The sequence below is a fragment of the Acanthopagrus latus genome, chromosome 4 (assembly GCF_904848185.1).
Source record: "Acanthopagrus latus isolate v.2019 chromosome 4, fAcaLat1.1, whole genome shotgun sequence".
Taxonomy (NCBI): domain Eukaryota; kingdom Metazoa; phylum Chordata; class Actinopteri; order Spariformes; family Sparidae; genus Acanthopagrus; species Acanthopagrus latus.
Genome location: NC_051042.1, coordinates 33,105,425 through 33,248,501, shown reverse-complemented (window position 1 = coordinate 33,248,501; position 143,077 = coordinate 33,105,425). Strand labels below are relative to the sequence as shown.

The 143,077-nt window shown below is 43.2% G+C and overlaps 5 protein-coding genes and 2 long non-coding RNA genes across 27 annotated transcripts in view; 2 read left to right on the top strand and 5 right to left on the bottom strand.

The window, feature by feature from the left end:
* Positions 1-5,658, bottom strand: part of LOC119018183 (alpha-2Db adrenergic receptor-like) — a 7,651-nt gene extending 1,993 nt beyond the window's left edge. The window contains exons 1-3 of one of the 3 annotated variants that reach the window (XM_037095667.1): positions 5,076-5,658; positions 4,707-4,782; positions 3,967-4,365 (exon numbers count right to left, since the gene is read on the bottom strand). In XM_037095667.1, the coding sequence (XP_036951562.1) occupies positions 3,967-4,293 (327 nt within the window). In that variant the 5' untranslated portion in view covers positions 4,294-4,365; positions 4,707-4,782; positions 5,076-5,658. Of the gene's footprint in view, positions 1-3,966; positions 4,366-4,706 lie in introns of all 3 variants that reach the window. The other 2 variants (XM_037095666.1, XM_037095668.1) reach the window with 2 other exon arrangements.
* Positions 5,659-9,843: 4,185 nt separating this feature from the next.
* LOC119018554 lies at positions 9,844-11,179 on the bottom strand. The gene is made up of 2 exons (XR_005074782.1): positions 11,003-11,179; positions 9,844-10,888 (listed from the first exon to the last, which is right to left on the bottom strand). It is a non-coding gene; the product is annotated as an uncharacterized LOC119018554 (long non-coding RNA).
* A 3,312-nt stretch (positions 11,180-14,491) lies between these two features.
* On the bottom strand, positions 14,492-31,353 carry LOC119018553 (zinc finger protein 408-like). 4 transcript variants are annotated; one of them, XM_037096314.1, is made up of 9 exons: positions 31,195-31,348; positions 29,008-29,293; positions 27,335-27,393; positions 26,084-26,295; positions 22,909-23,564; positions 22,166-22,375; positions 21,052-21,175; positions 19,058-19,291; positions 14,492-15,928 (listed from the first exon to the last, which is right to left on the bottom strand). In XM_037096314.1, exons 2-9 carry the CDS (start codon positions 29,287-29,289, stop codon positions 15,276-15,278), a joined length of 2,430 nt encoding a protein of 809 aa, XP_036952209.1. In that variant the 5' UTR covers positions 29,290-29,293; positions 31,195-31,348; the 3' UTR covers positions 14,492-15,275. The 4 variants fall into 4 exon arrangements, with proteins under 4 accessions (XP_036952209.1, XP_036952211.1, XP_036952212.1 ...); XM_037096316.1 differs by lacking the exon at positions 31,195-31,348 and adding an exon at positions 27,516-27,651 and having other exon boundaries at positions 29,008-29,147; XM_037096317.1 differs by lacking the exon at positions 31,195-31,348 and adding an exon at positions 27,583-27,651 and having other exon boundaries at positions 29,008-29,147.
* Positions 31,354-32,765: 1,412 nt separating this feature from the next.
* Positions 32,766-46,196, bottom strand: LOC119018819 (aggrecan core protein-like). Its single transcript, XM_037096811.1, has 19 exons — positions 46,108-46,196; positions 45,925-46,016; positions 45,149-45,440; positions 44,790-44,964; positions 44,132-44,259; positions 43,747-44,040; positions 43,167-43,469; positions 42,880-43,054; positions 42,662-42,789; positions 41,970-42,263; positions 41,783-41,881; positions 40,033-41,691; positions 39,431-39,508; positions 38,422-38,535; positions 36,971-37,129; positions 36,797-36,879; positions 35,502-35,646; positions 35,022-35,204; positions 32,766-34,924 (listed from the first exon to the last, which is right to left on the bottom strand). The coding sequence occupies exons 1-19, from the start codon at positions 46,193-46,195 to the stop codon at positions 34,878-34,880; spliced, it is 4,536 nt and encodes a 1,511-aa protein (XP_036952706.1). The 5' UTR covers position 46,196; the 3' UTR covers positions 32,766-34,877.
* An 11,033-nt stretch (positions 46,197-57,229) lies between these two features.
* ppip5k1a (diphosphoinositol pentakisphosphate kinase 1a) lies at positions 57,230-91,178 on the top strand. 15 transcript variants are annotated; one of them, XM_037094903.1, is made up of 31 exons: positions 57,230-57,363; positions 61,928-62,458; positions 62,950-63,145; positions 63,496-63,586; positions 63,725-63,810; positions 65,154-65,308; positions 66,035-66,136; positions 66,540-66,701; positions 66,793-66,914; positions 67,030-67,131; positions 67,612-67,698; positions 67,790-67,865; positions 67,998-68,107; positions 68,801-68,886; positions 68,992-69,117; positions 70,115-70,236; positions 70,903-71,085; positions 71,896-72,037; positions 72,302-72,525; positions 72,829-72,956; positions 73,043-73,157; positions 73,255-73,362; positions 73,515-73,631; positions 73,734-73,874; positions 74,185-74,278; positions 76,811-76,936; positions 82,876-82,935; positions 83,575-83,754; positions 86,303-86,440; positions 86,522-86,635; positions 87,792-91,178. In XM_037094903.1, the coding sequence occupies exons 2-31, from the start codon at positions 62,315-62,317 to the stop codon at positions 88,403-88,405; spliced, it is 4,251 nt and encodes a 1,416-aa protein (XP_036950798.1). In that variant the 5' UTR covers positions 57,230-57,363; positions 61,928-62,314; the 3' UTR covers positions 88,406-91,178. The 15 variants fall into 15 exon arrangements, with proteins under 15 accessions (XP_036950798.1, XP_036950783.1, XP_036950782.1 ...); XM_037094888.1 differs by lacking the exon at positions 83,575-83,754 and adding an exon at positions 78,942-79,004; XM_037094887.1 differs by lacking the exon at positions 83,575-83,754 and adding an exon at positions 78,942-79,004 and having other exon boundaries at positions 73,515-73,643.
* A 3,630-nt stretch (positions 91,179-94,808) lies between these two features.
* Positions 94,809-139,129, bottom strand: map1aa (microtubule-associated protein 1Aa). The gene is made up of 7 exons (XM_037096382.1): positions 138,944-139,129; positions 137,152-137,253; positions 106,428-106,510; positions 105,680-105,820; positions 98,680-105,571; positions 98,346-98,572; positions 94,809-98,102 (listed from the first exon to the last, which is right to left on the bottom strand). Exons 1-7 carry the CDS (start codon positions 139,116-139,118, stop codon positions 97,947-97,949), a joined length of 7,776 nt encoding a protein of 2,591 aa, XP_036952277.1. The 5' UTR covers positions 139,119-139,129; the 3' UTR covers positions 94,809-97,946.
* LOC119018596 lies at positions 107,847-141,562 on the top strand. Of its 2 annotated transcripts, XR_005074795.1 has the most exons (4): positions 107,847-108,350; positions 109,942-110,048; positions 137,198-137,367; positions 141,431-141,556. It is a non-coding gene; the product is annotated as an uncharacterized LOC119018596 (long non-coding RNA). The 2 variants fall into 2 exon arrangements; XR_005074796.1 differs by lacking the exon at positions 137,198-137,367 and having other exon boundaries at positions 141,431-141,562.
* Positions 141,563-143,077: the final 1,515 nt, after the last annotated feature.

The following is a 143,077-nucleotide window of genomic DNA, read 5'->3' as shown; positions in this document are numbered from 1 at the left end:
TGTGGGCAGCGAATCCACATACTTTGTGTATCGATGATTTATACCATTTCTCCTTCTACTGTCTGTTTGTGTACAGCGCTCAAGCTTTATGCCATGCGCCGTCTTTTCTTCTCCATTTTTGGTGAATTTCAAGCGCCACCTATAGGCTGGAATATGAACTACAGCATGTTGAGTCGCTTACAGTGGATCCATTTGGACGCAGATATTCTTGAGACGATGCCGAGGAAGACGGGGGGGAAAAGATACAAATGCAGATTCAGATGTCTGTCCTCTGCTGTCTTTTTGTCTGTTTCTGCATGTTTTCTGAAATCTTACAGATAAAGACCAACAGAGCAGTTCCTCCAGTGGCCACGGGGGGCAGTGTACAGCAGAAAGCTTTAAAGAGGAAGAAGCTTTAAAATGGCTGAACTTTCTGGGGAGAAGTTATTTTAAACATCTGTGTGAGGAGACTGGACGGTGGTGAAGGAAAACTGAGGTCTGAGCAGAGACTGAGCGGCGCCCTCTAGTGGTTCTATTTTTTAACATCTATGCCAACATGCGAGATGCATGGAAGGATGTGAGCCGTGACGGTTATATCATGTAAGACAGATGCATCTATTTTTGTATTTAAAGAGAATAGAAGTTAGCCTCAAGAAGTCCAAGAGCAGGGCTTTAGGATTCACTTTTTACTGTCACACTAAATTGCATTTGCATGTTTCCAAACTGGGTTTCAGTGGCACCAGTTCTTCAACTCACGTATCTTTAAAGAGGTGTACTGTTGCTACTGGACTCTCATAGCATCGTGAATGAACACGTTACTGAAGTCAAATACAGACTTCACAGGAAACTTCACAAACAAGTCCAGAGAAGTCTCACAGGAGACTCTGTTTGGATCTGCAGGAGGTGACGTGGGCTATCTGAGACCCAGAGTCCATTTTTCAGTGGTGCTGTTTAATCAGCATCTTGATCCGCCACACCTGCCAGGTGGATGGATCCTCATGGCGAAGGAGAAAGAAGAGCTCACCGAAACAGATTTCGACTCAGTTTCTAAAAGCAGCGTACATCTTTTCCTTTGACTCGAAGTGTTTTTGCTGAGTGAACTGCAGACGCTGTTTCCATCTTGGCAAACCGTTGGATGTTATTTCTTGTTCCTCACTGGCTGATGGATATAAATGCAGATACAGATGAATCCTTGATAATCTAATATCTGCTGATATATTGAGCCTGATGATTTATCTGTCGAGCTCTTATCATAAATTCAACATCTTTGACAGTCTCATCACTGCAGGCTCAGGTGCTTTAAAAAAAGAGCCTGTGAACTCTCGTTTAGCAGATTAGCATGCAAATATAATTAGGAATAAAGTGAAAGTTGAACTGACGGGAATATGAGTCCAAATCTATGTTAAGTTTTGACCTGAGGATGGTGCTTTAAATATAAAAGTCAGAGGATCATCAGGGTCGTTAGGATTCGTCCTGAAGGGAACATGAATTTTACTCAAAACCAGGAAACGTCCACTTCATTGTTGTGCTTTAGGAAAAGTCAATGGTTTCCAAAATCAGTTGTCCTGACTCACTTTCTCTTCAGTTCATTGGAGCAGTTCATAATGACTCCCCTCATTTCAATGAAACAACAGTCCATCCTCTGTAAACCAGAGGAAACACAGACTCGGATCACAGTCAGATCAACTAAGACGGATGTTGAGTAAACCAGACAGAAGGACCAGGATGACCCGAAGTACCAGACTGGCTGTGTTCTGAACAAGAAATCTATAAAGAGAAAAGTTGACCTGCAGAGAGGAAGAGCAGCCCCAGTGAACCCGAAGCATCAGCCCATCCGGGGAAAAACAATTAAAAAAACAGACACAACAGGTGATGAGAGACAGAAGAAGCTCTGGGGAGGTTTCAGGTATCAGTGGCTGATGAAAAGCAGAGACGAGCGGTGCAGAGAGGAAACAGCAGCTACGTATCAGACCGACACCTTCCAGCTCCGACAACCTCTGATTAAACTGTCCAGAACTCTTCAGTAAACAGGTCCGCCGGGCTCTCAAGGGGGAAACTCTGAGGTTTTAACAGGAAAATGTTCAACTCTCACGGGGAAACCGAAGCTGTGAGTTGTTGCAGATATTGATTAAGAAGATCGAAGCATTAACTGAGTGAATTTTTATTTAACCATCACCACCAAAAACTAATCTGAGCCATCAGGTTGTTATCTGTGTTCAAATGTTTTCTAATCTGTTCTAAACTGTCTTGAGAATGACAGGTTTTGTTTGTTTGTTTTTTTATTTTGAGTTTGTTGATTTCCTGTTTTATTTTGTAGGGATATCTTTTTGTGTCTTGTTGTCACTTTCTACTTCCTGCTCACTGTTCTGTTTCCCTCCGGTGTTCCTGCGCTCGTCTCTGGCCTGATTTCCTCCTTGCTTGTATTAAAGCTTGTGTTGTTCCTTCACTCTTTGTTGGATCATCTGTTTTCATCCTCCTGTCAGTCATGTGTTCCTGATCTGTTCCCTGCGGTTTTTTGGTCTGTCTTACTAGTTTCTGTATTGTCTGTGTCCAACAGGTCATTTTGTGTGAATTACAAATTCCATCACCTGCTGCAGAAAGTTTTGTCACCGGTGGATTTCATCAGTCCTAAACCACAGTTTCTACTTGCTGTCAAACAAACTCAAACACCAGAAGCATCAGTTCTGATCTCAGATGTCACCAGACATAGTAAACCAGTTTTAACAAGTGTTGTCTGTTGTTCAGATAAGATGCACAGATTCAGGTTGCATGTGAATACCAGCTTTGTTCAGACTGCAGGCAAACTCACATCAGATCTTTAAAACAGACTAGCTCACTTTTATTTGCAAGTGATTGGATCAGATTTGTCCAAACAACACTGATCAGTCACTACGTACGCTGATGACATCGCTCTCTAACATGGAAAATTGAGAAATGGAGATCAGTCTACATCATCTCGGCCTGTCCAGTCGCCTGACAGACCGTACGATGTACGATCAATAATACCATTATGTAGGATAATTATATATTATATATATATTAGGGGTAGATCTCAGGCATGACCTCTTCAGCCAATCACGTTTGGTGTCGGCTGTGATGGTGAACGTGATTCGTTAGCACAGCTGTCCAGCTAAAGTATGGTGCAAGTTGTTTTGTATGAACTTGTGAGGACAGATTTCATTTTTCTGTCCTCATGGTTATGACTTGTGTACGATAATGTTCCCCAAAATGCAAAAATTTGACTAGTTTAGTCCAGCGAGGTGTTACACTTCAAAAGTATTACAGTCCTTTTCTTTACAACAAGCATGAAACTATCACTGCCAATATTCTGATGTCTCAGTAGCTAACTAGCTAGCCAGCTAACATAACATTAGATTAACGTTAGATACTTATTTTGACCAATTGCAATGTTACTTTCTCCTCTTGATGACAAGTGATGCCCAAGAAAGTCCAGCAGTGAGGCTGCTGCAGGTGGTTCAACTCCTCTAACATCAGTACAGACTGGCAGGTGGGAGCGAGGGTTGCTAACGTTAGCAATAAAGCACCTCGGGTGAAGTAAAGTTGTTAATGGATTGAGGACATCCAAGATTTTCTATCTCCACCAGATAAATGACGTACGGCACTGTGATAAACCGGAGCTGCCGCAGTAACAGAAGCGGAATCACCACAGCTGAAAACAAGATATTAGAAATGTCTGATCGCGTCCACTGACGGCTACTGATGACGTTTTGATGTTTTAGGGTTGAAGGGTCGTCACATTTCACAGGAGGAGATTTCAACTACTACCGTTGTAATTCTCATCTGAGGGACGAGGAGTAAAACTTGCAGATGGGATTGAGCCTTGATGTGTCTGTAGAAATCGGATCTGAAACATTTCAAACCACCTACAAATATTGACAGATGTGTTGTTTTTGGTTCCGATGGAAGATTTGGTCTGACAGTCTGAACAAAGTCTTACTGAAGCGTCTGAAAACACGGCGCCCTCACCTCATTAGCCAAGGAGAACGGGATGACCAACGTCGCCACCAGAATGTCTGCAGAAGCCAGAGACACCAGGAAGAGGTTCTGAGGCGCCCTCAGGGCTCGGCTGGTGAACACCGCCACCACCACCAGCACGTTACCCACCACGGTCCCCAGGATGATGACCGTGACCACCAGCACGATGAACACCGACGCCACCTGTGAGTGAGGAGGTAGAGGAGGAGACCTCGGCGAGGAAGAGGACGTCTGGTTGACGTTCTCCAAAGAAGAGTTTGGTGGCAGCGTGGTCGGCATTGTGGCCATTACGGACGTGAATACATCCGATAAATCCATCCTGGTTAAATCACTGACGTTACGGTCCCCATTATTCTCTCCACCTCCAGTGCTTCACTGCAGACAGAGTGTCTTCAGGGCAGCCGGTGAGAAAATAACACAAAGTACAAGGATGAGAAAAAAGCCAGAGAAAGAATCTGCCAAAACATGCAAAGCTGCTTCTTTGGTTGCAGAAGAAACTGTCCGGTAATACCCTCGTCAGCTTCAGAATATATCTGATTTCTAAAATAACTATCTGTGTGTGTGTGTGTGTGTCTCAAATCAACACAGCACCACAGCTATGGTCAATATTTCATCATATTGTGCTCAGAGACACGCTGCTTCATCTCAGTGCCGCAACACATCAGCAACTGAGAGAAGGATTTGCATGTTTTAAGTTTTTAAGGATTAAAAAAAAAAGAAAAAAGTCATACCTGGTAAAATATCCAGTCACAAGCACATCTGAGCCCAGAGGTTGACATCCTGCTTTAAACCTACAAGACTGGCCTACTTATTTCCAGTGAGATGCAAAAGAAAAAATAATAAAGAAGCATATAGCTACATGCTCTAGTGGGAGCAAGGACACAAACCCTATTTGTAATGCATGGTACCCTCATACTGCTGCACGCCGGAGAAAAGATCAGTGAGGCAGAAAAAAGGACCGAAAAAGTAGAGAAGAAATGAAGGAAACATGAGTGAATGGGAAGAAGAAGAAGAAGAAGAAGAAGAGGAGGAGGAGGAGGAGATGGAAAAACCCCCCCACAAATAAACGAGGTAAGAAAAAGAAAAGCAGAGGTCCTCACTTTCATGCGAGTCGTCGGCGTGCTGAGTGACACTGCTGCTGCCGCTGTTCTGTGATTCTCTACCGCTGGAAGAGAGGAGGAGGAGGAGGAGGAGGAGGAGGAGGAGGAGAGAGACTAACAGAGAGGAGAGATGAAAGAAAAAGAGTAGGAGACGCGTGGAGTCGAGATGGAGCTGGAGATGAAGAGAGGAAGACAAATATGGAGTGGGAGAAGAGGAGGATAGAAAAGGTCAGGATTTTAGAGAGGTAGAGGTGGATGAAGGAGGAGAGGAGGGCACTGTGAGAAAGAGTGGGAGGAAGAGAGAGGAGAAGAGGGGGGAGAGAGGGATGAGGAGATGAGAGAGGAAAGGAAAGAAAAGGACTGAGGAAAGAGATGTGAAATGAGGGAGGAGAGGAAGAGAAAGGAAAGAGTGGAGGGACGGTGATGAGGAGAGGACGAGTTGAAGAACGAGGTGATAATGAATAAGAGAGGAGGGCAATACGAGAGAGAGAGGGAGGGAGAGAAGAGTGGAGGGAAGGAGGTGAAGATGGAGGATGGAGGAGATATTTGGAAATGAGGAGAGAGGATCAATGAAAATGAGAGATGAAAGGAGAGAAAGAGAGAGTGGGAGGAAAAGAAAAGGATGACAGAGGACAAAAAAGAGAGGAGATATGCTGGGTGAGGGAAGGAAAAAGAGGAGTGGGTGAGAGAGAGACAGAGGAAACAAGGGCAGAGGAGAGATATACAGGGATGAGGAGAGAAGGAATGAAAAAGGAAGAAAGCGAGACAGGAGAATGAAAAGAGAAGAAGAAGAGATAGGAGAGGTGAGAGGAGAGGAAACAAGGGCAGAGGAGAGGGAAGGAGGAGAGAAGAAAAAGGCGACTTGATGGGAAAAAGACAAGAGACAAAAGAGGAAAGTAGGAAAGAAGATGAAGGGAGAGAAAACAGAGAGATGGGAAATGAAAAAGGAGAGGGAGGCAGGAGAGGAGGGGGATTAAAAGCTGTTAAAGGAGAGAATATTTATCTGGACACACACATTAACTTCTGAGTGGTTGTCATCTGATGAGTGGAGAGAGAGAGAGAGGAACCTTTTATCCAATCAGCTGTTGATGCTCTTAATTTAGCCGCCTGGCGCTCAGCGGTGACATGTAGGCAGATCCACCACAATCTGCCTGCAGTGTGGTTTCAGCCGGCCCACAACACTGACACTCTCACAGCTCTCAGATCAGCCTCAGAGGTAGACGACCTCTTACAACACACTTCACAGAGAGAATCGAGGCGGGTGAAGGTAATCCCGTGACGCCGAAGCCTGTAGGCATATTTAACCACCGACGAGGGCGAGATGAAGCGGCGCGTCTTCCTACTGTAGTGACACTCGCTGAATAAACATCAACAAGCTTCCTCGGGGAGCGTTCCCACCAGCTGCTGTTCATTCAACCTAAAGAGCATTCAGAGCTTTGGGTCGGAGGGAGCGAAGCTGCTCGGCGCCAGAAAGCCCGCAAGTCACCGCCAATTGTTTCAGGACGTGTGAGGTGATAATGACGAGCTCGCTAACTGAATCAAAGAGCAAATCTAATCAGCGCTCCTCCAACTCGCTTCTAATAAACAAACCGGCCTGAGAGCTGCGAGGCCGGACAGCGTCTCAGTCACAGGAACGTCTCAGCTCACAGCTACAGAGTGTAGAAACATGTAAATGTGTCACTGATCACTCGCAGTCACGCCACATTTTAACTATATAATGTGTATTTCTGTTCATATATCTAAAAACAGCCAGACGTTTGTTATATATTTGGTTGAGTTGTGTACTTTATTGTCCTCGAGTATCATCACAAGCTCATGACAAGCGAAGCAAGTTCCACCGATGGATCTTTTTTTTTGCCGCAGACAGGCAGATGACTTTACTTTGCAAAAGCTAATGAGGTGTTTGTGTTTGTGTGTTTGAATCAGGTCAACCCTCTCTGCTTTTTCTGCTCTCCTCTCTGTATGTTACGTTCACGAAGTAAAGTGCATTTCGGGCTGCTAGCTTAGTTTAAAAAGCTGTTAAAAGTGAAACTCTCGCCAAAATGCAACCGAGGCAATGGGAGTGCTACGGGCACTTTTAAGCTAGCATCAAAATCTGTTTTTAAAACAGTAAGAAGGTTCGACACAACACGAAACTTTGACAGTAGCGTTCGACCTTAACTGTCCTCCAGGTTACATCACATTCTGAGATCGACTCTTCTCCACTGGCAGGACGGCGGCGAGTGGAACAAGCTACTGCTAACATGAGCTGTTCAAAAACTTTCTTTGTAGTAACTCTGTGTACACAAACAATGTTCTCATGTGTAGAGACCCTGGTGATGCTACCAGCAAAGTTTCATGTTGTGTCGAGACTTCTTACTGTTTTAAACATAGAGATTTTGATGCTGTCGTAAAAGTGCCCGTAGCACTCCCACTGAAAATGAGTAAATACGGTAAATCTTAAAAGTGCCTCTTTCATAATAATTATGCTTTTACACAAACGTTTGACTCATACACATTCACCAAAAAAAGCCTCGGTTGCATTTTGGCGAGAGTTTTGTGTCAGTCTGAGAACTTTTCTGAGAAGAAGGTTAACTAGATGGTTAATGAACTTCAACAGCTCGGTGGTCTAGCGAGTGTTTGTGGGATTGAGTCGAGATAAACTACAGTGATGTGTTGGAGGAACACGTCTCTCCCCACATGAAGAAGAATCACAGAGATCTTCATCTAATAAAACTTGAAGAAGAAAATACTTTGGGATCTGTGTTTGTAAAGGAGGAAAGTAATCATCATGTATCATCTGCATAGAAGTGTATTTTTTCCAGGTTGTCTAAAGATCAGGGAGTCATTTAACTGAGTTACATCATCTGGGTTCATCTGAGCTGATCTGAGGTCCAGAAACTGAGATGAAATCTAAGAAGAGGTCTGTAGAGCTGCTGAGCTCGCTCATTCTTCTTTGTGGGTCCACCGGTTTCATTGACCTTTCCCAGCAGATACCTGTAAACCTTCAGAGAACATATTCTCTTTCATTTATTTGGGGGATTTTAGGACTCAGCTTGACCGGATCTGCTTCAGCTAACATTAGCTTGTGTGTGGGTGGTGCCAGCGGCTGTGGTTGGACCGGGCAGCTCCCTGAAGGTACCGCACCTGTGCTGGGATGTGTGTGGTGGGTTTGCTGATATCAAACTGAGTCGCATGTTAAAATCAGTCGGTCTCATGCTCCTCCCCTGCTGTGGAGGAGTTTTTGTTGTATTTCTGGCTTTGGACACTAATTAGTCAAACTGCACATGAAGCGATGGAGGGGGAACAGTATCGAGCTCTGAGGGTCGTCAGTGGAGCAGATAAATGAGAGAATGCCTTGCTCAGGGGCTCAGGAGTCAGATTTTTCTGACGGCAGAGAAAAGACTGATCTCTCCAGACGCTCCGACCCGGAGGACTGATCCCAGAACAGGCTGCTCAGAAACTCTCTGCAGCCTTCCAGTCGTGTTTGTGGGGCTTTGCATATAAAAAAATAATACAGCAGCACAAGCACAATCTAATTTAATTTAAAAGTCTGTCTGGGAATATTTACTCCGTCATGCTGTATCTTATTAAATCTTACAGAAATAATTCATTGGCTGTGTCTGCTGCAATAATTGCCGTACATTATGATAACCAAATCACAGAAGACAGAAAGAGAGCGTTTTCCAGCGGACTTTTTAAATTCAAATAACCACAAATTGATTAATTTGTGGCTCGTTACTGCAGCTCGTTTGCTGTGTTCCTGCATTTATCTATGCAGCAAAAGCTTTAAAGAGAAGGAAACAAATACTGACATTTGGAGCCCAAATTAAAAATTAAGAAATCTAAATCTAATGGCAGAAAAAGTTTGAAATGATGTGCACCGCCCCTCGTTGCTCTTCAGACTGGAGCAACTATAAATTTACTGCTTAGAAACTCATTGACTACTTAAATACATGGAATTTTTGGCTTATTAATGATGAAATAAAGCAAAATCATCTTGTTGCCTCTCATCATAGTTTGTTCTTAGTGCACTTTGAGTTAATCGGAGCATCAAATATGTCTCAGACTCTTTTATGTGTTTTAAAGACTTGAAGAAGTGGAAACATCCAGATCTCACACATCTTTAAAACTTAAACCTGCTGCCTTAAAAAACTCCCTACACTCGTACTTTGAGTGTGATTTATCACATTATTATCGTGGGTACGTTTGGCATCATCACGTCATGAAGAGGCAGGAAACTGTCGTCTCGTCCGGATTAATATGAAAGTTGAGTTTGAAGGCGGCTGTGTGGAGCGCCGACATGTCGAAGGGCGTCATCATGGATCTAACAACCGAGATGTGAATACACACAGACAGTTCCCGTCATGTGTTTAAGTGGATTTGACTGAATAAATTCAACTTGGAGTCGTGCTTTTGAACTTAAATCAGCAGACGGGAATAATTTAGCGGCAGATCGATCGCTTCTATTCATTCAGACTTCAGGATTTCTCTGCTTGTTTATCGCAGATTTACTCTTTCTTGTTTCGACTGTATCAACCTTTTATTTAATCTCTAGTTAATCTGGTGCAGACGACACTTAAACCAGATGCTGTGTGTGTGTACTTGTGTGTTTTCTTCTTCGTGTCACTATAATGATTGCTTTGTGCCGTTGGGTTCTTTAATTTATCACCATTTCCATTATTCGTGTGTTTTTACGTATAAATGTCAGTTAATTTCCATGTTTTCATGCCTCTTGACAGTAGAATGATGCTTCTCAGCGGCTTTTATCCTCAAATTGAAAACGTGAGAGTGAAATGTAGATTTTATTATCAGCTTCAGGACAACAGTTACGTTTATGACACTGAATTCCTGCACAGTGTTTCACGGTGCAGCTTTGGAACAGATGCTGTAACACACAATATGTGGCAGCGTTAACATTTCTCCTGGCGGGCATGAAAAGGCACAAACCGTGCAGAGCAGACTCACACCATGAATACACAAACTGGACCTGGAAGCAGATACACAACAGATCCAGCTGACAACCGAAGGAGCTCTGATTTGAGGCGATCAGGTCGTTAAACACTCGTCACATTCAAGGATCAGGGTCCAGATCTCAGGCCTGCGCACCTCTGCAGGTAAAATCAGAAATCTCTGAAATCAGGGAACTGTGGCGATGCATCAGCTCTGCAGCAACTACTTAAAAATGGAGCTCAGAACCTGCCTGGGAAAAATAAATAAATAAATAAATAAATAAATAATAATAAAAACCCACTCTCTCCCACACTCACCAGTTTCTCTTTTTCAGTTAATAGCCTGGAGAGTGAGGAGAGGGGTGACGTCTGCGGACCCTCTCAGTGAGTCATATCACTGAGGAGAGAAGGAGAGAGCGAGGCAGAGCGACAGGTGAACAGAGAGAGAGAGAGACAGAAATGCAGATAGTATAGAGAGGAGATGAACACAAAGACTGAACAGGCAGCTGGAGTTAGACAGAGAGAGAGAAACCTTCAGGCCAACACAGTTTCTCTGAGGCTATTGACTTTTATAATGTTCGATATCTCAAAGAAAAGGTTTTAAATCCCCCCTCTTTTTTTTTTTTTTTTGAAGTCCCAAAGCCAGACCACGAAAACTACGTCTCACCAAGGGAGAGAAGCTAATTAAAACATTTGAGGAACGCGGCCTTTGAATATCAACTATTACAGAGTCGCAGTGACAGAATATCAACTGCGAGGAAGAGGAGGAGGAGGAAGTGCAGGTCGTCTTCATGACCGACTTGTTCTTTCTTATTCACAAACTTCTTCAGGTCAGAAGAAACGATCCAGAGCAGCGTTAACAGAGCCGCAGCAGCTGCAGTCCTGTGGGTGGAAACAACATCAGACTGTTAAAACCTCCTTCACACAATCTCTAGTAAATTACTGGAATAACCTCTCAGGCACCCGGAGTGCTTTTTTTTTTTTTTTACTACTCACACTGCAGCTAAGTGCTCAAACATTTTCTTCTTTTGCACAATTAAAGAAGTTCTGCACTAGATGTGAACAACTTGAGGACGGAGGGAGACGAGCTGTCGCTTGTTATATTCATCATGTTTTTCAGCTTCTTCCTCGTTCTCTCTCGCGTCCTCCACTCGTTCTCCACACCTGTGCTCCTCCACCTGCACCTCATCCCCTCGTTACTTTAGTTTGTATTTGCGTCCGGTCTTTGTCGAGTCATCTGTTGTGCAGGCCCGACCCTGTTCTAAATAAAACTCCATCCGGTGATCTTCCTGCATTTGGGTCCATCTTATCTGCTCCAGCAGGATGAGAGCTGACTTTGGGGAGACTCAGCTCTGTTAGAAACACCTGAATGTCCAAAACAACAAGTGCTCCCTTGAAATGTCTTTAAGATGTGTAACAACAGTAATCTGTGGCAGCTTGCTCCTATTTTAAAGACGAAGACTGGATAGACTTCTCACTTTCCTTCAGGGAACACCCACTGATTTGCCCTTTTACACATAAAGCATCTGTATTGGGATCAGAGTTAAGCTTCACAGTCTGAGTGTGAGCTGACTGTATTGATGTTGATTCCCTAAAAGCTGTGCTTAGCTCCACAACCCAGTTTTAATGACATGCTGCCCGAAGGTAAAAAGGTTTGCAGCTGCGCTGAGCGTCCACGCAGGAGACACATCCTGACGGTTTAAACGGGGAGAACTGCAAACGCTTTGTAGAACGAAAGAAGAAGAGAGTCTGAGAGGATTTCAAACACTCACACTATCTCACCTGAGCAGGAAGTGAAGCCGCTCGCTGGATTGTTCGTTTGCAGAAAGTTACAGAAATGTTGGGATGAGGGAGAGAAGCAGGGAGAGAAGCAGACGGACGACTTTTAACCTGCTGCAGACACAAGAGCATTAATAGCTCCATTACATTCATACCGTTGTTGGTGCGTTCATTTCTCTCGTGCAGAGAAATAATATCGAACCACATCACAAAACAGAAATAAAAATGCATTTTATCATCGTAGCCTTCAGAGCTGTCTATCAGCAGCTTGTGTCTGTCTGCAGACTCACACACTCAGACTTGACGTGATGACAGTGAACGCATCACGGTACGTATGACTGAAGCCTGCGTGGGCTCGATCCACAAGACCCGAGGACGGAGATCTGGATTCAGGCTGCGTGTCTCTCCTAACTTATCAGCCTCTTCCCCGTTCTGTCTTTCCTCCACCCTTCAGTCTCTGTCGAGTCATCTGCGGTGTTTCCCTGTACATGTTATAAATAAAACTTCATCCACTGATCTTCCTGCCTGCCGTCTCCTGCATTTGGGTTCATCTTATCTGATTCAGCAGGACAAGAGATGCTCCAAAACAAGTGTGAGCCTTTAAAATGGTGCTGACTTCACTGACACGGACGTTCCAGCTCTCCTACATCGATATAAATAAAACACACAGCGTCGGCCGAGCTTTAGTAGGAACAACTTTGGTTAGTTTCAATTGAATTTTGACTGAACTTCATTTCAGTGTGAAGTAAACTTTCATTTTTGTCCTCAGCCACGTCTAGCAATCATCCCCGAGGCCTTCAGGAGCATAAAACACAACGACAGGAGCGGAGGGTCGCTCAGTTCATTGACAAAATAAGAGCCCGACGACACAGACGCTATTCTGTGGTACCAGCCTGCAGGCTGCACGGTGGCGCCGTCACAGACTGTGAGAATCTCTCCAGGACGACAACAATGATGATGGAAAAATGTCATTTTTTATTAAAGCCACAGGACGACACTGGAGGAGCAGCGCTGTCAGCACAAAGGTTTAAGGACTGTGTACATACAGCAGGTCCAACAGAGTCCGACTGCGAAACATCTTTTCTCGATTTTCCACCAACTTTGAACGACACGTCAAAAGAAATTAAAATCGGTGGAGGCACAAAAAACACATTCGACACTGACAGTCCAACAAAAGGCCGTCGGAGACGCGGAGGATGTGTTTGTGCCGACTGAACCTCTGAAGTCTGTGAACTTATTAATGTTTTTTATTCACACAATCTCCCGAAGTAAACTTTTCAATACAACTGCAGCGTTTTGACAGACTCTTTCTAATTACTCTGCTCTTCAGGCGCTGAATGGAGGACAGAAAAGGAAACCACGCTCTGCTCGAGCTGACTGAGAGCCTCTCGTCAGGCTGATCGGAGGCTGGATTTTTCCTCCGCTGAGCAAAATGAAATGAATTGATTTATTTTTCTTGAGTCGGCGCATTATCTCTCCTCAGCGTGCGTCAGCTGCGTCGCATCTTTTGAAACCTGCTTGTATGGAGGGCCTTTTTACAGATGCTGATTTCTATCATCCCGGTGGCTCTACAGTGGTTTTTCCTCTTGAACGACGTGACTCAGCCTCACCATCGACTGTCTCTAAATAACACAGCCAGAGACAAACAGCAGAGAAACTGTCTGATGGTGAAGTTTTCTGTGTCTCGGTGTGCTGCCTGCAGAAATCTGCTCCTTCAACACACAGAACAAATAGCCCGCTTCTTCTTTTTTTATGAACGTCAGACAAAGAAACAGGTTCCTCTGCTGGTGCAAAACATTTGAACTACATTTTGGGTATTTTATGCTTTTTTATTAGAGCCAAGAGAGACAAACAGGACCTGAGGTGTTGACATTAAACAAAGGTCTCCGGCTCAGTGCCCCCTAAAACCTGCCTAACCTTTAAATAAGCCAGTTTTATTCGTGTGAATGACTCTCATGAGGATTTTATCAATACTGCTGGTTCAGATACATGTGAAGAGACACACAGTCACCAGGAGCAGCTGTGGATGAAGACTGGACCAGGAGTTCATGTTGTGTTTACTGAGGTGCTGGAGAAGCTGCAACAGGCACTACGGTGGCCCTGAGGGTCAAAATGCAATCACATAAAACAGAACACAAAATTTGAAAAACAAAAAATTTCAGAGGAAATGTTGTTGTGTCTCGATCATCTGTTTTCTCTCTCCCTGCTACCAACAGACCAACTGATTTTAACATATGAATCGTTCCAAACCAAAGTTTTTAAAATCAGAAGCTCACCGACAACAAGCAGCCATTTTTTAAACTGTATTTTCAAACTGAACACACCGTATTCAATTTCTGCCGCTTGGGGTCACTTAATGAACAGAATTCAAACAAAAGAAGTCGTTTGATGATGTTCTGAAGAAGCGTAACGAACACAATCTACTGGATGTGACTGAAGGACGAGACAATGTTACGCTGAAGTCGAGTTGTTGTATCGACCGAATGAAACGCAGCGTCATCAGAGTTAACTGTGGGCGTCGCTGCTTTGAACACTGTTGGAGCAAAACTACAATATATAACAAAAGAACAGTCTTTTTTTTAGACATTTTAACTGTTTTGTGTCATTGTTGTGATTATTTCTGTCGCAGCAGCAGGAAGCTGTGATACCTGCAGACGACCTGCAGGCAGCAGAGAAACTACAGAGTCACACGAACAGAACGCTGCGTTTTCTGGATGTTTTGTGCTGTTTTATTTTGTTGAATTCCAGTAAACTTCCTGTCATGGTCAGATATTTCAAGTACAACTTCAACAGACGCTGACAGCTTAAGTGTTTGTTTTATCCTCAGCATCAACAGTAAATGTCAGAATCAAACAGAGAACTGATGTTCAGCAGTCACAACAAAAAAAAAACCTCTGAAGACGCTCGAGGGGGAAAAAAAATGGATTCCAACGCGTAAACAAAACAAAACATGATAATCTGCCGATCGTGTCTGGAAACAGTCACAATATATTTAATGTTTTACCTCCTCAACTTTATCAGTTTTTGCAAAATATATGCTGATTCTGGACAAGTTTCAAATTGTGACAGGAGCAACAAAAAGACTGTGAAAGTTGTGGAATGATCCAAAAACACCCGTCTGGATCATTCCACAGGTAAACAGGTGATCGGATCATGATTGGAAACACATGGTCGTATAAAGGACAAAACTGTTCGTGTTTGCAAATGATTCCAAAAATACATTTCTGGAAGTCGGGTGGTGAAATGTGTGATTTTTTCTTCTCTGGCTGTCGGCTGGGAGACGTTACAGTCGCTCTCCGTATCGTTTCTCCCCTCCAGCAGCTAATTACGTCTGATGAGTTCCGTCTGTTCTGCGGAGGTTGTTCAAAAGGCAATCAGGGATCTGCAGATGATAATTAACTGAGGAGGATGTAGACGAGGCAGGTTGAAGGGAAGGTGGGTTTAACAGAAACACGTCGGTAAGTTAACGAAACAGCAGCAGGACGTCGGGCTACACTGTGTTTATCTCCACAGTCTGAGCCACCGAGCAGAGTCCGTTCCCCTCCTCCTGTAAGATCAGCAGCTCTCCTACCGTCTGCTCCCCGTGGACCACAATGCACTGCTCTGCGCCCTCTGAGATCACCACCTCCACCAGCCCCTCCCCCGCCCCCACGTTCAGCGAGCTCTCCGAGGCGAGGAGCAGGGGGGCGGAGCTCGGCGAGGACAGGTCGTCTGTGTGGACGTAGACGACGGTGTGCTGGATGTCACCCGGAGCCTCCCTGTCGCCTCCTCTCCCGTCTCTCCTCGCCCTCCTTCCCTCCCCCTCCCCTCGTCTCCTCCTCTGCTTCACTTGGCCCGCCTCCTTCTCTCCTTCTCCCTGAGGGGTGGAGATCTTCTTGGGTCGGCCTCTGACCGGCTTCACGTGAACGGCGTCGAACTCCTGCACGTATTCTTTCCTGTTGCAGTTCGTCTCCCCTCCTCCTCCTCCCTCTGACTCCCCCGTCTTCTCCTCCTCTTGAGCTCCTCCCTCAGTCCTGTGCTGAGCTTGGTGCCTCAGCAGACTTTGCCTGACGGTGTAGGCGGCGCCGCAGTGGCAGCTGAACGGCTTCTCCATCACGTGAGACGACTTCATGTGTCTCCTCAGCTTCGTCGCCAAAGTGTAGCCTGAGGAAAGAAATCAAAATCAAACCTGAACCTCAAAAAATCAACTGTTTTCTACCATCAATTATCAGATAAAGGAGTAGTTCACCCAAAAATTAATCCAGTCATCATCTCCTCCCTTCATGTTGATATAAAATCAGGTTAACAACTGAAGCTCAGGCAGCGTAATCCAAGTCAACAGAAGCCCTGAGACGTGATTCTCACCTTCAACATGGAGTCGAGTTTGTGTATTTACCTCAGACGCAAATGCTTTGAACTTAGCATCTACAGAGAAGATTTCATCTTTGAAAAAAAAAGGGTGTGAATGGAATCTTTCTAAATTAATTTGGGTTTTTGGAGACTTGAATTATAACAGACGTGCTGTTTGGAGCCATTTTATGTTTCTTTGATTGTTTCTCTGTTTTAAAATCAAGTCTCCAGCTGCTTCTGTCGTTTAGCAGAACGCTGCAACTCTGACTTCACCTGACTTCATATCATCAGGAGGAGGAGATGATGACTTCATATCATCAGGAGGAGGAGATGATGACTTCATATCATCAGGAGGAGGAGATGATGACTTCATATCATCAGGAGGAGGAGATGATGACTTTATATCATCAGGAGGAGGAGATGATGACTTCATATCATCAGGAGGAGGAGATGATGACTTTATATCATCAGGAGGAGGAGATGATGACTTCATATCATCAGGAGGAGATGATGACTTTATATCATCAGGAGGAGGAGATGATGACTTCATATCATCAGGAGGAGGAGATGATGACTTCATATCATCAGGAGGAGGAGATGATGACTTCATATCATCAGGAGACTATGAAACATCTCTTGGCTTCATGTTTGCTAATTACTTTATTACATTCATGAACCAAAACAATTGGTTATCATGTTCTTGTGTTGTTTTAAAACTCTTTTAATACTCACATTAACTTTTTCGTTTGTTTTGACCCTCTTTATATAAAAGGAGAGGCTGCTGTTCGTTCGTCTCTTGTTAGACTCTCACTAAATCTCACAAACACACAGTGTCGTTCTTTACAAAGACGTCAGCTGTTCATTGTAGTGTTTATCAAATGAACAAGAGGAAATAGAGCAGTTGTTGGGGACTATTTTCTGTGGTGGATTAATACTGGTGCTCTGGTGACTGTTTCTGGCAGCAGGATGCTGTTTGTGTTCATGGAAATAAAGGAATATTTCACCCAGTGCAACACGAGACAAATGTAGATCCATTAAAAAGCCTCTGTTCATGAATATTACAATACAACTGAACTGGAGTCTAAAAAATACCAATACGTCCTCCTGTGAACACATTTCACCAGAATAATAAAAGAAGAAGATGACATGTGGCTGTAAGTCCGTCCTGAGAGATGTCTCGGCTCTATAAAAAGTTAGACTCCATCAATAATGCAACAACTGAACTCAGTACAAAAGTTTTCCACCGCGTCATGAAAAGTGAATGTGGACAAGCTTGTAATCAGCAGTTTGTGCTTGTATGCAGGACAGAACATCTGCAGCGAGACGAATCCGTCTGCTGGGAGAGGAAACCGGCCGGGTGAGCTCTCCTGCGTCCAACCGGCTTTTTCATTCAGCTGCAGTTTGTTTGTTCACTCTCCAGAAAAACCTCCTCTTATTCTGCTGCAAAGCAACATAATTCAGTCAGGGGAGCAAAACACGAGTTATCTCTTTAAATTATGAGATAAAAAGAAGTGAGTTTTCTCTATTTTTCCTGAAGAGTTAAGGTGGAACTACTGTCTTCCAGCAACAACTATCAACACCAGATCTCACGTGACTTTTACAGCTTTTTATTTTAGTATTGTTTCTTATATGAGGCTCCTTTTTCAACTTCAAGGTCAATATTGTTTTTCACTAACAACAAAAGAACAAATTATCTGCATTTATATGGAACTAAACTTCAGGAGCGTTCCACCTTAACTGTCCTCCAGGTTACGTCTCATTCTGAGATCGACACTTCTCCACTGGCACTTCACTCTGTTTTCTTTATTTTATAAAATGCAAACAGAGTAATTCAATGAAACAACGAATGTGATCTGAGCTACGTTTGACTGACCACAGAGTAAATCATGAATCTAAAATGTGTGACCAACATCACTGATGTGTGGGACAATGTGAAGGGTGTGTCTAAATGTACTTATTTGACTCAGTCTGAAGACTACAAGTCTGAAAATAATAAAGTTTATGAGTTTATCAGACCTCTGTTCACCTCTACCTGAGGCTGGCTGCTCCAGGTTACATTAGCACAGGTGTGATATGGAACTAGACAGAATCCTGCCAACCATGTCTAACATCACCCAGCTACAGCGTCTCGCTCGGAGCCACAAACCGACAGCGACTGTCTTGACATTGCCGTCATTCCTCTCGCTCTCCCTCCAACCGTCCGTCAGAAGAACGGGTAACAAAACCACGGTATGACACGGGCCCCGCGGCGAAATCATGCCTGAATTATTAAAGACTTTGACGTTAGGATTAAAAAGCTCTGATGTCATCGGCTCTTTAATCTGTACTTTTCTTTGTTTTGTGGGCTGTTGTTCGTGACACACACTCCTCTGCTCTCCCGGCGCCGCTTCTTACTAACGGCCGTTACTTTAAGAGCAATAAAAACTTCGGGTAAAAAAGCCCGTTCTTATGAATACAGCTGCTCAACAAGCACAAACACATAAACATGCTGAGAGGCGACATTTCAATCTGTTCTCAGTCTCTCATCTCACAGTCACAGCTTCAGGGTCTACTTCCTAATTATACGAGCCATTGAATTAAAAAAAAATCAGGAGTTGATGGAGAGCAACACGGAGCTGAAACAGAGTGAATATTGAACTTATACTTTTCAGATGTGCAGGAACTCGCCTCTAAATGAACGTGTTTACAGATTGTTAATCTTGCTGAGTGGCCCTGAAAAGATAATTAATGTTTTCAGCGACTTTGTGGAGAAATGTTAAACTTTCTGACTTTGTTTCTGGTTCGCTGCCTCTGATAAGGGCATCCCACATGGACAGGAAATGTGGGCACAGATCCGTCACAGAATTATTAGTTATCTGGGAGAGATTAGAGGATTTATCCCCGGCCTGTATCCTTCTTTGATGTTTTTCCCCGCAATTTTATTTTTCAAATTCTTCCTCTGACCTTTTCCACAGACGGGGCAGCGATGAGGCCTCTCTCCAGTGTGCAGCCTCTCGTGGGACTTCAGACTGTGTGGGTCCCTCAGCGATTTTCCACAGTAGCTGCACAGGAAACCTCCTCCTGTGTGGGAAAACATGTGGCGACGGAGCTCCGGTTTCTGGGAGAAAGTCTGGTCACACTCGGCGCAGGGATACGGCTTCTCTCCGTTGTGGATCCTCAGATGGCACTCGAGGTTCCCTGAGAGACAGACGGGACGGCAGAGACGGAGACAGTCGTCGCTGCGTGAATATGCATTTGTCCAACAACGTGTGAAAATGAGGTTCTCTCACACAACTGATGCTGTCACTTTGACAAATGAAAGCATAAATTGTTGGAATTGATCACAGCGGGAGACGCTGGAAACATCCTCTCACAGTGTTACACAAATAGCCGTCTAATTGTCTCATTGAAAACACTCAACGTCAACTCACTGGTGTGATCACAACAACAATATGGTTTCTGTCCTTCACAGTTAAAGGAACACGTTGACATTTGGGGGGAAATATGTTTACTTTCCTGCTGAAGGTCAGATGAGAGGATCAATATTAATTCCTTGTTGGTGTGTTCGGTAGCGAGGCGGCTCGGAGACATCATTAGCTTTCTGACACAGCATGTAAACAGGACGTCGCCCGTTTCTCCTGCTTTAAGTCTTTGTGCTGTTAAGTGTTGCTGACAGAGTAGGATAAAGGAAACCTGACCATGAAAAAAGCAGATGCTTTCATACGATAGATGAGGCGTAAGGAGGCGACAGGTCTGTGACCAGCGCTGTATCTAACTTTTGGGGCGGGCCCGATGCAAAAAGCTGTTTGGGAGCTCTACACTGTGAAACTCTGGACTAAATCAGTTTGATTAACACGACTTATTTGACTGCTAATGTGTCATTAACTGATAGAGCTGATCACAGCTGACATCGGGTGATGGCGGGGAACACCCCGGATTAAATCACCAGTGCTATCATGCTACCTAAGATCACACACTGGAGCATTATGTTGGACTGCTGGGTGTAAATAAAGGGAGGTGTGCTCTCAGTAGCCCTTTTTACACAGGGACACCACAGTATCTCTGCAGCGGCGGCGGTTCGCCAATTCTCCACCGATGGTGATTCACACAGAGTGAAGCGTCTCTGCCTTAAAGACAAACTGCTCTATAACTCACACAGAAAGCCGGCGCTGCTGTTTTCAAGGTGTTTCCCAGGTGTCCCCCTGTCAATCTAAACCCGCGGACAGTTCATAATCATATGGATGCGGTTAAAATGTGTTGTGATTGAGATCCTGACCCATCAAACATCCTGGAAAAATGACAAAGTTACGTCTTTTAAACTGGAGGCTGTCTGACTCTCATTTGTGGGGACGGAGGCTGATTTCTGGGGGAAAGTTCACTGAAGTCTCGTCCGGGGGGCTGAACATCGCAGTGATTTATGTTCATCACAAACACTTGTTTTTTGCCAGTGATAGACGCTGTTTTTTGGGCAGAAATATGAGGAAGAGTTGGGAGGACAGACAGGAGGACAGACAGGAGGACAGACAGGAGGACAGACAGGAGGACAGACACTTCGCCACATACAACTGTGTATTTTTTTATCCTCATAAGTTGCCAAACACAGTTACAGTTACTAGGTTACTTTTGTTTGGTCCTGTAACGTTGCTTTATTTGAGTGAAGGACTTGCAGTGCAGTTATCAGATCGTACGATCGTCACGCCCACGCTCTGCCACGCCGGCTTATCCGTTCACACTGGCTCGGTTCACCAATAATACGGACCCGAGACTACCTCCAGAGGCGGATCAGCGCCGGAGCGAAATTTCACCCCTCACCGCATCTGAAATGTTCACACAGAGGAGGGAAGCATGCAGACGGCGGTGTGGATCCTACAGTGAGGAGGTCAGAGCAGCATTTCTCCCACCTGACTGTCAGACAGCTGGATGCAGCTCCAGGATCAGACCCGGGCCTCGGACCTCACCTTTCTGACTGAAGCACTTCCCGCAGTGCTGACATATGTGAGGTTTTTCCCCCGTGTGGAGCTTCATGTGGTTCCTCAGAGAGCCGGAGTTAGCCAGCAGCTTGGAGCAGACTGTACACTGCACCTGAGAGAGAACAACAAAATCAAATGCAGCGTGTCTTTTCCTCCCTCTTCTTAAATACTTTAACTTCAAAAACCGCTGTTCAGGGAGAAAAAAAACAAGACCTGCATGAAAATTTAAAGACGTTACGTGAGAGATTTTTTAAAACGGGCTGAGCGGCGCAGAAACATTTTTAAGAAACTGTGTTTGTGTGAAATAGCTGAGGGGAAGGTGGAACAGAGGAAGCAGGAATTTAAGATTATTCCTCCCTGGTGATCGAGGAGTGCAGGAGAAAAATGAATCAATTAAGCTGCTCTCTGTCCTGCTTATTAAAAACTGCAGTCATTTGAAAATGTCAACGCGAGCTAACAAGCACTTGTTCACTTTTGCATTCAGTGTCACACAAACACATGGCTCGAATCCTCGAGCTTCAACAAATGTGCTGAATGTAATTTATTCTTCATGAAACATTTACGAAGCAGATTTTTAAAACAACTTGAAATCCGGCTTTGTTTACCAGCATTCACTCTTCATGTCATTCAGATCAAATCATACATTGCTTCATGGAAAACTCCATTATAAATAAGAGAGGCTGAACAGTGTGAGACCACTGGAGGGACTTTGTACATGATTGTTGTTGGACTCCACAAACTGAGAAATTCACTCATCACCTCCTCCCTTCACGCTGATATAAAGTCAGATGGTTTTTCAGCAGGATTACTGAAAACCTAGTGAATGGATCTTCCTGATCTTCTGGTGGAGGTCTCGGCCCAGACTAGACCCCGTTAACTTTTGGTGCAGATTCAAGAATCTTTTCTCACTTGCTTTAACATTTTGGTTAATTTCTCAATCGCATCAGGCATGTTGGTGGAGGTATGCGCCCTACTGAGGGCCATTCTGCTTTCAGTTGTTTGTGACATTTTAAAACAAGTCTCCAGTAACTTCACCTGACTTTCCATCAGCATGAGGGGAGCAGATGATAATTGAATTTGCAGAGTAAAAACAGCTCCGTACCCTCGGCGGCTGCGTGTAGATCATCCTGCTGCAGTGAAGCAGGCGGTGGATGCGTAGGGAGGGGCGGCGTGCGAAGGCCTTGCCACAGTGCTCGCAGACGTACGGTTTCTCTCCGGTGTGCAGGACCATGTGCTCCTTCAGGTCCCGCTTCAGGCCGTAGGTCTTCTCACAGTGAGGACAGGAGAAGGGACGCTCCCCGCGGTGATTCATCTAGAAATCACACCATTATCATTTGAGATTTGAGATCTATAATCATACTGCCGTTGTTTCTATTCACTGGGATGAGTAAATTGCTACTCTGCATGATGACTAAGCTCGTGGCCAACAAGGGAGAAAAGGAAAAGCTCTCTGTATCCTCTGTTTAAAAAAAGCTGTCGGTGACGTATCTTGTTTTTCTGTGGCCATTTTATTGTCAAGGTTTTTTTTTAGTTTTTTTTTTTACTCCTGCATAAAATGCAGGAAAGAGGATAACAACTCTGAGGCAGGAAATGTTCTGTAATCATCAGCTTTTGGTGTCAGTCACCAGAATCAGAGGAGAAAAAGCTGCTTGGTTCAACATAACAATCAGACAAGGAGGCATCGTTAGAAAATATACAGAGACGATCAAAGAAGGTGAGAAGAAAAGGGAAGAAATAAACGTTATCTGATGGTATCCAGCCTAAATGTTGGCCGATACAAAAAAAAGCTCTGACTGGACAGCTGATACACGCCTGACAACAACAGAAGAAAGAGAGATGATCCACCTGATGGGCTCTGAAGCTCTCTGCAGAGGTGTAGCTCTTCCCGCACTCTGGGCAGCTGAAGGGTTTCTCCTCCGTGTGGCTGAACTGGTGTTTCTTTAAGTGTCCGATCTGGAAGAACTTTTTACCACAGCTGGAACATCTGTACCGCCTCTCTCTGGCCTCTGGACTCCAGGTGTGAGCCGCCGCTGCAGCCTCGGCGTCAGGTTGCGTCGTCTTCACCGTGACATTCTCTGCGGCCGACTCGGCGGCCTCGGTGGCGCTCTGACCGTCGGGCTGTGAGGGCGGGTCGGGCCCAGTGGGGGATCGCTTCACCCGGCTGCTCAGACGGTGAACTCGTCGTGGTTTAGCAGCCAGGCGGGAGCTGCAGCGGACGGGAGGAGGCGCAGAATCACCTGCGACGTCACCTGTGTTCTCCGTGTGTTCACCTGCTGCTGCGTCGTCAGGACTGGATGCGTCGGTCGTTCTGTCGGTGCGACAGTCCGACAGCTTCTCAGTTCTCCTCTTCCTTGGGTTTGTGGTCGCGTGACTCCTCCTGATGCACCTGCGTGGTTTCCTGTGCTGTTCTTCCTCCTGTGTTCTCTCCTGGTTGTCCATCGTCTCCTCGTCCTTTTCTTCACTGATTGACATGTTTGTAGCCGCAGTCTCTTCTGTGCCATCTGTCGAACACAAAAGATTAAAGTATGAGATGGTTCGCTGGTTGACAGAAGATGCATCTACTCTCTCAAATGTCAGGATTTACTACTTTTCTTTGTTTTTATCTGTGTTCACTGGATATTTTGCTGTTTTGGACTATTGGTTGGACGACACAAGCAATTGGACGACATTTTGTTTTTTGTCATTTTATAGACTAAATAATCAAATTTGTTGCTGTCAAATCAATAATCTATTACATCTAAATTCCATGCTATTCAATATAGCTGCAAACTGTCTGATGTGTAAAGACACAGCGGATTAAACAGATAGGATGTGTGTGTGTGTGTGTGTGTGTGTGTGTGTGTGTGTGTGTGTGTGTGTGTACATTTTAGGGACGTCCAGCTGAATCTTATCAGTCCACTGAAATATGTTTCTGAATTGTGAGCGAGTAAGAAGCTCTGCAGCACCAGAATCTTGATTCATATTTGAACAGCACTGCCTGATTTTATAGTTTAATATGAGTTTCGTCAGCAGTCGGCGTTCAGATGCTTTAATGTAACCCTCCTGTTGTCCTCAGGTCAAGGACGGAAAGGAGGAAAGAAGGAAAGAAGGAAAGAGGAAAGAGAGGAATGGTATGTTTGTACTGTATTTATTACAAATATCACATCCGATCACTGTTTTATGCTCTTGAAGGATTTCAGCATGTAAACATTCGATTTAATTGCCTGGTTTTGTTTTATTCTCTCATTATGTTTTGTTCATTTCATCTTCTCATTACTGTGTTTCCCACATGTATTACAGCCTTCTTTCCTCCCCCTTAATCAAGTTAATATTTACAACCACAACAATGTAATGTCTCTGCAGGGATCCATTGACAGTTATCTTATCATCTTTCATTTAGTATCTGTAATTGTTTTGGAGATGCATTTATGATTTATTGGCTCAATCTGTTTAACTCGGCGCACTAAAAGAGCAACTGGTTAATAAGATATCTAACGACAGCGCCGCAGTCCGCTGCTGCTGCCGCTGGGTGTTTTCTGCATGAGGGTCCTCGTTAATGTGCCATCAATCACATAAACGCTCCACCATCCAGACATAATAAAGGATTAGCCGAGCAAATGATTCCTTTAAAACAAATGAGCTTTAATGATTTAGGTTTTCGGCTCGTTGTGTGTTTAGTGTTCGTCAGGAACGACTGTCCTCTAATTATTCATCTGCAGCTTTCATCCTCTGCCGGAGTGTTTTCAGCTGCAGAGACGTTTCCACTCTCCAAGCTCTCAACAGAAACTAACTGATGTCATGAGATGCTCAAAATTCCTGCAGTGGAATTTTTCAGCGAAGTCGACTGAGAGCAACATTTCATTTAACCACAGCTGAGCCTGTAATTACACAACAGGTTGGTAAATCTGGAGTCTTTACTGCTGTTGTTGCGTCTGCTAGAGTTAAATGTCCCTCTGGCTCCTCCAGGTGGAGACTGGGAACGAATATAAAGTGGCAGCACCGACTGATGACATTAATCAGAGCCATTTTATATGTAGATGAAGGACTTATACATCCTAATTACTGAATTAAATAATGCAAGAAAATCATTTATCATTCCTTTAAAAACTCAGTAATCATCCAAAAGTGTCTTGATACAAATAACAAACACATTCTGGTGAAATATATCAAAATTAATACAAAATACTGGGATGAGAATTCTGTCTCAACATTTATTAATCTTCGTTAGTAATAAATATTAAAGGTAATGATGCAACACAGACTGTCACCTTAAGATGTAAACAGTGTCTCAGGGCTGGCTGGTGTATATATAACATTTCACTGTACATTGTACAGTATGTATACGTTTCTTACATATTGCACTTTGCAGCTGCATCAATAAATATTTTAATGTTGGTCAAATGACTGACGAATGACTTTTAGCTGATTGTTTTAGTTTTTCTCATGTACTGTGGCAGCAAACGGACTCGCAAACCCAACACAGTTACCATTGTAATGCCGACATTAGTGTGAATATGTGTTGAAATATGTGTATGAAAACCAGCTGCACAAACAGGCAGCTGATATAAAATAAATACTCGACTAAACAGAGATGAAAACATGTTATTCTTTTCCATAATACTGCATGACAGATTCTGATCGCAGTCCTTCATCCTTCCAGGGTATAAAACTATGAATGAATCCTTTATTAAATGTTATCCTTAAGCAGATCCATCTACAGCCACCTGCCTGTCTGTCTGCCTGCCTGTCTGTCTGTCTGTCTGTCTGTCTGTCTGCCTGCCTGCCTGTCTGCCTGCCTGCCTGCCTGCCTGCCTGTCTGCCTGCCTGCCTGCCTGTCTGCCTGCCTGCCTGCCTGCCTGCCTGCCTGCCTGCCTGCCTGCCTGCCTGCCTGCCTGCCTGCCTGTCTGTCTGTCCGTCCGTCCGTCCGTCCGTCCGTCCGTCCGTCCGTCCGTCCGCCCGCCCGCCCGCCCGTCTGTCTGTCTGTCTGTCTGCCTGCCTGTCTGTCTGTCTGTCTGTCTGTCTGTCTGTCTGTAGCTTTCACCTGTCCGTCCACTGGTCTCGCCCGGTGCGTCGAGGTTTTCAGGTGTGTGAAGTTTCCCCACAGTGTCTTCGTACAGCAGCAGCTCTGCTCCTGGCTGGACGTCCTGAAACACTCGCAGACACACATCCACACACTCGCCCACACACACCTCCCCGCAGGTACACTGCACGGCCACGTTCTGCTGGGCTCTGCTGTGCGCCTGGCAGGCAAATCTGGGGGGAAACAAACACAAATGCCTGCATAAGGAAGGTATAAAACTGAATCTAATATGTGCTCGTATCTCATCTGTATGCAGTTTAGAGTTTGGAGTCTGACATGATGGGAAGCCTCTTGAGAATGGTGGTTTCATCCTGGTGGGTGTAAATGCAACCGGAGATTTAGGACATGAAGTGCACATGAGGTCAAATACGATGTGAACATAAGGGCTACGTGATAATTAGGATGAGTAACAGATTGTTTTGGGGAGTTGCCATGAAGGCAGCGACCCCCCCTCATCACGAGAGAGTCGGTGGCAGAAAGTGACGGTGCAAATTTTTTTCCAGTTTCAGTGTCTTGGAGAGAAAAACAGGCCAGTTTTTAATCAGGACACAACACAGCACAGAGCCTGGAGCGGGACGCAGTGTTGGCTCGACTCACACAGTGCTCACACACACACACACACACACACACACACACACACACACACACACACAGCACAAAGCACAACTCACTCAATATGGTAAAAACCTCGAACATGGCGGGGGAGACGGGAGGGATGGTCTTCAGTAATGTATGAAGTATTTGGCAGAATGGTGAGACAGTATTAATATTTTATGTATCTTTATTTATTTATTCATCCCACAATCTTTATTGTCATGAAACTTTTGTCTTCTGTCAACGACTTGGGTTCAGACTGAAATATCTCACCAACTATTCAACCGATTGCAGTGAAACTCTGTGCAGGTATTCATGTTTAATCGTGACACAAATTCTGTTAACTTGGGTCGTCATCAGGCCAGTACGATCAATACCTGCTCTCATGCTAAATCAAAGGTGGGTGAAAATGATATTAAACATCATGGTAACATTATACCTGCTAAACAGCATGTTAGCATTGCTGCTGTGAGCATTTTAGCATACTAAAGAGCTGCTAGCATGTCTGTTGTCTGTTAGACTTGGTAGTTCTGAGTTTGTATCCCTGGCTGGATGCAGGAGACCTGGACAACAGTGGAAATAATCCCAGTATGTGTGTAAAGAAGTGTGTTAACTCACTTGATCCAGACGGTGCTCTGTAGTGAAGCATCTTCATTTGCTGCTATCTCCATCAGCAGCTACAAAACCCAAAGCAGAAGTTAACATTACAATTTAAATTCTTCAATGTTCAATAAATACAGTAAACATCTCTGCAACACTGACGACTTCGACATCCTCAAAGTTGTTTCTTCACACTGACTGTAATTCTGGCTGAATCTTGCAAATTGCTCCTTTAACGTGTCCACGTCTGACTCGGTCCCACTCACAACAAACGATGCGGAGATGGAGGTGAGTTATCATCGGGGCATCTTCTGATCTGTTTCGCCTGTAGAGCGCTGGAGGAAACCAGGAGGGCTGATTCATTATCTGCCAACAGGGTCGGCTCTTCATTAAGCAGAGAAGCTTAATTTATCTGACAAAATGGTTTTCAAACTAAATAAGAAGCTGCTGCTTAATGAAAAACCACAGTGAATAATCTCAACGATGAGATGTCCCTGAACCAGTCAGTGGGGATGGATGGGACGTGACTCTGGTGGTTTGATGCTCACTGCTGCCTTTTGAATGGTAATATGAACACTGCGCGACTTGTGTTACATCAAGGCCTCCGCTGAGACTCTGGGACTCTAAACAATCTGCACAAAATGTTAATAAAACGTATCTTCCAGTTGGACTTTGTGTTTCTGTTGATCGCCTTTTTGTTGCTCTTCACTGTGTTTTGTACTGATTTTAACAGACTTAATGCTCGTTCAGGTGCAGCTGTGATTCAGAAGCAGACTTATGATAATTGCAGATGTCAGAGACTAAAATTTGACTACCAGTGTCACTGAAGATGCACAATTACAGGTACTCATGAAAATGAAAAACATTAAGTTTAAGCAGCAGGCACAGAGGATGGCACTTAAGTGCTCTCTAAGTGCATTTAATGAGTGTCAGCTGCATCCTGGTGAATCAAAGTGGTGTTTGACTTTTGAATTTAAAGACAAAAATGGAATCATTCAGACATGAATAAGTGACTGACTGAGGTAATGTGAAGTAAAGGTGTATGAATTGTGACTCATCTGAATCTTTATCCCGGGTCTTTAAAATAACCTGTGAGTCGCGAAACTCTTGTATCATTAACTCGAATCAACTCGAATCACTTGAGTCCTACTATAATCAAATCTAAATAGCATCACACAGAGCCGTATACATAGCAAGCTAGTCTGCGAGCCTGCTCACGTCTGCAACGAGTGAATCCACAGAACTTCCTACTATGTTAGTGGTTAAGAGACAGTCAGTCTAGGACTGCGTTTCCATGGTGATTAGGCAATACTGACTCAAGTGACTCGCACAAAACGGTTCAGTTTACTGAGTGACTCATAATGACTCGACTCCTTAAAAAGAACCGTATTAACCAGCTCTAATGTGGGGGTGAATAAACATGTTGAGGGGAATAAAAAGTTTATTTTCTGGGCGGTTTCCAGGGGTTAAAGGTCCAGTGTGCAGGATTTAGTGGCAAATTCCCTGAAGGTTTCAGATTCAGAAACATCTCAAATCGATATTCAGTAACTAGAATAGAACCAAAAACTGGGTTCATCCCATGATATAAATATTCAAATGCACAGTTGAAATTAAGATTTAAACTGTTCTGAGTGTTTCCGTCTGTTTGTATTTCAATGTTCTTGATTTTTACAAACGTATATTCACGTTACCTTCTGTGCCTCTGCGCTGCTGGTCCGGCCTGTCTTGGACTCAGAGTTCGTGGTGAGTTCATCGTCTGGGCTGTGAGTCATCGGGTCAGCGTGATGCTTGGATGCCCACTCGGTGTTCCCCTCCCCCCCCAGCAGGGATCCCGCCTCCAGCGAGCGGCCGACCCACCACAGCCCCAGTCTGCCCTCACAGAGCCGCGAGGGCCCCACGGCGAAGCCGCAGGGAAGCAATGAGCAGAGAAGCGAGGCGAGTGCATCCGGGAGGGAAGGATGAAGGCCGGCCATCAACCTGTGCAGGAAAATAAAAAACGGATCACAGAGAGACAAAACAAGACGGAGCCACCAGGCTGCACGTCTAACCAACAAAACAGCTTCTATTTTACATCATGCTGCTACTTTTAAACAAACTTTGACCTATTTTTATATCTGCAGTGTTAAATTTATCTTCTGTCCTATTACATTTGCAGTGTTTTGTGTTTTTTATCTCAGTCTGACATGAAATTAAATGATTACTTAGGATTTATGATGACCTATTTTAGATTCTTTGAAATGACTGGTGTCCTGTCTGTGATGCAAAATTATGTTCGACCAGATAATCATGACGTCAAAGTTTCATATCGTCCCATGAACACCACAGGCTCTGCAGCCATGAAGGTGAAGGACCCTCACACAGTTTGAATTCTGGACGATGAAGTCAGCCTGGACCTGCACTTCATCCTCCAGCGTCTACACAGACAGAGGTCAGATGACACGACTGTCATCGGTCTGATTCAGGACGGGGATGAGTCTGCATTCAGACAGGAAGCAGCACTGCTGACAACCTGGTCGGCTGCACTGGACACATCAACAACATGTCACAGCTTTGGATTCATTTAAGTTTCTTGGCAACACCATCTCCAAGGATCTAAAATGGGACAAACATGCCACAGACAGTCCTGATCCAGTTCTGAACTGCTGTCTGTGAGTTCATCCTCACATCCTCCATCACAGAGCAGCAAACCAACAGGAAATTCAGAAGCTGCATCGCATCGTTCTCTCCGCCTGAAAGGTAACTGGCTGCAAATCACTGATCAGCAGGACTCCAGCAGGGCCAGGCAGCCTGCTGGCAGGATCATCATTTCCGACCCGGCCCATCTGGACACGGACTCTTTGAACCTCTGCCCTCAGGCAAAAGACTCACTCATAAAAAAAGCTCCATGAGGAGACAGAGGAGCAGCTTCTGTCTGAGAGCTGTTAGCGATCACCTCCCTCCTCTCTACATCACCACACCAACACAGAGCAGTAATCAGCTGACAGCAGCAGACACGCGTCAGCAGACAGGACCGCCTCTTTCTGGAGTTCAGCGTCCTGATTGGATGAAGAGAGCGGGGATACCAGAAAACACCTTCTCTGACCAAACACTCTGTAACAGTGATCACTGTTGGAATACAGAGCTGTTTGACTCTTATTTAAATAAGAAAATGGCGCTTAGTGCAGCTTAAATTCATTCAATCTGTTTTTTCGCAATCTTTTGATTTTTCATTCCGTTGTTGTTCTTATTTCCCATGTTGTGATTGTGGACCTCAAGCCTAGACACATAATTAATATGCTTTTTAATAAAACAAGGTTATGATTTTATCAACTGACATGCACTCATTGTAAATGCATCTATGAAACACGTGTTTCAGCAGGTTAGAGTCATATCGGTCAGGACATAAATACTGAATACATTAAATATGCTTTAACTTGTAATGAGTCCTTATTATAATTTAGCTATTATGACAGTTTCTCACAATATTCAACCCAAATGAGCTATCCTAGAACCATTTCGACCCCCGATTATTTTAAACATTATTAATAGATCCTCTTGAAGAAGCGGGCTCCTGGCTGGCAGGCTGACTTCAGGCTAACGCAGGGCAAATGCATTTCTGGCCAACAACAATCACAACAACTCTGGTTCTGTTAGCTGTGAGCTATTTAACTAGACTTAAACTAAAGGGTTGTTCTTCTTATGGACACTGAGTGTTATTGCTATTATTGATTAATCATAAAATATGTGAACTTTTAGCTAAATGCAGTAACAGAAACAGCGTGTGTCGATGTTTCCCAGCTACCAACTTTAACGGTGCGTTAGCTTCGGTTAGCTGAGCAGAAATCTGTCATTAAAGATTTTATTAATGGTTTGAATAATCATAATAACTGTGTACATACTTCGGATGTGCTCGGCGTTTTAAAATTGATTATTTTGAATTTAATTATGCCTAAATAAACTCTGGGAAAGCCATCGTAATCCAGCAAGTAAAAGAAACAACGGAAGTCCGTCACGTCTATGGTCCGGCTGGAAAAGGCGTTAGGATGTATTATTGGTTCCGCCCCACAGTCGCATACAGGGAAGGTCGTGAAATGCCACAAATATCATTTAGTTGTTAGTTTGTATGATTATACCAGTCACTGATATTAATACTTATCTATTTACATTTTGTATATAGAAGGCACCTACATTATTATTTATTTAATATAATTTCAAAGTTAAAGGAGAACTCTCTGAGAAGGAACTGTTTTGTAAACAGGAAACAAAACACAATTTAAAAATGATCTAAACAGTTTCTGACTTTTTGATCATGCTTTTTTCTTCTTTATTGTAGTCGATTGTCAGTGTCAGACTGTAGTTTTGTATATTCGTATATTACATGTGCTGGTCACTTGTCCTGCCCGGATCATGTTGGTGGGTCAGTTTTCAACCACACCTGAGTAGTTGCTAACTGTTTGTTTGGCAGACTTACCTGTCCTCCTGTAATTCAAATCCTGGTAAATTAGAAATGTTTGAACTCTGCTTTCTTGGCCAGTTATTGTTTACATTTTGGCAAATATAAAATATAAAAATTTATATAAAAGTATGCAGATATTCTACTAATGAACTCATGGATTTGTAGACAGTTATTTCTGGATTACTTTGATGTAGTGTCGTTTTCAGTTTATTCTTTATTCTGTTCAGATTCTTAAAACCCAACACCTTCCTATATACATTCTCTTAAATGACACAATGTTCTTATTTTGTTAACTTGTTTTCCTGAAATGTTTTTTTTTAGCTTTAAGCTTCATGTTGATCTCAAACAGCAAAATAAACTGTGGTGACACAAACTGAGTGTTTCTAATTGGATGTAATCTGAAGTGCTCATATTTGCTTACAGCAGGACGTACTTAGCAGGTTGTTTTAGGTTACAAACATTTTCTGTTTTCTACTAATTAAAAAGTGCAAAATATGCTGAGAGAGTCGATTCATACGGATGCCCGGGGCAGCCAGGTGAACCGGTGTGTGTGTGTGTGTGTGTGTGTGTGTGTGTGTGTGTGTGTGTGTGTGTGTAGGGTGGGGTACAGAGGATCCTTGAAGGACCCTATTCAGTCACAAGGTAATGCTGACGCCATGTTTCACCCACCCTGCTGGGCAAATACAAATTTACCGTAATTTTATTATTCCAGTGAGTCAGTGCAGTTTTCTGTTTACCTCGGCTGCTGCCGCAGAAACACTGAGCTCACTGAGAGGCAGACGGAAGGTGAAAGACGCGGTTGTTGTCCGTACCTGGAATATCTGGGCGGTGACCCTCCTGGAATGATGGAGGGCCGACTGATCTCTGCACTCTGGTGATTATATAAGTTTCACACTTGCAAACTCTTAATGTAGCAGCACTGCGTGAACACAGAAACCTGAATCTATTACAGACGGCAACAAACACATTTTTAGCATCGATTTCATGGCAATGAAGGAACATGTCACCCAGTGCAACAGTGAGGCTCACTGATGTGTTTTAATAGTTTCTGGAGAACAATGGCGCTCTATGACACAGAGGAAGAAGACACATCAGGCTGTGATACACAGACAGAAGATTGATTTGTTGATGGTTTTGGTCTTTTCGTGTGATTCGTTGACAAAAAGATACATAGAGAACATTGACAGATGAATCCTTAGAGAATAAAACAGCTACAGCGGACACATGAACAGCTTTAAAGGTAAATCTCAGTCTTTGGTTTATCATGCAGCAGGTGACAGTATGTGTGAAGGAGGCGCAGCCTCCAAATACAGCAACAAAGACACAAAACAAGTGCACAAATGAGAGCAGTCAAAGTGTGAATATAAAACAAAACCACAGCAGGCACTGCACACTGTCATGTTAACAGGGAGGTTATTTCCTCTGAGGTTACAAACATGAAATAAAACAGGTTCATTATCCCGACACTCGCTCCACAGAGACACTGTGCACTGCACGGCCTCGTGGAAGCTGATGACAACTAAAACACACAGAAAACAAAAGACTGAACGGGCCAACATGACAAACTGTGGAGTAACATCTGCTGCAGGTTCGATATAAAACATGGAGCTGGTAAAAGTTTCTTCAGCGTGGGTGTGAAGCTGCTGTGGTCTCAGTGCCGAATCTCTCTTATACAACGATCACCGGCTCAGTCCAGCAGAGACTCTGTCACCGTGTGAAATCAATAAATAAAAGGTCGCGTGTTCACATTGACCCAAAATCTCTGCTCAAAAACTACGAGACACTGAAGCTGATTTCACAGTGAGTTGGACTGTTGTTGCTTTTTCTCATAACTCAGTTGTGATCAGCACGTCACCAACCAAATCTGAGGTGAATCTGAACGGGAGCCCAGCAAAATAATCATGAGCTGAACAGATTCGTCTGATTCATAGACTAAAACATTTCCCATTTCCTCTTGAACCTTTCCTTTTGAGAGTTTGCTGCAGGTTTATTTTCCTAAATCTCTCTTGTTTTTTTTTGGATGTTTCACGTCACCGCAACAGATCAAATTCAACTGTCTGACCAGTGCAGTTATACAGGTAGTCCTCAGGTGCTTTTAGTTCTGTCTATGGTTGTGAATAATTTATATCCAGATATCTGGATGCTTATATAATTCTGCACATATACAATAAAAACAGCCTGTAGAGAGCCACAATGTTAGTTAACTATTTTTCCTGGAGTTTGTACTGCATCTCCTCGAATGGGTCGTTTGTGACCCTGAGGAAGTTTTGTTTCGTGATGTATTACAGGAAGGAACGGCTTCATCTGAAGGAGGAAAAATGAAACTATCAACTCAACTTACTGAGTACAGAAACCAGCAGGGAACCTTGATGACTGACTTGAAAAACACCAAGGAGTCTCCCTCCAGCTGTGTTTTTCTTCTGACAGATGTGACATGAAGTTGTGTCTCCAGGGTTCATAGAAATATGACTTTTTGGTACCTGGTACATAAATCAGAGTTACAGCAGCGTTCCAACATCCACTAACAGATCTACGGCCGCAACTAATCGATTAATCAGTTAATTAAAACTATGAAAAATGCTCACCACAATTCTCCGAGAGCCCAAAGTGACGTCTTCAAATCGCTTCTATTGTCCAACAAACAGTCCAAAACCCAAAGACATTTCAATAACTGTCATAAATGATGAAAAAAAATGATACATGGAAAATGGACGGAAAGAATTTATCTGTCTATCAAAATATTTGGCGGCTCATTTTCTTTCGTTTGACTAATCGATGAGTTGACTAATCGTTGCAGCTTTCAACAGACCGACAGCAGACTGCAGTGAACCAGACAGACGCTGCTTTCTATTCATGTAAAACTTGGGAGTCTCCTGGCGATTATTTCTCAAAACAAATTTATATCACAACACACACAATAAAAATAAACTCAGTACAATAAAATAATATATATATAATTCAAATATATTATGAGGGTCGGGGGATAGAACAGACAAACACCACATGACCGTGTTGTAGCACCCTGCCAACAATTTAAACCTTCAGATCATCTTCACTGAAATGGAAAATGGATTTCTGTTTGCTTCAAATGTTCTTTTGAAATAATAAATTCTACTTTTTTCCTTTCTAGTGATGCTCGCTGCTCCTCCGCTGTATTCTTCTTCTGGCTTTCACTGCGGCGACACAGAAACAAGAGTGAGTTATGAATAAAGAATGAGACAAACTTTACTAAACATGAAGACGAAGATGATTAAATGGCCGTTCACTCACCGTCTGTACATTCCACCTGAGGTTTCTCCCACTGACCGTCTGCTCTGCAGCGAACCACCGGCGGGTGGCGCTGTGTGAACCCGGGGTCGCACTGATAGCGGATGATGGAGTTGACAGGGTACTCCGCCCTCCTGGTACCAAACATGTGGGCATTCTCCACCTCGGGCGGAGCTCCACAGGACACTGGGAACAAGAACCAGAGGCCACAGGGCTTCATATCAAACCACGTGTGCACTGACATGTGTTGGGTATTTAAGTCAGCAGCCGTCGGCATCACCCAGCGTCGGATGTTAGTGAACTAACCAGCGCTGTGATGACACAGTCACGCGTGATAAGAAGCTTTCTGGCCTCTTTTACGTCACATGAATTCATACTTTCATCCTAAACGCTCTGATAAACCCATCGCACGCTCCCTCCTCAGCACCAGACAGCAGACAGACAGTGAGCAGAGGTAAAATGTTCTGGTCTGAAGTAACACACCTGGCCCTTTCTTGCAGGTGAACGGCAGGTGGTAGTTGCAGGGCACGTCGTTCCACTGGCCGTTCTCGTGCCAGATCATCACCACACAGTCTTCTCCAGAGTTGAAGTAGTTGTCTGGCTGGTTCGGCCTCCAGTTCTCATATTGCTGAGGAAGAAGACAAAGTAGAAACGTACCTTATTAAAAACGGTCGCTCGTTACTTCTGACTCAACACTGTGCAGCATGTTGCCTTCAATCTCATCATTATATCACTCATTCTGGACATACAGGGCATCATCACGGTACCTGAAGATAAATGTTACACACAGCACTGTTTTCCATCCGAACACCAGGTGATGAAGTCAGTGTTTGGATGCACGTTTGCCTTTGAATGAACCCGGCTGTGTTGCAGCGGTGCAGCTGAGCTCGTGTTCACACAGATCAGATGCTGCAGAGCTATTTTGGTGTTTATTTTTTTATTTTTCTGGCACAACATTCACCTGCTCAGTCAGCCTCTTATCGCAGGTGCAGCAGTTATTTTCTGTGCTTTCGTTTGCAGAGACAAACACACACACACACACACACACACACACACACACACACACACACACACACACACACACACACACACACACACACACACCTCTCCAAAACCACAGGAAAGCTTTTCATGCACGTTGAACAAAGATTGTTTATCTGGTACAAAGTTAAAAACTATCATGATGTGTTGTGTCTCAGCACCTGTGAGATATCTCTTATAAATAAAGATTAATAACTGACGTTTGAAGTCACAGTTGTGGTGATTTTGTGCCACTTTGTCGTCTTTTTGGTAGTTTTGTGTTTCATTTCAGTTGTTTTGTGTCTTTTTCTAGTTGTTTTTACTTTTTCTAGTTGTTTTTACTTTTTCTAGTTGTTTTTACTGTCTTTATAGTTGTGTTGCATCTCTTTGTGGTCATTAGGTGCCTCTTTATAGTTGTTTTTGTCTCTTCATAAAAGTTTTGAATGTCTGTTTTTGCATTTCTTTATCATAGTTTTATATGCCTTATTAATTGCTTCTTTTTTGGTCTTTTTCCAGCTCTCTGTGGTTGTTCTGAGTCTCTTTAGTTTTCTATAGCTTTTTGTTGTCATTTTGTGCACCTGTAGTCATGTGTTGCCTTCTTTGTACTCATCTCGTTGGAGCTGTTTTCAGTATCTCTGTGGTAGTTTTATATCACTTTGCATCATGTTGGGTTCATTTTGCATCTCTGTGTAATTACACCGTGTGCAACCTGTCCCACTGTGGTTTTGTTTTAAGGGGTCTGTGATGTCCTGACTCACCAGCGGGGTTCCATCTGTCCAGCGGAAGTCGTCCTCTACTGTTTTGTCGTTCAGCCCGATCCACTGGTAGTCCTGTGCGTTTGCTGTGTGAAACAAATGTGTTGAATATGTATTTTTTTTCATCCGCTCTCTTGTCTCCATCTCTGTGGACACAAACACACATTATGCACTCACAGTTGACAAAGTGTTGCTCCTCCGGCGTGATGATGCTGACCAGGTGGGCGTTCAGGTCCCGGCAGCGCTGCTCTGCGTCCAGCCACATCTCTCTGTCAGAGAAGTGTAGGTAGCAGTTCCCCTGAAACTTAGTCCAACCGTCCTCACACTGCTGCTCATCTGCAGCCGCAACACCAAACAGTCAGCGTTCATTCAATGCATCTAGTCCTCAATGCACTTTCACCTACATTTACAGAATTATTCAACACTTCACAACTCGTGAATTTAATCCTCTTCCTCATCAACAGCGACACATGGGTTGGAAACCTGAAGCACAGCATTTGATGATGAGAAGTTGTTCTTATCATTCTTAATGCGATCAGTGTGGTATCAGTGTTTGAGCAGCTGATACAGTGCTTGATATGTTCACAACCCATGTAGTGTTTCAGTTCATATTCGCATTCAGTCAGCGAGGAGCATATTTTCCTACTGAACTACCCTCAGTCGCTCTGGCGTCCAGTACAGATCTGACAATGGACAGTGTTTCTATGTGACGCACAAGACAAACCTCCCGATCCAGAATGGAAAATTATACATAATGCTTCACTTCAGCAGGGAGAACTCTGCCCAACAGTAATGTAATTGTGAATTATTATGTTTTTCCTTTTGCTGTTACATTCAAAGGCTTCATTCATTCCCTTGCTCCCCGTTAATAACTTTATTTAAAGGGTCAGTTCACCCAAATTACACAAAAACATACTTTCATATTCCCACAGAAAGCTTTGGCTTTATTTGTCCTGTAAGATATCAATCTGCCTAAGATTTCTTAGATGGTTGGGTTGTGAAAACGTCTGGCGAGACTTTTCATGAGGAGTCAGCACTCACCACCATTCAACACCCTAAGATTTCTGCTGTTACACCCCATAGAAATGATCCCCATCCGACCAAACCTGGGATGGTATTATCACATGCAACTACCATAGGAAACAAGCTGGAATTTGTCAAAGGTAAAGGGGAACATGTGATACAAAAGACTTTCCATGAACAGAGACAGGTGTTGTAATTTTATCGATTCCATTCATCTGCTAATTTGAAAACAGAAGAAGGAGACATTAAATAACACGATCTCTATGATTCGCCTTGAAAAGCAGATTCAGTCTCGATCTAAAATCATCAAATTGTCCACTCCAAGGTTTGACAGAGTCGGTTGCATGTGTGATTGAGGCGAACTGACCCTTTAGTTACTTGACTTTTCATAGAGAAACACGGTCCCATTACAAACCCGGGACATCACAGCTACGTGTTGTACATCTTCAACCTCTGGACCACCGGGACTCCTCATGACTTTGTATTTTCACAGAGCCACAGCGAGTAATGATGCTACTGGCTGGTGGAGTTTAGCATCTCTCTCTCTCTCCAGTTGTTTTTGAGAGGCTGTTGTTAGTAGTTATTAGCTGAAGCTGATCTCATACCGATCTCACAGCGTTCCCCTCCGTAGCTGGGTAGGCATAAGCATTTGTAAGAGTCTGCGCTCTCCACACAGGTGGCTCCATTGGCACAAGGGTTGGAATGGCACACATCTACCTCTGCAAAAAAGGGGGCGGGTGACACTACTGTTTCAGCGTGGGGTGGGGATGGGAGGGTTGCCTAGCAAGGTAAGCTGTGATAGGAGGACTATCACACAAGGTAGTGAACAATACTGTCATTGCTGCAACCTACGATTCATATTAGACTTACTGCAGGCTGAATCACTGATGCTCATATGATGTTGATGCTGATATATACTGATATGTTTGCCAAATCTGTGTTTGATTCTGACAACTAGTAATTGTAAAATCTGCAGTAAGCCTAAATTTGAATCTTGTGTCGGTTGCAGCAGAAGATTAGTATTCAGCAGGTATATGATCCCAGAAAGCTTGTATGTTTCCCAGAGTTCAGCATGCTTACAGCAGAGCGGAGGCAGCGTATTGGCACAGCAAACCAAAAACAACACACAGGCTGAAGACGGCTGTGATAACACGTGTGACACAGAGGCTGGAAACCTCAGAGCAGAGCTGAGACACACCGAACAAGCACGGTAACATTCAGTCTGCGACACAAACACAGAGACCCGTAGCCAGACACAGACACAATGAACATAAAGAAGTCAAAGAGACACAAAACATGGCAAAAATTATGATGCAAAACACACCAGGACAGAACAGCAGGGAGAGATAAAAGATCTGGTAAGTCTAGTGATACTGATTTGTAAACAGTACATCTAATCACAATGAGTTAAATATGTACATACTGAGAAGCTGATTAATAAACAGAATGCAGACCAACAATATACAACATGCAAATTCAACAACAACAAAGACATTCAGAGAAAGAATACTGGAAGTCTGTTAGACCAAAATAGCATCAACAATACTGAGTTCAGATGTAAAATAGAGGGTATAATAATATTCATAATGTCACTGATGCTGTTTGAGGACTTACCATGACAGAGAGCAACCCCGTCCTCTACTGTGCATGACGCCTCACCACAGGGGTTTGGTTCACATGGGTTAAAAACACCTAGAAAAGAGACTTTGTCTGTTTTTATTTCCTTTAAAAACTCTTTTTACCTGCTCCAGGATAGTTTTAACATCAACTATTTCCCCTCTTTATGCAGCTGTCGAGGGGAGTTGTTGTGTCACCAATTCCAAATCTTCCAAACAAGGAGTCGTTACAGAGGTATATGACCAGTAATGTGAAGTACCCAATATACTGAGCAATTTATAGTAGATGATTGATTAATGATTATTTTGCTGATTAATGTCTGACAATCGTGAAAACAGTCCAAGGGCAAAATATTTAAAATTGTTTGTTTTGTTCAACAGTCTGAGCTGGAAGATTTAGAGTTTACTGTCACAGAAAAGCAAATAACAAGTTACTTTAGGGATTCTTGCTTCATCTAATTGATGAATCAATGTAGGATTACACCTCTATAGCAGTTATCTCCTACGCAGGGATCATAATCCCAGATTTGAACAAACACTGCTTTACATTCGTCCACACACACTCTATCCTAAAGTCTCAGAAACAAAAGGTTGACTTACCCTCCACTGAATCCGTTTCTGCAGCTGTACCAGTCGCCTGCATGGAGGCAGGTGTAGCTGCTGTGGGAGGAGCAGCCAGTCCTGCGGGGGCAGGCGCAGATCCGTAGGTTTCATCGATGTCACCAGAGGTATGTGACAGTTCAGTTCCCCTCAGGGCCTCCTCTGGTCCTGCAGTGCTCTCAGTCAGTGCCCACTCGTTGGACGAAGATGGCAGCATCACCAGTGGTAGATCTCCAGAGGAAACTCCTGAAGAAGTACCACTGACTGTGAACAAGCGGTTGTCTCCGCTGCCAGAGAAGAAGCCACCGCTGCCGCTTCCTTCTCCACTGTATTCAACTGATCCCTGTCCAAGCTCCATAGACGGTGTAGTGTCTCCGGATATCTCTGTCATAAAATCCCCAGTCAAGAAAGTAACACTGCCTTCTTCTCCACTCGTTGAGGACTCAGATTCAGACATTCCTGATCCAGATCCGGAGTGGAAAATCAAGCCTCCATATCCAGACAAATGTCCGCCACTTCCCTGTCCAGAGCTGTAAAGTAAATACCCAGAGGCCTCCTGCTCTCCGGAGGAAGGCCCTGTAAGTTCGGTGAACCCTGACCCCAGAAAGGACACACCTGAGAAGAACTCAGTGCCACTTCCAGATCCTGAACCACTGAGGTCAACACTGAGAACCCCAGATCCTGAAATGTCTCCAGAGCCACTGAGGTCACCACTGAGAACCCCAGATCCTGAAATGTCTCCAGAGCCACTGAGGTCACCACTGAGAACCCCAGATCCTGAAATGTCTCCAGAGCCACTGAACGCCAGTTGGCCTCCACCAAGCTCATACTCCTTGTTGGTAGTACGGATGGAAACATCGATCAGTTCACCATCTATCAGTAAGATCTGAGCGTCTCCACTTCCTGAAAGTTCCCCTGACTGTCCACTTGCACTGCCAGAGTAGGATCCTGATGGGAAACCGCTGAACCCAGAGGAGTCCTGGCTGTTAATGAAACCGGAAGACATGCCAGAAAACTGTCCACTTCCCCCAGAGCCACTTCCCATGGAGGTGAAGCCAGATCCACTGCCAGATCCAGACAGGTCCCCACTTCCACTGAGTTCTCCAGAACCTTCTCCAGATGAGGGGAAGATAAGGATCTCTGTGCTTCCCTCTCCAGCTTCTTGGAGTTCTCCTGAAACTGATCCATCTCCAGAGTCAATGCTGTCGATGCCCGAAAAAACAACGGTGATGCCGGATCCTTCTCCACTGAGAGTCGATCCGGAAGCATCTGTGCTGCTGAAACCTGATGCTCCACTAGGCAGCTCAGCACTTGCACTGCCGGCGAGGTCTCCAGAACCAGACAAGTCTCCAGAACCAGAAAGGCCTCCAGAGGTTATCTGGTCCCCAGAAGCAGACAAGTCTCCAGAACCAGAAAGGCCTCCAGAGGTTATCTGGTCCCCAGAGCCAGACAGGTCTCCTGAGACTACCCTGTCCCCAGAGCCAGACAGGTCTCCAGAACCAGAGAAGTCTCCAGAAATAACCCCATCTCCAGAATCAGTCAGGTCGCCAGATGAGTCTCCAGAGTTATCCCCAGAGGCAGACCCTGACCCGAAGTCTGCTGAGCCTGAACCAGATCCCAAACTCTCCACAGAGATGGGAGGAACAACAGAAGGAACAGCTAGAAACGACAACAGAAAAAAGTGTGGGACAAGGGAAATAAAAAGGGACATTTGTACAAGTGATCTGTTCAGAATTTAAAAATATCTTACCAGGCCTCAACAGATCAGTGATGGATGATATGTTAAGCAGGGCCTCCTGGATCTCTGTGATGTTCAGTCCAGTTTCATTTGCAATAAGCAGAAGGTCCGCTGTAAGAATGAAACAATAATCAATGGTAAAGAAAACAGAAAATAAAGAATTAGCCCATTAGTTAACAGTCAAGCATCAAGCACTCACCTCTGAAACAGTATGCATCAAATTTGGCGTCAGGTTCATGGAAGCCTGTCTGGTTGGGGTTAGTGTACACAGTGTGCACTCCTAATTTTCCAGCTCCACACTCAGCGCGAGGCCTGTTGATGGGATACCTGACGCTACGATCTACCAGCCAGCCCGCACGGCACTTGTCGAAGCCCATTTTCCAGGCGGCGTAGAGCTCTCCGGTGGAGGCCAGGACGGCGTTCTGCTCTTGACAGCTGGAAGCAGCTTCATCATAGGTGAAACCCTCAGCAGAGCGCACATGGAAAACTTCCCCTGTGGAGCAGAGAGGAGGAGATATCACCTCGGAGATAAAATAACTTCAAACAGGCAGAACAGACAACTGTTCAGCAACAAATACTGATTGCACAGTGTATAGCTGTAGAAAAATGTCCTCATCTGTGTATAGATTGGTCCACTGTAAGCCTTGTTTTTACTAGGCTATTTGTTCTACCACTGGCCTGGATTCTCTTGGAAAAACAAAGTTTGGATTGTAGTGTGTCTGCCATTGTGCAACCAAAACAGCAAGAGGCTTTGTTTTCTCTGGTTGCTATTCCTACGTAACGGTTGAAGAACTGGAATAACTGGAAACTCTGCTGTGGAGAATATGGGTTGATGCTGTTCAGTTGGTTCCATCTGGACTTTCATGTTAAAGCTAAACAGTGTTTTCTCACCTTTGAGCCCATTGATGTAGCAGTACACATCATATCTCTCATCTGCTGGCCTCAAACCATAGGACCGAACACCAGGTTGATCCCCAAGATCTCCAGCACATTTATCTCGAGAGAAAACAATGGGATACCTAAAAAAAACCAAAGAGCAAAACCTGATGATGTATTGTTTGGGGACAGGAACGAACTCCACTTGATCTGAAAATGCATTCCAGATTTACCTGACGCTCTGGTCCAGTAACCATCCTGCATCACACTGGTGATATCCAGCCTCGTATGCTGCCTGCAGCTGCTCTGGTGTGGCGATGGAGGCTCCGGCACTCTGGCAGGCTCGCTGCGCCTCAACGAAGGTGAAAGCATAGCGACCTGAGTCTGAGCGATAATGGAAGACCACACCTGCACAGAAAAAAACAAGGGGAGTTCTTGTGTAGTGGAGTAATGTTTCCGTCATTAGGAACATTAGTTTGAGGACTTTATCGTATCATGCATCGGGAGTTCTTTCACTGACCAGTTGGAGGCATCACAAAGTCTTTGCTGGGCTCTCGGCCTACGTCGGGCCGGGCGGTGGCTGGCTCTATCAGGTCGGTGATAAACTCAGTGACGTTTGGCGGCTGAGGCAGCGGCAGCTCAGTCGGGCGCTCCGTATAGGTGAAGTCCACAACAGTAGGCTGCTGAGTCTCCACCTCCCCAACCGCCTCGCTCTCTGTGGTCGTCCTCCTGAAGAACACCTCTGGGCTCTGTGTCACTGTGGTAACACTCAGAACACCACTGCCCTCTTCTGTGAAGCCTGAACCCTCCTCATCAGGCGACTCTGGAGATGATTGAGGAGAGAGATCAGTTAGATAATGCTAAAACTTTTCTAACAAGTCTTCAGTCATATAAAACACACGATTTCACAACACTTTAACCTGAACAAACTGGATTTTTTGTGGCACTGGGGCCGTGCGAAAAACACAACATTAAAATATTTCCACCTCATAACACTGACACAGCAAACATGTTCGCAAACAGTCACGGAAATCCAGTTGAAGGATAGAAAATTTAGCATTCATTTAAAGTTGTGGAAATATGCTGAAACGACGGACTACCTGTGTAGCAGAAGGCATCGTAGCGGGATTCAGGGAGTGGGTATCCCGTCTGGTTGGTGTGGAGGTAAACAGTCCTCACCCCCAGCAGACCTCCTCCACATTGTGGCCGGCGAATGTTAATGGGGTAGCGGACGCTCCTGTCACCCAGCCAGCCGGCGTTACACACATCCATCCCGCCCTGCCAGGCCAGGTAGAGCTGACCAGTAGTGGCCAAGCGAGCTCCCTGATTAGCGCATGAAGCCGCGGCCTCAGAGAAAGTGAACTTTTCTGCTGAAGCAGTGTAGAGAACTCTGCCTGTATCAGAGAAGAGAGGTTCAGTTAAGTTCGAGTGAAAACAATAAAAGAATGAGAGATAAATCCCGCAGTAATCCTGCTTGACGATTACCCGTCATCTTCTCAGTGAAGCAGTAGACGTCATAAGTCTCATTGAGGTCTCTCACTCCGTATGTCCGGACCCCAGGAAGCTCCTCTTTGTCCCCATAGCAGTTCACACGAGGATCATGGATCGGGTACCTTCGGTTCAATGAAAATTAACTTTGGTGACTTCAACATGAAATGCTGTACATCTTCAATATCCAAGTAACATTTTTGTTCATGGAACATTTGCAGTACCGCAACCTTAAAACTACCAAATCTTTCTTTCTCACACATCCCTGTTTGTTTGTTTGTTTGTTTCTCCTCTGGCTTGAAGTTTTTCAATGATGTGATGCTGGCATTTAATTCAAAGTTTTAAAATGGTCTCTTCTTACAATGACGCAAATGTGCGAGGCAATTTTGCAATGTGGATGTTAATCTAAAGCAGGTCTTGAGGCTTTGAAATCTGATATCTGAAGTAACCAGAGTGTTGACACTGGAGCACAGGCAGGGGCTCGCTGGTTAGCATGCTACACAAAACAAGGGCGTCATGATCTTAAAACTGAGAAGTCTGAGGTCTTCTTCCAGTGAACAGCCCTGACTATGGGTGTGCCATGTTGCTCCCCCCTCTGTGGTAAACAGGGGTATGAGAAAGTTGTTGCCATGTTGCTGTCGTGTGACAAACTGACCTGACCGTCTGGTCAGAGAGCCAGCCGGCGTCACACTGGTGAAATCCGTCATCGAAGGCCGCTTGAAGCTGTTCGGGTGAAGCCATGACGGCGCTGTTCTGGGCGCATGCCGCAGTCGCCTTTTCAAAAGTCAAAGTGTAGCGACCCATGATGGCTCGGTAGTGAAACACGATACCTAGAGAGATAAACAAGTATTGAAATTAGTCGTTTTAACACAAAACTAGACCAGACTTGGAGGAGATGTGTGCACCTGGCAAGAATTGGGCAGAACGGTGTGGAATATTAGAAATAATAAATATGTTTTCCTGAATATCCAGATCACTGTTACCTCACTGACATTATGTGACACTGATGTGTACCTTGAACCTGCACGTGGACGATGTCGTGGTTGTCCTCGATGCCTTGCTGAACCTCACAGCGGTAAACTCCTGAGTCGGTGGACCTCAGCTCAGAGATCTTGATGCTAGCGTCTGTGGGAGTCACGGGGTAGCCAACCAGATGAACCCTGTCCAGGTAGCTCTCGCTGATACGCACCTGTCCTTCCAGGGCTACGAGGACGGTTGTGACTTTATCTTTGGTGACGAGGCTCCATTTGATACGATGAGACAGGGGGGTGATGGTGGGAGCTCCTGGGTCTGGGACGGTGTGGTCCTACATGAGAAACAAAAACACCATTCACTTCCAATTTGTTTCCTGAGTTAATTACATAAAACCTCTAACATAAACACATCGAGCGGACAGACAGAGAATGTTATTATCATCTGGAGTTGTATTTTTGACCACTTATCATATTCAAAGTCCAATTTTTTTTTTCATGTGGCTCTTTAGCTGCTGGACTTTCTTCACCAGCTACAAATCAAATACACAAAATGCAATTTATGCCTCATGGGATCTCTCAGTCAAATAGAGGAGACTTCAGTATGATAAAAAAAAACATCATTGTTGATTAAAATGTTCACGTAATGGGTTATCTTTTAAGGTTGATTGTGTTCGCTGGCTTCCTTCCTCCCTCGTTGACGTATCATCTGATGTGAAGTTGTAGCGCCAAGCAACACAGTGAGGTGCACAGCAGATAGCACTAATATCTTGTTTTCAAGACAAACTGACTTTTAATTAAAAGCTGATAATGACCCACCTCAAAGTAACACGGTAAAACCAGCGACCCTCCCAGTAGAGGACGCTGAGGCCCCTCCAGAGGAATGCTCACACTCAGCACGTCATCCGGGTCTGTAGAAGAGATCATCAGTTTGTCTTCTCACTGAGCTCCACTTCATCATGACATTATTAGGTCCACGTATATGTAAATATGCATTGTTACCCATGAAGGAGTGCTCCTCATAAATGTAGTCAAATGACGCAGAGATGACATGTAGACACAAAGACAGCAACACGATCCACCTTATCATATTTTACCTGAAATATAGCAAAAACAATATGATTGTTATTGATTATTATGAATCAAACTTCAGGTAAAATCATCACACAAAACATTAAAGGTGTAATTTGTGAGAAATTTCCAGAGCTCGTCAGTCGCAGCGTGTCTGCTAACTGCTGTTTGTTGTAGCGACTAGCTGACATTAGCAAGTAGCTCAGTTAGCCGTGGAGCTAAGTGGCCAGGAGCTGACGGGCAGCTGGAGAGAGAGAGACGATGGAGGGGAGAGAAAGATAAAAAGAGGTGATGGAGGTAAGAGAAAGAGACTGTCTCTGATTGTCTGCTCAGTCCGGGTCGACTGGGTCAGATTCAGATCCAAAGTCATTAATGTTCTGTCACACGTGTCCACCTTGTTTTCCACATCTCCACCTTTAATGTCTGAAACGCTCCATGATGCCATGTTCCCCTCCACAGCGAGCAGTGACACACGTCTTCTGTAACGTTCATGATCACTCACTCACTCTAACAGCCGCCTCTTATAAAACAAGCGGCCGCAGTTCTTTCACATGTAAATATTTGCTGTTACTCCATCAGAGGAACACTCCCCAGATTCACTTCGTATATTTGTTCATGTCATCAGAGGTGACAGGTCCAGGCCTGAGCGGTCAGGACCAGGAGTCTAATAGAACTGGGCTTTGAAAAGACGCATTTTAAAGTGTACGTCAATGATTCATAACTAAATTAACAGGAGAGTTTAACAGTAAAAAACACATTTCTTTACCAGAACCGATTGACTGACAGCTGCAAGAGTGACTGTTCAGATTAAAATGTGCATCAGAGAACGACATTGTGATTCTGAGTCCATGTTATCAGCAACAATAATCCAATAATGTGCTCTGAATTGAGTGATTTTGACTTTACCTCAAGCACATTTAGATTTTGGTAATACTCTCCTGTTGTTACCTGAACATCAGCACGTCTGACATCACTGCTCACCTTCTGTATGTTGGTTTGTGTTCATCTGTTTTGTTTTTTTGCACCATTGGTCTCAGAGGAACAACCTTCGATTCGATGTGTTTGTACATATAATAATTGATAGAATAAATGATTCATCAATTAATCATGAATCGATTAATCACCCTTAAGGGTTTAACTGATTAAAAATGTATTAACTGACAGTCAGAGATGAGCACAATGTCCTGTCCCATGAGACAGATGTTTTTCATTTAAATTCAAGTTATTTTGAATATATAAGATACAAAAAGGTAGACGGGAGCTCTGTTATCATCATTGTTCCAGTGACACTGTGTTGACTTTATCTGTTACTTTGACTCCTAATGTCGCTCACTCTGATTCTGACCTGAACATCAATCATTTCAAATATTTACCAACAATCAGTTGTTACATCAGACGACCATCGATTACAAATTCGTTATGAATGTCATCTCTGTCTCTAACTAAGCTTTTCCAGATTCTTCGGTTAATTACACACAATTTAAAAAATCTAAAATCGACCGATGTTTGGACTAAGCTACAGTTGATTATAGCAGGCGAGGTGTGTGTGTGTGTGTGTGTGTGTTTGTGTGTGTGTGTGTGTGTGTGTGTGAGCCAGCTCCACACTGAGCTCATTCAGCCGGCCCTGAGGTCCACTCCCAGAGAGACCCGGGCCCATAAGACCAGATCTGTTCCCCCTGCAGCAGCTCTGACGACACCAGGGCGTATGTAAACAGAGTCCTGCCTTTTCCATCACGTCTCAACACTGCCAACATTCAGCCAGGAGAGGCGGAAAAGTGAGACGTGATGGGAGGAGCAGAGACCAGAGGTGTGCTCACAACCGGGCTGTGATCCTCACCTGCTTCCTCATGTGGGTTTGTAGAACGAGCTGTCTGCATGACGCACATTTCTCAGAAGTTTATAGACCTCAGATTCATGATTGTGTGATGATTTTACAGAAATACTGCATTAGACACTGATGTTGGTGACTTGAATCCTGCAGTCATTTCTTTAACATCGTCTCTTTTTAAATCTGCTTCAAAGAAAAAAATCAAGAGTGAGTTGTGACTGACTACTGTTGTACTTCATCTCTCTAGAGTCCAGTGGTGGGATGTTATTTAATATAAATACTCCTCCTGTTCAGTGCATCAGAAAAGGCGAGTTAGTGTCTCGTATCTGCAGAGAGTTTCTGATTTTCTCTCTTTGTTGCTGCTCGGGACGCTTTACCAACCCAACATGTGTCTATTTGACGTCCTGGGAATGAGACTCAACAATCAACTGTCTTTGTGGTGCGTTCAGGAACAGCTGGGACAAATCCTACTGATTCTACCTTTAACTTTAATAGTCTTTGAATTCTATTAATATGATGTGAGCTTCAGTTAGCTTTGAGCACAAATGTCCTTCAGAGGGAGACTTTTTACTCTGATACTCTGAGTCCATGTCGGAGCCTGAACTCTGTTACTGGACTGGAGGAAACAAGATGGATCAGAACTTCTACTGTCACCAGAGTCTGTTTTTACACAAGTAACTCAATGTGTGAACTGTTGCCCTCTCTGTCAGTACTAAATCAGATAAATCACAATTTTGTTTCTAGTTTATTTAAGTTAATTGATTATTGTAAAAAGCATTTTTATTCTAAACATTTGTATTCTGTTTTGTTTGGGTGCTGGATTATCAAACTGTACTAATACTGAGATTCTGTTTGTCTGATAGGAAAAAACAGACCTGGTTACAAATAACCAAAGAAAAACACAGTCACTTAATTTTTAAGGTTTCAAAGTAATTTTTCCTCTTTCAAAAATTTAAATCCACGATGAACACAAAGAGAGAGGACGGAGTTTGAATCCACAGGTGAAGTCTGAGGAGTTTAAACTAGTCTGAACTGCAGATTTAAATCACAAAGGTGTGAATTAGCTTAAATCAGTAATGTAAATAAAACAAACAAACTCAGTTTTAACTTTCTAAACCCAACAGCTCCTCATGCTGTGCACACAAACTAGTGAATACCAAATACATCAATTATACAAGGATGACGTTTGTGGAAATTTGCAGAAAATGATGCACATGAAATCTAAAATGTGTCTCAAAGCAAATCATAAAGCTTCAGTGAAGATTTTTATAAATTGGAAGAACCCTAAAATAAAACTTGAGGTGATATTTAAGAGTTTAAGACATTTAACACATCTGTCATATGAAAGTCTTCATTACTTCCACATTTCATTTGGCCCAAACTAAACTTAACTATACAAAGTGTATAAAGGTGTTTTACCCACCTGTTGTCGAATTCTTCACCCCTGTTGAAGTCAGACTCTTCTTCGGTGGTGTATTTGTGTGTCAGCTGAGCTCCGGGTTGTGAGTTAAAGTCCCGGTGAGCAGCAGCAGCAGCAGCAGCAGCAGCAGCAGAGAGCTCAGGATGCTCGGCTGAGTGCAGAGCAGAGAGTCTGGGACCAGGTCAGCCTGCAGACCTCAGAGGGAAACACCGGAGTCAAGCTGCTCTGCTTTCAAAATAAAAGCACACCGCTGCTGCTTCGATGGTTTTTTTTTTTTTATCTTGAACCACTGACATCGGGTGAGTTTATGTACCGACAGTACTGACACACTTTTCTTATTCTCAGTCGTTGTTGTTCGATTTAGATAAAATCCAGTTTTTATTAGATTGAAACCTGAAGACCACAGAACTTCTGGATCAGTGCACATTATTCACATGTTTTTTTAATGTCACAACGTCATTAAAGGTTTCAAAAAATGGGTCTGCAGCCTTTTTTAAAATGACACTTCTACTTTCTGTAAAGTGACTCAGAAGTAGGACTATCTAAGACTGCAAGAATGTACTGAACCTTTCACCTTGTAGCCTTTGAAAAGTGACCATGTTATAAAATTGTGTTTTATTTTGACAGAAGAACGGCTCCACAAGTTCTGTTTGAGTTTAATTCTTTGTGACAAAACACCAGATTTATGATGAAAACCTGAACACAAGGCCGCCACAGATGTCACATGATCCTCTGCTCTGCTGTCCTGCTCTCACCTTTGGACTCTTTTCATTGGCTCCTTAAACGTTTTCAGAGTATCGCGCCTCGCTCCTTTAACTTCTCTCCACCACCCGCCTGCTTTCACTCGTGAACAGAAAAAAAGAAGTGAAAAACCTCCAAAATCTGGAGACAAAGCTGCTCTTTCAGTCGGGAACCACTGAGCGCTCGCTGGGCAGGAAACAGCAACATGTGCAATCACAGCGTTCACACGCCTAAAGATGTTGTTGCTACGGTTACAAATGAACTCCACTTAGCTTCTAATGGGACTCCAGGTTGAGTTTAAGTGCCACATAATGAGAGCAGCGCTCTGTTTCCAACTGCAGCACATGGTGCATTTAAGTTTTTCCACAATACATTTTTAGTGAAATATGAATAAAGAACTTTTCAGTCAGATTATTTGAACGCTCAGTGATTCCTCGTTGAACTCTCCTGTGCACGTTAAAGAGGTGAATGGATCTTTATTCCCGAGATGAAAGATTAACAGTTTGGGTCTTTGTCTCCTCTCGGTTGTAGAAGGTAAGATGTTCGTCAGCGTCGTGGCCAGTCAATGCCTCAGTACAGAGAGCCTTAATGGGAGGTCAGCAGAGAGAGAAGAGGAAGTGTCACGTCACAAATGGGATTCATAGATTTAGCAAATGCATTTGGTTCTTTCACACAGTTTAGTGTTAGAAGCAACACAGTCAAACAACCAGTGAGGGAATATTTATCAGGACTTCCAGGAAAAACCACCTGGTTAGCTGGTGAGGTTTTAGGAAAATATCTGGTTCTGTCGCCCCAAACACGGCTGGAAAATCTCCCCACATCCCGTCATAAACACCCAGTGGTTTCACTCTTATAAATGTTGACATGCACTCTCAAACAGCGGTCTCTTGGCAGCCTTCTCACCTAGTTGTTACTAGTGGAGCTGATAAGTCAGGATGACAGCTTCACTACTGAGCGGCACTAAAGTGACAAGCCAGCAGGCAGCAGATAACACCGAGTCGAGCCTCAGATAATCTGCTCCTCGCTTGGGTCAGTATCAGACACAGTTTAAGGGTCGGAGTCAGAGTTAGTTAAACATCCTTTAAACGCATGAAAGCTGCCCAGAGGCTGAAGGGAAGCAGGAATGGGGAGAATGTTAACTCTGAGAGGTACAGGGTGGACTTGTTCTCTGTGTGTCGGCCTCGCTGGATTTAAATCTGAAAGGCATACAGTAACTGGACCACCTGGACCGGGCTTCAAAGAGGGTGGAGGAGGAGGTGGAGGAGGTGGAGGAGGTGGGGGCGGGTGGAGGTGGTGGGGGTGGTGGAGGAGGTGGAGGAGGTGGGGGAGGTGGGGGCGGGTGGAGGAGGTGGAGGAGGGGGAGGTGGTGGGGGCGGGTGGGTCGGGCTGCCGTCACTGTTCCTTCATGGTGACATCGTGTCAGTAATTGTCCCATTTTTTTCCTCTGCCATGTTTGGATTTTTCCACTTTTGGAATATTTGTCCCGAGGATTTCGGGTCGGGGTGTGCCTGCAAACTGGGCTATTTATCCTGGACGCGGGCTCGGGTGTGATGACTGAACGTCTGACTAACTGAACTAATTCTCACTCAGGCCCGACCTCAGCAAACTGTCAACAAAGAAAAACTGTTTTGAGAAGACGCGAGAATAACGGTAAACTTCACAGTTCCTGGTGTGTCTGTGTGTGTGTGTGTGTGTGTGTGTGTGTGTGTGTGTGTGTGTGTGTGTGTGTGTGTGTGGTTCTGTAGTTTCCTGCCGTCATCAGGTGGCAGTGAAGTGACCCACAGTGATGGATCAATGACAGAGTTTCAGTTGAGTCCTCGGGGATCAGCGGACATTTAACTTTATTCATTCTGTTCACAACAAAGGCGCCTCTCTGAACGGGACCGCTGTCTGAGAGCTGCCGCGATGAACACTGAGGCCGGTTGTTTGCTTCTGCTCGAGGGGGGAGTTTCTTTTCAGACACCACTGTGGTTTTCTGGTGATTGTATGAAAATGTTGTTTGGGACTTTATACGTAAGTGACTAATAATCATTAAAATAACACAGCCAAACGTCGGAGTACAGGAACAGTCACACCGGAATAAATGTTGGCACTGTACGTTTTTTGTTCAAGCTTTACGTTTCTTAATGTTCACTTTCAGCTTTATATTGTGACGACACTGTGCTTGTGTCTGGTTAGGTTTGGGCACAACAACAACTCAGTTATGGTGAGGAAAAGATCACGTTGTTGGATCTGTCCCGACGTCAAAAATATCCAGAAGACATTTTAGCTCGGCAGCCGTCTTGTTTAGCTGTGACACCTCCTGACACGACAATCAGCTGATAGACGTCTAACTTCAATGTGATGCGACACGTTTTGTAGAAATGTTTAACACATCTGCGGTTTGCTGAAACGTGTAATGCCAACATTTTATTCTGACGACCTCGCTGACAAAAACAGAGTAGATCCTCATTTCTGTGACGATAATGAAATGAAACACTTTCAGCACAATGATTCTGATGTTTATGTCAAACATAGATGATTCTTTTATTCACTAGAAAGTTCTGAGCTCACCTGCCCGACTCTGTGATTCAGCACTGTTTGTTGTTCGTTGTCTGGTGTTTTTGGATTTTCTGAGCTGGTGGAGAAACTTCAACTAAAACCTTTCCGACAGCAGAAGCTTCCCTGCAGTCGGGAAGTCTGCTCTCCGCCGCTGAAAGGATCACGTTCGAAATCCTCTGAGGAGAACATTTGTTGAAAGCAGAGTGTGTTTATTTTTTCTTGCCTTGTAACGACATGAATAGCTGCTGTGTGCAGAGCAGGACCGAGTCCGCAGCGTCACCTGGAGATCCGATACAAGCTGCTGATTCCTGTGCACACTATCGACAACGTGTCTGAGTCTGATTCTAAACAGGACCAATAAAACAAACCATCTGCAGGGTGTTAGTTTTGGACAGAAGTGGAGGCATCTTTAACTGAGTCCACAGGAACACAAACGACAGGCAGTAATCAAAAATCTCTTTATACAGCTTCAGTTGAATAGTACAACATCTTTTTTCTGCTATTCTGGTACCAAAAAACACAAATTTTAGCGACATTAGCTTTGTAGGGACAGAAATGTTGAGCCGTTGCTTTGTGCACAACTTCAGACCTCGACTTTTATCCATGTTTGAGTTGCCTGCAGTCGTTACAGCCACACAGACCTGCTGTCACGGCATGACATGTTTCTGCAAACCACAGATATGTTACAGATCAACATTTCTGAACCGACTCGGGATGTTTTGAGTGAGACTCCAGAACTTATCCAGCCGTGTTCATCCTGACAAAAACAGGTATTTTAAGTCTAAACATGATCTTTTACTCACTTTAAGTGGTTATTGGGCCTTAATTCAACCAGAGTGTTGTCAGTTCAAGAAATACTATAGTACACAAAATGTACTTAAACATTGGGTTATTGGGTTAATCATATCCTAAAAACTACCAATGAAAATTTACATATATCACAACATACGGTTGTGAAATGTTCTGACAGCTGTTTGATCCAGGCTTGAACTATTAGCGTGTACAGTAGTTAAAAGTCTGAAGCAAATTCAACGGTGTCATTTGTAAGAAACATTCAAAATTTTAAGGGAGCTCCAAAACTACAGGGGGCAGAATAAGAGCTAGCTGCTGCTCACTATACTCTTTGCTGCAGATATCTCAGGCTGTAACAACCTGGCTGGAAAAAAAACCACCAAAACCAGCACCAAAACACAACCAACATATGTTGTGTTTCTTTCTAACTGGGTCTTTAAGGCTGTTTTCTCACCCTGGTGGTCTCTGACTGACAGCTCCTGAAGTCTTTCAGGTGAAGTCTTCCAGTTTTCCTGACCACAATATGCCGGAATACAAGTGTGTTCATGCATGTCGACTCTTCTGTCAGAATCAGAATAAATCCTAGTTTCTGACAGAACAGTGTTTCCTTTCGGCAGAGAACAGAACAGACTTTCTTCTCACCGAGCAGAGCTCGAAAACACAGCTGATAAAAGTCGACGTCCACCGTCAACCAGACCGCCGACAGGCAGCCTGCGTTTACTCGACACCCGGAGTCATTAACCGCTGCCTTACTCACGTAGCTGCTCGGGTGTTGTGACACGTGCCTTCAGCCTCTGAAAGGAGTCTTGTACATGTTTTATATGGCAGTCAGACACATGTACACATGCTCCAACAGGACGTGTTCACATTAAGTGTTAAAATAACTCAGAGCCATGTAGCTCCTTGATAAATGCACTTTCTTGAGTAGCTGTTATAATTTACACCCTCTGTGGGCGCTTTGTGTTTGTGGGAGCAAAGATTTAACTGAAAGAAGCAAGTTTGTGTTTTGTTGTAACACATTACTTCCCCAGCTGTGGAAATAAAGATGCAAGGTGAATGCGTTTCATTTTACTTCACATGACGACGACGTGTGAGTTTGAGATAGATGTGAGATATGAGATAAAAGAACCATCTGAGTCATATCTGAATGTGTCTGATTGTGTGCAGATGTAATTTTTTTTCCGATTCCAGCTCATTTCCAACCGCTCTCATTTGTTTTGTTTTTTTTATATCTCACTGCATCTGATCACACAATGTGAGTATTTTAGACGACAGGACGGCTTTGAAATGTGACCAGATGCAAATTTGCGATTTCTTTGTCTGCTGTGTTTGTGAAAAATCCATTTTCCTGCTGTCAAAACGAAATAAGTATTTTTTCTTTTTCTTTTTTTTTTTTTTGCTCTTTCCCATTTTTGCTTGTCAAACAACAAAACAATTATTCTCTGTCATCATCTGACGAGACGAGAACCAACTGAAACTCCTAAAGGCTCCAAAAACATCCAGCTACTGTTGTTTTTAACAAGCATTGTTTGGACAGGCATGAATGAAGCATTTGGTGGGGACTATTTCAGCTGTGGATTTTGTGTCTCAGCAGTATTAGTAGTAGTATTAGAGTATTTGTGGGATGTACTTAAAACAGTGACTGTCTGAAATATATTGATTGAGCTTTTGGGTCTGAAGAGAGAGGGCTTTTGCATTTTTAGTGTCCATGGTGGAGGAGGATGAGACGAGGGGTGTTCAGTTGGTTGCAGTGTGAAACCTCACTGCTTGATGCCATTAAATCCTACATACTGGACCTTTAACAGCCGAGTTGAGGGTGGTCTCATCTACGTGGCTGCTGTCCACGTTTATCAGTCGGGCTGTTTGAGGAACAGCTTGGTTGTTTGAACAGTGAGCCAGAAGCTGGATAAGTGGCTGATAGTACTTCACAAACACTGGAGACCCAGCAGCTCCCAGAGAGCGAAGCAGATCCTGGAACTGGGTCCATAAAGAGCCTCCTTGTCCCAGTCTGACCTGCTGCTGTAAGTTACAGAGAGTGAAACACCGCTGACTTGAGCAAATGGAAGCCATATGAGGGCAGAGGGCAGCAGAGGGCCTCCTCACAGAGGCTCTTTGTGACAGGAGCTGGGGACGGGGATAGTTCAGATCAATCTGACTCAAACAATCTATACGTAGTTTCAAGTGCATACAAACACCATGCTGATGCCGAAAGGGACGAGGTATTTTCATTACTGTGCTGAAAATAGTTGGCTGGTTTCTCCGTGTTCTGTCTGAATATAGAGGAGGCTTGTTTGCACGCTGGTCAGCCTGCTGTTTATAAAATGCTCTTTTCATCAGCGGTGGAGTGGCCCACAATGACCCCACTAAGTTAACAGCAGCAGCCCCATCTGGCCTGCACACAGGTATGTAACGGTCAGGGTGGCACAGGGAAGCTCAGAGACACGCTGATGTCAGTGTTGGCTCTTACATCACCAGCAGCAGCAGCAGCAGCAGCAGCAGGGAGGTGGTTTGCTCTGCTGAGTGTATTGATGGAGGGCAGGGTCACCTTTTAAAAACCACTGAGTTTGAGTAGGAGAGCCCACCGCTGAACTTCCTGTTGCTGGATGTTTGCAACACTCATAATCAATGAAGTGTTCCAGCAATAGAAGTGGTTAGAGGGCTTTATAGCAGGAGATGTCAGAAGGTTGCTGGCTCAATCCCACAGCTGCATGTGAAAGTCTGCTGACCATTATGTACGAACTTTTGTTTTTTGTGACCAGATTTTTATTTTTGATCTTTGTTTTCTGACAAATGCAGCTACGCTTCTGCAGACAGTGTTTCTGCAGCCTCACTAAATATAGTTGAGTAAAAGGTGCAGTACTTTCCTCCAAAATGTAGTGGAGTCGCAGTGTAAATTAGCAGAAAACAGATATACTATGGTTAAAAAAAAATGTACTTGGTCATAAGGCACCTGTATGTGTGTCATGTGCCTTATGACCAAGTACATTTTTTTTTAAACCATAGTATATCTGTTTTCTGCTAATTTACACTGCGACTCCACTACATTTTGGAGGAAAGTACTGCACCTTTTACTCAACTATATTTATTTAATAGCTCTAGTTACAAGTTACTTTACATGCTGCATCAGAGCAAAAGTGGCACATTTTTAAATCAGATAAATGCTTAATATATGATTGCAAAATGGGCCTGTAGAATGCAGTATACATGTAATGTATGTAAATAAATATCTAAGTATATTTAATACCAGATAGTTTAACACTTTTGCAGAAGTACTTTTTTGTTTGGGTGACTTTCACTTTTTCGAAGTGATATTTTAACATGATTTATTTACTTTTACTTGTAAATGATTTTTGGGTACATTTTTAAAAAGCTGTGTATAAAGTGGGTATACTAATACAAAAAAAGAACATTCTCATATGAAAGTCTAACATTCAAAATGTGGGAAATGTCCTTTAATTATCAAAAGCACATAAACACTCACGATGAAGCAGAGTGTGTGTGTGTGTGTGTGTGTGTGTGTGTGTGTGTGTGTGTGTGTGTGTGTGTGTGTGTGTCGCTACATGACGTTGTTTTGACGCATTTTCTGTGAAAACAGCGTTTCTCGGTTTAGCCAGTAGAGGCCGCTGACGCTCCTCTCCTCGTCGGGTTGATGTTTTGCACCCGGACTGGCTTTGGTCGTTGCTGATTGGTTGATGTGTTTTTTCTGTCACGCCTTCTCGAGGTCGTTCTCCTCTCCCATTGGTTGTTTCGGGACTTTTGGTCACCCGTGCGTCAAACTGAAAATAACAAGATTGGTTTCACATGCAAACTGTCAAGAGTGAAGGAAGCGAGCGGGTGGCAGCGATGTGAACCTCCCAGCCGCACTGTGAGTTCATTATTTAGTTGCTCGCTGCTATTGGAAATTCAAAATGAACACGCTTCTTGTCTTAAGCGCCAATAGTAATAACGGCACTCGCTTCAAATGCGGACAAAATGGCACTGGAGGACTTGTTTACATTGCCGAACAGCCGGGGTACTAACTGGATGCTAACATTAGCAAACGTTAGCTAAATGGGTGTTTGCGCTGCTAATATTAACGACAGCTAATGGCGATTTATTCGACAAATAACGTTGTTGTTGAAGTCAACTAATTGTGATATGTAGACACGATTCCATATAAGTGTGTGGCGCTGTTAATCTAGATTCATAACATCTACGTCTTCGTGTTCAAACATCCATTTTGCAGATTGTACTCAAGGTTAATGAACTTGTTGCCGATGTAACGGCAGCATCAACCGTCAATATGTGCTTTGGTTAGCTTAACGTTAACCGACGCTGGTTACTGTATAGATATGTATAGCTCGGTTAAACATCCCGCCTTGTGTCTCTAAATTCATACAGCTAAATCTGTCAGGCCTCCTTCCACCTGGAACATCAGGTGCATGTTGCAAATTGTTGCTGGATTTTATTTAGATTTTTGATCAGAAGATATGGAAGGAAAATGCTCATGCTCACTGTACTTCATTGCTGGGCTGTTAACTAGGTCAAAGCCAGGATTTAAGAAAAACTGAGGTCATTAGTTCAAGTTTCCTATTGCAAATCTTTACTCCACCTTCCTCTGTCCTCTCCACCAAACATGATCAAACAAGTCAGGTCGATGCATAACTTTATTTAATAACTAGTGGATTAGTTGAATGCAGAAAATTATGTACTACTTTTAATTTATACTGTAAATCAAGTCCTACTGAGAATGAGACCTCATTTTCAGAAGACACCTGATTACATAGTAAGTATATCGATCAAACAAAGACATACAGTGTAAGATACAAAAACAAATAGTAATAATAATGCAGTTAAAACAAGTTTAAAAAGAGTCACACAACTGAAACCATTTGTGGTTTTGATCAGATTTCTCACTTCAGTTTATTTCAGCTACAGAGTGCAAAGAATCTAAAAGCAATCTTCATGCACGTCACGAAAGGCAAGAGGCAATAAATCATCGCCTACACACCCACTTTACTCTGCAAGACTGGTTAGGTGTCAAGGTGTCACTTCTAACCACCATCTGAAATATATTTAAACTGTGTCACCTTAATAAACAAGAGGTAAACATGGCTGTGATACCAGTGAGGGAGATGAAAAATAGATTTATTGAAATGGGTTTTGGCGCAGACCCCACTGCCCTGGCTGGAGCAGATCCTGGCATGGTGCTCTGAAGGAGGTGTCTGAGCTTGTCCCAGCAAGGAGTCCTGAGTCATCTGGTTCAAGGTTGGGTAGAGGTGGGAGTTTGATAGACAAGAAAAGCAGAAACTGAGGAAAAGGGCATGTTTAATGAAAAGTGGTGCAATAGAGCGGCTCTGATTACAGATATGAAATTAAGTGAGAGGTCTTTGGAAGGAGGTGAGGCAGGAGCCTTGGTTCTGTCTCATCATTGAACTTCAGTAAACTTCCACTTAATTAGAGTTGATTGTCAGGTGTTTTTATTTATTGGCATATCAGCTTTTAGTATAAGCAGGAAGCTTTTATTGTCCAGTTGCGTCTCTCTTTCTTTGGCTTTAAAGCTACAACAATTAGTAGATTGATAGATTATTTTTTGATACTAAAGGAACCAGAAGGTATTTTGATAGTTGTTTAATTGTCATTTTGTAAGTGCAAAGAAATCCAGACATTGTCAGTTTCTAGCTTATCAAAGATTTTCTGCTTTTTCTGTTTTGATATATTGTAAATTAATTTTGGGGTTTTTGTACCACTGGTTTGACAAAACAAGACTTTTGAAAATCTCGCTCTGAGGCCTGGTAAACGCTGCTGGACATTCTTTGCTATTATCTGGTTATTTTATTGACAAACCAATTCATCAATTCAATTAGGAAATCACAGGCAGCTTAATTGATAATGGAGACCTAATTTACTTTCATGTTGTCAGATCAGTTGAACAATGACTTCCTGCTCTTAAGGTTGGCCAATTTCCCCAGTAACTTTTGGTTCATTAAAACCAATTGGATTGTGTGAAAATGTATTTTAATCAAGGTTAAAACATCAATGTTTTAATGTGTGCTCTTTAAAAGTTGATGCAGTGAGAATACAGCCACGTGTAGCATGAAATTGTAGAATGTAAACTGAAACCAGGATTGCCCAAACCCCCATAAAACATAAAGAGGACGTGACCTCGGTGTCCTCAGTGGGGGCTGTGGCTGTGCTTGTGGCCTGAGTAAGCAGGTGTGATAGAGGAGATTAACTGTTATGCTCAAGCTCTGAAACACTAATCCATTTAGGCATGGACAGAGTTTATTTAAAATCAACTCTGGGCCAAGAATAAGTTTCTGTATTTGCAGCAGTTAAACATTTCTAATGTCGTTATGCTCAACAGTTACAGAGTTGACTGGAATGAACTTATATTTTCTAACTACCATTGCCTTAAATCTGTGTGCACAGGTGTAAATGTGTTTAATTTTAAAAAATAACGTCTTTTAAAACATTTATCTAATCCAACTGTCTACTACATGTCTTATTCCCCCTTTGAATTAGACTGTCAGGAGAACATTTATTTAGCTGGAGGCAGCAGGAGGATTAACCATTCCTGCAGTCAAACTAAATGTTCTGTAAAGTGATGTTTATTCAATATTTATGATTTTCTGTGCATTGTTTTCTTTAGTGTCTAAGAAAAAAAGTCTAAAAGCAGTTAACACATACACCATATGTCACAGTTTCCCAAAGTTCCCTAGTTAACACATTTATTTAACATGATTTTGGTCCAGAAAGAGTCTACATTGAAAATCATAGAAGACAAAGAAAACCTGAAAATAGTGATTTTTTTTCTTCTTTTTCTAATCCTGGAAAAAAAAAATGAGTACTTTGTCTTTAAGGTCGGGGGACCTTCAGCTAAACAAGCATATTCTGTAGAGAGAACTTGGCCTTTTTTCAGTCTTATTTGTGTTCCCTCAGCTTGAGATCCCCAAAGCTTTGGACAGCGCTGTGTTTATCTCATTTGGACCCCTTCATGGCTGTTTATGCTAATAACACAATTTTCCACTGCAGATACTCAGTGTCGACCCTTGAGTGACTGTGCCTCATGGGGAAGCGGTTTGTTGTTCAGATGGGTGTCTTATAGCCTGCCAGAGGGTAATGAGCAGTTGTGGTTTGTCTCCAGCCTGTCCTGTCTCCATGACTGGCTAATGTTTAGTGGTGATGATGGAAATGCAGATGAGAGGCTGATGGCCGACTGTTTTGCAGTACCAGACTGCAGCGTCAGGTTAAATGTGTAACAGGAAAGTAAGTGTTGGAGGTAATTATTGCTCAAACACGCAGCCATTTCTGCTTGAACTGATGGTATATTGCCTGAGATTTGCAGTACCAGACATGGTGCACTTTTTTAACATGTACTTTAAAGACCAAAATTACCCTCCCAGTTTGGCATAATGAGACAGTTGGAAAGAAACCAGCGGATGTCCGGGAAGAAGGATGAGCACTGAGACATTTTTATCAATTTAGATTCACTTAGTGGTTCTCCTTATTGATTTTAATTCTGACTGGATTCATTTCTCAGTCCCTGTTTGGTGCAGAAGGATTCATATATTTAACTCAGCTCTTTCACATGTTAGACCTGTTTTTTGTGTATTTGCAGCATTCAAGCTGAACATTAAGATTGCAGCACTTGATGAATATAAAGAGTGTTGCCACTCACAAGTTCTTCATCAACTCATTAGTTGTAACCATGGTCACTTCCACCCACTGTGACTTCATGTGCCTAGTTGAGAATTTAAAACAAAAGCACTGACAATAATTCACCGTGCTTCTGCAGGTTGCAGCCTGGCTCGGGCTAACATGTAAAAATGGGAACAGAGAAAGATATTTAAATGTGTTTGCAAAACATCATATTTCACAGAGGAAATTCTGCCTGTTGCGTTGAGATAGAGAAGGCAAACTGGATATCATTTTAGTGGATGAGAGCAGGATGGTAAAATTAGGTGAGCCACCAGAGAATACCAACAACAGTAACAGCACAAGACAGGGCAGCAAGGTCAATGTTTTAGCTTTGTGCCGTCCTCTGCGCTGAAATATACAACCAGATGTTCTGTAACACTCTCACACACCAGGAGAAATGGGTTTCATTTTGCTGTCCTGCCATTCTGTCATGATTTATTTTTTCCTGTACTGTCCAGAAAGTGTTGTCTGTATGTCTGAATCCATGTGAATGCAACATAAAAATGCTTGGACAGCCTCTATGATTTTAACACTAGAGGCTTGTCCCTGTGGGCCACTTTGATAAAATGCACAGACAAACATGTGCACAGGGGTAAACAGACATGAATGATGTATGTAAAATATGTCTTATAATGTAACTATTGTGATGTACAGTGAGACTATGACTTGGTGGCATGCAAATCAAAATTATTCAACACCATGAAGCGAAGTTGCAGAAATAATGTGTAATGTTTTTGTTTCTCTTGTAGGACTGTTGGTATCGAATACAAATGGAGGAAAGGACTGTCACGAGATAATTGGGGCTGTAGCCTCCACGTTGCTAAAGACTCTTGAGAAGACATGAGAGAAGAATTTGCTGAAAGTAGAATGAGAAACTTGAGTAACGACCTGGATTGACTGAGGACTGACGAGCACCATCATTTCCCACTGAAACTTTTACCTTTGAGCTCCGCTCATTCAGACTCATTCTGCTCCTCTGACACACACCTTCATCCACCAGCTCTGCTGTCCAACCGAGGCAGAGTGGACCCGTCCCTCCCCCCAGGCCTTGCGCCCTCCCATCGGCGGCCCGCTTTGGCGGTGTGTTGGTGTAAGATGGCGCGGTGGGACGCTGAGGGCTGCCGCGGGGGACTGTGATGTCAGAGCCCAACAGCCCGGGCGAGAGCCGGCGTGGCGCTCCCAGATTCTTCGTGGGCTGCGAGGACGATGAGAGCGAGGTCCTGGAAGACAGCATGAGGACAGACATGGAGCTATATGAGGACGACGAAGACACAGACTCGGTGCGAGATTTGTTTCTTTTATATATTCCTCCACTAAGTTGCTGCTGCTAGCTGGAATAACTTTGGTAGAATATCAAAAGCATCGGGTTATCTGTAAATGGAAACATTGCAGATGAGTCACAGTCGAAGGCTTTTATTAAACATTATGCACCCTTGGCAGCCGGTTCATCACTTTTTGGATGAAAGTGTAGCAAAGCAACTCGAATATTTTCTTAGAGGCAGTATCCTTTAATATCTTTAGTGGTTTTGACAGGGACCAAGTTATTTCATTACAGCTGGTTGTCATCTCTTTGGTATTTAATCATTTGGTATATTTACACAGATGCTATCGGGGTTCCTCAGAGAAACCAGGTTAGGCTAAATGTGTCTACATGCCCTGCAGTAACCTTTCAGTATGAGGCTTATGGGTAAAATGTGGGACTAAGTTGCCAGGGTCTCCCTGCTTCCTCAGACAGGTCATTGACAGGTTGCTCTTCCTCTCCTTCGTTCAGCCCCCAGAGCGACAGATCGTGGTGGGGATCTGCTGCATGATGAAGAAGTCCAAATCCAAGCCAATGACCCAGATCCTGGAGAGGCTGTGCAGGTTTGAGTACATCACTGTGGTCATCTTCCCAGAGGATGCCATCCTCAACGAGGCCGTGGACAAATGGCCTCTATGTGACTGCCTCATCTCCTTCCACTCCAAGGGTACATCATGCACACACTAGCAAGCACACATGAACACAGACAGGTTTTTAATGTAGTACATATGAATTATTTTTAATATTCTTTCTGCAGAGGTCTTGATTTAACAGCTGCATAATACAAAATTAGATGGATCTACAATCACATGCTGTTTCCTGTGTGTATCTGTGTGATCACATCATCAACTGTCCAATCACTGTGCCTGTCGTTCAGTACTACGTGATAGCATCTCTGAGTGTTTCTGAGTGTTCCAGCAGTTTCTAATCAACCATAACTCTGAACTTGTTTTCCTTCCGTTGGTGACATCATACAAATTGTAACTGTGTCCATTTCCTCTGTATGTGAACCTGCAGGATTCCCGCTGGATAAGGCAGTGAGTTATGCCAAACTGAGAAACCCTCTGCTCATCAACGACCTGAACATGCAGTACTACATACAGGACAGGTTCGGCAACAAACCCAAACTCTATAATTCCAGTATTGGCTGAAATTATGCATGCAAGGCAAAGTGAGGCTTGATAATATAACAACCATGACTAGTTTCTGTATTGATTGGTTAATTTTTGTATTTCTTTTCAAACAGGAGAGAGGTGTATCGCATCCTGCAGGAGGAGGGCATAGATCTACCACGCTATGCTGTGCTGAACCGTGATCCAGATAATCCAGATGGTCAGTCGGCCCACTCATGAGTGATATTCAGTAGAGTTTTTGAGTCATGTATCATTTTTGCTTAAACATACCACAAAGAGTTTTTACCTGGTAGTTAAACATAATAAATATTCTTATATTGACAAAGCCTACTTACTATTTACTACCACTTACCTACTATTTATTTATATGCTTATTTATACGTGCACATGAATAAGTTGCTGGAAAAACCTGAAAATGCACCTTGAAAGAAATTAAGAACGCTGAACATAGGTGTATAAACAGAACTAAAACAATGATAGCCTTTCAATTCCATCATTATGATATTACAGTTGATAGATGAATTACCTCATGCTGCAAACAGCTGTGTTTAAAAAAAAAAACAAAAAAAAAAACAACAACATTGAAAAGAAGTTGCATTTTTGTTTTACTTACCTTCAGAACAAGTAAACACGCTAGCTGGATCGAGATCTTTGACACGAGGCAACGCTCCTGTCAGTTCTCTGCACAGGGCTCGCTAAAATCTGCAAACAATTAATAGTTCCTTATAGAATCAGAAATACTTAATTGATCCCCGAGCTGAAATTGATTTGTTACAGTAGCTCCTTCTAGAATAGAAATGTCACACTATATAGAGGCTGAATGAAATACAAATAGAGAAAACAATAACAAAAAACTGATTAAAGCTGCAAGCAGATGAACACAATGTGACAGCTGAATATGTATATACAGATATGAATATACTTGCTACTAGAAATGGAGTATGCTGTAGCACGTTGCAAATATTCTTGAAATCGGTGTTACATGACCAGAGAAAACTGAGAAAAATGGGCTACAGTATTTAGAAAGCTGGTTATATTTCCTGTTTAAGATCACATGGAATAACTCAATAGAAAGCTGACTGCATTCCACTTTTAATTTAATTCTTGAAGCTTTTTTTTCCTCCTTTAAAACTCTCAGAAAAACAGCCCTGGAGCTTGTGTCCCTGCAGGGTCATGAGACCATTAATTTTAAGACTGCATTGGTTTTATTTCAACTTGTGGGTAAATATAGTATCAAATGTGAAGCTGTTGCAAGTGTACCATACTTAAGCACTGTGATATGATGGATCTGTCATTCTTAGCCTGTTTTTACACAGTGACGTGGAGAGGGTCCCTGCACTGATGAGTGATCAGATAGTTTACGTCTCTGCCTTCCTTGACACTAACGACTGTCTGTCACATGGTCCAGAGTGCAGAGCTGCTTCACAGGGCTCGAGAGTAAACATTCGGGGGGGGAAGTGTCATCTGTGTATATTAAAAGAGGTAATGAGAGGGGGCTTCTTGGCACACTGGCTCATTTGCTGTGTGTGTTTTTTGTTTTAGAGTGTAACCTGGTGGAAGGAGAGGACCATGTGGAGGTGAACGGAGAGATATTCCAGAAACCTTTTGTTGAGAAACCTGTCTGCGCTGAGGACCACAACGTCTACATCTACTACCCCACCTCGGCTGGTGGTGGCAGCCAGAGACTCTTCAGAAAGGTCCTTTGACTTTGGCTGTGCAGGCTTGTTTTTGGTCTATAAATCCAACAGTGTTCAGTCTAAACTCGGTGAAGAGATAAGAGGAAACTGGCGATTTATTAAATTTAAATTCCAAACATCCTGAAATTGTCTTGACAACAGCTGTTTACTGTTGCCTTAATGACCACTCTCACAACCATTATGCTGATACTTGGTTGTTAATGCTGCAGATAAAACAGACTGGTCATTACTCGCTGCTCCTGCACAGACGGTGACTCATCAGTGCATCTTTTCACTCTAATCTATGGTTTTGACTCGTTAGAGCTTGATTGTGAAGGCAAATTCAGATCAAAGCTTTTTTTCCCCCTCTCAGAGTGCACTTATGTGCCCAAAGTCATGTCGCTCATGTTATACTTGGAAATGTGTTGCAGGTCCATGGCTGCTCTTGACATTTTCAGTGTACACCGTCCTTTTATCTTCCTCAGTAATAATGGCCACTGTTAATCAACTGGACAGACTAGGACACACCAGGCATTAACCTGCACAACTTAATAGGCTCTCTTGTCATTGTACATGAGGCTATTGCTCTGCAAGAGAAAGAGCATCACCATAAATTAGGCACACTGCTTTCAAACATGGAGCTGTAGCCTTTAAGTCAGATCGTGATGGATGTTGGAGAGACTATACAGAGTTTAACGGCAGTGTTTTCAGAATCACAACATTTCTCTCGCTGTGTGGTTTGTGTAGATCGGGAGCCGGAGCAGTGTGTACTCACCAGAGAGCAGTGTGAGGAAGACCGGCTCTTACATCTATGAAGAGTTCATGCCAACAGATGGAACTGATGTTAAGGTAGAGTATTGATTATTGAAATATGTGAAAGGAAATAATGATAGGAAAAAAGTATGGGATGGAATATGAGGCACTCCTTATTGACATTTATTCCTTCTTAACAGATAAATAGATTTATGAGAAGGAAGGAATCACTTAGGGCGTCCTTGATTGATGAAGTAAAATTTCTATTTATTTAATCAGCATTGAACTCATCAAATGAACCACTGTGTTCTGGTTCACAAGTTCTGGTTCTTTGCAAAAAAATCTAAAGGGAAAAGCCTGTAGTCATAAAAACACGAGTCAGCTTGATCCCCAAAAAGCATTTCATCAATTAATGTACAGTTAGTGACCTTACTGACTTGACTACTGAAGTGCTATATAAATACAGTCCCTTTATGGAGGGTGTTGGATGTGACCTCAGGTGTACACAGTGGGGCCAGACTATGCTCACGCTGAGGCTCGGAAGTCTCCTGCTCTGGACGGGAAGGTGGAGCGAGACAGTGAGGGGAAGGAGGTCCGCTACCCCGTCATGCTCTCAGCCATGGAGAAGCTGGTGGCCCGAAAGGTCTGCCTAGCATTCAAGGTAAGCAATGGTATTGTCTCAATAAATTGCTGATTCTGTTGCATCTCATCATGAGTAAAAATAAATGTGTCCTGCTCTCCTTTTATTGCAGCAAACTGTGTGTGGCTTCGATCTCCTGCGTGCCAATGGACACTCTTATGTGTGTGATGTCAACGGTTTCAGTTTCGTGAAGAACTCGATGAAGTACTATGACGACTGTGCCAAGATCCTCGGGTACCGCGTTTATTTTTCATCATTTTCCTGTCAAGTCGACCATTTCCCTCTGCTTTTAGTTGATTTCTGGTTCAGATCTGTTGATTTTGATTTGTGTCTCTTCGTGGCTCTTCAGGAACATCGTGATGCGTGAGCTGGCTCCTCAGTTTCAGATTCCCTGGTCCATCCCGACCGAGGCAGAGGACATCCCCATTGTGCCCACTACATCAGGGACCATGTGAGTCATAACAGTGTGTTGTGTGCGGAACAGATGGTATGCTTCTAATTAAGTTAGTTGGTTATATTGTTATAATTGTCCTAAATCATTTCATCAGCTGTGTTTGAACGTTCACAGTCTAGAACCTGAGACAAGGTCATATAATGTAAACTGTTTAAATGAGGATAAGCAGTGTAATTAAATATACTTAAAGCTACTTAATGTAGATATAGATATTGTTATAATGTGTTCAGTCGCTCTGTAGTGTTAACATTTAAGTATTCAGTATTAAACAAGCAAATTGTGCTCATTGTCTTTGTCTAATTGCATTAAGAGTAAGATTGTGCTCTTTCTTTATTTCTCTGTACAGTTTATCTAATATAACCGACAGCTGTGAGGTTTTCATTATCAACCGCAGTGGATAAACAGTGTTGATTAATGGAAGAGGAGTCCATTTATAAGATGTAACTGATGATGTTAACTTATTCTGACACTCTTCAGGATGGAGCTCCGCTGTGTCATTGCTGTCATCCGACATGGAGACCGAACGCCCAAACAGAAGATGAAGATGGAAGTTCGCAACCCCATGTAGGTTGTCTCTGTTACTGCCTTTATTTGTGCTGCAACTAGTGATGAAAGAGTTTTGATGAATCAGAAATTTGTCTTTTGATTCATGCAGGTTCTTTGATCTATTTGAAAAATATGGAGGATACAAAACAGGGAAATTGAAACTGAAGAAGCCAAAACAACTGCAGGTAACAATAAGTCAGATAAAGACACAGTTCTGTAGGTTTTACTTTGTAACAGTCTCCCACCGTGTGTGTGTTTCAACTTTTGTGTGAACTGCTGTAAGAATTCTGACAGCTTGTTACTCTGAACCTCAACAGGAGGTGCTGGACATCACACGGCAGTTGTTAGCAGAACTGGGACAGCACAATGACTGTGAGATAGAAGAGAAGAAATCTAAACTGGAGCAGCTGAAGACTGTTCTGGAAATGTGAGTCAGGAGTGAACTGGGTCACCCTCTTAACAACTAATCCCTGGTCCCATATTCATTTAATTATTTTCTAGGTCACCTCAGCAAATTGTGTTAAAACATGATAGACTGCAACAAGGAATTACAGAACGTTAATCCATACAGGTCACATTGCAAACATGGAAACTGCCAGAACTCCAACGTATGTTTAAGTATACTGTAAAATAAAAGGATGGAGGTGTTTGGTTGTTGATGAGTTTTATGCAAAGCTTAAGTTCCTGAATCTCAACTTCATGTTGAATATCCTAAAAGTGGTTTGGGCAGTTCCTTGGCTTCCTCCTGCGCTTATGACAAATGAGTTTTCAAAAGGTCACCGGCCAAACACAACAACCAACAGCATCAGATGTGCTGCAGCTGCAGTGTTTGTTCTGTAAACAGCCTGGATACAGAGAAATTAAGGCAATTGTGCACAACTTCTTTTCTTAAAAACAACAGACAGAATATCTTGACAGCTCAGTATGACAGATTTTATTACTTACAGGAGCGGCATATCCTGATCCTGTTTCTATACAAGTCACCACCACATTGTTCATCGACATTACAAGTAGTGGCAACCCCCCAGTTTGTTATCAGAGGAGGAAGAAGGCATGTTTATCCAAGAATAGCGTTGGCTTTTAATGACTCCAGATCTGTTTCAATTTCTTGCCAATAAAGGTATGGCCACTTCTCTGGGATCAACAGAAAAGTGCAACTAACCTACCTGCCCCATGGGCAGCCAAAAACCTCAAGTGAGGAAGAAGGTAAGAAGGTTTTAAATCTCTTTCTCTAAATAATATGTTGCAAAGCTCAAGCTGGATAAATACTGATGTGACTGTTAACTGCGTTGCTCTGGATTCTAATTACAGACACACGTAAGGAAGGTCCGTCTCTGCTGCTGGTGCTGAAGTGGGGAGGAGAGTTGACTCCTGCTGGCAGAGTGCAGGCTGAGGAGCTGGGAAGGGCCTTCCGCTGTATGTACCCCGGAGGACAAGGTGAGACTCACAGCAGGGTTTCCCACTGAAACACATCATGTTGTGTTTCATTACTTTGATAGTAATTTTGTTATGGACCCAAATAATTACTCACCTGCTGATCGAAAATGAAGTTCATATATGTGTGAATTAATGTTGTTTAAGGAGGTGTTACGAAGTTAAGTTAGATTTTTTATAACTGATACGAAAGGTCAGAACAAGAGGTGGGAAGAGCGGCGTTAAAGCAGGTCAAACATACCATTTTAATTGTGTAATACAGTCTCACTGTCTCACTCTTCCTTCTCTCTGCTGTTCTCATTATTCACTGTCATCTGTCTAGTTTAACATGTCCTGTACAGTAGGTGTGCACATATTGTAGATATAAGGAGTGATTCTAACCAGAGTAAATACAAACCTACAGTCATGGAAATCAAACCTTTGCTGCAGAGAGAAAGAGAAGAAAAAAATGCAAAGGGTATGTGTGGATTTACGGATGTTTTAACATCTCTGGAAAACACCCCAAACATCCTTTGTGTCTTAAAGCAGTCACGTAATCAAAGAAAACCTGAACAAGGAAAGTGACACCCTTCATAGAATGAATTTAAACAACCACAGGATATATTTGTTTAGTTACAGACAGGGGACAGAAGGTCCTTTTCTGTTTGTGCACCTAATTTAAACCATGAATAAATAGGTTTATAACCCAACAAATGTTTTCCAACCTGAATGAAAATGAACCAGTTTGTTGCAGACTTGTTCCCTTGATAGCCCGAAGATCCTAAGAATCTCCAATCAGTTTAAAAACCAAAGCTAATTTGGTGGAAAAGAAATAAGAGTGGCAGCTGGGGTGCAAAAAGGTCACTGAATACCAAGATGGTGATATCTTACCACAGACTATGCTGTGTTAAGCAAAATAAGGCCAAATATATATTGGAGCAATTTAACTCTGACATTTTAAACTAGCAGGCTCTGTGTCGGTGTAATCGCTCATGTTGCTGTTGGCGCTGTGTTTTTGCAGGGGACTATGCTGGCTTTCCAGGCTGCGGGTTACTGCGGCTACACAGCACCTACAGACATGACCTGAAGATATATGCTTCTGATGAAGGAAGGGTGCAGATGACGGCTGCCGCCTTCGCCAAGGTTTGTTTTAATCTTCTATTCTAAAAGCTCCATACAAAATGTTGATCCATCACCACTAGTATAAACATGAGGAACCAGAGTTATGGCCAGATGAAAGCTTTGAAGCGCCACAAGACAGTTGTTTCATTAACTGGATGTAAATCTTTATCTTTACAGAAATGTCAACAGCTGTGTGAGTGTTAAATCAAACTGGAATCAAGATTCCATCATCTAAGTTGAATAGAAAGAAAAGAGCACCACCTGCAGAATCCTAAATGACGCACAAAGATTGTTTCTGAGAAAGGCCGTTGTTTTGAAAATAAATTCAACCTCCCCAAACTTGTACTTTTTCAGAGATTATCAGCTTCTTTAGATGAAGAAGGACTATAGAGGGATGTCCAGTACTGTCAGCTGTTAATATCTAATAACTTTGAAACCAAAGTGCCTCCACATTGTTTGGTAAAATGTGTTTGTCACAGTGTATTTATACAGTGTAGAAATGACCGTCGGTGTTGACAAGATCAGTCTCATGTCTGTCATGATGTTGTGTGTCCCAACAGCTCATGCTTGTTGTGAGATCGCGGAGTATTGGTCACACTGTTGACAAATTATCAAATCCTCACTTTGCATTAAAGATGTTGCCAAAATAAATCACAGATGACCATTTCATTCTGTCTGTGTGAGCAGGGTTTGCTGGCTCTGGAGGGGGAGCTGACACCCATCCTGGTGCAGATGGTGAAGAGTGCCAACATGAACGGGCTGCTGGACAACGACAGCGACTCCCTGAGCAGCTGCCAGCACCGAGTGAAGGCCCGACTGCATGAGATTCTGCAGAAGGACAGAGACTTCACCGACGAAGACTTCGACAGGGTGATTAGTGAACTGCATTTAACACTCTGAGCTGAATATATGTCTTTTCTGTGAGTGCCTGAAGAGGGCAGGAGGATACAACGTTGAGAAACGTGGGTGGTTTGTACACTGAAAACACCTTTATTATTCAGGACCCTGGCTGCAGCATTTAGGAGCTATAGTACAACAACTTGCATCTTAACTTGGTCGACATTTTCCTTCCTCTTTGTCTCGTGTCAGGACCTGTATTGGAATTTGCAAACATGTTGTCTGCCTCAGAGAATGTCGTCTTCTTCTCAGTCTTCATCTGTTTCTTCTTCTTCTTTTTTTGTCTTTGTCTTCTTTTTTGGATAAATGATTCAAACAACATGGCTTTTCACCATTTAATTCTCATAGCGTATTAAACGGTTGATGCTTTTATGCATGTTTAACATTTTGTCAGTATAGCTACTCCCTCAAAACTGTAGCTATGAATTGTAATATATTAATACTTCTTAATCTATGAATTAAAGTCTGTTTTTTGACAGATGCTTCCCACAGAATTTGTTGGACTTGGGGGTTGATATGTAGACACGGGGTCTAATTGTCTGTGACCAAGTCTCCTTTGATCATTCAGAGGATTACTAACCTCTCCTAATGGGAGCAGAAATTATAGGATTCCTTGAGCTAATGTTTGCAGATTAATTGTATTTCTACATTTGAGTCAAAGTCTTTTGTGAGGGTTAGCAGCTTCTGGCTTCTGAGGTCTTCTGTAATGTGAAAGTAGTCAGTGTCCATTTCTTCTGTGTAATTGGTGTTTTTAATGAAAGTGCTTCCTCTCGTGTGTGACAGCTGGCTCCGACCTGCAGTGACTCTTTGGTGAATTCAATGAAGATAGTCCAGAACCCAGTGGCCACATGTGACCGGGTCTACGCCCTCATTCAGAGCCTCACTTCACAAATCCGCAAAAGGATGGAGGACCCCAAGTCAGCTGGTGAGGAAAATCCTCTATTAATCATCTATCAACATTAGTTGTGCACAGCCACACAGATATGTTTGTTTCATGTGGACAGATTTTAAGATTTAAGTTTTTTGTTTTTCCTCATTAGATGAATTTAATATCATGACACTCAAAGCCTTAAAAGATGACATTAGCAAAACTCAAAGGCAGTAGGATCAATATCATGACGCTTCTGTCAGATATGAATATATATAAGTGCAGTGAAATTGTTAAAGTAATTTTCTGACCTCTCACCAGACCTGCAGCTGTACCACAGTGAGACACTGGAGCTGATGCTGCAGCGCTGGTCCAAACTTGAGCGTGACTTCCGCATGAAGAACGGCCGCTACGACATCAGTAAAATACCAGACATTTACGACTGTGTGAAGTATGATGTCATCCACAATGCTACTTTAGGGCTGGAGGACACTCTGGAGCTGTTCAGACTCTCTCGAGCTTTGGCTGACATCGTCATCCCACAGGTAAGAGTGCAGGAAGGAGGAAGAGAGGGTCAGAGGGTCAAAACACATGAAAATGTTAAAACGACGCTGAAATTGAAAGCAATATTAATTTACAGCCTGGAAGTTTGATATGTGTTGAAACACCTGAACTCTTTTCTTGTACCTTTTTAAAATAACCCTAACCCTAACAACAGTTTTGTTGCTACTTTTAGACCAGTTAAGCATTTTAATATACAATCAAAAGGAATTGATACACAAAGGTAGTCAGCAGTATTACCACTCCAGAGGTTGTGTATCTTTTAAACACATTTTCTGTTTTTGCAGGAATATGGCATAAATAAAGTGGAGAAATTAGACATAGCATATGCCTACTGCCTCCCGCTGGTCAGAAAGATCCAGCTGGACCTGCAGAGGACCCACGAGGACGAGTCTGTCAACAAACTACACCCTCTGTGAGTACATTTGAATTTGATGGAAAGACATGATGCGAGGTGTTTGGACTGGCTGTAGTGACACAACACTGGTGTCTTGTTGGCAGGTACTCTCGAGGAGTAATGTCTCCAGGGCGCCACGTCAGGACACGTCTATATTTCACCAGTGAGAGTCATGTCCACTCCCTGCTCAGCATTTTCCGCTATGGAGGTTTGCTCGATGTAAGCAACCCAACATCAGTTCTACAGGCAATTTTTTAAAATGTTTTTCAGATGAGGATGAAAGTTGAACCTGAGTTTTTGTCTGCGTCTGTGACAGGAGGAGAAGGACCAGCAGTGGAAGCGTGCCATGGATTACCTCAGTGCTGTCTCTGAACTCAACTATATGACTCAGATTGTCATCATGCTGTATGAGGACAACAATAAGGTAGAGTTCAGTTGATTTATTTTTGTCATACGCTGCCATTTATTTGTAAGAGTTTGAAAACTTGGTAAGAATTTAAAGCAACATTATGCAGAAACTGTCATTTGCTTGCTGGAGATGGTATCATTGTAACGTCGCTGTTGCTCCCCCTGCAGGACCTCACCTCAGAGGAGCGCTTCCATGTAGAGCTCCACTTCAGCCCTGGTGTCAAAGGTGTCGAGGAGGAGGAGAACGCACCGACCGGCTTCGGCTTCAGGCCCGCCTCTGCAGAGGTAGCACGACAGGTAGAATCACATCCAAACATCGCCACCGTGTTTCTGTTCTGTGCAGACAGCTGAATGTGTGTTTTCTCTTCTTCTTCTCTGCTCGTGCAGAACGGGCAGAAACAGACGGACCCCGGCAGCCTGGAGGACCTCTCACGGGATGAGACCGACCGTGCCGTGCCATTGTCTGAGCCAATCACCATTCAGAGGAGGTCCCCACTCATACGCAATCACAAGACTGGATCCATGGAGGTGAGGCAGATTAATCCACCTTGTCGTACAAAGACTTCACATTTTGTCGATGAAAACACTCTCAAACATCAGTTCTTTAGTCTGTTTAGCCTCCACAGAGCTGCTGTATTGTTTGCGGTACTTATGTAATCAGTCTGTTTTATAAACCCAGAGCTTCTCTCATCTCGTACAAGGTCATTATTTCACTCTGCAAACTGGCAGCCTGCAGTAGTCGTGCTTAAGCCTGGTACATAATATCAAGTGGACTCAAACTGCCCTGTTACCGCTGTCTAAGTATTATGTGCGTGTGTGTGTGTGTTATATCCACCAGGTTCTATCCGAGACATCATCCTCCAAAGTGGGCAGTTATCGACTCTTTTCGCTCTGCTCACGACAATCCCCTGAGATGAAACAAAGTGGATTAGGTAGGTGTCATAATGCCCTGTTTCCATGGCAGCTGTGTGTATAGATGACATGTGCCACAGGTTGCAGTAGAGGACTGTTGTTATGGGAAGACACTATCATCCAACAGCTGCGTTTCCACCACAGGAACTTCCCCAGTGACCAGGGTCTGAATGATGTTATTTTACCCCCAGAAATGTCCCTCCTCATGAGGGAGTCATTCCCAACAGTTCAGAGACTTTGGCAGTGGGGCTTGCAGTGCTGAACATGTATGATTGGTCGAGCACTTGCAGCATTTTATTTTCCAGCCACCATTTTAAAACGTCTGCAGCCGTATGTTTTGTGTTCATGTGCTTCAAGTTGATTGACAGAAGAATGCAAACGTCAGATGGACCGGCAGTGTCATCTGTAGTCATGCACAAAATCTATTTTATTACATCAGCATAATAAGTCACATCACATCACACTCAGAGTGGAAAAAGCAGGAAACATCAAGCTGAGGGAACCTTTCTAGTTCCTTGAAAAGTTCCTGGGACTAAACGTTTCAGGTATTTTCAGTGGAAACGTTGCTATTGATGTAGAAATGCACTTGGAGGGCAGTTTTCGCTTTGGGTTGTAATGCATGCAGGCAGCTTTTTTCTCCTGATGGAGATGTACTGTAAATGTCATATACATGTGTTTGCTAACGCATTCATTTATTTGTAAAGAAAACTGCTCTCCAAATGGCCTGAAGGATGAAAACTGTTGATAAAATGTCCACTATATTGTCCAAAAATCATTTTGACATCCAACAAAACTCCTGTTCAGTAACTGTAAAGTGGAATTCAAAGGCAGTACCTGCTTTAAACACTCGATGGCCCACTTTCCAGAGCAAACACAACCCTCCTGGAATAAACTGTGTTGCGTGGAGAGCCTCTGTCACTGTTTGGAGGATGAGCTTGCTGTTTTTAGATGGTCTCAACATACATTTGTTTTGCATCAAGTAACTAGTTAAGTGTGAGATATCTTCCACTCCATTCATGTGAATTAAATCTTAATAAAACCATCAAACATTTGTACTGGGTGACATGTTCACATACTCTACTGAGGCATTTAAGCTTTAACCTCTATGTAGCTCCATAGATTAACATTTCACTGCTCCCTCTTTCCATCGCAGTAAGCCTCAGATCCTTCTCCCATCAGTGTAATCCTGACTGAAGGACTGACTCTGCAGCTCTGATGTGCTGGCTTACTAAAGACAATTCCACCCCAAGTTTCATTGCTGGATCAGTTTTGTTGTTTGGTGGGTAGATATTCTCATGACTGTCATGGGGTGTGTGTTGAGTTATTTTAAGCACATAAAGTGGTGCAGTCCCTGCCATCCTAAACATCAGAGATATACAAACAGTTTTGGCTTCAGTCCCTTAAATTAAAAACAGCCACTTCTTTTAGCAGCTGCCATTTTGTTTTTGTTGTTCAACAGTCAAACAGGAAGAAATCTTTCAAAGAAAAGTCACAAAGAACATTCTCATTCTGTTGCTTTAGCCTCATTTCACTTTCTGTGTTACTCTTTAATGCTCTCTATTTGGACATCCTCATTCTGAAACAAAATCATATTTAAAGGGAAATCCCAGTATTTTTTAAAACCTGGGCCCCACAGCTGCATATTTTGGTGTGATAATTATTCATACATGCCAAAATCCTGGAAATCGGTCCAGTAGATCCCTTCAGCTGGCTTCAGAGGTTGCAATATAATTCTAAGTGCTTGTTTTTGCCACTGACTGGCACAGTTTGGTATTCTGACAACATCATGGAAGTTATGTACATTTTTGTTAAATAAGAAAACTGTTTGTATTACCAAAAACAAAAGTAGCGCTCTGTAATCTCATCAGAGGTGAATTGTTGCAGGAAGACAGCAGTGGAAACACGAGTCAGAGTTGGAGAGAAAGGTTACATAGAGGGAATGCCATCTGATTCTGACAATCTAGATGAGACATCAGGCATAACAACTCGCATCTAATATGTCAGACTGAGACTTTGAGATTGTTTGAGACTTGGTTAAAAAACATTTCTTTTATTTGAATAAGAAGGTTTCTTTCCATAGAAATAATTTCCATAATGTTGTCAGACACTCAGACAGCCTGTCAGTGACAAAAACAAGCACTTAAATGTTGACAGTCCCCCCAAAGGATTACGTTACGTTTGCAGCCTCTAATTCCAAAACTTTTGGTCATTTGAATCATTTCTACACCAAAACATGTCAACGTGGGGCCGATGTTTAAAAATACCAGCATTCCTCTTTTGAATACTGAATAATGTCACATATTGTTCATATTGTTTCCTTTTAGCCACGCAGCCTGACAAAGTGGCTAAACATTAAGAACCCTCCCACGCCTCCTGTGAGGAGATGGAGAGAGATGTTGTAAGGAGATGCATGGTCTCCTCTGGGTCATTGTCTCTGCCTGTCTGCTGTTTTTCTGTTTCTCCTTTTTCTCTCTTGCTGTCCCTCTCTTGCTAGTTGTTTAAGTAACAGCATGATATGTAGTGGTAACTAACCCACCCCCGCCCCCCCGCAGGCTCTCAGTGCGCCGGGCTCTTCAGCACCACTGTCCTAGGTGGGTCCTCTAGCGCCCCTAACCTCCAGGACTACGCACGCGCACATCGCAAAAAATTCTCCACTGGCAGTCTGTCCTACAAAGACGGTACGTGTTTGAGACGGCGCTCCTTCACTAACCTGCACAGGGCAACAGCAGATCAGTGTCTCACACATCCTCTAATGTGTCCCCTAATTAATCTTAGTCTGTCAAGCTGAGTGACACTCTGTTGGGGAAACTGGGCACCTAAACATGAGGTAGAAATGTGTCGTGTAGATATGTTTAGTATGAACAAGTGTTGAGCAGAGTAGATGCAGAATAGCAGCAGGAGAACTTGAAGATTTCTGTATGTGCTCTATGAGAAAAGTGAGGCATAAAAATCATGTATGCCCATACATGTATTTTATAGTTATGTTTTTAATAATTTATGTATTTTTAGACTCCATATTCATTGTAGCCACCAAACCACTGGATTTTTTTTCATCTTTTTTTTTCTCCACACCACTTTTAGTAAATTGGTGTATTTCTTTGTTGCAGTTTGTGTATATGCTGCCTCAGGCCCATTAAAACTTGCAAAACAGAATTCAGATTTAGATTTACATTAGACTTTATGTTACATGTGGTGAGGACACAACTGGAAATGTTGCAAGAGACAAAAGCTTTATCAAGAGACGCAAATGTAACAAATTAGGGGTGAATGAACAAATCAGTTCATGTAAGAATCTTGAATCTTGATCTCCAACGATTCAGAATCGATTCACAAATCGATTGAGTTCATTTCCAGCTTCTTCTTAACTTCTGTGTGTGATTCTGTTCTTTCTGTCGGCTGCAGCGGAGCTCACACTTGTCATTTCAGACAAATCGGAGATCAAACTCCTCTTTCATTCTGAGCAGCATACGATATGATTTTATTTTTATTTTCTTTTAGAAGTACTGCATGTATGAAGCAACTGTTCATCAGTGCGTGTCCGTTGAGTGCCCCTCATTCTCAACAGTCATGATCTCCCCATGTTTGTTTTGCATGGTCCATGCCGACACTGACTTCCTGTAACAGTCTGTTCAGTGTTCACATGATTACAGTGAAATCTACACACTGAAGATAAACTTGATAATACAAACAGCCAGAAGAAACATGATACTTCCAATAGAAACTATACAAATATTCTGAAGTCTCTTAAACTCAGTCATGTAATATGACTCAAAGCAGAAATCAAACAGCAGTTTTACATCCTCATCATCCACTATTCTATTCTGAACATATTACAAAGGTAGAAAGTGAAGGGTTGTAAGTGTTAACAGATCAGATGTCAAACAAAATTCTAGACGGTTGATATTACATTAATGATGCAGCATGGCCACTGTAACTGGCCCTGATCGTGTAGCTGACATTGATGTCTGTTGTCATGTTGTCCAGTAGGTGTCACTGTTGTATTACACAGACTCAGTCTCCTCTCAGCTGCCATCCTCCTGGTTGTCTCACATGTAGCCTTGCTGTTGGTCCTTGTCATCCATCTTGTTACACCTCATTCTCAAGATTCAAAAGAGGCGTTCTCGTCTCGATGCTGTCAGATACGCACACATTGTGCTGGTTCGGTGCATGCTCCTCCGTGAGTTTCATGTCGGTGAAAAAACATTTCCATGCTGAAGCATCTTAATCCTGGTCAGGAGCACCAGTTGATGTATTTCATTGTTGTCTCAGAACATGACAGAGAGGCTGAATTACTCACTGGGATTGTTGTTCTTTTTCGTAGCAGGAAGAGCGAATCAGACCTGAATATTGGGCTTGTTTTTCATAGTTTTATATTTCTCGGTGTGTACTCTTCACCTCCTCAGTTCAAACATTTCATCTCCAGTTGTCATCAGAAGATGTTCCATCCATCCAACCATCCATGCATCCAACATCATCACACATTTAACAGTAACTTCAGTCAGGGCTTCTTTATCACCTGGAACAGACGGTTCTGAATCTTCAACCAGTCTTTTGTGTACAGTAGGTTTTTTTCCCACGGTTGCGCCCACATTAGAGAAGAACAGGGAAATGACAAAACATGATATTCAAGTTACTGTGGCTCCAAGTAACACTAGTGAATTTTTTTTTTTTTTATTTCCTCAGAGTTGTTGTCTATGCCGGCAGTAAAACGATTTTCTGTGTCGTTTGCAAAGTTTCCGACTAATGGTACGTCTGCTTCTTTCAAGTATTTTTCCACTCCACCTCCCTTTGTCTTGCATGTCTTCAAACTTTTGTTTTTGACCTTGGGTTATTTTTTTCTCCACATGGCCCTCCAGCATTCCAGGTTTCCCTTTTTATAACATTTTTTTCTAATGATTTAATTTATTTTTTGTTTGTTTGTTTACCCATATGCTTTGGACTCTTACTTTTCTAACACTACCTGACATTCTCTTTCCAACCAGGGTTCCCACTGGTTATTAACTTTATGAAATTTCTGTAAATTAAGAGACAGGGAATGTCAGCAAACTTTTACAAAGGCCTCATAGTGTAGCAGAAAAAATATCGTCATATTGATCAGACCAATTAATAACACCAGATGTCAGCACGAACAAACAGGAATCATTTACCTGTTTAGTCTATCTAACTAATAGATAGTTAACATAAATATTCTAATAAACTGACTCATCAGGAGCTGCCTTTATATCCTGAAGCAACGTGCCAGTCATCAGTTCACAAACATTTAAGCAAAACTTGCGTTTCCCTTTGCTATTGGAGTCTAATTGTTCCACGGTGAAACATGTCAGTAACATTATTTAGTGTTTGGCAGTTCCCTACTTTCACTTGAGTCCAGTTTAAATGTGTGTCTGGTTTGTCTGAAGCATTAGAGAAATCAGTCTCTCCTGGGGAATGGTGGAATAGTAAACTAAAAATTAATAGTTTTGGACATTAACTAATCATCATCCTCATCTTGCGTCTTCACTGCCCGGCGTAGACTCGCTTAACAGTAATTTTCTCACCTTTTTAAATGTAGAGTTTACATACAGAAACATTTTGTGCCATACCACTTGTCTTGGAAGATTTCAGTATCCCACACAAAGCTGAGAAATTCCTCTTCAGTATTATGTGTTTATTGAATCACGTCAGGATACTGTAATTTCTGACTGTGACACCTTTAAAAGTCAAGACTCAATACCATCTTTGAAACCAAATAATTAGTATAATTATATAAATAACAGAAAATTGAAGGTATAGATTGTAGCTTTATATTAAAGGTATACTGAGGTTTATTGATTCATTTTAGAGCACCAGGGTTGCCAAACAAAACAGAGTGTGAGTCCCTTTTTTGCCACATCACAGAAACAACAAAACAAATGTATGTTATCAATATAAACACTTGTGTTATATTTAATTTAATTCTGACCATCGTCTGAAGTGTGAGCGGCCATGTGGTTCGTATTCAAACACTAATGATGCTGTTAATCATCACGAGATCACCGTCCAGTCGTTCTGTAGTAACTGTTAGTCTCTGTGCCCAGGCGATAACAGATAATAGAAACCCTGGTGCACCGATAATACTGTTTCCTTCAATAGTGAATTATTTAGTAAACAGGGAGTCATTACTGGCTTTGTGTCACAGTATCTTGTTTTGAAGCTAGTAAATCTAGTTAGGAAGTCTTTATTTCTGGCACAACCTCACTTTCTTCTGAGAAATCAAAACTCAAGCAACATTCTCATCAGAGTGACGCATTTTGGTTTGTGTCCTTCCCGCTACTTTGAGTCTATTCAATTAATACAGTCGAAAAGGTTGAATGTTGAAGATTTTTCTAATATCAGTTTTTATTTATTAAAGGGCCAATTTATATTAACGTTGCACTCTCATGAAGTTTGAGGACTTGCAAGAGACAAAGAAGGTTCAGAATGGAAACAGCAGGAAATGAGGTATCTGAATCGGACTCTTCCAATGCAACTCAGTCGTGTTTTGCATTAAATGTCTTTAGTTTGTGAGGCAGACTCTCTGTTGAAGTTAGTAAACCCTGAGTGTTTCTCGTAGGACCTGCGGTACCAGCCCCTAACAGCCCCGGTCACTGTTTTCATGAATAACAAGCAGCACAACAACGTAAAGAGCCTCAAGAAGGATTTTCAGACTGAACAAAGGGTGGGAACCCTGTTTAACATCCTGCATACAGTTTTGTAAATTGATCACCATTACCCAATAATTCAGTATGTTTTTTGTTTTCCTGATGGACAGGTGTGTGTGTGTGTGTGTGTGTGTGTGTGTGTGTGTGTGTGTGTGTGTGTGTGTGTGTGTGTGTGTGTGTGCAAGTGAAGAGAGTAATTACATACAGTCCACACCTGCTGCCATCATTGTAGAGGATGTGAATCGAGCTCATTGTTCAAACGCCACCAACAGCACATGAATGTTTAACCCTTCCTCTGACCTTCACGACTCCCTCAGTGATCATTTCTTTCACAAAGCTTCCTGTATTATGTTGGTTTAAGGACGAATGCGGTTCAATCGCGGCTGACAGATTCAGGATCAGCTCTTATTGACAAAGAGAGGAAGGGTTAAAGCATCATTCATCCCATCTTCTCCTGTGTCTGTTCTGACAGAAGCATCGGTCAGTTTTGTTTTGACTCATAAACACACACATGCCTGTCAATGTTTCAGTGCACAGATGTTTGTCCAGTGTGCTCAAGACTTGAAAAAGGGCAAATATTCGATTAGTAATGAAGAGGTGTAATGACGATATTTGTGGTTTCAACTGAATGTCTCCACTTTAGTTGATTTAGGATTATTTCTGGAGAATGGACGGTCAGATGGAAGTGTAGACGATGAGATCTGAATGTTGTTGTGAATCACTTGTGTGATCTGTGGTCGGCTGGTTTCCCTGTTCTTCCATTCAGGGCTGGTTTAAACGGATTAAAAAGGGAACATTTGTTCAGTTGTGTGTTTGTAAATCTTGTCACGTAGAATCTCTTTTTTTGGGTTGTATAATCTTTATTTCTTTATACGAATATGAAGAGTTTTGTGTTGTTTAGGTTGTTTGAACTGGTCTGACTGGTGAAAATGTTCATCCATGCCTGGGGGTTGTTTGGATACCAACACAGGTGTGAGAAATGCCTCCAGTACAGCCTGAAACACTGCTATAATTACCAGTGAGTACGTGAGTCTTTGCAACCCAGTAAAAACGTGAAATGGTGGATATTTTTTGATCCCCTGCAAAAAATGACCCATTTAATCAGCAGTTAATTCATTTGGTCAGATATAATTTAGAAGGTTGAGAACAGCCACAGGATTAAAGCTGCTGTGAGTGATATTTTTTATTAAAATAAGTGTTAAATAGCTCTGTATTCTGGCACTAATCAGTGTTTGGTCAGTAACCCACGTTTCTCCTCCTCCAGCTCAAGCAGTAAAAGAGAAACAATATTTTCTGGTATCCCTGCCCACTTTATCCAATCAGGACAGAGAACTTCACAAAGAGGCGCTCCTCTGGAAAGTCTGAGGATTTTTATATTCAGGAAGACAGGCCTTGTTTTCTTCATGCGCCACTGAGCAGCTTCTAGAGGAATGAACAGGGCTCCGACTCTGGTGCTGTATCCAGATTTCCATTATTATGTCCTTTATGCAGCCATGTTTTATACTGCTCAAAGTTCCCAATATCCACAAATGACAAGTGAGCTGTGTTACTACAAACACATCCATAACATAACATCTACTGTATAATGTGTTTGTAGTATAAATCTGGTTAAATCTGAAAAAGTAACATATTAAAACAAACTTTTCACTTTATGCTCATACATACTAGTACCAGATCTGTACATGGTATCTTCTGATACACAAAATTCAGGTATTGTGAAGGAAAAAATGGTTTTGGTACATTTTTACCACTTTCATGAAGAGTTTCAGTGAGTTGAGTCATTGAAAACTAACATGTGAACACGACACTCAGATTTCACCACAATGAAAGAAGAAAAAATCCACGTTACTCCAAAAATAAAATCCTCCTGTTGAAATGATGCCATGACAATACATTGCGTGTAACCTCCCCACACTATATGAGTATTTTTCTTTTCTCATATGTATTATTCACCACAGGAACACAAGATGACACATCCACCATAGCAGTGGCTCCACCTGTCTGGTGCACTGCTGCAGGTACGACGGCCCTCAGTGACGCAGTTTTGTGTTGGCACCAAATGTCCAGCTGCAGCTTTCTGTCAACAGTGTCACAAAGTCACATCAGTTGTTCAAATTGTTTTTGAATGTGGACATTTGGATTTAAAGTGAATGCCACATTGAACAGCTTTCTGCAGTGTTTTCTTTGAGGTGGTTGCGAGCCTGATACCGCTTCCTGTAAACGTCTTGTGTAACACTTGCTCCTTCGTTGATTTCTCTTAATTGGATCTCAAATGTCAGTCAGATTTAGAAGTAAAATTGAGAAGCTGCAGAGGAGCAACATGATGTTTTTCCCGCCTCGGTGTTTGCTCTGAGCTTTGCTGAACTTCTGGATGATTTTTATCACAGAAAGTTGCTTGAGATGATTCGCTGCTGCTTCTGATCTGTGGCTGTTTGGCAGCCAGGACAAGCTGTTGGCTGCTTCCTGCCTTTACATCACCTTCATACACAAACTACGCCGCTCCTCCAAACTCTCTCCACACTCCTGTAACATGCTTCAGTCCTTCTCTCTTCTTTCCTCCTCGCTCATGTCCTATCGTTTCATGTCTTTTGTGCTGCTCCTCCTCCTCCTCCTCCTCCACTGCTCTGTCCTTCCTCGCTCTCCCTCTTCTTCCTCAGAGCCCTTGGAGGAGCACCATGTGGCCCAGTTGTTGAGGCGTTTCTCCACCGACCTCAGCCTGGGCCGCCACCTCTCTCTGGACAGGGCGCTGGCCCACCACCTCCACCAGTGCTCCTACCACCTCCGCCTCTTCCGAAACTGGCTCATCTCCGGCCAGGACCCCCTAGAGTACTTCTACGGTCAGCCCCTGGCCCCGCCCTTCATCTCCCCCCCATCCCAGCCTCACGCCCTGTTCAACCACTGCTCACGGTTTAGTTTGGACTGTGCTTGTTCTGTGGCTGACACTCATGCTTTGCCTCTTGATGTTTCTGCATGCTTGCCTGTTTCTGTGGTGATGCAGATTGCAAGCTGGACCGGTTTGAGCTGTTTGGGTTTTTTTGGGCCATTCTTGCCACCTCTGCAGTGGTGTCAGAAGCTTTTCCCCTCATTTTCTCCGAACTGTGAACCTTTTCTTAAACCTTTATGAAATCAAATAAAAGCCATGGTGATTAGTATTTTCTGTAAGAGTATATAAAAGGTTGCAGCGAGCCGCTAGATTCATTTTTTTGACCCATTGTTAAATGCCTGCAAAGGAGGAAATCCCCATCACAGTTCCCCAGATCCCAAGTTGACGTCCTCAGGTGTCCTCTTTAGCCAAACCAACAGTCCAAAATCCAAAAATAGTGCTTTAACAATTATAGAGGCCATTAAAACCATTAAACATCACCATTTGAGCTGCAGGAACAGTAAGTTTTTACCACTTTTGCTGATAACTTCAATGATTAAATGAGTAATTGTTTACATTTGTAATGTATAGACATCTGTCACCTGACTTAAAGGTCCAGTGTGCAGGATTTAGGTGGATTAAAGGTGCAACATGGAAGGATTTCACCACCTGTTAATTCATAACCCTATTGACTAGAGGCAGCATGTCAGCAATGCTAACTGCTACTAATTGAATTCTGCATTTTAGCAGCCACTGTAGGGGAGGGTTCAGACGAGGGGTATTGAGTTGGTTGCAGTGTGCAGCCTCGTCTCTAGATGTCTCTAAATCCTGCACACTGGACCTTTTAATGTCTGAGGTTTTTGCTAAGTACAGCAACTTTTTATTAATACCTCAAACTGTCTTATTCAGTTTGATTAAACAACATGACACATGGACTGAAAGACTGAAAACAAAAAACAAAGATAGACACCCAGAGTGAAACTGTGAGGCGAGTTATTAATAGTCTCACAATTTTTACCAACATTTGAAACCTCACAGGTTCTGATTTCAGACTTTGTGTTCTGGTCTGACCCACTTTCTTTATTCCTCTCACTCGCTGTTAAAAAAAGGAACATGTCAATGCTACCAGGCTCATTAACAAACGCTTGTGCACTGTGAATTTGCAAAAAGAAGTTCTGTCTAATATTCCAACATGATCTCTGTGAGGAACACAACAACACGCATCATTTACATTTTTACTGTTACTCTGTTTTGTTTTAGGAAAGTTCGCCTTGATGGCGAAAATAAATGTCACTTTATTTTCTTGGCAGGAAAATAAAACATCACAGCAGCAACAGACAGGAACACAGTGATGAGTTAACACTGTGACGAATGCACAATATTAAAGGCTACAAAGACGATGGGAGCAGAGAAATTCATCTTGACCCACATCTGGCAAGTGAAGCGCCAGACATCAGAACTAAAAAGTGTCTGTAGCAGAAAATATCAAACTTTCAGGAGTCAAAAGTCGTCAGACGTTCTGTCACAATCTCAGTCTTTCATATAAATCAGGAAACTTTGTACTGTATTTTATTTTGGCAAAATCCTGCTTCTCCTGTTCAGACCAGAATACTAAACGCCGAGTTGTTGTGAGGGAACATGTTCATCGTTCCTTAGACATGGTGTCGGTAGCAAAACTGTGTAAGATAGAAACCTGTACATTATTGGCACCTTCCCCCACAGTGTCACACTGACGACACACATGTGATATATGAATATTTACATGTTTAGGTGACACAGAAACAGATTGCTGCTGCTGACAAAGCAGCGCCACCTTGACATCAGTCTGTCTCAGTTGAAGATTAAAGCTCTGCACAGATAATCTATCATCAGCCTGAGAGACCATGTTTCATACAGAGACGCGTCACATTCAGCGGTGCATTTGGAATCAGCTGCTCTGTTTGAATTAGACTCCTACTTGACTTTAACCAGCATGTGGTTCCTGCTTGTTTGCTGAACGTTGGGCATACTCACACTGTGTGCAGGTGGGCGCAGTAAACACTGAGGTTTTAGATGATGGAGGCGAGCTGACGCTTTGTGACTGTGAACGGCTCTGGTGACATGTGGCTTGGTTTGAACTAACAGTGGGTGAACTGCCTTCGATAACACGCGTTGGACCTGAGCTGCAGTCGGGACGGGTTTGACCACTGTGAGCTGCAGCTTCTGTGTCTGTCGGGACCAGAACAGTGTTGGTTTTTTTTGTTTGTTTTTTTGAGGCGTTTGAGATTTGGTGTCATGTTGTCTTGGCGTTCAGCATGGTTTTTGCAACTTTGCCTGCGTGGAAGTGAAGCGTTAGAGGCTGGCAGGAGTTCACAGCGGGTTAGGTTCCGTTCAGAGACAGGGGCACCGTGTTGAGGTGTAGTGGATGGGTGACATTGGGCCGGTGGTGTTGGGTGAAGTGGTTCTGCCTGCTCCTCTTCGGACTGCCTGGTCTAACTGAGGGCTGATGCGCCTGCGGGCGTCGTGTCTCTCCTCTGCCGCAGGCTTCGAAGGCTGCTCCATGGTGCCGTCCATCTATCCTCTGGAAACGCTGCACAACTCGCTGTCGCTAAAACAGGTCAACGAGTTCCTCGCCGGCGTGTGCGAGAGCGCAGGGGATCCACAAGCGAGAACGACCAGAGGTTAGAAACACACACAAATTCACGTCATTATCAACGTAAGCCTCATCATTTTAACTTGACCTGCTTGTTTTATCCCCGCAGCTCTGACGGCCATGTTTGACACACACAACCAGCCGTCAGTGGACTCGTACATCCCTCAGAGAGTCCTTTCATCCTCCATCTCCCTCAGATCTCGTTCTGACAGACCTCCTTGGTGTGAGTATCACAGCGTCTCCTCCTTCGCACAGAGGTTTGACATTTCTAGGTTGGCCTCCTCGACTATCAGACGTCTGGATTATTTATGGAATACAAGTCGTCCATTACAGCCTCACAGTTTAGTCTCTGTTACTGTTCTTCTTTCACCTATTCAGACTCTCTGCGAACCCAACGAACCAACACGCAGCACTTTTCTTGCAGATGAAACCTTGCAAAGTTTTGCTTATTTGGGTGTGAATTATATTTGACCAACGTGATTTATTAGATTCAGTCTTTAATATAAAAACATATAAATAGGTGGAAGATAATATATACTTAATGAACAATATTTTAATATTATGGGAAAAAAATATAGTTAAATATACGTATGTGCTCTGACGTTGTTTTGGATCCAAACAGTTCACAGTGTCGAGTTCTGGGTCTTCTGGTTTTGGATGAATGACTCTGGATTGGTTTAGAAGTCATGTCTGCCTGACAGGAAAAGGAGCACATCAAGATGTTTCATTTGATATATTACCTTACATCATAACTGTCTGTGCAGAGTGATTAATTACTAATTAAACCACTTCTGTGTTAAATAACAGCAGATGTACGACAATGCTTTTTAAAATGAGAGTAGAGGCGTTAATTCGGTTTCACTGCCATAACTTGGGATTGATCTGGTCTCTGACTATTAAAGGTTTTACTATCATACATTTTTTTTATTGATTATCATCATTTTTATTCTGTTTTGCATGACGTTGCCTTTAGAAAACATCTGGAAACGACGACTCTCACTGTAAAAAACTGTTCAGTCCGTCAGATGGGACTTCGCACTGTCAAGCATTGAAATGACTTGGCTCCCATGAAACCAAACTGCCCACCCATATATTGTTGGAAAGGGAAAATAATTGGCTAAAATCTTTGGTGACTAATTTGTTGATGGCTGTTAACATCTTGTTCTACCGAAGATACACAAAAGAGCCAGTTTCCGTCTAAACTGGGAGCGCTTGCTGTACTCACAGGGCTGCCCTGTGGTGGGCAGGAAGAACATCTGACTCCTGTCTGAAGAAGTTATATAATAAAAGTCATATATGTAATGAATTAACTATATATATAGTCAAGTTCTGTCTATATTGTGATTCGCTCTCATAGCGTTTGTTTTCTGTTCCTACAGACAGCAGCGGTCCCTCCAGCACAGTGTCCAGCGCCGGACCGTCCTCTCCCACCACAGCAGACACTTCTCCACGCTTCAGCTTCAGCGAGAAAATCTCCCTCACCCCTCAGAGCAGCGAGGAAACTCACTCCTCTCAAAACATTTCCTCTCAGCCACTGCCCGCCGTCCTCGACCCAACCTGCCCCACTGTTCCAAACCCCGGGGAAGTTCCTCTGACTCCAAACAACTCACCCGAGGACGATGCTGAGCACGCCGCTGTCACTGGTAATCCTGAGTGTTCACAGGAAGGGCCAGAGGTGGCTCCCGCAACAGTGGACACCATCACTGGTGTCGTTTCAGATCCTGGCATGAGGCCGCCCTGCTCTGGGTTAGCTGAGCTCACTCTGGGTCGGATGGAGGGTTACTGCCTCCCAGGATCTCTGCCTGTGCTGTTGGAGCTCAGGGAGAGCAGCAGTGAGGCGGGCTCCAGCTCCCAGACGCCTCAGTCTCCTGAGGGACCTGACGAGTTCTTTGACACTCAGGAGTCGATGGAGTTGTGGATGGACAGTCCGGAGAGTCTCCCCCGTCCTGAGACGCCTCTGGAGGTCGGAACAACTCACACAGCGGAGCCGTAGGGCCGCAGAGACTCATATCTGTCAGAAACTACTGCGGTTACATCTAAAACTGAATTCCTCTGGGATTATCTTGACGTTACATCATCATACTCTCAGTCATGATGCATCGTACTGAGCTACAGCTGACCTGACCTCCCACCTGCTCCAGCTCAGTGACTGTGTGTTGAGTAATACTGATTGGGCAGCTGGTTTTCACACTCGGCTCTGTGTTGGGGAAACATGTGACAGGTGCCCCTCGAGCTGTTCATTGCCTTTAAAATGACGCTGGTGACCCACCAGTGACGCCGCTGATCCTCCGCCGGGAGTCCGCTGGGTCAGCTCATCATTCTGTTAATGTGTAGGAAGCCACTTGTTGTAAGGTGAAGCTTTATTGTCCAGTTTATCTGTTACTGTCTCTAACATGCTGTTGCACTAACTGTTTCCTTAAAGCTGTGTCAATCCATGTTTGGCCACTAGGGGGCAAAAACTCCCAGCGACCCACAGCCGTGCCCTGATATTAGAAGACACCTTAAAAACTGTAGAGCTGCAATGATTAGTCAGTTTAAAGAAAATTAATTGCCATTTACTTTGAAGGTTGAGTAAAGCTGCTGTAAGTGATACGTTTTTTTCAAAGATAAGTGTTAAATTGCTCTTTGATCCAGCTGTTATCACTGTTACAAACTGATATTATCAAGCAAAACTATCCAACATTTTCTGGTTCCAGCTTCTCGCATGTGAGCATTTGCAGCTTTTCTTTATCATTTATGACAGTAAATGAAGAGTATATGCCAACAGAGTGGCAAAGGAGTTGTGCTTCACGAATGCAGGTATCAAAAACCAGGTGCTCTTTGGATCCAAGGTCATGTTACGACAGGTGTGACTTTGCTTTGTGATCAGTAAGTTATAACCAAAAAATACCAGAGAACACAGCTTCAGGTAGAGATTCTCTGTGTTGTGCAGGAATCTGATTGTTGGTTTCAGTGAGCAGTCTCCATTTCTAAACTAACATTAAGTATTGTTAAGAGTTGAGAGATGCAGTGAGACGAGGCTGTCGCAGAAAATCTGACCCGAGTCCTTCGCAACGAAACCGACAGTTCAGCAGCATCAAACCCCTGAAACCGGTTCTGTCCACAGACTCGTACAGACGACAGAGACGAGGAAGGTCTAATATTCCACATCATGTTACAATCTGCTCATATATTATATAAAACGTGAGTTTGTTATACATGTTAGTTACTACAAACTGTTACATAGAGCCTCTTAAGCCTCTCCTACATTTTTACAAACCTTGATATTTTTCAGTTGAGACTTATTGATCACAAAGCAAAGTCCAGCCTCCCTTTTTTTATTTTAGTTAAAGAAGAGTCTGTGTTTTAGACAGTAGAAGTAATTTGAAAATGTCACTTTGGGATCTTAACATTTTATAGACTAAACGATTAATCATGGAAATAATCAGCAGATTAATCGATATGAAAGTACTCAGTCAGCTGCAGCCCAACAGCTACGACTGATCAGATCATAATCCCATGATGATTTGATTCACTCTGCTCTGGTTTTGCTCCCCAACAAATCCAGACGAGAATATCTGACATTTTTAGCTGCCAGAAGTTCCACTGTGTTCTGTCAGTCAGCCATTTTGTGCCGGGCAGGTGGTGTACAGAGGATTTATACAGGCTAGCAGAGAGCGACGAGTCTTAATGTGCTAAAGTAAGACGAGAAAAGAGACGAAAAAGAAAACATGTTACATTCGTGTGTTCTGTTGGTTCATTGTGACCATGATGATGTTCATTAATGGAGCTTTAAATTGTGTAAGTGTGTGTGGCGTCTCTCTCACCTTGGACAGCTGCAGTAGTGAAGTTTCAGCTTTCATATCGTCCATCACAGTCAGGTGACGTGATAACCTGCCACCATCAGTCGGCCGTCGTGCTTCATCATCGCTGTGGAAACTTTTCTGTTTCCTTTTTTAAAATGACTCGCAGTGCAAAACAAACACAATCCAGTCTGAAACTCTCCTGCTCCTCATCATCCGCCAGCGTCTGTCCTGTGCTGAGCTCCTGTAGCGCTATAAGTCGAGTCCTGCATCTGTGATTTAAACAAAACAAAACGAGCTGAATGACAGCAGCTGAATCTTAGTTACTGCCAGCTAATTGTTTAATCTCCAGGTCCGACCGTGTGTGCACTGCTTACTGCCAAAGTCCTTAAGCCTCATCGAAGATTTAATATAATCAGTAGGGACTGATAGAAAGAGGAAATAATATTTATTTTGAAATTGAATCTTGAAAAATGAAAAAAAAAAAAGGTCTGATATTTTTGATACCCACATCAGATATTTAATTGTACCATAGCTGTTGTATATTTTTTGTAAAATCACCTCATGATGTGGGAAAATCTGAAAGCTAATCTCTCTCGTGTTATCACTGAACAAACAGGAGGGGAAATTTACATTAAACGTGCTTTTATTGTGGCGAGCAGTAATGTAGCAGGTGTGTGTGTGTGCGCGTGTGTGGGATGGGGGGGAGGGGGAGTGCACACACACCTGGGAAGTCATTCAGGTAGAAGAGTGCTGAGGTGCAATTCTGTGCTGAGTCAGCAGGATTTCATGTTACATTTCGTTGTACTGTAGAGGTGAAAACACAACTGTGACCTGTCAGCCTGTGTGTGTGTGTCTGTGTCTGTGTGTGTGTGTGTGTGTGTGTGTGTCTGTGTGTGTCTGTGAGTGTGTGTGCACATCATAGCGCTGTTTGCTTAAAGGGTCAATTCACTCAAACGAAATAAAAAAAACATCCCAACAGTTTGTCGCTGCCCTCTGCTGCTTTTTATTTTCCTTGTTCAGGATGTTTCAGTGTCTCCACAGACCTGACCGGCTGCAGCCGTTACGGTTCTGGTGTTCACACGGACGTGTAGCAGAACCTGGACACAGCGTTGGAGGTGGAGTTCTGTTCTGTGGCGCTTGAAGTTAGAAAAGCCGCTCGAGGGGCACCGCATAGCTCAGTTGGTAGCGCGCGCGACCCATGAGCCGAGGCTCTGCAGCGGACCCGGGATCGACTCCCGGCCCGGGTTCCTTTGCTGCGTGTCACTCCCTGTCTCTTACCCTGTTTCCTGTCAGGCTCTTCATCTGCACTATCAATAAAGCCAGAAAAAGGCCAAAAAAATACTTAAAAAAAAAGAAAAGCAGCTCGAGGCTCAGATGTTCCGTGTACATGCGAGACCTCTGCAGACTTGAATGGGAATAAAACGATTTAATCCTCTACACTTTCCAAATTTTACTGGATTGAGTGGATCAGATTATGACCATGATTTTGCAGTTGGCTGTGACTCTAATCTTTTACACTCCCACAGATGATTCTTTCACAACGTCAGCTTACAGGAAAAATGCTCTTTGGGCCCCGGTGTGTCAGGAGGTGTTGTAATCTTACGGTTTGACCACCAGGAAAACTGTCTTCAAAGCTTTTTGTTTTTCTTTAGACCAGTCACAGTCTTCTCGGGCGATGCAAAGCGCAGGACGGTTCCGGAAATCTGCAAGTCAAACCTCGTAGTGTCTTGGTGACGTAGTGATGTCATCTTGTTCCCTGCGTCTGGATTGGATGTTAACATTCTGCAGGTGAAGTCCAAACCATGACAAACCCTCTGCAGAGTAGGAGTAAGGAGGAGTAAATCTGGAGTGAAGGTGAGATCAGTAATATTTCATGAGCTTTTCATTAGCATTATTTAATATTAATATATAATATTTGTGTTACTTGACACTTATTACTGATGCTTTACACTTTAAAGGAGCACTCTGTAGTCTTAGAGAAGAAATTCAAACTCAGAAGTGAATAAACAAGCTGGTGGCAGGGTCCGCCACATATAAACAAAGTAAAACAGTATGATATTGTTTTCAAGGCAGTGAAGATATTTTTCTTCCAATTAAAATGTCTTGTGCTCCTTTAAGTCACATGTTAATGTAGCTGGTTGAGGTGGAGAGCATTTCACTGTGTTTCATCTGCTTTTTACTGTAATAATACGACATATTTTACAAGACGAACGTTTATTTAATGTAAAATGTTGATCTGCAAAAGTACCAACAGCTGCTGGAGAAGTGTAGTGGAGTAAAAAGTGTAATGTAGAGTGGAGTAAGTTCCTCAATTTGTCCTGAAGTCCAGTTGAGTAAATGTCCTTAGTTACATTCCTCCATGGAGTAACTCAATGTAGCACTTTAAATACTTCTGTACTTTGTTCAAAGGGGAACTGTCACATCTGCTGTTGGTTCTGATCTCCATCCCGACCACGTGACCCGGGAGGTGATGTCATCGCAGCTCCTCTCAGCAGGAACTGGCCTCCAGTTCTTCCTCCGGCCCGGTATCAGCTTCACACAGACCGATCAGTGTCTGCTCTTCTCACCCTGACAACAGGAACATGGAGTTTGTTCTCCACCGATCACTGCCGTCTCTGTTCGGCTGGTTTTGCATGACAATCAGGCTCACACACGGGCAACGCCGGGCCTGGACGCGCTCAGCCTGCAGATCTCTGGACCCTCAGACCGTTGAAAAAGGGTTTACAGAGCCAGAACAAAGCTCACACTGTTCCCGTCTGGATGTTTCTCGACTGGATGACATCATCCTCACTCTCCGAGGCAGCGAGGAGGGAAGACTGGTGTCTGCAAGGCAACCAGACGAGGTTCCCAACCTGCGGGTCGGGACACTGTAATGGGTCGGAAGATAAATCAGACGGGTCAAAAAGAGCTAACGTTAGATGTGGTAACATTTATTAGATATCAGCATGAAACTTCTAATTTGGTGCCATCAGCAGGTCGAATTCTAATTTACTCAATACTTAGTTAAAGACTTTCACACCTGATAAATCTTTTGTTTGACGACAGCTAACGTTAAGATTCAACCACTGCCTAGCTAACATCACTGTCTGATAGTGTTACATGTTTTGATAGTTTTAATTAATTCTGAATTATCAACACACATCTTAAACAGCTTGAAAGTGAACTGCTCTGGGTTTGACTGAATGCTAACGTTAGCTAACAGGTATGAACTATGTTGTTTTATCTTAAAATACGGCCTGGTGTCACTCCAGATTTTCACTATCCATCTTTTTAGTAGCTGATCAGTCAGGAGGCGATAAAATTAAAATAATTTGTCAGTATTGTAGCAAATGTTAGCATGCTAACATGGGACACCAGGCCATATTTCAAGATAAAACAACATATTTGATAGCTCCTTAACATTAGCATTCAACCACTTCCCTAGCTAACACCAACTAGCTAATTGTCAAACATTTGTGAGACTGTTAGCATGATGATGTTAGCCTTCAGCTCAAAGCGCTCACAGATCTGTCTTTGTGTCTGTGAACTTGTTTTTAAAATGTTAATGTTTTAGCTCCACAGACCTTTAGAAACGATAAACATGGAACATCAGCCTTCGGTCAACGTGCCCATAGATGCAACCAGTGCAGAGGGTAGCATGTGATCAGGCTTTGTTCAGCTATAAACAGTCAGAAGGTAAAAGTTAAACACTAAAAATAAAAACATCCATGTGACATAATGACCCCCAAGAAATGAAAGAAGAGACATTTGTCTTCAGTAAATGATGTTTTTATTGGTCTTCACCACACTTTTTCCCTTTTAACAATAAATCTGTTTTCTTTTCTTTTTTTTTATACCTTTTTTTTTAAGCATTTGAAGAGAGATAAAGAGAATATTGCACTTAAAACAAGAGATGAAAGTAGAACCATGAAGCAGAAAGGAGGAAAGAAAACGATCACGAGGCTCTCTTTACAGCACAGCACAGCCAGGTTACATGTGCCTCCTCAGTACCGCACAGCTTAGCTTCTTAAATATACATCTTTTAAAATAGCGTTTCTATGTTAAGTCAGTTTTTCTTCAGCTATTACAATACAGGAGAACTCAAAAGGTACACATGCACGTAACAAGCAGGGCTCACTGAAAACCAACAGTCGGTATGAGGATTTGTTTCACGGCAGATGAGTCTGATGCCACAGATATTTTTCCTATTTATTTTCTTTTTTGCACGATACGAAAATGCAGCGGTTATGTGTGTGTGTAAGTGTGTGTGTGTGTGTGAGTGTGTATATTAAGCTGGAAAAGTGTGAATACTAGGAAATCCTTTATAGATAAAAATGTATTGACGAGAGTGACCCGAGTCGCTCGTGTCTGGCAGTCTGGGTTTGAAGTGGTCTGCTCATATGTGAGTGATGTTTTCTGGTTATTAGCCTTTACAGTGACGCAGTAGTTGAGTATGAATGCAGATTACACTGTCATTGACTGACTCGGTGGGTTAACATGAAAAGGGTGACATCACAGTTAACCCAGTTACATCAAAGAAGCTGTTAATGGATCTTGTTTTTTATATATATATATATATATATATATATATATATATATATATATATATATATATATATATATATATATATATATATATATATATATATATATATATATATATATTATAGTAGTTCGGCAGGAAACAGGAACTTCAAGCTCAACATCACTGTCTCCTCCATGTCGGCAGACGCTGTGACGTCTTTATCGTACTGACAACATTTTAATCTGCAGACACAAATCATTACACACCGTAAACACACGGAGGCCATTTTTTTCTTTGACGTCACGCTCGAGGTGGATAACACTAATATGTTGCTGCAAACCAAGCTGCAGCTCTGGAATCTGACATTTACGTTAGCATTCAACCACTTTCTAGCTAACGTTTGATTTTATCCAGTGCGTGGTTAGGAAGCAGTTGAATGCTAATGTTAGCTAATGTCTAATGTAACAGACACCCACTGGTTATCATATATGTTGATTTAGCTTGATATATAGCCTAGCATCCCATGTTAGCATGGTAATATTTGCTATTTTTTAAATTATAATTTACCGAATTTCAAGGTAACACAACATGTTTGGTATCAGTTAGCTAACAGTAGCTTTCAACCACTTCCTAGCTAACATTATCGTTTGATTTTATCTGATGCGTGGTTAGGAAGTGGCTGAATGCTAATGTTAGCTAATGTCTAACAGACACCCACTGGTTATCATATGTTGATTTAGCTTGATATATAGCCTAGCATCCCATGTTAGCATGGTAATATTTGCTACGATGCTGACAATTCTTTTTAATTTACTGCTTCATAATTGATTAGGAACTAAAAATATAGTATTTCAAGGTAACACAACATATTTGGTACCAGTTAACTGACAGTACCACTTCCTGGCTAACGTTAGCATTTGATTACATCCTGTGCATTTCACTTCCAGGCTGTCAAAGTTATTTGCATTCATTCAAAATCAAGGAAAGAAATGGTCGCCGTGTGAATACAGGTTATTTTCTTTCCCCATGATCCAAAGAAAGAAACTGGTGGATTTAATCTGCACACAAAGTTTTCTTCCCTGCACAGAGTCGGGATGTATTGCAGGCTACAGTAAGAGGTGGTTACTGCCGGCGTGTGACCTGATGAGTCACCGTTATGATGCACAGTAACCAAGGCAACCAGGAGATCGAAAGTCCTCCACGGAGAACGTAAAGGTAATCTGCATCTTCACATTCAGCTGGAGCCGCTGAAGGGTCGGGCTCCGCTCCCTGCAGCCCTCTGGTTTGTTTTTTTTTTAAAAAGCCTTTATGAACATGCATCTGTTGTACATGCATCACTAGATGGGAGTAAAATATCATACAGAGGAATATCTGGAGTTTTACTGCAGATCATAAAATAGCAACCCTTGTGAAGTGTGTTGGTCCTGTTGTTTGTTGTGTTAGTTGGTTTTCTTCCTGGTTTTAAAATCTATTAAATTACTCAAAACTTATCAAAATATTTAAAAAAAAATCATCAATATCAAATTAAAACACATCTACACATACTATTAAGTTATTCAAGTGTTACTTAAAAACATCCACTGATTCACCACTGAAGGAAAGAAAAGGGCCTGAAAAAAAAAAAATGAATTAAAAAAACAAGACGTGTACGTTGAGGTGATCGTGGCTGAAAAACAAATTTCAAACTATATTTCCAAGAAAAATTAACGGTGTAGTTCTCGGTGTAAATTCTGTAATTGTACATTTTATGTTGTTTGATCTGAAAATAAGCGGAGAAAAAGTTTTGCACACTGGTTTTACTGTTTGTGCTTCTTCGAGTGGCGCAGCTCCAGGAAATCTTAAAATGTGACGTCTGAAATACTGAGTTGGTGCTTTAAAAGTGCCATTTTATGCTCAATATGTACAACTCGGACTTTCTTTTTTTTGTTTTTTTTGTGCACTGATGTTCTCACCGACAGGACTCACAACAACAGAGGAGACCAGCTCGCCTCGGCCTCGGCCTCAGAGCCGTGATGTACCGCACACTGAAACTTCTACGACGTTAAAACACACATTTCACTTCCCTTCCAGCACGGCAGGACAGAAAGGCACATGTGGGTGACTGTCTAACCTCTACCATCACATCGTCCATCAGCCAGGCAAACACAATCTCTCCTCGCAACCACATGTTCCTATTGTTGGAGTGGAATACATTCTTCATTCTTTAACACAGCTTTTGTATAAAGAGCTTTAAGACGCAGCAACTGATATGAGGTTTTGTCTCCTTTCCTCTCTGAACAGAGCGCTGTTCTGCATGTAAAGATAGAAACAGGTGATGTTTTGATAACTGTTATCACCGCCTCTGCCTTCGGTTGTCCTCACGATCCTCGGCAACGATATGTTAACTGGAAACACGCTGAAAAAAGACATCAAAGACTACAGAAACAATTATAGAGTGAAACGTATTTGTCAAATTCACCGTAAGAAATAACAGCCACCGAGAAATTCTTAGCGTAACGATTGATTTTCACTTTGAGATAGAAATATCATATTTCACTACAATACAGATCTTCGAATATGGTCTTCCCTACGCTACTAAATATACTCAAAAGACACTTTCTATCTCACTATGTCAGCAGGAGGAACAGAGTTCAACACCAGGACTGTTGTTGTTTTAGTAGACGGACAGAAAGGGAATGTAGAGGGATGTAAATCTGATCAAAATTAGCCGTAATGATGACCTTCTGTCAGCAAGTGTTATTGATTTGATCGCCTGTGTTGTGAAAAGGCTTCGCGTCGGGAAATCAGTGGAAGAAATTAGTTTTGTAGTTCGTTGCTGGCGTTAAGGTGCGCAAAACTTGTGCTTTGATTTTTGGCCAATTAGAAGGCAAGCAACAAAATTGTATATTGCTTCCTGTAGTTTTTTTTTTTTCTTTTGCAATAGAAATGTGAATGTTGTCTGAGCCAATAAACAAAGAATTGTCTCGAGGGGTTTGGAAAAAGACGAGAAAAAAACTGAGTAATAATAATGCAGTGGAGGACGTTACTGTCAGGAAACTACCTCCATAATACAAATGGTGGAAGCAACGACAAGCTTATAAATGAATAAAAATCTAGAAAAAAATAGACAGTTATCCAGACCGGCCTCTGCTCTGGGTCATGTGCCCAAAGCAGAGACAGATTCACATATCAGGCTATAGAGAAGAGCAATTAAAAACAGATCTACAGCAGGGAGGCCAGCAGGAGGGAGACAGGAAACGAGGATCTTAAAACTCGATCTTGCAGGCGGGGAACGACTCGTCCTGCATGACGACGGTGCTGCTGGAGGCCAGAACCATGATGTTGAGCTCCTGCTGCTTCTCGTGAGTCTGCTGGTACCAGTCACGGGTCACCTCCGTGTCGTGGGTCGGGATCAGCGTCACCTAAGGGGGGAGACGAGAGATTGGTCAGGACTGACGCAGCTGAGAGGACGGAGGCAATAAAATGAGCTGGTTTCCACACAGTAAAGTGAAACCAAACACTTGAAAGACAAGTTTAAACCTGTCATACAAAACATAAAAACTATATAGCAGGAGGTCATTAAAAAAAAAAAAACCTGAGACAGAATAAAAATAAGTAGATCATCTTTGAATGCATGTTGGCCTCAGCCAGAGTTGGATCATCACCTGGAGGTTTGATCCCCACTGAGATTTGCCGTCCAACAGCGCATCGAGGACTCCTCGGCTCGGTTCGCCGCTCGCTGTGTCATTACCGCTCACCACGTAGTACGCAGAGCGAATGCGTTTGAAAAACTCTTGGTCCACGTTCTTGGCACTGCAGTGGTTGGGAATGTAGGCCAAGTCCACATAGATGGGAAGACCAGGAGCAGCTGAGGAGCCGGACTTCTGAGAACCTGAAAGAGGGAAACAAGCCATACTGTCACTATGTGCTAAATCATTTTGCACAACTTAAACTGCTCTGAAGCATTATCACCGTCATACAGTTGTCAATTCTGCTCACCTGAGCTGCTCTTGACACCATTAGTCAGCCCCTTGCCAGGGTTGTAGCTCGACCTGGAGAGGTCATCCTCTTTGGATCCCTGTCCATCAGACAGACGAGACATACGTGAGCTCTTGTCTGCCTCCTTCTTCTTCAGTGAGGCACTGCGAGGAGACGCCGTCTGTTTCACAGGCATCGGAGACCTCTTGCGCCTGGCTGGGGATGATGATTTGGTTTTCCCAGAAGTCTTCTTTAAGGTCTTGGTTTTTGGCTCTTTCTTCACCGAGCCGTTATCCAAAGACTCAGGATCCACCATGCAAACGTCGGGGTGTGGAGGGTGAGGGTAGGCGTCCATGAGGGGAGCAGGAGGAGGGTCATGGCTCCTCCTAAAGGAATGATGGCTGCCTCCTCCCGTGGCAGATAATTTATCAACAGGCATATAGTCTGCATCCTCATCCGAGTCCATGTTGCCTTCAGCGGTGACTGAAGGGAATTCCTCAGTGCCTGGATGCACTTCGGAGTCTGACTGAGAGGCTAAAGATTCGCTGACAGAAGTGGGCGGGGTGTCCTCTGTGGCCAGACCGAGCCCTGCCGACATGCCACCAGTCTGGTGCAGAGAGCTGCTGTCCCTGCCGTGAGAATGGTGATGGGGCTGTTTGTGAGCCCTTCTCTTGACCGATAGATCGTGCTCATCGCCCTGTGATTGGTCACTTCTGTGCCCTTGCTCCTCATCGTCGTCATCGCTAGATAACTGCCGCATGCTCGGGTTGATGAAGGAAGGTGAGAGGTCCTCTTTGCACTGCCTGCAGTCGGAGGAGGAGTATCCAGGTGAGGTGCGGCTGGTGTAGGAGGAGGTGGCTCCCATCGGCACATCACCAACAACATCCTGATCGCTATCGTCATCGTCGTCATCGTGTCCTCCTCGGCTGCACTCCTCGGCGTAGAACGGCGAGCGAAATGGTTGATCGGTTGAGGAGAGTGAAAGTGGGCGGGCAGGGTGCTCTGGCTCCATCTCACACTCCTCTTCAAACTCATCGTCATGGCGGTAATGGGGAGGGGAGTCTCCTGGTACCATTCCCATCTGAGGCTTTGGCATCTCCCACTCATAAGAGCTCCTGTAACCAGTAGCTCCGTCTCTGGGCTCCACCTTGGCTGGGCCTGAAGATGCACCGCTGGCTGCTGCTCCGGCAAGAAGGGTGGAGCTTGCGCTGACCTCTGTGGGGCCGTTGGCTGTGTCTGGCTTGCTGGACTGGAGAGATGATGGCATATATGAGCCGAGAACGTCGGGGAGCGTACCGCCTGCCTTTTCACTGACAGCTGGAGCAACAGGCTTGTCAGAAAATGAGAGGCTACCTGCCAGGCCGCTAGAGGGCGACCTTCGAGTCATCTCACGCATGTAAGCCTCCTCATCCTCTTCTTCACTGCTGTCAGTCTCCTCAAAGTAATGCTTACCTTCTATGTCTGGGCGTGGTGAGGAAGTGACGCCAAACAGAGCGGCGCTGGCTGCTTCTTTGTCTGTGGAGAGCTCTGCATGTTGAGCGAACGGTCCCGCTGATGCTCCAAACCCAACAGCTGTGTCCAGCTTGGACCCTGCAGACCAATCAGGCTTATAGAAACAGTCCGATTGAGGGCCTTTGTCTGTCACTCCACTTAATGAAGTCGTGTGCTCCTTCTTGTCCTCAGCAAAGGCAGAGGAGGAGAGTGAGGGGAAGGATTTGACCTCCTCGAATGGGCTGCGTGGTGAGAAGTGGGCCAAACCGGAGGCGGACTCAGCCTTGGTTGTATCAGTGATCTGTTTTTCAGACACTTCCAGATAGTCGTCTTTGGCGGCAGCAGAGCTGGAGAATGGAGATTCAGTGACCGGTGAGTGTTCATCTTTAAAGGAGGAGTACTCAAAGAGAGGCTCGGCAGGCGTCTCCAGCTCCTCTCCAAACTGACGGCTGGTGGAGAGGGAGCCCGAGGTGGAGGAGGAGTAGCTGTAGGCTGATGAGGAGGAGTATCCAGGGGCAGCGGTGGTGGTGTACTGAAAGCTTGTGTCGAGTGATTTCTTACTCAGAAGATCTGGTGTCTTCTGTTTGTCATAATCAGGATCAGCTCCGTCATTCTGGTAGTAACTGTCCTCCGTTGACTTCAAAGTGAAATCCTCTTTACCTTTGTCTGCGGTCTGACTTGATAAAAATGAGTCCTTCCCACCACTTCCATATGAGTACTCAAACCCTGAAGAGTAGCCAGAGAAACCTGTAGCCCCTAAATCCATCGGCTGTCCACTGAAGGAGGAGGAGTCGGTCTTAGTCTTCTCTTCAGTCTTTGTGACTGAGCTAAAACTGCTTTCTTTCGCACTCGGCTTCCCTTGACTGTTATAGCCGTAACCAGCCATAGAAACCATGAACTCAGGCCTGTTTGAGCCAAACATTTCACTGATTGGACTTTTTACTTCCTTCTCAGACTTCTCTTTGGCTCCTTTCTCCATATCAGAATCAACAGCGCCATCCTCTTCTTCCTCCTCCTCCTCTTCTTCGTCTTCGTCCTCGTCATCATCATCATCGATAACTTCATCATCGTCATAGTCCTCCTCATCCCTCGCTGTTAGTTTTCTCATATCAACCTCCAAACATGCTCCCTTCTCGCCGTAGCCTGTGGCAGCAGGTTTGTCTACATCGAATGCCGTCATTGAGGAGTACGTCTGGGGCTTTGTCCCGTCAGCCTGGCTTTTAAAAGAGAAGTCTTTCTCCGATGATAAAGAAGTGGACGAGGCCTCGGGTCTATCAGCCACTGAGGGGAATCGGCTACCTGTGCTGTAGTCGAATGTCTCACTTCCTTTGACCTCTTTTTCAAATGACGGTGCAGCAGAAGTGCTCTTGGAGTCGAGCCACGATGAGGTGGACGAGACGGTAAATCCCTCCTTCTCTGACATCTTGTCTGTTACCGGGGATGGCGACTTGTGTTTCTGAAAGTCCACTTCACCCTTTGCAATGTCCTTTTCTGTCTTATCCACAGACTCCTGACGATATGAATCAGAGTCCATTGAGCTTGTTTTGCTGTCATAAACGTCACCGTAGGAGAATGTCTTGCCGTGCACGTAGGGCGTGTCCTGTCTGATATAAATGGCCCTTTCTTTGGTGTCTTTCTCTGGAAAATCATAGAGACTGAAATGAACACTTTTCTCAGCCTCTTTCATTGCAGCATCAGTCTTCTCTTTGCTGCTGTCTACGTTGCTTTGATCAGGTGATAAAAGCCCTACCCCACTTGGGAAGTCATCAACTTTCTCGTCATCATCCTCATCTTCATCTTCATCTTCATCTGAGAACATCACTTGAGGTTTTGGTTTCTCCTCCACGCCAAAAGACACCTTTGTCTTCTCCGAGGCCTTGACCTCAGTTTCTGTCTTTGCGGATTTGGACTCAAAGTCGTCGTCCAAGAAGCACCCTTCTTTCGCCTCCATCAGCTTGGCCTTAACAGTGGGCTGTAGATCCTTTTTGACGTAATAGTCATCTTCCTCCTCATTGTCTTCAGTGGATTCCTCCGAGTCTTCAAGCGCTGACTTCTCATTTCCCACACCGATGAAGGATGTTTTGTCTGGGGATGATTTATCGGTTTGCAGAGAGTCAGCTTTAACATCAGTCACTGCCTCGTCTTTGTAGTCTACCTTAAACTGTTTCTCCTCTGTTGGTGAGTATCCGCTGCTTGTAGGCACAGACTGTGTAGGTGAGGCCAGTTTCATGGTGCTGTCATCCGGACTTACACATCTTTCTTCACTCTCCTGCCTGGAATGGGACTCTAGCCCAGGGGAGAAAGATGCAGGGGGTGAGGCCGGCTTTATTTCAGCCCCAGTCTTAAATCCCTCGGTGCTAAAGAGCGACTGGTTGTCTTTGAAAGCCTGTGTGGGAGAGAACTGAGTGGTGGAGAAGGCAGGTGGAGAGACAGTGGCAGGGGGGGATTTCTCTTTCTCCTGGCGCATCATGGAGGCTGCCTGTTCATAGCCCTCTTGGAGTTTACCCAGAGGGATGTCAACGTTCGGAGTCTGATCCTCGTCCTCGTCTTCCTCATCGTCTTCTTCTTCATGGGCTAATTTGACCTTCGCATCGCCCTCCATCTCAGCAATGTTGGGCTGGTACTCATCAGAGGAAGGAGACTTAAAGCATTTGTCGTCCTCCAGCGAGGAGGTGGGTGAGATGGTTCCTGCTGAGTGGAGATAGTCCTTCCCTTGGACGGCCTCAGCACGTGAGGGGATACTGTTGATGGTGTCAAGCAGGAGAGAGTTCCTCCCAACATCCTCAGTCTGAGGGGCTGTCACGGAGGCGATCGACTGATCCTCAGCTACAGACGTGGCAAAGGATGAGAGTTTGTCGTATTCTGTGATGGATGTTGCTGAGGAGATGTGCTCCTCCTCTGCAAGAGGAGCAGCGATGATGGCAGGGTAAGGTGCAAGCTCAGGCTCGTGACCTCCCCCGAAGGCTTTGGGTTTGACATCGGACACGACGGAGCTCTTCATCTCTTTTATACCATGCATGGAGTCAAAGGTTCCAGGGACGTCCGGGACAGAGATGTCACATGAGCCCACATCATAGCGCAGCTGTGGGATCCGGTCTTCTGTCTCTTCATGGATTTCTTCATCAGAGATGGTCTGTTCGGTCTCAGAGTATCCAGGTATGGTCTCGTCTTGGATGAAGGAGAATTGCTCCGAGGCGGTGGTTGCTACTTGGGCTGCGGATGAAAAAGGCTTTTGCTCAGTTAGCTTGACGTCCTCTTTTCCATTTTTTTCCTTTTTCACCTCCTCTGTTTTATATTTCAGGACCTCGTCATCTTCTGTTCCTTCAAATTCAGCTTTTTCAATTACATCCCCTTCCTCCTCTGAGCTCTCACTCTTCTTAGATCTTTCTTTCATGTCGTCCTTTGTAGGGTATTTGTCGTACTTCTCCATTTTCTCCTCTTCATACTTCTTGTCAAAGCCATCCTTTACTTCCTTCTTTGCTGCAATCTGTTCAGATGCGCCCTTGTCTTTGTAGCTGTCTTCCAGCTTGATGGGGGATTTGGGTGAAGCAGATCTGATCTCAGTGCCTGTGGATGTGATTTTCTCATCAGGGAAAACTAAGGAAGAAACTTTAGTATCTGTGAACAGTGAATGCCCAGACATCACATCATTCTGGATAGGCACAGACTTCACTTTGGAAATCTCCTCTTGTTTCAGAGCCTCAAAGTCCTCAGTGAGGTCCTCTGGTGAGGACACTATGGACCGGTCAGCCAAAGCTGCCGCTCTGACCTCTTCAGGGATGTTCTTTGGGACTGGCTTCTTCTCATTTGCTTCATCTTTAACTGCTTTATTCTTGTCCGCCTTGGGCTTCGCCTGACTCTTTTTTAGAGTTTTTCTCACCTCAGGGGTAAGTGGCTTCAGGTCAGGTTTAGTTATTTTCCTCAGCTCAGGTTTACTTGGGTCCTTCTTTTTATCCTCCTTGGCTTTACTTTCTTTTTTGTCTTCTTTTCTTATGTTTTCATCTTTCTTAACTTTCTCTTTCTTTATTTCTTTTTTCTCTTTGTCTTTCTTTTCATCCATCTTGGAGGCTTTCTCCTGCTTTGTAGTTTTTTCCTTGGATACTTTCTTTTTCTCTGACTTTTTGTCTGCTGCAGGGGCCACCGCACTGTTTTTCTGTTGTTTGGTGGCTTTAAGACTTTCACTTTTGACTTTCTTCTCTTCTTTCTTTTCTACTTTATTCTCTTTGGACTCTTCCTCCTGCCCACCAGCATCTTTCTTTTTAGCATGTGGTTTGGGTGAAGATTTCAGACTCTCTTTGCTGTCAGTTCTCGATCTCATTTTGGTCTGTTTGATAATGGGAGGAGCTGCACCAGACGATATGTCTTTCTGGGTTGCCACTGGGTATCGCAGGAAGTCCAGGTGCTTCAGTTTCTCAAGCCCCTCGAAGATTTTGTTCTGCGGTGCATTTCCTGGGAAGAGCACCCTGACTATCTTTTCTGTTGGACGGTGAGGAATCCAAACAATGAGAGCAGTGACTGATGTCAGATAGGGGACAGAAATCTCTCCTTCTTTTCCATTGGGCATAGTAATCCCTGTTTTGGCTTTGCTGTTTCCAGCCCATTTCTGCATGAGAAACTGCATCTCTTTGCTCTCTTTCACAGGGTTCAGGACGTACATGTCTAACTTCCCCACACCGAGTTTGTGGAATAGTGTGATGGGTTCGATGGTGTTGCTGACCACCCTGTGAAGAGGCTCTGGTGTGATACCAAGCTTGTTCAGGTACTGAAGTGTAAGAGATGCCTCCTCAATGCTTCGCTTCACTTTGAGTGTGGACTCGGGCGTCCGAAGCTTCTCCGGGACATTGAAAAACACAATGCCGAGCTCAGGAGAGATCAGGTTCTTCATCCAGTCCCCGTTGCTACTGGAGCCAGATCCTTGGTTACGCTCCTCCTCTTGCTCTGCAATCTTCCTCTGGAACAGCCCATTAATGCCAGGCAGGTTGTCTGCACCAATATGGGTGAGCAGAACAGAGTCGATCCTGTCCAGGTGGCGGACCAGCTTCCAGAAGCAAGACTTCCGATCAGATCCTCCATCCACCAAGATGTTGAATCCATTGACGGCAAACAGAGCAGAGTCTCCCCTGCCTCCAGGGAAGATGTAGCAGCAGGGTTTAGACAGCTTCAGAAAGCCTCCCGAGTTCGGGGGCTCCAGAAGGTCAAAGGATGACGGCACGTCCACCGTCTCTGAGACATACTCGGTGAACTCTGTGACTCCGTCCATGTCGGGCAGGTGGGGTTCGGGGTTCAGGCGGTATTCCAGAAGATTTTGGAGCGACTGCTGCTCCTGGCTTTGGCCCAGGGAGCTCCAGCCCCCGTCTCCCTGACAGGAAACTGTAAGCCTGGACAGCTGCTCTGAAGAGGCCTTGGACAGGAGTTCAGTCACCTGAGAACACAGTGACAGTGAAAGAAACTTAAAATAACCGTGCCTATGTACGCTTTGTTGTTGATTCATACAGCTACACTGTGAGAACGTAAACAGCACTCGGCTTACTTGAGGGTTGGAAATGATGTTGGAGAAGTGTTGCCAGGTGAAGGGTCCACCTTGCAGAAGGACGTCACCTCCCTGCTCAGAGCTCTGGCCACTCAGTACCAGCAACTTGTTCCCAGAAATGTCAGTGATCAGAGAGCGAATCTGGGTAGAATAAAGAGTCACCACCATATAAGAACACAGGTTGTTTGGGATCTAATGACGTCATCTATTCCCACACATTACTTTCATTTCTCACTGAGTAGTGAAGTTACTGCGACATTGAGAATTAGGTCAAATGCAGCAGAACAGTGCAGAGCGTAGTGCGGTATTTCCAATATGAACTTGGCGATAAACTACAAAGTTTGCTTATTTCATACAAGGTTTACATTTCACCAGCAGTCACAGGCTTAGCTAATGCATGACTAAATGTCAGGCTGACAGATTTGATTAATTTACATTCAGAATATCAAAAAGTGTCTGTGTCTCACTCTGTAGGGCTTCAGCTGAGACTGACAGTGACAGTGAGTGTTTTCCTGTTAATCAACAGTGATCATCACTAACTGGAGAGACATGGACCTCCCATTGGGCCTAAATGTTGAACAGCAGGCGCTGCCGTCTTTAAACCAGCTTCAGAACAGACAGAACGCTTTGACCCAAGAATCATTAGTGTGATATAAATACAAATGCAAAGTATTTCCAGGTGTCCTGTGGGAGTCGGAGCATCTGGTGATCGTCACCCTGTGGTGTTTTGTGCGAGTTTGTGACTCACCTCTGAGGCAGCGGTCTCTTCTGACGGGTTCACCAACACGACTGTCTCCAGGACATCACTCTGATACTGGAGCACCCGCTGGCCTACAGGAAACAGAGGTTGGAACAACTTTAGGGTCACACGAAGGTCACATGACGACAGGTGAGTACTGAGAGAAACACTGCAAGACTTGTCTCTATGACGACAATATCTTCACAACCGCCGCTGTAGGGTCGACACTGCCCCTGCACTTTACTATCCATTTTGATTGTTTTTTACATCAGGACATCAGAGTGAGCAGGATGTGGGTGTATGTCATGATCCATAGAAGTCATGAATACTTTGGCTGAGTCCAGGAATAAGAAAACGAGCCATGACAACACCACCAGCAAGTCACCCAAGTCTTCAGAAACCCTGACATCCGAAAATGATTTAAATTATGTCTTTTAACAGCTGAAAGCTAGACTGTAACTCAGATGTTAGCATGCTCCTTGTCTGAAGGTCGACATCTGAGTTACAGTCTAGCAGACGAGCTGTATGCGGCCACTTTATGTTTTTTCCATTTTATTTTTAGACGTTTTAAAACAAGTCTCCAGCTGTTTAGGAGAACGCTGTAGCTCTCCAGAAATGTTTTGCAGACTTCAAAGCATCACTCCATCAGCACGGAGGTGTGGAGACGATGGACTGAATTCTCATTTTCAGGCGAACTCATCCTTTAAGTGATCATGAGTGATCTGAAAACCATGAAACCATCTTTGGGAACAGTGTATTTGAGTGGGAGGGGTTTATGGCCTGTACTGCAGCCAGCCAGCAGGGGGCGATGGAGATGTTGTGCCTTTACTGTCGTGAAGCTACCAACTTTACATACAGTCAACGTTAAACAGACAGACGTTATCAATCAGCAAAACTGCCTCTTTCACTTTTTGATAAACCCTCCCTGATAAAACATCTGCTTATATGTTGTGATGCTGCTCATCCACATATATGATAGAACATTTTCCAATAATAAACACTTGAATGACTGAGCTGCCATTTACTGACAATACACAATACGACACCCTCACGTCCAACATCTGCCAGCACAGTTACTCTGCATCCTCAGCCCCGCCCGGCCTCCTCTCCTGCTCACTTGCCATCTCATTCCTCCACTGGCACTCCACTAAAGCCCCCTCGACGACTTTAATCCTGGAAATACGCTCCGTCCACATACAGTCGCAACAATAACACAAAATATAATCCCTCTGCCATGATGCCTGATTGGCTGTTGCTATGGGGACGCTTCACCGGCTGGTTGCTGCTAGCGGAGTTACACTGACCCAGTCTTGGCTGAGGGAGACGCATTGCAGCATTTCTGAGCGAGGGAGGGGAAGGCTCGTACTGCATGAGAGTGTATGCACGCAGCATCACATCGTACAGGAGGTGAGGGCGAGTGCCAGAGCAGCAGCAGCAGCACTGAAAGCATGCAGGCGCTTCATCAGGAGATCTATATTTAGCATCAGAAGATGCTGCTGGCTCGTCCTCCACCTCAAAAATTGCAAAGGAGCTGACACGGGGAGCTCGCCTGTCCTTTCCCTCATGAAGGAGGAGGCAAGGGCAACGAGGGGTAAAACATTAATGCAGCACTTGGAGAGAAAATGACACGCCTCGGTAGTCAGAGGTTATGTGTTAGGTCAGGAGAAGCTCGGATTCAATAGCAGCGTCCCAGTCAGATGCATGAGCCAATCTGTGCAAACTAACTAACAGCGTGTTGACAGAGTAAACACACTGCGGCCCAGTTTAGAGTCTGAAACAGGTTCACAATCTGTGTTTGCTCAGCTAAACAAGTAGAGAACAAATTATTGCTGTTGTTGTTTTTTTTTTATTAACAAAGACGTTCACTGTTTGCAGCACGAATACTGAATATATGATCTGATCTATGAATCGGTGCTGGGAAACAGAAACAAGGTAAATATTGACTTTCATGTGTTTAATGTTGACTGGAGGATCATTAATTCAGATTCAGGACGGAGCTCACGCTTCAGTGGCTGTGTTTAAATGGACAATATTTCCTCATTACTCATTCTGATTGAAGGTTTTGGGATCAGTTGTTTGTTAGGGGTGGGATGAACAGGATCTGGAGTTTGAATGAAACAACAAATGTAATCAACTGCTGTGTGACACGAGTAAAAGCGATGTCACATCATTCCTCTACCTCGTTGGATATTTGATCTCCGTTGCGTTTGATAAGCTTCCTCTTCTGAAGATGCCCTGCTGGAAAAACCAGCATAGGTTTTGGTGCTGGTCTATGCTGGTTTTTCTAGGTGGATATCGAACATCTTCTGTCTTAAGTTCTCTGATAATTTGTTGAACAAATGAGGCACCTAAATGTTGGAACTTTGCATTTAATTTTGACATTTTCAAGTATTCGTTTCATCGTCTGCCTGACTGCAGTGAAGGTAGAGAGAGACTTCAGCTAGTTTCTTGAATCTTGTGCACTAACATATAATCATTAAACTCAGTGAACATCACAGTGAGCCGCTGGTCGCTCACCGCCGGAGATCTGACATCCTGCAGAAGTCAGAGGAACGCCAACCAAAACAAACATGGACGCCAGCCAGCTGCCTGCACTGTTTGTATGATTAATGAGGCTCTTTACATATCACACACTGGAGGCTGGCTGGTTAATTAGTCCGGCTGGTTAATCCGCACTGACTGGAGTAGATGGTACTGGAGCTTAAAAATACAAATTCCTGTTACCCAGATGTTTCAGGGTTTGTTTCATGTTCGGGTCACATTTGTATGTGCAGATTTATTTCAAGTTTTTCTTACTTCGTGTTTGATAATGAATCTTTTAGAGCCTCTTGTGTTTCTCATGTATCTGCTGGTTTCAGCTTCACTCTGACTGACAGAAGAACTCTGAGGAGTGAAACTAAAGGACTTGACCTCATTTTGTGATAAACAAATCTTCCAGAAAGCGACATTTCATCTTCTTCAGGAAATGTTGTTGCCAGCGAGGTTTCTCTGTCTCCATCAGGGCGTCGTAACGTTTTACCTGCCTGTGCAACAAACTGCTCCGAGTCTTTAAACCGTCTGTGATTCGTGTTTTCGTTTCTCTGTGGATTTATTTTTATTGATTTGATTTCCTTTTCCTTTCTTTTTATTTCTTGTGTGTAAAAGCTGGTCGAATTGATCGGCTGCCTTCCGTCTCCAAACTAATATCATTATCAACCTTTAAAAAAACACTATCAAACAAATTCTATCACACACTCAACAAATCAACTGACCCAGACTGAAACAGAACCGGTCCCACTTGGCCCAGTGCTCCAACACACCTAATCCTATTCAGAATCGCCTCAGTGTTCATTGTATGTGCCTTCAGTGTTGCGTTGTGTTTCTGGATTGTGTTAAATGTCGATCTGTTCTTTTATTGTGAAAAGTGATCACATTTTTTTTTTTGATAACATTTTGATATAAAAGGAACGTTTGGTATCTTTTATCTGTGGCTTTGTTTGAGGGACTGAAGTGACCCGTGTCGTCGTCATCTCGCCTCTTTTAGGGCCTTGAAGTGTTCCAGCGTCACGTTAATGTGACACCAGGAGAGCAGACCTGAAGGACAAAGTGCTGAACCGAAGCTAACCCGTCTCTACGACCTTCACATGAACGGTATGAACACTTTGTCTTCTCTGGTAGAATCACTGCTGATCCATAAAAACAAATGAGGCTCAGATCATTTTATTGATTAAAAGTCATGAATGATGAAACGTAGATTAAACTTGATGTCTCAGTGCAGGAGGAGTTTGTTTTAATCTAACACTGGCTGTATTTTAGGTCTCATGTGTAGATCTTGTACTGATATTGCAGTATTTTCTTGATTTAAACAAACTCTCGGACAGACTCGACACAGCTGCTGTTATCTGACACGAGCAGGATTTAAACTGGAAAATGAAAATGTAAAATATTTTAACCATTCAATGTGACGAATGCTGAATCATCTCTGAATACAGGAAACCACAAAACATCTTTACAAACATGTAGTTTAAACCTTTTTCACTTTTCTGATTAGAACAGCAGCAAACATTAATCTTCATTACTGTTTAATCTTTTGAAATTGTTTTCTTGACTAAATGATTCATTTTTCTGATTGTCCAAAGAAAAAAAAAACCTTTGACAAACATCTTAATCACACAATGTCGACATCAGATATTCATGCTGAAAGTTGCTTCTTCACATTTTGCTTGTCAGTGTTGGTGTAAACTTGCAGTTGGTTTTGGGAACATAAATTACATGCTAAGGTGTCTGTGAAGATCAGTTTGGCTTAAATGATCTTAAATGATTGTTGGCACAACGACCTGGTTTTGTTGGTTGAAACAGAAAGCTAAAGGTCTTCAACTGTTCTCAAACATGATGTGATTTTGTAGAAATATTGTACCTCTTGTTTTGTAGCAAATGTGCAATGCCAGTATTTTATTCTGGTGACTGGGCTGCCGAAAGCCAAAAAAAATCATTTACCTAACAGAAATTAACAACAAATTTTGTGAGTCTAGAATCTAATATTTGTCATTTTGAGATTTTTGTGGATCAGCTAATAAATTCTACTACAGACTCCTTCTGTAAAGTGTAAACGTCTTTTAAACGCGGCTCATTTCTAATCAAAACCCACTGAAGCTCTTCAGACTGAAGCCGAGCGTCCTCCCTCCACAGCTTCTGAAGAGGAAACTGTGCCGAGCGTTTGTGTTTATATCTGCCAGACGAGCGTTCAGGTGTGTCAGTGATATGATCGTGATGGAGTGATGCTGCTGTAACGACATCCTGCCTCTCCAATAAGCTCATATAAACGCTCCGCATGTCTGAGAAGCTCATTAACCGCCTCGCTCTTCTCGTCCCTATTTCAAGTTATTAACATGTCCAAGGACAATCTCCTGTAAAGCAGCTTATGTGCCCACACATCACTCAGACTGTTATCATGGAAACACACGGGCCGGTTACTGAGGGAGGAGGGCTGAGTGCTGCTGTAGTGAAGCTATGACCCTCCGTCACCCTGCTGGTTCTGAGAAACAGCCAGAGAACATAATGATGCTCGCTGTCGCCTGTGGAAGAAGTGATTTCACTGCAGCTTCAGGCTCGCAGACTGAGGAGGAGCTGCGATAAAGTCTCAGTCCGTCATCAAACTGATGAAACATCCGACTGTGAGAATACGTTATTATGAAGACGACAGCGCCGTTAGTGACGTGACTTAAACATCGTAGAGCTGCTCCTGTATATCAGCAGCTCACAGAACTGGACCAGAACCAGCTCTGCTCTCACAGAACTGGACCAGAACCAGCTCTGCTCTCACAGAACTGCAGATTTATCGTGACGTTCATCTTGTTTACGAGCTGTTCGGCTCCACGTTGGTGCTGATGAGACGATGTAGCTCACTGAGCGCTTTAACACAACAAACTGAGACTTTACTGACTTGACAACATCTGTGTGATTTATGACACAATTCATTCAGGATCAATACACTGTTTGTCTCTTCATTCACTAACATACAGAGCTTTTCTGAAATAAGCTCCCACGGGGTCGGACTTTGTCTCTCTTTATGTGAGAAAGTCGTCTAGTTTCTTTTGTGGCTTCAGAAGAAACTGCATGATGAATTACCTCCAACGATGTCACTAAGTGGCCTTGTTGCATTGTGGGTAATAGCACAATAGGAGCCCTGGCAGCAGGGGCTAGCAGGAAACCCAAAAAGATAAAGTCATCCCAGTGTGTGTCCGGATCCAGATCACATTTTGAACACCGGGTGTAAAATGAGGTCACGGTGTTTACATCTCGACTCAGCTGCTGAATTGTCGGCGATATCGTCTTGTCAGGACTTCCTCTGTCTCATATTAGCGCACGCAGACGCTCTTAATCCTCCAGCTGATGCGTTTTGTCTCACCGAGCTTTACAAAATAAGATGGTGCAGAAGGAAAAGCTTCCTTCTCCCCCCGATAATCTGAGCGAGATGCCTGATAGTGAGTGGGTGTTTTACAGCGTTAAAGAATAAATGGAAAGCAGAGCGAGCCTACACACTCGTGCCTCTGGTGCATGATGGGAAGCAGCCGCTACTATCCGAGCTGCAGCGACTCAGAAATCCAAGATGAATAACCGACTCTCACTCAACACAACTCGCTGTTTTTGCCCGCTGATAGCGACTTGCATCTCAGTTTATCCAGAGTTCAGAATGATTTATAAAGCGGAGACAGTCGCAGCCATCAGAGACATTTTGTCCACAGACGCTCTGAAGAACAGACTGATGGAAGTTCAGCCTCGTCTGTCTGGCAGGTCGTTGCTCGTTCACTCTGTTTATAACCTACAGGCCGCTTCATCGTGATGAATAATATCACTCCTTCAGAAGAAAACAATGAAGCTGGCCTTGTTATGACTGGTCGGACTCACTTAAGAGGGTTGTTAGTCACAGCGGGGGGAAAGCTGAATGTGAACATAATGAGTGGAGTTATTGGCTGTGCTCTAATTATTACCACATAATTACTGTTTGTTACAGGAACACTAAGATATTCCAGTCTGGACCAAAGTGAGATTGGTTGGGTTCAGCCACAGCCGGACGTGTCACGACTCTCTGAGTCCATTGTTTTTATTCAGCAGTGATGTCTGTGCTGTTGTTGGACTCCTGAGTGTTGATTTGAAAAAGAGCAACAGATCGTTGGTTTGTATGCGCTGACATTTACATTTTAAGTTCTGCTTTTTAAAGATGAGCCACGTGGAGCTCAGAGGTGTCCAGATGTCAGACCAGTGTCAGGAAAGTAAAGCGATACAGAGATACAATTCTTTTAGCAGTAACAGAGGAATATAACGCGTTATTAATATTATTTCATGATACATCACAACGTTATGTTGGCAGCAGAAGTGAAGCTTTCATTGTAGGTTTTTTAAGAACCCATCGGCACCAACATGAACATATTAATACAGACTATAAGTTCTGTGTTCAGTCTCTCTGTGACTCCGAGCCTGATGATGAAGCCTGATCTTCCAATTGCACTTTAATTTACACGCTTGAATAACACCATGCGTTCCTTGTTCTGTGGACTAAAATTAAAAGCCTACAATCAAAAATATTTTTTTCCACCTCGTAATTCAGCCGACTGTGATCCAACAAGATCTTTCCATTTCATTGTTCCAAGTAACTAAATAGTAGTGTAATAAGTAATATATCATGCAGACAGTAATACTGTAACATAATATACTACTTTAAAATGAAGTAATATGTAATAGTTTGAATTTTGAAGGTAATTTGCCCAACATACAATGTTCATGATAATTATTGTTAAATATTGTTTATTTAAGTTCAATGTTAGTTAACTTCTAGTCAGTTTTTTACAGTACAAAGTAAAGATAGTTTGACCCTAGAGTGGCCAGAAAATGTCACTACATTGAGTCTAAAATTATTTCTTGTTTAAATACAAATATCTACATTTTATTTTTTAAGTGATGTAAATCTGACCTTCTGTTTTATTTTGTAATAAATACATTTTTGAGCGGTCATGTGACGTGGCTCGTGCAAACTGTCCTTGTGTTACACAACGAGCGGTGATCTGCGAGTGAGTCTGCATATTTCAGTTTTCAATTTCATGTGTGTGAAATTATTTAAAAGGATATTTGGAATATTAAAGCCTTGCTGTTTAATTTAACTCCACAGAAACTGATGGTTCACATTTAACAAACTTTAACTTGGTTGCGAGTCTGTCGCACATGTGAAAGACGTAACCGTGTACAGGAGGATAAAAAATGATGCCCTCAAACAAACTCCACCTTTGGTTGATGGTGTGAGAAGTCGGCTTCTCCAGCAGAGAACAGAGTGAATACAGCAGCTCCACGCAGGGTAACGTGATTGATCGGTGCATCAGTAAATCACTGCTCTGTCCTGGTTCATCAATTAACTCCTCGTCCATCAAACTGTTCAGAACACATAAACGAGCGCAGAGCTGTAACTGCAGGGGAGGAAACATTGAATCACGAGTCCAACACGGACCGAGGTTATAGAGAAAATCTTCCCAGTGTACATTTCCTTAGAGGGACGTAACGGTGAGACGTGCAGGTGATTTGTAACCTGCTGCTCTCCGTCAGTTGATGTACACTGGTGCTTTTTACAGGTGAACCACAAGGGAAATAATCAAAGGGCTGAATTAGTGCCGGTGGTGCAGCAGCAGGCTCGGCGATATTAAAAACTACCTGACTGTGAGGCTGCTGCAACCAGCTGGCTCACATAAAGGAACATCAGTATGGACATACTGTGTAGATAAAACTGATGTCGGTATAACTGCAGCAGCAACAACCGATCAATCTATTTTTACCACCAATTAATCAGTTTGAGAATAAATGTACAAAATCTCTGATCCAGCAGAAGAGCGCAGCTGCTCTGTGCTAGCTAACCTTGGCTACAGCTAGCTAGCATTAGCACATTAGCTCATGGCTCAGTTAGCAGGTGGAGCCAGCAGAACTGGAGTTTGCCCGGACCAGGACCACAGAGAGACTCAGCACAGGGAACAGTACTCAGCTTAATCAGGCTCAGCTTATTCAGGCTCAGCAGCCTCAAAGTGAACATGAACTCACCGTCTGAGTACAGTACAGAGGTGATTTACAGCGGCCCTGACCAGGACTATGACTCCAACAGAGACACATGAGCCGAAATATTTTCACATATTACTCTGTGAATTTAGGATTTATTTGGAGCAAACTAGAGGTGACTGTTTACATCTCCTGGCTGAAACTATGAGATTTATCAGATTATCACCTCTACGAGACAGGACGGGCCGGGGCTAGCTGATAGCATGCTAACATGCTAACATCAGTAGATATCTGTACAACACAGTGCATCGTCTTTTTTCTCACTTTCTTTTGATGATTGTTTTTAAAGTTTTAAACTGAATTTCTCCTCATATCTCGCACATCGCCTCTTGAACATCAACTCACTGAATTCCACTTTTGACTGAAGCATCCACATCTGCTCAGAATCCTCATCTTAAAAGCCACTTGAGCACAAACGCGCCTGATTAAATGAACATTCACATGTGCAGGATTCACTCAGGACGAATTCCAGGTGATCCATCACAGCAGCTGCCACCCAACACTCGCCTAGATTTCAATGAATGTCATTAATACTTTACTGTCTTAAAATATCACCGTGACACGTCTCACCAACTTGCTCTGAGGATATTTCATTTCTTTCACCTGCTGCAAAAAACTTTCCTTGGGCAACGAGCCTGTTAGCATCATCAGAAACCAGTTAACACAACACCATGTGTCATATATACTACAGTATGTGAGCATCTTAAGGGAAACACTGGTGTTATGCTGCTTTTTCAGCAGAGCAAATAAGTGTTAGTCCGTCTCTAATTACTTTATGACTTCCAGCTCCTACTGAAGGCAAACATCTTTAAAAACAGCTCACAGATATAAAGTTTCATTATTTAAAAACAGGCTCAGTAACTTCCTAAAACAGCTGCTCACTGTAGCTGTAATCAAACATTCGCTAGGGACTATTTTCAGAGGCGGATTAATCCAACATTTGCTGCTCTGGTGAGTATTTGTGGCAGCAGGGGGAGTGAGTCTAAATAAACTACAGTGTGTGTGTGTGTGTGTGTGTGTGTGTGTGTGTGTGTGTGTGTGTGTGGTGACAGGAACAACTGTGTGGCTCATTGATGTGTTTTTAATCATTTTTAGAACAATAATGGAGCTCTGTGGCTGAGAGGAAGAAGATTAACGAGGCGGTGATGCACACAATCAGTTCATTACATTAAGAATTAAACTACAAAAAAATTCTCAATCTTACAAATTATATTTGTCTAATTTCTAGTCATAAAATATGTCATTACACTCTACATATGACATAACAAGAAAGTAGCATCTCAGTGAGATAATGGGACAAAATGTCAAGATAGAAATCTTCTTCTGACACCAAAACCTGCAACAACAGGAATTAAGATGCATCAGTTCATCAGTTTTTACGTCTTTTCCTTGAAGAAAATCCTGAGGTGGTTTCCACACCGGTGGAGTGAACGTATCAGCAGTCAGTCGAGGGCCACACCTCGACCAAACCACAAAGAAAACGAGTATCTGAGCTGCTGCCTTCACGCTCCACCCCGCCTGATTCTGCTGAGCTCAGCACTCTGCCTCACCCAGCCTGAGGCATGATGGGAGTTCACAGAGCACGCTACAGGGTGGCGTGTGTGTGTGTGTGTGTGTGTGTGTGTGTGTGAGGGGTGTTTCTAAGAGGAGGCAGGATTCATGTGTGGGGTTTGTGTACAGGAGAATCTAAGAATACAAAGAAAACAATCTGATCTTATTCAGTCGACTTTATGAAACGTGATGACAGACGATCTGCTTCGCTTCGTCCTCCCACTCAGCACGCACGTCCGCCGGCTGAAGGACATTTCAGAGGCAGATTCCCGTCAGGGTCATACAAATAAACCACCGGTTGGTTAACTGTGTGATTTAGCTATATCATACAGAATGCTGCAACTAACAAGGTGTCTTAAAATGCAAAAAAGAACTTCAGGGAAACGCACACTATGTAATCTCTGCCACTAGGGGGTGCTCTATCAGAACAAACACTGTCTGCTGAGTGTTGTGATGGACGGATCCAGACCTCCTGGAGGAGTAAACACCCGAGGTCTCATCAGATTCTGCTCTGATCCGATGGGAGGAGAGCTTACAGAGAAGAGAGGGGAAGAGGAACCAGAACCAGAGTCTCTGCTGAGTGCTGAGTTCAGTCAGAGTTGACTTCAGTGTTGATTCAAACGCTCGGTCACACACACCCTTTGTGTGAGGTGTTGCTTGCTGACTCTCATAGTAATGTACAGTAAACTCATCAGGCTGTTTGAGGCACAGTAAACACAGCGATTCTGCCGTCACGACGAGTTCATGTTTTAGTTTTATCGTGTTATGTTTAGTCTCGTTTGCAGACTTCCTTCCTCACTCTGACTTTCTGAAACACAACGATTAACCTCCTAATTTCTCTGATTTCAGCGTTGTTGGAAACATTTGGGTTAATGTCAGAACACAAATCAACAAAATCTATAACAACGTCCAGTAGTTTCAGACACTCTAATCCAGATTTCATCCAAATTATATCTCTAAGTCATAATGTCTGCTTTTATTTTAATATGTATCTTTCGCTAATGATGCTGATATTTTACAAAATTAATGAATATCTGAGAACATAACTGGCAGACTGATCCTAACACTAACAGATGTTCAGTTTACTGTCATAGAAACTAGAAAACACAGCAAATATTCACATCTGAGCGGCCGACACTGTTCTTTAAATCGCTTTTAAAAGGATTCATTGATAATTAAAGGGTTTGTCAAATTACATTTCTTTGGTCAGGCAGCTTGTTAATTACCTAAGAATTGTTTGAGGTCAGTTGAGCTTCTGGAATAATATGAATCACGTTTTTCACAATGTTCTGGACCTCCAATGAATTTATAATTCATTGCAGTCCAACAACCTAAACTGTGTTCAGTTTCACTTACATAACCAATAAAGGGACTTAAAAGATTAATTTATAATCAAATGTGTTGTTTATTTTTAACTGAGTTAGTTATAACATGAGTCAATCTGTGCCAGCGACCTCAGAAGAAGCATCGTTTAAATCAACACGACAGATTTAACGTCCTCTGCAGCCGAGGTTTCTGGAGTAAAGCAGCTGTCACTCGTCTCTTTGTACCTTTCTATTTTTAGATGTTTTTGTCTAGTCGGTTGCATAAGTTTGGGGTTATTCGGCGAGCAGAGCCTGATCCACATCATCCCTACACGGCTTTTCATGTGATTGAATGAGCTGCTGCTGCTGCTGCTGCTGCTGCTGCTGCTGGGAGTCTCAGCTGTTGCCTTCAGGACAGAAGATGCTGTTTTTTTTTCTCTCCACCATCAAAATCAGGTCACCCAAATTTACTCAGCTGAACTGAGAGCAGCGAGCGTGCACTGACAAATGACCACAAACTACATGAACGTGAGTCAGAGAAGCTGTTTACACTGCAGGCTGCCGTCACTTCAGGACTGTAAACTGCAACATCATCCTGATTCATAATAACAAGAGTTCAGCTCCGCCACAGAGGGAGGTGGCTACAGCTGAGGTCCTGATGCTGAGTGTTGTTCCTGATAGAGCTTCAGCTAATGGTTGTTTTCACAGATGACTGATCTGTTGATTGATTAATCAATTGCTGTTTCTCAATTCAGTGTCTGCATCCTTCAGAGGAGCATTTGAAGGCCAATTACGTCACAATGCCGCGTGAAGGCTGTCCCAATCTGAAGGCTCCTCAAAATGCTCGTTCTTTTCCCTGTTTTTGGAGGATGCAACGCTACGATCCTTCGTGGCCTCACATATCCCAGGATTTTTTGCGTGCCAGAAAAAGAAGAAAATAAGACAGAAAATGGCGACATCACGTGGCGTAGATCGTCACTTTCGTGGGCCTGGGCGACAGAAATCGTGACGTAACGGTAAAACATCTCGTGACGCAACCAGGAAATGCTCCAAAGGCTAGACCGTCACATTTAACAATGACTGACGAGGTTAACAAGGTCTCTGAAGGACTCGCCTTCAAAGACCACAAAGACCGAGTCCTTCAGAGGACGCAGACCCTGAACTGAGACTCAGCAAATTAGTCGTTTGGTCGCTAAACAGAAAATGGCGCGACGAGGAAAGACAACGTAAATATTCACATTCAGGAAGCTGGATTGATATAACTGCACTTGTTTTTCTTTAAGAAATGACTCAAACCAATTCATCGATGATGAAACAGTTAAAAACAAATTGATTAATCGTTGCAGCTCTCATTTTTGGTGATGCCACGATACTGAAATGTCTAACTTTGATACAATAGCTTGGAAAATATCAATATTCGATTCTATTTTCGACACCATGGAGATGATTCGACATTGAGGGCATTCAATTTTAGATTTTTTAATAACGTGTTTGTTCTGATACGGCAGAAAAAAACTACACGGTTATTGCGGCTAAAACAAATACTTGATAACATCAATATGATATCCAGAGAATCTGATCTTTAACTTTATCTTCTCTGTCTGTAACAATAATCAATCAATATCAGTTACTGGTGAAAAGGTAACCAGGTGACGTCATCTTATTCAAACGACGACATCTTATTCATCACATATGAATTATTAAAGAAGCACTCTGTTGTTTCAGAGAAGAAAATTAAATATCAGAATTTTAATATTAACAATGTTAATGAGGTAATGATACAAACTCAGAAATATATATTTTTTCTTGGTGGCAGGGTCCGCCATATAAGAAAAGTAAAGCGGTATAAAACTGGTCAGTTTGTTTATTCAGTCATGAAAACAAAGAGAATTTATTTATTTAGTTTGTTTCTGTATATGTCAATATTCCATGTTTTAATCGAGGTTATCGCGACATCACGACGCCCCTGATTTCAACCGTTTCAAATATTCAGCAGTGATATGTATCATTATTTAACTCTAATTCAGGGGTTTTGACAACCTGACAAGATGTTTACATCCTAAAATTACACGTAAAAGGCAATTTTTTATTCGGTATTACTAGATTTTACCTTTTATTTAGGACAAACATGAAGTCATAACAATAAGATGAAGGGTTTTCTTTCAAGCGTCATTCAGTTCGTCATGACGGGAGTTAACATCAACACAGAGGACATTTTAAAGGAGCACTCTGCAGTTTTAGGGACGACATTTTTGATTGGAAAAGAAAAATCTTCACTGACAAAAATTTCATGCTGTCTTACTCTGTTTATGTGTGGCGGACCCTGCCACCCTCAACAGTCTGATGGGAACTTGTTTTCCTCTGAGAAATAATCAGTACATCTGCTGTTTTTTCTATTATCTCCTCGTTAATATTTAAAATAGTAACATTATTTTTTGTTGAGCTTGAATATCTTGACTCAATCTACATAGCGCTCATTTAACAAAACAAATAAGATAAATATTGAGTGAATTATCAGGCGATGACGTTCATCTGTTGTTGATGTTTCACTTGTAACTGAGGAGTCGATGTATATTCTTCTTTTTATTCAATTTTTTATGGTTACAGACTCTCTAAATTTATATTTTAATGTATTCATTTGCCAAAAAACACACAATAAATAAAGGTAAAGATAGATTTGTTGCCATTTAATTTCTATAGATATCGCAATCATATTAATTCAGTTGTGGAGAGATAAATATCAGTGAGTTTGTATTTTATCACCTCATTAATACTGTAAATATTAAAATCCTGAGTTTGTATTTCTTACTTTAAAACTACACACTGCTCCTTTAACATTTGGACGCGATAATAATAATAATCAGATGCTGAACGAGGCTGTGATGGTCTGAGCAGGATGTTCTGTGGACTCATGGATGACCTCAGCATCCTTTAACCAGCAGGTACAGACTGTGACCAACACCAGCCGCGTGCACGTACAGGTGCTGGGTTTAAAGGAGCATTGACACCATTTATAGCAGCGGCACAGATCAATACATCTGCAGAGGAATGGATTATCATGAGTCTTGATGTTACTCACATTAAAACTCGTCCACGGCCTCTGAAAACACGACAGTCCTGCAGTCAGATTCCTCCAGTGACGCTCCAGATTAACGATGCGGTGTTATAAAACCAGCAGCCCGACCGGAACCGCCGCTCCGCTCAGCCTCCGAACCTCCCTGCGCCTGCTTTTATAACATGACGAGGAGGAGCGGCTGTCCAGCGCCCTGCCCGCAGCCTGTCAGCGGCTCTACAGCGACGATAATCGGTCAGTGAGGAGTCTTACCGTCCGTCAGTGGTGTGGAGGATGGAGCAGAGGATGGAGCAGAGGGAGGGGCGGTGCTGCTGCTGCTGCTGCTGCTGCGGATGAGGAGGATGAAGATGAAGGCAGGGTCGGCCTGCTTCAGCTCAACACCTACACTCTGCTGCCGCGTGCTGCGTTCAAGGACCGCTCGTACACTCCAGCGTCAGAGGGAGTAAAAAAAAACCGATCCCGGAGCGTTCAAGTGAATCAGGAAAAGACAGCTTTATGTGGAAGACGATGCAGAAATCCAAGTGATCAGTAATTTAGTTAGTGTTTCATAAAAGTTATCCGTTACTAGACACAAAATGCTGTCTTTCCATTTCCGTTAGTTGCCACAAAAATCAAATAAAATGAGTTTTTGTTTCTCTCCTGCTGCTCATCATCACAAATGTTTCCAACAATGTTGAAACTGGAAAAAAAAAAAATAACTTCCAGGAGAGTCGCAGTGAGATTAAATAACATGACTAGATAATAAAAAATAAAAACAAACCTGAGTAACACTCACATCAAACAGATTTCAGTCATTTTATTACGTGTTTTCTGGCTTTGTTGTGCTGTAGATCCAGAGTCTCCATGGGTTGTTTTATTTTAAAAAACTGACAGGATGCCACTCTGCTGTCTGACTTCCTGCCTGGCTCCATCGGGTCTGTGCAGCTCTGTCTAAAATGGTTGGAATCGACACCAAAGACCGGGGTTCAGCCGTAACACCACCGGCAACAACAAGGACAACAACTCCCATGATCCCACGCTACTCAGTCTTTTGTTTTGTTTTGATTGAGAGACCCCTAGTGGCAGAAACTACATACTGTGTCTGCAAAAATCTATCATAAGCAAAATGGGATCATGGGAGTTGTTGTCTTCACTGTCAAACAACCAATATTGCTGATGGAAGTGTGCTAAATATTAGTATGTAGCATGTGACGCTGCTGTTTAGCCTGTTAGCATGCTGATGAATACAAATCTGAAAGAATCTGCATGTGAGCAAACAAAACGATGAGTCATTACCTCACTGGAGTCTCTGCAAACCGACTTCCAGTCAGAAGAAATGAAGCCAGAGACCGTTGCAGTGCACCGCGTGGACGCACAAATCAATTAATAATCTTCAGCTAACAGAAAAACTGAAAGATGAAAGTGAATTGGAATCTTTATCGTTGACTCTCAACAATAGCTACCAACACCAATTTTAAATCAGTCCCACATACGAAGTTTACCGTGGAAGTGAAGTGATGATGCATAAACGTACTGAGCATCTGGACATTATTATTATGATGGAGTGGGACGAGTTTTGAGAAGGGGACTTTTCAAACAGCTGTGACTCAAACAGCAGCTGCTGGGCGGGACAGACACAAACTAAAATAGACTCGCAGCTCTGCCGACCTTCTTCTCTGTAAACTATGAATCACAGCATTTAACTTACAGACAGAAACACTGATGCTTTTCACAGAGGCGGACCGTCCCTGTCAAGAAATAGTCTCCGCATTTATCACTCTGTCCCTTAAATAACTGTTGTTGGATCACACAGACAATTCTTCTCTTGTACAGAAATAACTCACAAAGCGGGGCAAGAAGAAACAAAGTTAAATGTGATGAGACTGACGCTGCTCAAGTGTGAGATTTCTGCGCAGAAAAAATTAAATGAATCATGTATTTGGAAGGAGTGATGCCCGCTGGAGTGTCTCTGGTATCTTCACTTCCTCTGTGAAAAAGCCTGTTAGTGAAACTCAAGAGCATCACATCCACTCACTGATGCAGCATCAGCTCAGATGACCGGCAGTCTCCTCTAAATGTCAGACAGCTGTTAGCCGTGCAGCTCGGACGCCCGGCCGGCCGCGCCCTTCTCTCCAGACGTGCCGTTTGTCTCAGCTTTTCCTCTCCTCCCTCCTCTCCTCCCTCCTCTCCTCCTCCACTCCTTACATCACCCTCAACTCTCTCACACACAGAGCGACACACACATACAGCAGCTGGTCAAGGTCACATGTTGTTTTTGTTATTTGTAGGCTAAAGTGTTTCAGAGAAGCAGAAGTTCAGCGGCCGTGACTGACTGACTGACTCTGTTCTCTGTGACCTGAGGCGAGCAGCTCGTCACCCCGAGCTGTTAAATATAACCTACATCTCTGAGCAAGTGCTTTTTTAATAACCCAAGGTCAGAGAGAGCATGTACATACTGCATGTCCCTCACATTCACGGTGAAGGATTTCCTCAGGCCAAGAACGGCATCAGCAGTTGCTCGCATGTTCCAGTCTGAAATATCTCGACAAGTATCTCCACAACATTTAATTTTTCCTCTAATGTTTTCCTCAAGCTCCCCGACAGCTAGTTTGACATACATCCATGAAATACTGCACACATGATCATCACACCGAGATCTCCAAACAAGTCTCTTGCAGCTGCGACCTTAACCGGACCTTAAGACGGACATTTTGAATTTCGTAGTGGTTTTGTCCTTTTAAACGAACTCCTCCTAGAGCGTCACATCTGAACACGTTTGCATTGAGTTTTCAGCAGGAAGACGTACAAAACAAAAGACATGAGTGGTGTGGGATCATGGGAGTTGTTGTCCTCACTGTTAAACAACTGACATCGCTGATGGAAGTCTGCTAAATATTAGCATGTTAGCATGATGCCCGGCTGGTTGGCTGTTGTTGAATGTTAGGTGTGTCTCTCGAGGCATGGCAACATTTTGATGTTGATCACCAGGAAGTGGCTGTTATTATATTTGCATGCAAATATTGCCAGTTACAGTCATAGTGACCCCTAGTGTTTTGGTTTTTTTTTTCTTTGCACGTTACCGCCACCGACCTTCTAGTGGTCAAATCTCATCATGGCATCTTTAATTACAGATTTCCCATTTAACCAAACTGATACAGACATGCTTTGTGCAAATATTCCTTCATAGCATTGCATCAGAATGGATTAGATTAGTCTCCAACACCTTGTCATCATTTACATTTATACAAATACTGATGCTGCTTCGTCACGTCTCTCTGCGTCTCATACTGATGCACCAGATGTCCTTTCATGAAGCAGCAGGTTGTTTAGGTTTAGGCACAAAAATGACCCAGTCAGGTTTAGAAAAAGATTGTTCAAACTCGATTTAAAGTCCTGTGTGTGACCCACCCCTCATTCCCTGATCTCCACCCCTCTGGAGACTTTATCGCTCCGTATCACGTCGGCTGGTTTGCTCATCATGCCAATACATAACAGAACATCAGGAGAAAAGACCTCTCACCTTTTCTGCCTGTTTGCATTTCATCAGAAACAGTCTGACAGCAGCAGATTCTCAGACAAGCCTGTTAAAACTCTAAAAATACAAGATATCTCCATTGTTCTTTTAAAACCAGTGTCAGTCTGAAAATCTTAACACATCAGCCTTCAGCTCCCTTCAGGCCAATTACTGTCACTTATTGTCAAAACTTCCTCAGACTGACGGCTGAATCCTCGGCCGAAGAAACCTCCACAAAACAAGAAGTCTATTAATCGACAGAACAGCAGTTTGGATCAGGAACGAACCATTTGGATCGTTTGTTGTGTTTGTTCGTTAAAAGTCTTTAGTGTTCGCAGCATTTCTTGATTCAATGTTGGACATAACGAGCAATTTGAAAACATGGCGGCAGGCGTTTTTCACTGTTGTGTAGACCAAATGATTGAAAATTCAATTTCAGCGTTTTACTTTGTTTATATATGGCGGACCCTGCCACCTTTTCTAGCTTCACACAGTGTGCTGGGACCTTATTTTCCTCGGAGGACAGCTGGTTTATTCACTCATGGAAACAATAAATGAATCTGCGTTTGTATTATCACCTCCTTAACTTTGTAAATATTCAAATTCTGAGTTTAAATTTTTTCAGTGCCCCTTTGAAAAGCAACAACAATTCCATTTGAATGTGTTGCCACCATCATCTCATCACTCGTGTGTGTTCCTACAGTGTGCAGCCATGGTTCAGTCTGATCCCGACAACAACACATCCTCTCTTCTCCGCATCTCCTTTGTCCTCCGTCTGCTCACATGCACGAGACATTTCGTGGGGAAGCAGCCTGTATTGATCAGGCTCACATTTGCAGACTGCATGTCAGAGTTTGTATTATCACCTCATTAATATTGTACAGTGTATTTCAGCGCCCCTTTGAAATAGAAATAATTAATCAGTGATGAAAATTTAAATCAGGGGATAAAACTTGAAGATTACAGATCTAAAAAGACCTCTTTTTGAACACAACCCCTGTGACACCACCACCAGTGACTACGACCTCTAACACCTCCTTAATCAGATCTGTTATCAGCATAAACAGATCAGCCTCCAGATGAGTGACTCTGCTGCAGTGCAGATTCTGTGGATGCAGCTAACAAACTCCACTCCATTACAAACATCCCCACAGACGCTCTTCTTTCACAGCGCGGCTCATTTTACAGTCATTTCACCGCCTTTCACTTATTCTAGTGTTCGTGTGTGTGTGAGTGTGTGTGTGTGTGTGTGTGTGTGTGTGTGTGTGTGTGTGTGTGTGTGTGTGTGTGTGTGTGTGTGTGTGCACTCACACATGTGCACACGTGTGTTGCCAGGTCCAGATGAAAGGCTCTGGATCAGGGGACCCTCCTTCTTGATCTACAGCTCCTGACTGCAGAGGAGCTGAGGGACGGATCAATAATGCCCGCTGAATTATTAATCAGCTCACGTTCTCCTGAGCCGCGCCCAGAACAAACGCTCGCAATTATGAAGGCGTGTCGTTAAAATTTTAACAACTGATTAGATAACTGACAGTGACACAGATTGCACGTCGTTCCCGCGGGTTATCCTCCAAACAGTACCAATCAATGTTCCCGTTCATCTGTGTGACCTGCACGTAATGCTTTCTCAAAGTGATTTGTTGTGTATTTGAGTCCTTTTACATGCAGAAATCAATGCAGGAGCAGATTACTGTAAGACGAGCAGAGTGTGAGGGAGGCTCGTAACCTGCTCGTCTGTGGGTCAGCATCGGGGAAAACTTAAAAAGAGATTAAAAGAGAAACATAAATATTGCATGACGCGAGTTGTAAGTGTAGCTTATACAGCAGAGATGCAGTCGTCGCACACAGGAAGCACACCTGCTGACTCTGCAATATTATTTTACTGCCCACTCATGATGCATCTGCCCCTATTATTCTGGATATTGTTTGCTCTGCCCTTTTTCCCTCCAGTCTCCCTGCCAACATGTCTGATGTGTGTACGTGAGGAGAATGAAGTGGCGGAGATTGTACCTGCATGTGTGCGTGAGTGTGTGTGGAGGGTCTTTAATATTGCTGCTCAGCTTCCTGACAGCCTCTTTTCGGTTGCAGCCATCACTCATCTCTGTCTCTGCCTGTCAGCTTCAGCCTGCTGGTACGTCCGTCACACCGTCTGAACACCCACTCAGCCTTTAGCGATGTTTGTGAGGAAGTCAGGTAGTTGTGTCACATGGTGTGTGAACTCTCCCTTTATTCATAGCGTACTGTACTGCATACATCACTGCTGGTACATCACGTTTCTGCGCAACTGCCAAAACAGTGTGAAACCATCACCTGCATCCTCTGCACATGCTAGTAGAGCACAAGGCGTGAACACAAGAACCTGCTCATCAAACCATCACCTGTTTTACCTTTAAACAAGATGATATTATATGTATATTTGAACAGAAGAAGTGACCTACAACATTATCTATCACACACCTACAATGCTGGTCTGAGTTTCCTCCACAGACAGCTTAACAACCATTCACACCTTGGCTCACCTAGCCTTACCAAGTGGCTTTAACGACTCTGTAAGGACACTCCCATACTCGTTAAGGACACTCCCACACCATGTAAGGACACTCCCACACCATGTAAGGAAACTCCCACACCATGTAAGGAAACTCCCTCACTCTGTAAGGACACTCCCACATTATGTAAGGACACTCCCACACCTTGTAAGGACATCCATACACTATGTAAGGACACTCCCACACCATGTAAGGAAACTCCCACACCATGTAAGGAAACTCCCTCACTCTGTAAGGACACTCCCACACTATGTAAGGACACTCCCACACCTTGTAAGGACATCCATACACTATGTAAGGACACTCCCACACCTTGTGAGGACACTCCTACACTCTGTAAGGACTCTCCAACCCTCTGTAAGGACATTCACATTGTAAGGGCACTCCCACCCTCTGTAAGGACACTCCCACCCTCTGTAAGGACATTCTCACACATTGTAAGGACATTTTCACACATTGTAAGGACACACCCTCAGTCTGTAAGGACACTCCACACTCTGCAAGGACACTCCCATACAATGTTCAAGAGCCTGTGTCTCCTCTCCAGGTAGTTAGAACTGAAGACATGCCCCCCTGTCCCCCCAGGGATCTTCACCGGTGGTAAAGACACTCCCACATCTGTAAGGTCACTCCCACACTCTGTAAGGACACTCCCATACACTGGACACGCACTCCCACACTCTGTAAGGACACTCCACACTCTGTAAGGACATTCCACACTCTGTAAGGGCACTCCACTCTCTGTAAGGACATTCCACACTCTGTAAGGACACTCCCATACCATGTGAGGACACTCCCACACTCTGTATGGACACTCCCACAGAGAGTTTTAAACCCTGCGACTCCCCGAGAGGTAGTCAGAACTGAAGACGCCTGCTGGATGAGACCTGAAACATCCTCAACAAACTGAAACAGGTCCAGCTGCCTACGATACAGCTCCTAGAATATTATATGTTGTGGAGCCAATCATTTTGGTTAATTTGGCGCTTAAATGTTACATATTCTGAAACAAGTAGGTATTTTAATAATTGATCAATGCCAAATCATTAAACTCAAGGCTGAACAGGATCCCAACAGATGGACACTGGCTGCTTTCTTGGTTCCTTCGCCAAACGTGATTAATTTGTCCTGTGTGGACTGTATGCAGATTCAGATTAATGAGATTAAACTGAGCTAATTACGATTTATCATGCATAATACAAGATACACATTATAAAAAGGCTGCAACAAAAAACCATGCTATCCTGTGAGTAATGTCGCAGTGATCAGTTTAGTTACTCATCATCTACAGCTGGATGAAAATCAATACCATAAAAATAATTAGAATATTTTGTTCAGTTTCATTATCTATCATGAAATAATACAGAAAATAATCAAACTGATGCTCACGGCAATAAAAAGACTTAAGTGCATTACAGCAGACAACTAAATGACAGCACAACACAATCATCCGGTGTGATTCCACTGCAGGACATTAAACATTAATACTGAATTATAGCTGCTGCCCACTATTGACGACATTTCCCCTGAGGGCTTTGCGATGCCACCGGGTTTTGTTTGTCAGCCATCAGTGTGCAGTGTAGCTCCACTGAGTCTTTATTAATTGCACCGTGTGGGCGACAGCTGCATTTATGGAGACCATTACAGCCACCCTCCTCCTCCTCTCCTGGGATGAAACCTGATCCTTCGTGTTGCCAGACCGGCCATGCGCCTCATCACTCAATCAGGAAACGGAGGGCTGAGACACTAATGGACATACAGTGATGGATGTACGGATCACCTATGTGTCATACTGTATCCATTTCATCATGACGCAACGGACCTAAGAGGACGTCAACATGTATGGCTCCTCGGGGAATCTGTGAGCGTCCTCAGAGGGCTAAAAAAAAGAGTCCATGAGGGGTCATGAATCTGACATGTTGGGATTTTAGGTGACAGAAAGAAGATGTTTTGGCTTTTTACCTCCAGAGTCGTTATTTTCTGACCATAAGCAGTTTTAATCAGCCAGTCTCAACACAAGAGCCGAGTGAAAGGGGTTATTATAGCCAACATGGCAGCCAACAGGTTCTCTGGGGACGTTTCTGGCTTTTTCAGGAGGTGTCGGATCATCTCCAGTGTTTTTAATGGCGACCGGAACAGGTGTTTCATCAGGATGTGGTGATATTACAAGCTACAAAGCTGCCAAACGGGCGCCTGAAGTTTGAGTCTCTGTTGATGTTTCCAGCTGGTTTTTCAGAGGAAGTCAGACTTTCCTCAGGCGCTTTCACAGTGACCAAACCAGGATACTTTCTAATCCTAACCAAGTGGTTTTTGTGCCCAAATCTCAACCTAAATGAACGTAAACTTTCAACATAAAGTTACGTTCATTTTTTTTTTTTTTTTACTTATCTGGGGTTTTGCAGAAACATTTGTGCGTTATATATGTTGGATTTTCTATTTCTGTTTTGTGACCATGCTGTGTTTATGCCCTGGTTGGGTTCAAGCACAAAAAACACTTTTTAGTGGTCGGAAAACATCTAAATGCCTGTTTAATCGCCGCAAAAACAGCCAAAAATGTCTGCAGGTGTCTTTAAAGATATCCAGTGGTGCACCTTGAACTGTAGTCGGACTTGTTGGCTTGAATAACGAATGTGACACGTTTGGTGCAGATGAGAAGAGACGCTAACTGCTAGCATCACATCCTGGAGACTGAGCTGTGTCTTATCTTTGTGTGATGATGTCGTGGTAGCAGCTGAACGCAGGATATCTTTCAGTGTGACTGCTGCTACATGCTCTCACTTCCTCACACGTCTCAGTCAGACATCAGTATCTTGTTATCTGTGCTGAGTCTGTGTACTAAGGCAGCTTAGACGCCGGCTCTATAGAGGCAGAGCGAGGCCTCCGGGATGCCCGTGAGACTCGAGGGTGCTGGCTGTCCTTCAGCACATATGCCACCCATCAGGGAGGTCACTGCCATCTTGGCTGCCTGAGCTCCTCCACGTTGGCATCAGAGGGGCTGAAGTCTGGAGGGAAACGCTCACACAGCGGATGGTCTTATTCTCCTGCAGCACATTCTCACTCCTGTCAGATGTTAATTAAAAATCTCTCCATGGCTGAAGAAGTAATTCCACTTTATAGAGGAACTGAAAGATATTTTCTTCTTCTGCGTCTAAATGTTCTCTGCTGATGAACTTTCTATTTTAAGATCTTGCGGGAGTACAAATTTCAAATAGGACTCATTTAAAATTTTAAAAAATCATTCATTTACAACCATAACTAAAGTGTGAACTAAAGATCTTTATCTGATTACACTCTCTACTGTAAGAGGAAGCCAGTTGGTCCTGATCCACCACAGAAGCCTCGCTGTCCTCCTGGTCGTCTTGTCTTTGTGTGAGCCTGTCAGCCATGGTGACTGTGCACTCCTCCACCATATTAGTATTCAAGGCACAGACGAGGAGGAGCCGTAGTAAAAAACACTCAGGCGAGCCAATCCTGCAAACATGTCGAGGCTGATGCGAGAGGTTTTTCCTCAAAGGTAAATACGAATCAGGAGCGACTCTCTGAGCCGCTCTGAGCACGAGAAGAGTCCCCGGACGACACCCACCCACGTCTGAACGGAGGTTTTTTTTAACTGCCTGGAGCTGATCAATTTTCCAATGTGACCTTTGCAATGTCAGCAAGCTACAGAAGACACGGTCATTTCATCCCACCTCACCCTGCACCAGCTGATCTGTGAGCTTAATCCAGATCCAGTCAGGCTTGTACGCGATATAGAAACCGGTAGAGCCTCAAAATGATTTCTTGACAGAGCAGGGTGAAGAGGTTTTAGCAGGGATAAGCATCTTTTAATGGCCACACAGTATCTCTCACAGCTTCTCATGGCGCCTTTAGGTCCAGTATTACCCTCCCTGCATCCGGTGCACCTCCCACCCCCGCGCCTCCCGCCTCCTGCTGCAAAAAGAAAATTGATCGTCGTCTCGGTTCACTCGTTTTTATTCAAACCGCTGACGTCAATAAAGAACCGACCCAGTGTGATTCTGGGAACGCAGCCTACAAATCATTACATCGCCTCCAGACATCAAGTGGTCTCAAGCAAAATGCCAAATTCTTGAAGATCTTTTTATGTGGTTGTTTGAAAAGAACGCCAATGCAAAAATAAGTTTGAAGAAATGAACACAAGGTGATGCTTTCAATAAACAAGCTGCAGTTTTCTCCTACAAATACAGAAGTCTCATGCTAACACTTTCAGCTTGACGGCAACATGTATAGATAATGTCTTCTCGAATTAATTCAGGATCTCACGGCTTGTTGAGATTAAGTCAGGCGGTTTTTAGATTTTACAGAGCTTCACCTGACTTTCCATCAACATGTGAGTGAGGAGATAAAGATGGAAGAGATTAGATGAAATGGGCGCCAAGCAGAGCTGAAGTCAGAAAGCTCTGAGCAGTCGGTACCTCATATTTTAGTCTTTTTTATGGGATTTGCCGACAGAAAAATGCAGGACGGCACTCGTCGTTTCCTCTCAGAAAGACTTTGGCACCACAATTTCGTCTGGGTCTGTTTCTTGATGTTAGCCTGTTTGAAGTCCGCGCCTCGAGCAACACGGCCTTTAAATCTCACTGTCAGGCGTTCAGTGGATTTCCAACTCACTCCACACACACAACGTCCCGTCTTCAGTTTATCTCATGTATAAATAAAAACATTTTCCTGTTTGCTTCTGCTGTCAGATAACAAAGTGCTCCAGAGTCAAAGTCTCCATGTTTTCAGAGGCAGACTGACTGTATAAATCCTGGGTTCTCTCGGGGGAAATCACACAGCAGCTTTCTCTATTTTTTCCTTAAATGTCACTCACAGCTGAGACTAACACAGTTAACTGAGCTGTTACTGTAGCTTCTGATTTCCCCTCTAGTCTGAACCTGGGTTGAATTAACATCCCTAAAGACACAAACTAAAGTAAAAAACACAATGACGAGAGTTCACTACTCCTGTCAAATAAGTGTAACATTTATTTTGAGTATAAATGTCGCACATTTGTCTTGTAATGTCATATTTTCCAGTTAAATCTGCAGAATATTTCCATTAAATTTCTTGGTGATTTCGGCTCAAGATTACGACTTCGGATTTTAGTTGTATCTCCTCAATTTTATGTCTTCTGTAATAAACTTAACTTAGCTTTCATTATCTAGATAATCTTTTCACTCAGATTAATTCATTCAAGTATATTTGAAACTTGCTCAGTATTCTTAATTCTAACAGTGTTTCACCCAAAAAACTGAGTACAAGTTTTTAAAGTCATCTGTCATCTTCTTTGACATCCACTGACGTTTCCATGCGGATGACGTTTTGTGGTTTCAAGATAAATGTAAATCAAAAAACTATTAAAAAACTTCCCATGACATTTGTCAGAATCCCTCATGCGACATTCAGAGATAATCTGCAGACCAAAGTCATGTGTGCTTTGTGTCCAGTGCTAATCAGCATTTCTGAGCATCCAAACACAGTTAACTATGATGGTTAACACTGTAAACATACTTGTTTAACATTAGAATAATTAAACGTTGGGCTGCGAGCGTCACTGTGAACTTTCTCTCACCCACAGAGGAGTTGAGCTGGACTCATTTCTCCATCATTCAGTTTATTAGTGCACAGAATATGTATTTTTCCACTTCTGGTACGAAAACACATCGTAGGACTGGACTCGATCTACGATTTTAGTAACTGAATGGACACAAACCAGAGTGGATTCTATCATGTGCTATAATGTGATTTTCTGGAACGTTGCAACGCACAGAAAATCTTTTACATCTCTGCTCGTCTGCAGGCGGTCTAGACAAATCCTGCAAATGACTGAAACACAATCCTGTGTGTGTGTGTGTGTGTGTGTGTGTGTGTGTGTGTGTGTGTGTGTGTGTGTAGCCTGCAGCAGTCTGGTGGTCCTCGGGGACACACTGTACTGTTTGCTGTAGGCACACATCTCTGTACGCTCCATCTCTGCCTTTACCCGCAGAGTTTACTGCAGTGGCCTCCGACTGTGACTGGAGGAGATTCTCGTCTGTGAGAGTGGTGAGGCAGAGTGAACGGTTTTAAACCAGCAACCAAAGACAAAGACAGAGAGAGAGAGAGAGAGGGGGTAATCAATAGCATCAGTAGCATCTGTGTGTGACTGTGATGGAGCACCACAGGATCCAGTCTGTGTTAACTGCAGCTTGTTGTGTTATAGAGTTTCTCACTTTCTGCAGTAAGAAAGATTTTTTTTTATCCTTCAGTACGTTCAGACATTCGGACAGACACACAACGTGACAATCAATCGAATCAGGACATGAAATCTGTGCACTGCTAAAACTCACATTTACACACAGTGGGTCAGAATCAGATGGATCTCCTCACTGTCCTTATTTTTAGCTCTCTTGCACTGTGTTTAGGTAGTTTCTCAGTTTCTCAGATGGATAAGGGTAAAACATCTGCAGATTCTTGACTCCTGTAGGACTGTAGATACTTATGATAGAGAACAACTCTAATAAAAGTTACAGTTCAACCTATTTCCTCCAGTACAGTAACAGAGTTCAGGCTCTGACATGGACTCAGAGTATCAGAGTAAAAAGTCTCCCTCTGAAGGACATTTGTGGTCAAAGCTAACTGAAGCTCACGTCATGTTAATAGAATTCAAAGACTATTAAAGTTAAAGGTAGAATCAGTAGGATTTGTCCCAGCTGTTCCTGAATGCACCACAAAGACAGTTGATTGTTGAGTCTCATTCCCAGGACGTCAAACAGACACATGTTGGGTTGGTAAAGCGTCCCGAGCAGCAACAAAGAGAGAAAATCAGAAACTCTCTGCAGATACGAGACACTAACACGCCTTTTCTCCACATTCCAGCCTCCCTCTCTGTCTGTTTACGGCTTCTTACGGCTTTTACGGCTTTGTCTCGTCTCACTGCATCTGATTGGTCCACATCAGTCTGCTGATGTTGGGAAATAACAAGAATCCAGAATTCACCTCAGATGCATCAAACTAAAGTAACGAAGCTGATCTGAAGCCGTGAGGAGGAGAAAGTTCAGATGTGGGAACGGAAAGTCAAAAGATCTCAGAAAGATAAATACTCAGCTTAAAGTACAGATGCCTGAATTCTACTGATGTACTTTAACAAAGTATTTGTACTTTACTTGCCTCTTTGGTAATATGTCAATATATAATATTGATGTATGGCAAATACAAGTAAAACCAAGCAGTGCATCGATCCAACATAGAAACTTGTTGCAACAAGTCTGACTCCTGTGTTGGAAAGTTTTATAACTCTGTAACACACAAAAAGCAATTTGAAAAAGCCTGTGGCAGGGTTAACTCCACCTGCAGCAGAAATCGTCTGCCCTTCAGCACGTCTGCTCAGGCTGATGCTCCCTGTCAGCCGTCGCAGCTCTGAGCAGCTCTTTTTCTGTGCTTCAGTGAAATCACCACATCAGGACGGATAGAAATACAGCAGCAGGAGGAGGAGAGAGAAGGAATAAATAAAAAGAGTGTGCTGACTGACAGGGAGGAGAGGGATTCAGACAGCAGAGAGACAGACAGGATGAGTGAGACAGAAGGAGAGTAAGGGAATGTTCAAAAACAAAAGTAGAAAAAAAAAAAGGATAATTAATGGAGAGTGATGAATTATTCATGCAGGTAGAAAACAGCGAGGAGAGGCAACACAGACACACTCTGATGGCTGCTGCATTAAAGATGGCAGAGAGGTGACGAAGCCGTTAAATATTCCAAGTGAACTGAAGTGATACGCAGAGAAAACATGTCGGCGACGTGTTGGTGTGTGGTGTGACATCCAGCGGAGGCTGAGCTGACTGAGACAGTGAGACGATGACGTAATGTGCAATTATGCAGAGTCGAGTCGATCTGAGGAGCGTCGAACGACTTGAAGCCACCAGAGACAAAAATTTGACCTCTGAGGAAACATGAGCGCGTGCAGCTTATGCTCCAAAGTCAGACACAGTCCAGTTTAAAGGAATAGTTCAACTTTTTGTGAACTATATCTGCATGTGAAACACAGAGAGTTAGATGAGACGGTGAACTGTCTCCACACACTGCAGCCAATAATCTCAGTCTGTGTAAATGGATAAGAGAGCCGTGCTGCTTCCAGTCTGTCTGTTAAGTTCAGCTAATAAAATCTCGGCTCCAGCTTCATACTTTGACTGTCTCCTATAAAAGCTGCAGGCTAACTGTATAACCACACTTCCAGCCTTATGTGGCAAGCAGAACCAGGTGTTGGACCATGAAGTTGGACCCTCTCTGGACATTTCTGTGGCGACCAAAGCAATTATTTTAAGACCGGCCGTGACATTTTCCTGCTGCTAGACCAAGTTGTCTTAACTAACTCATCTAACTTGAATACTTTCAGTTACTTTCAGACTACCTGGACACCAAACAAATGCAAATAAGGACTACAGAAAAAAAACACAGAGGAGTGTTATTTAATTTGAATAACTGAATGTATCTGTTATCTAATTTCATCTTTAACGGAATTCAGTTACCTGGTTTTTGTTTCCTAATTACATAATCCTCTGACATGCATTCCACTATTGTATTTCTAGTTTATACGTTTTTAAAAACATTTGTTTAATGTCCTGTGTGGCTCTGAAGGGAGGGAGGCACAGATTTTGAAACTGATGCTTTGATCTGTTGCATTATGGGAAATGTAGGATCCAGTATAAGTGGGGATTAACCCAGGCTGTAATTTAAGATACCTTCACCTCCGTTGCTTGATTTTTGGCCATTCTCTCTGAAATGTGTCTCTCATAAGTCAGTGCAGTTTTCCTTTAGGAAGACATGTTTGATGGCTGGACGCTGTTTGTTTGTTTGACAGCAGTGATGTTAACCAACAGGTGTGCTTGTTTCTGCTCTTTACGTAACACCAGCCGCCACAGAAGTGTGTGGGAGGGAAGATGCACCGAGATCTAAACTGCTTTCTTTTTTAATCGCCGCTCAGTGAACGCCCGTGCATCTTCTCCTTCCAGCTGCTTGCTTGACCTCGCTGAGCTACAGTAAACGCTGAATACTTTATTATGAATGCGCTCGACACAAACGCTTGCTTTGTAAATACGAAGCAGTGACCCAGAGAGCAACCACATTCACAACACCGGCTCCATTCACCTGATCTTAAATTCCCCCTGCAGATAGATTTCACTCTCACTCTCAGCCCTTATTGATTCCCATTCTGACATGCGGTCTGCATGTGTGAGCCTGATCAATACAGGCTGCTTTCTGGCCTCTTATCCCTGCAAAGTGTCTCCTGCATGTGTGGAGACGGAGGACAAAGGAGACGCAGAGAAGAAAGGACGTGTTGTCGTCAGGATCAGACTGAATCTGATCTGCACACTGTAGGAACACACGAGTGATCGGACGACGAGCATTAAATCCCTCCAGCTACACTCAGAGCTGATGATTGTCTCCGACCAACAAAAAGAGAAAATCGCTCATTTAAACAGATGTTCATAGTTCTGTGTGGTGGAATTGTTGTTGCTTTTGCCTGAGGGCACTGTGTACTAGAAGAAATCCAAACTCAGAATGTCAATATGTGCAATATTAATGAGGTAAACATAAAGAATATTTATTTTTTCCATGAGTGAATAAACAAGCTGTTCTCAGAACACTAATGAAGTAAAACAGAATAGACTTTGTCCTCTTTTATGGTCAGTTTGTTTTTTCAGTGATGAAAACAAAGAGAGTTTATTTCTCTTCTGATTAAAATGTCTCCCTGAAAACTACACAGAGCACATTTAAAGTTTTTGTATTGGGGAATGTTGCCTCATCAATCAGCACCTGATAATTTCCCAGAGAGAATTTCCCCAGACTCCCATATAAAATCGCTCAATTTTGTGATTTGTTGAAGTCAGAGGACGTTTAGAAACTTTGTGAAACAATGTCAAAGATAAATTACTAATCCTTTGTGCCTTCTTGTTAATTCGGCACATGTTATCCTTTGAGTTCTTCTGTCTTTTGTCCCTTTGCTCCAGAGATGTACGTGTCTATTAGCATGTAGCAGCTCTGATCACAAGTGGTCACTAGAGAGAGCTGTCCCCCTCTGATCAGATTACCAAAGATGCATTTTAATGCCAGTGATAAACAACATCATAGTGATATCTTTATGCAGCGCAGTGAGGACGCACGTGTTCCTCTGATGTTTCTGTGCAGTTTGTGATTTAAAAGAATTCAGACTGACCTTTGACCTGTGAAGAGAACTGAGCGGTGTGTTTGGCCTCAAACAGCTGCAGCTCCTTGTTCAGGTCACAAACGGACAGATCGACGTTCCAAGATCGCAAAGCTGTTAAAGAAAGAAAAGGTGTGAATGCTGACCGTCACGGTGACCATCCAGGAAGTTGAACTCTTCCCCAAGATGAAGAAGAGGCTCAGAGGCCATTTTGACAGTAACAATGAGGTAATCGCTGCTGTGCACAACTTTCTGGACGTCCAAGACACAACTGCTGGACTGAATGTGTGAATGTATAAATGTGCTCGCTTTTCTGGAGCTGACTCCTTTTACCTCAGAACATTAGCTTATCAATCATCCCTCATACTGTGCGTTATAGAAATATATTTAATGGTGGATCAAATGGAGGTAACAAACAACATTTAGACTGGACCTGGTTCTGGATCTGGATCTGGATCTGGATTTTCAACACGTAACTCAAACACTGGCTGCAGAGTATTTAAAGACACTGTGTTGTTGTTAAGAAGATAAATCAGAAGCTGAAGTTGTTAGCTGGTATTTTAACACATTCCTCCCACATCTTAGAAGTTTTTAGGATTTACTGCAGGTCCGTCCAAAACATTCAACTTTACAGATCTCCAGAGATATTCTGTGAATCTGAGTCCTGCACGTCTGAATCAGGTCCTGTTAGTCGTTACTCAGCTGTAGTTTTTAGATATTGTACATTTTACTCCATTGCATTTGTTTGAAATAATGAAGTACCAACTTTAATAGATAACGACTGCAACATGCAAATCGTGTGATATGACTTATAAATAATTATCAGCAGTATATAAAGTATCTACACCGACAAACTTCAACATCACATGCTGCTCACATGTATTAATCAGTGATCAATCAGACTTTTACTTCTGGTTCTTTTTGATGGTACTTTACTTTCTTTTACCTTCAGTGACAAACGACAACATTTAAATCCTGCTTCCATATTCCGTGCAGAACAATAGACAATATATAGTTTGATATTAAACTGAAATATGATGCATAATTTGTACTTTTACTTTGATATATAAAGTACTTTGCGGTGGTACTTTTTTACTTATTCAGCATTTTGAATCCAGGACTTTTATCTCCACTGGAGTGTTTTTAGACGTGGTATTTGTATTTCATTAAAGGATGAGACGTACTGGACAGGTAATAAGAAACAGAAGAACTTTCCTGACAGCCTCTAAAGGAGTGAAATATTTCACAATCATTGACACTTTATACTGTATGTTGTCATTTTTTACTCCACTGCACTAACTGGAAAATTATTTTTACTTTTCTAATTAAGATTTTTACTTGATGAGTTTGGAAACTATGATGCAGTATTGTACTATTAAGGTACCCAGTAGTGTTTAACATACCTACAATAACAAACTGTTACATTTAATTGCTGCTTACATGTATTAATCATAATTGTCCACAATACAGTTCATTTCATAAAGTCACGTTAACGCTACGTTCTGCTGTTACATGACTTTCACATAAGATTAAACATATAAACATTTTTAATTATTTTTAATCTGCACTGAAATATTTTCAGAGAACAGTATTTGTACTTTTACTTCAGTCCAGGATCAGAATACTTCAACTACTCAACAGGAAATAATGGCAGACTGACTGTTCGTATGTCCCGACATGAAAACATAGTGAGAGCGTAACACCAGGTTACAGAACGCTGAGCTGTTTCGGGCTCACACACATCACCTCCTCTCTCCGGTCAGCTGCTGCAGCAGGTCGTCTGACCACTCCCCTGCTGACTTACCTTGTGTGATCTGCTTCCTGGCGGCGTCCAGGTGATGGCCGGTGGAAATCTCTCCGATCACAATCAGCATGCGATAGTCTCTGTTCTGGGAAGCGGCTCCTGTCGTGTGCTGTCCATGGTGCTGAACAGACTCCTCCGGCTCTGCTCGCTCCGCTGCTGCGATGGGGATTTCCATGGTAACAGTGCCACCAGTGGACGCTGAGCCCTTTTCCATCTCCATGACAACTGCATCTGGAGCGAGCACCATGACAGTGCAGGACGAGCGGGGAGGACCGGTGGGCGTGGCTCTTCGGATGGTGAATTCTTTGATTGGATCGCAGGTTATGTGGCTATTTGACGTCACATAATGTCATTGGACGAAAGGAAAAGAGGGATATGGGAATTTATGTTGATCGTATTTCTTATATGACACCGCTGAAGCTCACTGTAGATATTATTTCATGTTAATCAGGACTTATTGACGACATAGTTCCCAAAGTGAACATAATCGACTTTCGTGCTCAAGCAACATTTATAACACAACAGTGAGTTCTTACAGCACACATTTGTCTCCAGCATGATTTTCTGGGTTGTTCAGTGTAATCAATGCCACTTACAGTATCCCTGGTGCTGCTCAGACCCTTCCAGACAAAAAGGGACTGAAAAAATAAGACATTTGTGCCACACAAAGCTTCTATTTATATCAGTGTCACTGCGAGTACCAGGCAATGTGCTTTGGATACTAAACTGACACCTCTTTGTTCACATCGTGAGCACAACAAGGCTTCAGCTGTGCAGAGACCACACTGACAACAAAGGCTCCACGTCTGCACTGAAAAAATATTATTTTAAGCTTAATAAGACATTTGAATGAGCTCATTCTGCCGCACAAAAGGTGGAGGTTGGCATTATATTGACACCACGTGGGTGATGCAATTCTAATGAAAAAATACACACTCAACATCACGGAGGAAAACTTGACACAGGGTGGATCAACTTCTCTCAGTACCAGTGGGGTGTTTTGACCCTGTGTCGTTTTTATCTTTGTTACTGGGTCAAAACAACTTTTCTGGTGTGGGGAATGGAAGGAATTCTTGAGAACTGGCTCAACTCATTACTGAAGAAGGTTCAGGAGACTTGAATGAGGAACATTTGACCCGTATCAGACCAACGAGACCGTCCACTCTAAACAAGAAAACACGTTTTCTTTTACATTATCCTTTTCATGTTGAGTGAGACTGTTTGTCTGAGGCCGAGCTCATCATATCTATTGGTCTGGTTGCTCCGAGACAAAGACTTTGTTATCAGGACAGCAGCTCTAACCAGCCCGACTCAGCAGACAGTAAACTGAACTAGCTCAAAAAACAACTGGGACATTTCACCTTTAGCCTAAAGTACAGAAGTTGTGATGACTTGTATTGATTACACTGATGGATTCATTATTTTCAAAATCTGGTGCTTACATTTCCCACAATGCAAGTGACATCACTGGATGCAATTGATCAAATTACAGACAACTTCCTCTGGAGCCACAAAAGACTTTGGATGACTGTCTTCACAATATTTTGTATTTATTTATTATTCATTTAGCAGGAACAATTCACAGCACAAGTATCGTTACGATGTGGCTGTAAGCTCATTTTCATCTGCAGTCCCTGTGTGGAGACCACCACCGCTGCACGGGTTACAGAAGATATGGATCAATTATAGTAAACCAAATACCTCACAGTCAATACCATCAATAAAAACAAACCAAGACGAAACAAAAAGAACCACATGAAAACTCAACAGTGACCCTTCCAATGACAATGACTACCCTAACCAAATTCCCATACACTTTCTCATCAACTACAATGACAAGATTTTCCTTTAGCGTCGTACATATGCAATAGAATTGGTGGAGTAACCCTTTAAGTGTTTATGGCAACATACTTATTAACAACACATGTCCACAAATGATAAAATGAAAAGTAGAACGAAGAAAAGAAACAAACACACGACAATACAGGTATAAAAATGCAGTATTATACAGTGTCTGTGCGGCTGTGTGAGAACACTGTTAATTCTCCTTCAGCCATAATTTAACACCTCTGTTAAAAATGTTAAATACGTGTTAAGTTCTCAGCTTGGTGGTTAGGCAGTATGTTTGCTCAGAGAGTGAAATGCAAAAGTTTCCATTTACTGACACTCGTGTGTTGAGTCGACCGGAGTCCTGGTGAAGGAGTGTAACTGTGTGGGCATTTAAAAATAGTTTTCAGATTACGGTCATCTTGGTGTCATTAGTGTCATCTTGTGAGTCTAATTGTCAGGTTACAAAGTGATATGATGGGTTTTATATCAGGAAGTGGATTGTTTGTATTGATTACATTTAGCTTGGTGAGCCGAGTCAACTAGAATTAGTGTGTGTGTGCGTGATTAGGTGAAGATAATGTTGTTGCTGTATTAAAAATAATATTTTAGTTATCAGTGGATGGTAAATGATCCTCCTCTCTCTCCTCGTCGTCACAGGTTTCTCCTCACATGAATGTTCCTGATCAGAGGCCGTGCTCCTGCTGTCTGTGTGGCGCTGACACCTCCTGCCCTGCTGATGGATCACCGTGGGGGTTAATTTGCCTCTTCTCTGTTTAATTCTCTCCTCAGGAAGTTGTGCGTTGGCAGCAGTGAGTCAGCACTCTGATTCCAGACACTCCAGAGTGTCCACTGACCTCTGCTGGGAGGAGAGAGAGTTACAACAGAGCTTCTTTTATTACATTTCAAGTGTTTGTAACTCAAGAACCCACATACAAATACATGATTTCATGAATTTTGAAAAATTTGACAGCGAATTAAATCAGTTTTCTTTTTAAATGCAGAGCAAATGTTGTAATAGATTAAAGATGAAGGAAGTTCTTGCGATACATTTGGTTTTAGAATCATGCGATAGAGAAATTAGAAATACAAAAACAAAGAAAATGAGGCTAACTTTTTGAAAAGTGAACTACTAACTGACAATACAGACAAATATATTAAGCTATATATTATTTAATGATGCTAATACAGACACTAGAGAATGTTAATGCATGTTGTATTAACACATGATGATGGTCCACAGTCCCTGCTTAGTAAAAAAGAAAGAATTTATTAATTGATTTATTAATTTTCTTATTTAAAGTGTGTTTGGTCAGTAACCCACATCTCTCTTCTTACTGCTCATGTAGTAAAAGAGAAGAGACATTTCCTGGTATCCCTGCACACTTTATCCAATCAGGACAGAGAACGTCATAACGAGGCGGTCCTGTCTGCTTGTGAACACACACCCTCCTGTTTAGTGGCAATGGCAGATCAGGGAAAGCCTCTGGTGACAGGTTAGACTAACAAATATGTCAAGCAAAGAAAAGTCCAGTTGAATTAAAGTAAGAGGCGAAGAAGTCGTGTGGTGCAAAACGAACAGGAAGTTATCAAAAGTGACACAATAACACAGCTATAATGATCTTTTTGTAAAAGAGAGAGACACAGGACAGGCTCTACTTCCTAACTGTCATAGTTCATCACGGCCCAGGACAGGAAGACTCGACAGCAGGTGATGAAAACCACCAGATGATCCCTGGTACCATCTCCAGAGCATCAGTGACATCAGTGAAGTGAGATGTCTGCACAGAGTCCAATGGATTCAAAGAGACGAAGTATCCGCTGCCCCGCCACCAGACTACACAGCAGCTTCACTCCTCAGACTGTGAGACTCCTGAACTCATCATCGATGGTCCATTATATAAAACGGATGTAGGAGGACACTTTTGTAAATAAAGACAATAAATGTACCTTGTACTTAGTAAGCGATGCAGAAGTATCTGCTGCTGTACCTCCAGACTACACAGCAGCTTCACTCCTCAGGCTGTAAGACTCCTCAATTCATCAACAGCACTCCATTTTCCCAAATAGATGTAGCAAGACTTAGATCACTCAAACATTGTTTTGTTTTTCAAATCTTTGTGATTTAAAAAAAGGCAATAAATTTACTTTATATCTTGTAATAGATATAGAAGTATCTGCTGCTGTACCTCCAGACTACACAGCAGCTTCACTCCTCAGGCTGTAAGACTCCTCAATTCATCATCACCATCCACCATGAAAAATATTTGATCTTCTGCAGCATGAAGGAACTACAACTTGCATTTC

Bases quoted from the DNA above. Each gene is read 5' to 3' on its own strand.
- LOC119018553 (XM_037096314.1), bottom strand. From the start codon at position 29,289: ATGGCCGGCCTTCATCCTTCCCTCCCGGATGCACTCGCCTCGCTTCTC. The intron at 22,376-22,908 runs GTGGATCATCTC...TGTGATTTCTAG, and splicing joins AGAGCTTCAGAGCCCATCAG to ATGAATCACCGCGGGGAGCG. The intron at 21,176-22,165 runs GTACGGAGCTGT...GTTCTCTCTCAG, and splicing joins TCTACACGCAGCCGCCGAGG to GTGCAGTGTACAGTCTGCTC.
- LOC119018819 (XM_037096811.1), bottom strand. From the start codon at position 46,195: ATGATAAGGTGGATCGTGTTGCTGTCTTTGTGTCTACATGTCATCTCT. The intron at 39,509-40,032 runs GTAAGTCAACCT...TCTCTTTTCTAG, and splicing joins AGAAACGGATTCAGTGGAGG to GTGTTTTTAACCCATGTGAA. The intron at 35,647-36,796 runs GTGAGTCAGGAC...CTTCTTCCTCAG, and splicing joins GGACAGATGGAACCCCGCTG to CAATATGAGAACTGGAGGCC.
- ppip5k1a (XM_037094903.1), top strand. From the start codon at position 62,315: ATGTCAGAGCCCAACAGCCCGGGCGAGAGCCGGCGTGGCGCTCCCAGA. The intron at 69,118-70,114 runs GTGAGACTCACA...GTGTTTTTGCAG, and splicing joins TATGTACCCCGGAGGACAAG to GGGACTATGCTGGCTTTCCA. The intron at 73,875-74,184 runs GTGAGGCAGATT...TATATCCACCAG, and splicing joins ACAAGACTGGATCCATGGAG to GTTCTATCCGAGACATCATC.
- map1aa (XM_037096382.1), bottom strand. From the start codon at position 139,118: ATGGAAATCCCCATCGCAGCAGCGGAGCGAGCAGAGCCGGAGGAGTCT. The intron at 106,511-137,151 runs GTCAGTCTGAAT...TGTTTCCTGTAG, and splicing joins GTTCTCTTCACAGGTCAAAG to GCCAGCGGGTGCTCCAGTAT. The intron at 98,573-98,679 runs GTGAGCAGAATT...TCCCTCTTTCAG, and splicing joins TGGTGTCAAGAGCAGCTCAG to GTTCTCAGAAGTCCGGCTCC.